Source organism: Peromyscus eremicus, chromosome 1, assembly GCF_949786415.1.
Source record: "Peromyscus eremicus chromosome 1, PerEre_H2_v1, whole genome shotgun sequence".
Classification (NCBI taxonomy): domain Eukaryota; kingdom Metazoa; phylum Chordata; class Mammalia; order Rodentia; family Cricetidae; genus Peromyscus; species Peromyscus eremicus.
In genome coordinates this window covers 161,371,061-161,508,883 of record NC_081416.1, presented here as the reverse complement: position 1 = coordinate 161,508,883, position 137,823 = coordinate 161,371,061, and the positions used below count along the sequence as shown (strand labels likewise).

General features: G+C 49.1%; 9 protein-coding genes and 2 pseudogenes across 17 annotated transcripts; 5 read left to right on the top strand and 6 right to left on the bottom strand.

Moving 5' to 3' along the window:
* Positions 1-4,510: 4,510 nt before the first annotated feature.
* On the bottom strand, positions 4,511-15,081 carry LOC131922559 (protein SAAL1-like). Of its 2 annotated transcripts, XR_009382311.1 has the most exons (6): positions 14,511-15,081; positions 12,792-12,905; positions 11,484-11,567; positions 8,263-8,369; positions 6,674-6,944; positions 4,511-5,215 (listed from the first exon to the last, which is right to left on the bottom strand). XR_009382311.1 is itself a non-coding variant. In XM_059277384.1 (4 exons), exons 1-4 carry the CDS (start codon positions 14,643-14,645, stop codon positions 8,289-8,291), a joined length of 414 nt encoding a protein of 137 aa, XP_059133367.1. In that variant the 5' UTR covers positions 14,646-15,081; the 3' UTR covers positions 7,236-8,288. The 2 variants fall into 2 exon arrangements, 1 of the variants encoding a protein (XP_059133367.1); XM_059277384.1 differs by lacking the exons at positions 4,511-5,215; positions 6,674-6,944 and having other exon boundaries at positions 7,236-8,369.
* A 3,630-nt stretch (positions 15,082-18,711) lies between these two features.
* On the top strand, positions 18,712-19,613 carry LOC131925648 (pyrroline-5-carboxylate reductase 1, mitochondrial-like; annotated as a pseudogene).
* A 953-nt stretch (positions 19,614-20,566) lies between these two features.
* Positions 20,567-23,371, bottom strand: LOC131922539 (serum amyloid A-3 protein-like). The gene is made up of 3 exons (XM_059277361.1): positions 23,179-23,371; positions 21,183-21,321; positions 20,567-20,829 (listed from the first exon to the last, which is right to left on the bottom strand). Exons 1-3 carry the CDS (start codon positions 23,354-23,356, stop codon positions 20,691-20,693), a joined length of 456 nt encoding a protein of 151 aa, XP_059133344.1. The 5' UTR covers positions 23,357-23,371; the 3' UTR covers positions 20,567-20,690.
* A 12,005-nt stretch (positions 23,372-35,376) lies between these two features.
* On the top strand, positions 35,377-37,779 carry LOC131922650 (serum amyloid A-5 protein-like). 2 transcript variants are annotated; one of them, XM_059277474.1, is made up of 4 exons: positions 35,377-35,467; positions 36,921-37,059; positions 37,131-37,198; positions 37,509-37,779. In XM_059277474.1, the coding sequence occupies exons 1-4, from the start codon at positions 35,377-35,379 to the stop codon at positions 37,604-37,606; spliced, it is 396 nt and encodes a 131-aa protein (XP_059133457.1). In that variant the 3' UTR covers positions 37,607-37,779. The 2 variants fall into 2 exon arrangements, with proteins under 2 accessions (XP_059133457.1, XP_059133468.1); XM_059277485.1 differs by lacking the exon at positions 37,131-37,198 and having other exon boundaries at positions 37,468-37,779.
* Positions 37,780-48,066: 10,287 nt separating this feature from the next.
* Positions 48,067-56,729, bottom strand: LOC131925557 (protein saal1-like). The gene is made up of 8 exons (XM_059280961.1): positions 56,691-56,729; positions 55,883-56,110; positions 54,652-54,765; positions 53,355-53,438; positions 52,262-52,269; positions 51,277-51,383; positions 49,702-49,972; positions 48,067-48,247 (listed from the first exon to the last, which is right to left on the bottom strand). The coding sequence occupies exons 1-8, from the start codon at positions 56,727-56,729 to the stop codon at positions 48,187-48,189; spliced, it is 912 nt and encodes a 303-aa protein (XP_059136944.1). The 3' UTR covers positions 48,067-48,186.
* A 3,459-nt stretch (positions 56,730-60,188) lies between these two features.
* LOC131925474 (pyrroline-5-carboxylate reductase 1, mitochondrial-like) lies at positions 60,189-61,089 on the top strand (annotated as a pseudogene).
* A 12,923-nt stretch (positions 61,090-74,012) lies between these two features.
* Positions 74,013-95,162, bottom strand: Odad1 (outer dynein arm docking complex subunit 1). Of its 4 annotated transcripts, none has more exons than XM_059277110.1 (16): positions 95,063-95,162; positions 94,031-94,179; positions 93,834-93,925; positions 92,656-92,755; positions 92,103-92,292; positions 86,185-86,307; positions 85,877-85,990; positions 82,896-82,963; positions 81,577-81,764; positions 81,224-81,358; positions 80,294-80,376; positions 80,024-80,192; positions 75,415-75,578; positions 75,239-75,336; positions 74,906-74,984; positions 74,013-74,834 (listed from the first exon to the last, which is right to left on the bottom strand). In XM_059277110.1, the coding sequence occupies exons 3-16, from the start codon at positions 93,898-93,900 to the stop codon at positions 74,337-74,339; spliced, it is 2,076 nt and encodes a 691-aa protein (XP_059133093.1). In that variant the 5' UTR covers positions 93,901-93,925; positions 94,031-94,179; positions 95,063-95,162; the 3' UTR covers positions 74,013-74,336. The 4 variants fall into 4 exon arrangements, with proteins under 4 accessions (XP_059133093.1, XP_059133101.1, XP_059133107.1 ...); XM_059277118.1 differs by lacking the exon at positions 95,063-95,162 and adding an exon at positions 94,998-95,060; XM_059277124.1 differs by lacking the exon at positions 94,031-94,179 and having other exon boundaries at positions 95,063-95,120.
* Positions 94,703-100,603, top strand: Emp3 (epithelial membrane protein 3). 3 transcript variants are annotated; one of them, XM_059277339.1, is made up of 5 exons: positions 94,703-95,398; positions 98,355-98,469; positions 98,684-98,786; positions 99,305-99,445; positions 100,389-100,603. In XM_059277339.1, the coding sequence occupies exons 2-5, from the start codon at positions 98,392-98,394 to the stop codon at positions 100,556-100,558; spliced, it is 492 nt and encodes a 163-aa protein (XP_059133322.1). In that variant the 5' UTR covers positions 94,703-95,398; positions 98,355-98,391; the 3' UTR covers positions 100,559-100,603. The 3 variants fall into 3 exon arrangements, with proteins under 3 accessions (XP_059133322.1, XP_059133315.1, XP_059133309.1); XM_059277332.1 differs by lacking the exon at positions 94,703-95,398 and adding an exon at positions 95,530-97,370; XM_059277326.1 differs by lacking the exon at positions 94,703-95,398 and adding an exon at positions 97,379-97,508.
* Positions 100,604-101,185: 582 nt separating this feature from the next.
* Tmem143 (transmembrane protein 143) lies at positions 101,186-121,274 on the bottom strand. Its single transcript, XM_059277154.1, has 8 exons — positions 120,961-121,274; positions 120,407-120,641; positions 118,938-119,042; positions 110,835-111,029; positions 109,672-109,802; positions 107,588-107,867; positions 103,863-104,052; positions 101,186-102,160 (listed from the first exon to the last, which is right to left on the bottom strand). The coding sequence occupies exons 1-8, from the start codon at positions 120,981-120,983 to the stop codon at positions 101,937-101,939; spliced, it is 1,383 nt and encodes a 460-aa protein (XP_059133137.1). The 5' UTR covers positions 120,984-121,274; the 3' UTR covers positions 101,186-101,936.
* Positions 121,238-131,828, top strand: Syngr4 (synaptogyrin 4). 2 transcript variants are annotated; one of them, XM_059277298.1, is made up of 5 exons: positions 121,238-121,575; positions 122,292-122,492; positions 129,978-130,215; positions 131,173-131,312; positions 131,539-131,828. In XM_059277298.1, the coding sequence occupies exons 2-5, from the start codon at positions 122,400-122,402 to the stop codon at positions 131,770-131,772; spliced, it is 705 nt and encodes a 234-aa protein (XP_059133281.1). In that variant the 5' UTR covers positions 121,238-121,575; positions 122,292-122,399; the 3' UTR covers positions 131,773-131,828. The 2 variants fall into 2 exon arrangements, with proteins under 2 accessions (XP_059133281.1, XP_059133287.1); XM_059277304.1 differs by having other exon boundaries at positions 121,305-121,413.
* Positions 131,829-134,933: 3,105 nt separating this feature from the next.
* On the bottom strand, positions 134,934-136,965 carry LOC131922764 (ER lumen protein-retaining receptor 1). The gene is made up of 2 exons (XM_059277616.1): positions 136,685-136,965; positions 134,934-135,694 (listed from the first exon to the last, which is right to left on the bottom strand). Exons 1-2 carry the CDS (start codon positions 136,878-136,880, stop codon positions 135,660-135,662), a joined length of 231 nt encoding a protein of 76 aa, XP_059133599.1. The 5' UTR covers positions 136,881-136,965; the 3' UTR covers positions 134,934-135,659.
* Positions 136,966-137,823: the final 858 nt, after the last annotated feature.

Below are 137,823 nucleotides of genomic sequence, written 5' to 3'. Positions count from 1 at the left end.
CTCCCCAATCTTATTTATTCTGCCCCCAATTCCTTTTGTCCTAACTCCGAGACAGAGCTTATCCCCTCTCCCTCTCCCTCACCTCTGTTTGAACCTCCTCACAGGAACTGGAGATGTTCTGTTGGGAACTACTCTGCTCTATGTTCACATTTCCTTTATTCTTTCAGTGTTTGGTTTTTCTCTAGACAGGGTCTCACTACATAGTCCTGGCTGTCCTGGAACTCACTATGTAAACCAGGCTGTCCTCAAATTTATGGAGATCTGCCGCTTCTGCCTCTCAAGTGCTGAGATTAAAGGCATTAGTAATAAGTTTCTCTGGTCCTGCCTGGCCCCGCAGTTGGGACAAATCTCTCCCACCCACATCCCTCAACTGCTTGGTCCCAAGTAAACACACAGATCTAGCTAAAGAGTTTTCTCTGCCAAGCCCCAGCAGTCTGACAGCCCACTTATAAAATACACACACAGATGCTTATATTATTTAAACTGTTTGGCCTAATGGCTCAGGCTTTTATCTATCTAGTTCTTACATCTTAAATTAATCCATTTCTATAAATCTGTACCTTGCCACGTGGCTCATGGCTCACCAGCATCTTCACATGCTGCTTTTCATGGCAGCGGCTGGCAGTGTCTCCCTCCGCCTTCCTGTTCTCTCAATTCTCCTGTTAGTCCCGACTATACTTCCTGCCTGGCTACTGGCCAATCAGTGTTTTATTTATTGACCAATCAAAGGAACACATTTGACATACAGACCATCCCACAGCACACAGAGGCTTATATTATTTACAAACCATATGGCCTATGGCTTCAGTTTATATTAACTAGGTCTTTCAACTTAATTCAACCCATTCCTATTAATCAATATGTTGCCAGGTGGCCGAGGTATTATTGGTCTGCTGGCATCTAGTGCTGTGGGATGGTCTTTCTGTGCGCTGTGAATATATCTGTTGCTATGATTGGTTAATAAAGAAGCTGCTCTGGCCTATGGTGAGTCAGGTTTTAGCCAGACAGGAAATCCAAGAGAGAGACAGGAAGAAGAGAGGCAGAGGTGGAGGAGATGCAGCCAGCCACCAAAGGAGCAACAGTGCCCAGCTCTTCTATTCTTTTCAGTTGTCTTTCCTCTGAAAATATAACTTCACCCATCTCCTCCCCTGAAGTACTCAATTCCACTTTGAGCCCCCGTGCCCTCCTGTGATTTGTCTTCTCTGCCAGAAGAGGGCGCTGCCAAGGCAAGCCCGAAATAAGACCCCTGCTTCTGTACACTTGGCTTCTTTCCAGCTGGTGTTTCTGGGACCCCCGGTACCCTCACCCCAGAGAGTTTTAGGACTAACAAAATCCAAGTCTGCTTCCCACAGGTTCAGTGGCAGCCCAGCTAGATTGCCAAGGGATTCAGAAGTATGTATCTTACCTTTCTTTCCATGGCTGGCTCTCCCTGCCCCTCCCTGGCAGTGCCCTGTTGGGGGCAAATTCCCAGGAAGGCTGCTAGAACCCCAGCTGCCTGTCACTAGGTTTAGCTGCATGCAGAGGCTGCTTTCTGACAAGCACTTGACTGACACCTCAGTGAGGGGTTTCCCGTTTGTTGCCTTTGTCTCATGACACCCCACAAGCTTTACCTTCCATCCAGTGGCCTACAGCCACATGCTTGCCAAGTCTCATCGTTCTGAGGGGCACTGTCCCAAATCCATGCCTGCTTCATTTGTCCTGCTGCTGCTGCTGATCTCCTGCTACTGACTCCTCCCTTTTTAAGTCCGCCTGTTTCCTACCTCCTGTCCCTTCACTGACAGAAGGGCTTTTCCCAGAGCTCTTCACTTTCCATCTCTGGCAACCCAATCCAACACCTCACAGGGCCCACCAGGCCACCTCCTGCCCTGTTGAACTGAGTGAGGTCTGTCCACCTATTTTGTTGCTGTTTCCAGACCGGTGTTCAGATCTCAAGTTGCCCACCCAATCAATCAGTCGTTGTGGCGGTTTGAAAAGGTATGGCCCCATAGACTCATGTGTCCCTACAGGGACCTGTACTATTAGGAGGAGTGAGTGGCTTTGTTGAAATGGATGTGACCTTGTCACAGGAAGTGAGTCACTGTGGGGGTGGGCTTTGAGGTCTCAGATGCTTTATTCAGGCTCAGTGGCTCACGGTGCTTTTCCTGCTACCTGCAGATCAAGATGTAGGACTCTCAGCTCCTTCTCCAGCACCATGTCTGCCTGTGCACTGCCATGCTCTCCACCATGACGATAATAAACTCAACCTCTGAAACTGTAAGTTAGCACCAATTAAATGTTTTCCTTTATAATAGTTGTCAAGTTGTTGGTGTCTGTTCACAGCAGTAGAAACTCTAATTAAGACAGTGCTGTCATCCCTCTTCTCGGCTCCCAGGCCTTATACCCTTTAGCTACCACCTCATTTTGTCTTTGGGAAGAGGAGCCCCTGGAGTCCTGGCAATGGATACACTGGTCTTTCCACCCCTTGTTCCTGACTCAAAGTACAACCCTTGCACTGTGAGGTCTAAGAGACCTTTTTCCTATGGTTCAAACTCAGTCTCTAAAACCATAGAACTGAAACACTATTCCATGAGTACCCTCTGGCCTTGCAGGAGAAGGGAGGCTGACTCTGCCTGGAGCTGTTTCCACTGCACATCTCACAGGCGGCTTCCTCTAGCCCACATCTTTCACTGAGGTAAGGCTAAATTGCTGTGACAACAATAACTCCAAATACTGAAGCTTATGGAACCTACAGACGCACCTCACACTTAGCAGTTTAGGGCCCATATCTCAGCTACCATGGGCTTCAGCTCTGCATTTCACATTCCTTCCAAGCTGTTTTACCACACTGCAGTCTTGCACCTCAAATTATGATCTGAAGGCCAGAAACATCAGTCGCCTTGAATCTTGTCAGAAGTACAAAACCTCAGGATCTGCACCAGATCTGTTGTGACATTAAGGATCACCTCATTTGTGAGTACCATGAAAACCAGAAATGCGGGTGCCCTACTACAGAAACCATTTAGAATTACAAGATTGAGGAAACAGAACACTAAGTTAAGAGCAGGAGCTCTCCCAAGCAGCAGATTCTGTTACTGTGAGTGCACACGGGGCTTCCTGGGGGCATAAAGGCTGATTGAGTCCCAAGGCATTCCCAAAGCATATCCACAAGGTCACACATACCCATGAAATAGGACAGTTTACTATGAAATGTTACTCAACGGGAGGGTTGAAAATACTATGACATAGCTGGGCGGTGGTAGTATATACCTTTAATCCCAGCACTTGGGAGGCAGAGGCAGGCAGATCTCAGTGACCCATTTACCTGTTCTACATGGAGTGTCAGTTCTTATTCCTGGGCAGGTGGCTCTACACTCAGTTCCTAGGTGCCAGATCCCATGGTAAAGCTCTCTATCGTTTAATCCACACAATCAAAACTTAAAAGAGACAAAGTACCTCACCAAGATCATTAGTGGGGAGATACACCCAGGCTGAGCGGCCACCCTCCCAGGACAAGCTCTTGTCTGCTCTGTCACTCTGTAGCGGTCAGTAGTCAGATCCAGACACAAAAATGAAAGCGAGACAACCACAAATCGAGTGTGTCCCGAACTTTTCAGCAAACGACAGATGTGAAAACACTGCCTCACGCTCAGACTGTTCTAATGTCAATGTTTGGCTGAAGAGGATTTTATTTTCTTTGTCTTGGAAAATAAATTCACGTGACGTGGGCCAGGAATACTTGTTGGGAAATAACGATTGTGGTAACTTGCCCTAGACAGGGAGACGAGGACATGATGGCAGCCATGCCAGTTCTTGGCATCTGCTTGCCTTGAGATATGCTCTGGGCTATATTTCAGCCACCATGTAGTGACGAAGGCAGAAAGTGAAGGGAGAGCTCTCTCCCATTACCTCAATGCAGTCTCACATTTAGCGTCAGCCAACACACCCCAAACCCAGGTGCTGCCTTGTTTCCCTGACAACCACTTCAGTCTACCAGGGCAGGTCATATCCACGTCATGGGTAGGTACGACAGAATGTGTGCTTCTCTGGCTTGGTGTAAATGGGGGGAAAGAAAGAGGTCACTTATTCAGTATGTCTAACACCATTCCACACTGGATTTACCCAAGATGTTCCTGCAAACTGCTCAGAAATCAATCTCATGTCCACGTTCTGCTCAAACAAATCCTTCATCATTTATTACCAATACAACATAAAGGCTCACAAATAACAATCTAGTAACATGGCTTAAATAACACCATCATTTGTTATAACTGACATTAGTGCTTGACTTTCTCTTACCATAGCTCTTTAAAAATAATTTTTAAAAGTGGGCGGACGGAAGGAGTGGCACACACACCTTTAATCCCAACACTTAGAAGGCAAAGAAAGGAAGGCAGATCTCTAAGGTCTTTGCCAGCCTGGTCGACCTGGTCTAGCATGTTCCAGGCTAGCTAGGGTTAAAAAGTAAGACCCTGTTTCCAAAAAAAGAAAGGAAAAGAAAAAAAGTGCATGACTCTTTTGGGTAATATTCTTTTAAAATTACAGATAATGTATTTCCAGTTATGAGTCAGTATATATAAGTTTAGAATAGAAAATATCAAATAAATACTGGAAAAATACTTTAAATTGAGCTCAACTCAGATATGGGCAATTTTATTTAAAACTCTAGTTTGAATTTTCAATGTTTATTACATATGTCAACAAAAACAATGTCATTGTTCTAAGTCTTAACTCGGTAATTTCTAGATGGCCTCAGACAAGTGTAAATAGTACTGAACTCCAGTTCACAATATTATCTGTCCTCATGGAGCAAAGCGTCTGCCCCCAAAAGATCTGCCACAGTAGAAAACGATTCCCTGATGCACTAACATCACAAACACCACTGTGTATGCACTGAACACCACATGGCAGTGAGCAGTCCCATGCTCGGGCCACGGAACCATGACCAACTTCTCCCAAGAGATGACTTTGGTTGACAAACTGAGGTCATAGAGCCACAAGAGCCAAGAGCCAAGTGCCAAGGTGGAGATGGTGGCAAGAGCAGCTGCAGCAGCATGGCAGGTTCTGTTCCTGGCATGGTTTGGGGTATCCCTTTTCCTTCTGTGGCAAAGTCCTATGAAGATTCCGGAGCAGGATTCCACTTGGTCAAAATGATACCATGTCCCGACAGATCTCCCACTAGGCCTGCTGTGACCAGAGGAACCGGTCACACTTCTCAAGCATGGCTTGTATCAGCGCTCTGAAATTCCACAGAAGGAACAAGCAAATTCAGTTGTCCTAGTTCATTCTTAATAGCAAAGCAAAAACTCTAAAGACTAAAGAGGACTCAACACACTGTGATAAAAGACACAGGCTGAAACCAGCAGAGTGGGCTGGGAACATCATCATTCGGGAACTGGAATGTTGCCAGGCATAGATGAGGTCTCAGGTTCAATGCCCAGTATTGGGAAAAAAGAAAGTGATCAACAAAATGAACAAGCAATCTGGAATGGGAGAAAGTACATACAAATCCTACCTGGTAAGAGGCATCTAGATATTTAGAATATGGTGGAATTCCACAGCTAAACTAGCAACCTGACTCTAAAATGGGCAATAGACTTAGCTATTTCTCCAAGGATGATTTCAAAGCTGGTAAGCACAAATATTCATTCAGCATCACTACCAGTTGAGAAGCTCTTCTCAAATCTAAAACCTCTGAAACCTGGAACACTTCCGTTCCCAGGTCTATTAGCTATGGGATACTCAACCTATATTGTTATCATTCTACTTTGATGAGGCATCAGGGATGTTCCAACTCCACAAAAAGTCGAATGATGGTTGTCAGGGGTTAGAGAATGAAGGCCTGTTTAATAGCTCTGGCCCATCAATTCAGAGGAAAATAGACTAGAAACTGGCTGCACAGCAACCTGCACACACTGAAACACTAAATGCTCTAGACAGCAAATTTCACATGGATTTGCTTTCTTTTTCTTTTCTTTTCCTTTTTTTAAGACAGGTAGTCAATGCTATACAGTCCAGGCTGGCCTTGAACTGCTGATCCTCCTGTCTCAGCCTCCCCAGAGCTGAGATTACAGGTGTGTGCCATCACACTTGCCTATGGTTTGTTGTTGTTGTTGTTTTGTTTTTTTTCTACAACATCTATTTTACCACAAATAGAAAAAGAAAAACTTGAGTAAAATAAGTGTGTGTGTGTGTGTGTGTGTGTGTGTGTGTGTGTGTGTGTGTGTGTAACATTTAAGTAAATAGTTTTGCTTTGTGTTTTAAACTGGATATTGAATTCAGGGCTTCATGCATGATAAATAAATGCTCTGCCATTGAGCCACATGCCCCGCCTCTTCTCACTTTTGAGATGGGATTTCACCAAATCCCCTGTGTCTTTGAACTCATGGTTCTCCTGCCCTGGCCTACTAGGCAGCAAGCTCACAGACCTGTATCAATACCATTCTTAGAGAACTGAGGATGCATGGTAGTGGGGCACTCACACTAAGCTGAAGAGTACCTTGATCATGCTGATGAGTAAAATTTTACTTTGGCCTCTTTATTTACACCATAATCAGCAAATGTGTATCAGTCTCCTTATGTGCTAGTGAGGGGTTGAGACTACATGATCTCTGCACTCCCATCTACCTACTGCTGAAAGTCTGTGCAAGCCTACATGTGCAGGCACCACAGACAGTGTACGGCAGGCTGGCATTACCTCTGTCTTCTCTCAGCGATCCTCAGGATGTCACAGGTTCTGGTAAACTTTGCCGACAACTCAAGGGCTAGACCACATTCCTGTAGCAGTGACCAAGCCCGATCTGGGCCCATGGCCTTAGCTAACAAGAGTGCCACATTCTCCACATTGATGGGGGCAGGCCCATCACTGAGGCTCCCATTCAGTGACTCCTGAGGAGTTGGCCTCATGCTCTTGTTCTGTAGTAGATGTAGGAGAAGCTTCCATTCTTCCAAGGTCTCAGGGATCCACCCTGCACGCAGAAACACAGCGCATACAGGCTCCATACATGAAACGTGAGAACTGTAAGAACACTAAAGACCAAACAAAGACATTCAAGAACAGAGTCTCTTCACCTCAGCATAAACCTTCTGAACACACAGAATTAAAATCATCCTCAAGCTTCCTGGATATGCAACAAGGAACAAAACAGAATCAACCTCCACACTCCTGCAGCAATCAGGTTATAAAGGCTTACATAGATGAACAAATCACTACTTATGAATCATGTTAGGTATATGAGAGCATGTGTGCAGGTGTCCACAGAAGCCAAAAAAGGGTGTTAAAGTCCATGGAACTAGGATTATAGGCAAGTATGATCCACCCAACATGGGGTGATGGGAACCACTCTGGCCTTCTGCAAGAACACCAAGTGCTCTTCCCTGCTCAGCCATCTTGCCAGCTCTCTGTAGCATGAATCTTAACAGTTCTTATTAATAAGATCAAACTCGAGGCCAGTTATGGGGTGAACACTGGAAGATCAGAGAGACAGAACAAGCCACAGCTACCTCACCTTGCCAACTTCTCGGCTGGTCTTGTTTCCTCAGACTGGAAGCCTCTGTGTCCTCATATCCGAATGGGTCTCAGCTAAACTGTGCTGCTCAAAACCTAAAAGCTTAACCAGCCAAATGCTTAACCAGCCAAATGCTTAACCAGCCAAATGCTTCTAGTTTCTGGTCTTCACGCCTTATATATCTTTCCTTTCTACCATCACTCCCTGGGATTAAAGGCTGCTTTCTGGGATTAAAGGCGTGTGTCACCATGCCTGGCCATTTTCAATGTGGCCTTGAACTCACAGAGATCCAGAGGGATTTCTACCTCTGGAGTGCTAGGATTAAAGGTGTGTGTGCCACCACTTTCTAGCCTTTGTATGTATTGGCTGTCTGTTCTCTGACCCCAGATAAATTTATTAGGGTACACAATATTTTGGGGAACACAATACCACCACAGCCCTCTTTTTCTTTTTTTTTTAAGACTCATTCTAGCTGCTGAACAGAAAGAGCTTTAAAGTGGGCAAGAATGAAAGGCAGATGTCCAGTTCTGAGACTACCTATCCCAAGTTATCTCACTGACAACAGCATGTGAAAACATGGAGTATAGTGCTTAAAACGGTAAGCAGTTGTTAAATAGAAACGAAGCCATAATATACCGAAGACTAGGCAAGGCCCCACAGTTTTAACAGTTATCTAAACTATGTAGACAACCTCTAAAATGTTCAAATTTGCTTACTGAAAAGTGAGGAGAGACTTCCAGAACACCACAATGAGGAGTTACATTTGGAATTTACATACCATTGTCCCCTTCCATCAGGCTTATGTCATTCAGATACATAATGTTGGTGAAGGCCTCCCTCCTCCTCTCCAGCTCCAGACAGAGTGTCAGATATCCAGGCCAGAAACTTAAAGGGAACAAAGTTGATAAAAGGAGTAAGTCTGAGACTCGGCTCTTTATCTATTACGTGTGTCTCAAAGGAGGAGTAAAGGCCAAGAGTAGAGCGTGCATGTTCACAAACTACAGTCACCTAACACACACTGACAATCACGCATCATGTACACAGCACACAGAGACAGACACGGCAGGAAAGCTCGGGGCACTGCACTGCTCACGGAGTGCACTGCACACAGAGACAGACAGGAAAGCTCGGGGCACTGCACTGCTCACGGAGTGCACTGCACACAGAGACAGACAAGAAAGCTCGGGACACTGCACTGCTCACAGAGTGTACTGTACACAGAGACAGACACGGTAGAAAAGCTTGGGGCACTGCACTGCTCACAGAGTGCACTGCACACAGAGACAGACACAGCAGTAAAGCTCAGGACACTGCACTGCTCACGGAGTGTACTGCACACAGAGACAGACAGGAAAGCTCGGGGCACTGCACTGCTCACAGAGTGTACTGCACACAGAGACAGACACAGCAGTAAAGCTTGGGGCACTGCACTGCTCATGGAGTGCACTGCACACAGAGACAGACAGGAAAGCTCAGGACACTGCACTGCTCACAGAGTGCACTGCACCCAGAGACAGACAGAAAAGCTCGGGACACTGCACTGCTCACAGAGTGCACTGCACACAGAGACAGACACGGCAGGAAAGCCCGGGACACTGCAATGCTCATGGAGTGCACTGCATATAGAGACAGACACGGCAGGAAAGCTTGGGACACTGCACTGCTCACGGAGTGCACTGCGCACAGAGACAGACAGGAAAGCTCGGGACACTGCACTGCTCACAGAGTGCACTGCACACAGAGACAAACAGGAAAGCTTGGGACACTGCACTGCTAACAGAGTGCACTGCACACAGAGACAGACACGGCAGGAAAGCCCGGGACACTGCACTGCTCACATAGTGCACTGCACACAGAGACAGACCGGCAGTAAAGCTTGGGACACTGCACTGCTCACAGAGTGCACTGCACACAGAGATAGACAAAGCAGGAAAGCTTGGGACACTGCACTGCTCACGGAGTGCACTGCACACAGAGACAGACAGTAAAGCTTGGGACACTGCACTGCTCACAGAGTGCACTGCACACAGAGACAGACAGGAAAGCTCGGGGCACTGCACTGCTTACAGAGTGCACTGCACACAGAGGCAGACAGGAAAACTTGGGGCACTGCACTGCTTACGGAGTGCACTGCACACAGAGACAGACAGGAAAGCTCGGGATACTGCAATGCTCACGGAGTGCACTGCACACAGAGACAGGCAGGAAAGCTTGGGACACTGCACTGCTCACGGAGATCACTGCACACAGAGACAGACAGGAAAATCTCGGGACACTGCACTGCTCACAGAGTGCACTGCACACAGAGACAAACAGGAAAGCTTGGGACACTGCACTGCTCACAGAGTGCACTGTACACAGAGACAGACACGGCAGGAAAGCCTGGGACACTGCACTGCTCACGGAGATCACTGCACACAGAGACAGACCGGCAGTAAAGCTTGGGACACTGCACTGCTCACAGAGTGCACTGCACACAGAGACAGACACAGCAGGAAAGCTTGGGACACTGCACTGCTCACGGAGTGTACTGCACACAAAGACAGACAGTAAAGCTTAGGACACTGCACTGCTCACAGAGTGCACTGCACACAGAGACAGACACAGCAGTAAAGCTCAGGACACTGCACTGCTCACGGAGTGCACTGCACACAGAGACAGACAGGAAAGCTCGGGACACTGCACTGCTCACAGAGTGCACTGCACCCAGAGACAGACACAGCAGTAAAGCTCGGGGCACTGCACTGCTCATGGAGTGCACTGCACACAGAGACAGACAGGAAAGCTCAGGACACTGCACTGCTCACAGAGTGCACTGCACCCAGAGACAGACAGAAAAGCTTGGGACACTGCACTGCTCACAGAGTGCACTGCACACAGAGACAGACACGGCAGGAAAGCCCGGGACACTGCAATGCTCATGGAGTGCACTGCATATAGAGACAGACACGGCAGGAAAGCTTGGGACACTGCACTGTTCACGGAGTGCACTGCACACAGAGACAGACACAGCAGGAAAGCTTGGGACACTGCACTGCTCACGGAGTGTACTGCACACAAAGACAGACAGTAAAGCTTGGGACACTGCACTGCTCACAGAGTGCACTGCACACAGAGACAGACAGGAAAGCTCGGGGCACTACACTGCTTACAGAGTGCACTGCACACAGAGGCAGACAGGAAAACTCGGGGCACTGCACTGCTTACGGAGTGCACTGCACACAGAGACAGACAGGAAAGCTCGGGATACTGCACTGATCACGGAGTGCACTGCACACAGAGACAGACAGGAAAGCTCGGGATACTGCACTGATCACGGAGTGCACTGCACACAGAGACAGGCAGGAAAGCTTGGGACACTGCACTGCTCACGGAGATCACTGCACACAGAGACAGACAGGAAAGCTCGGGACACTGCAATGCTCACAGAGTGCACTGCACACAGAGACAGGCAGGAAAGCTTGGGACACTGCACTGCTCACAGAGTTCCAGCTGTTGCTCTGGGGAGCTTGCCTCTCAGCAATGACCACAAGGCAGAAAAGTGCCACACTGAGTAACAGACTGAAAGGGAAGGGAAGGCCAGAAATGGTGGCATGCTGGTGAGCCGGGATGCAGACCACCCTCAACCAGGAAGAGCATGCAGGTAGATTGTACACCAGAGTTCTCACAATCAGACTGTGGGAGTCCTGACCAGCAACAACTTTAAGACGTTGTTAGGCAATGGAGGGCTTTGTGAATAAAAAGAACAATGAACTGAGAAATAAACAGCGGGTCTAGGCACTGTTTCTGGTTCTGTCACTTATTAGCAGCCTAGTATGGTTATGCCTATCTGGTTTCCACACAGCTGTTAAATTATTGCTCTCCCTAATCTAATCCAAATCTAAAATTCTACATATCTAGTCATTTCAAGGAGTATGTTACCTAAGAATGTCCAATAAGTATTTTTACATCCATTTATTTGCATAAGCAAAACTAGAGAGAAGAACTGTACACACTTACTCTTAATCGGGGGCACCTGGATTTGGCCAGCACTCCCATGAATATGTCAGGAGCCTTAAATTCTTGGAGAAATAAAGCCACATCCTACAAACAAAAATGATTAGCAATTTAGATGCTGCATACTGCTCAAGCTCCAGAGCTCAGACAACCCTAAAAGTTTAATTTCCTGCTTGCTTCCTTTCATTCACAGGGGAAAATCAAAGGTCAGGAACAGTGTCAAAAAGACACAGTAAGCCAGGAAGTGGTGGTGCCCACCTTTAATCCCATAAGCACATGGGAAGCAGAGACAGGTGATCTCTGTTAAGTCTGAGGCCTGCCTGGTCTACAGAGTGAGTTCCAGAACAGCCAGGGCTACACAGAGAAACCTTGTCTTGAAAAATACAAAACAAAAAACCCAACCAAATAAAAAGACAAACGTACCAGAAGAGCCTTCGTGGTACTCGGTCCCAAGACAGTAGAACAAACCCATAAACAAATCTAACCCTGACTGAGACACAACTGAGAATAGCCTTCCTTTTATTCTGCACCGAATACATCTTTTCTGTCCATCCAGAATTCTCATTAAGTTATCCAAACACATTTGCCGACTGCCAGATTTAAGTTACAAGCTGGGGGTGAGAAAGGGGAATGGGGAAGGAGTCAACTCCTAAATCCTACCCTGTAAGAACCTAAAACTGAGATAAGTGCTACTGAGTTACGTCCAATATCGGGACTTGGGTTTCCAAAATCCTTAAAAAAAAAAAAAAATTAAGTGCACGTGCGTGTGCGCGGGGGGGGGTGGGGGATGGTAATTAACAGAAAAAAAATTCTGTTCACAAAGTAACTACAGTAGCCTGGAACTTTCTCCCTGGAGATTTTGTTCCACCCATATCACCTAGAGGGGCATACCACACAGATGAACCTAGAGTGGACATGTGACCCCAAAGAGATGGCTCTCACCTAGGAATGTAAGGTACAAAAGCTAAATCTGTTAGCTGTGGGGTATGCCAACTATAAAACACACACTACATAATGAAGTTTTAGTCGATGATGACTACATATATATGTATGTCGGTGGCCCCATGAAATTATACTGCCTAGTGATGTCATAGCTATCTTAGTTCACATTTATGTTAAATACACTATGCTGTCCATAGGATGAAACTGCATATATGTTCAAGGCACAATTTTGACATTAATAGCTCCTGGGACTTCATACCCTGAACCACAAACTGGAATGACTATAGTCCCTTGAACAGTGAAGGAATGAATCTTTTTAAAACCTCTTCACTCTTGAGTCTTTTCAGAATTTCACTTCCATCCTCATACCTCATCCATGGACATATCCCCGACTCTGCAAATTTCATTCTCCATTTCTTCAGCAAGCTCCATCTGCTGCTCATCATCATCTGAGTCGGACTTGTCACTTTCAAGTGTGACAATCTTCAGAAACATAAACAAAAAAAAGATCAGTTAAAATACTCAGAGTTCTCCAAGTAATATTATCACTTAGAAGTCTCCAAGAGAGTATCCCTGAAGCATTTCCTCTGGCAAAATAGTTTCTAAAACCTAGAGCCTTGGATAGATCTACACGTTCTATATTCGTGGAGTAAACAGTGTCTGTAGGCAACAGAAAAACACAGGAATGAAATGTCAACGATAAACTTTCGCTTTCAAACAGTTTAGGATTAGTGTAGAAAAGACAAGGAAACTGAGTCACAATAGAGAAGGCGGACTTAGCTGAACTGGTGAAGAGCTATGGGAGGAAAAACGAAGGACCTGTTCCTGGGAGAAGAAAGACATTTCTCTTAAAAGAAGAAAGTGAACTCTCATGGAAGGGCAGGACTCTGTCCTGGAAATGAGATGAGCATTCAGAGGTGCATTCAAGAGTTCAGAAAGCACCGCACACGTCTGGAGATAGTCAACAGACTGCTGGTGACAGAACACAACGGTAAGTAAAAGGAGGCTGAAGGGGTGCGACCAGCCTTGGAGCCCCAGTTAAGAAACAGAAATATCTCTCTCTCTCTCTCTCTCTCTCTCTCTCTCTCTCTCTCTCTCTCTCTCTCTCTCTCATCTTTTTTTAATGTAAAGCTGTTCTGTCTGCATGTAGTCTCCATAGTCTGTCTGGTGATTGCAGAAGATGGAAGTGGGCGTGGGATCCCCTGGAACTGGAATTACAGATGGTTTTGAATCACCCTGTGGGTGCTGGGAACTGAACTCTGGTCTTTTGTAAGAGCAGCCAGTGTTCTTAAGTGCCGAACCACCCACCCCTCCAGAATTCTGTCTCCAGACCCTGAGAGAGAATGATTAGTCTATCGCCTCTCCAGGAATCAAGTTTTCTCTTATGAGCAACAAAAGTATCCTTTAAGGCTGGCAGTGGTGGCACAAGCCTTTGATCCCAGCACTGGGGAGGCAGAGGTAGAAGATCTCTGTGAGTTCGAGGCCAGCCTGGTCTACAGAGTGAGTTCCAGGAAAGGTGCAAAGCTGTTACACAGAGAAACCCTGTCTCGAAAAACATATATATATACATACACACATATATATATATACATATATATATCCCTTAAAAGTAATGACCATGAAAACTGTTTTGACCACTATGTAGAAAATGGCTCCAAAAAATAACAAAACCAAAAACAGGAGTTGGCGGTATGGAAGGCAGTATACAGAAAAATCTGACAGTTCCTGTAAACCAAACACATTTTAAGCACTCTACTGTCATGATAATCTCAGTCTACATAAAAACTTGTGTACGACAATACTGGTTATCCTATTTTATACAAAGTGTGAAAGAAACCGAGGCTCTGGGTTAACTAGCACGCTTCCAGCATGAGATGAGCTCGTGTCTCGGAGATCAGGGCTGTCTGACTCCAAACTATGCACTCCACTGTGACAAGAGCCGACGGAACAGGAATGGCAGGGTCTTGACTTCAGAAGTGACAATGGGGCTGGGAAGCAAAATCCCAGTGAAGTATGTGCGTGGCGGTGCTCTGGGAAGTTAGGAATTGGCACCGCGAACCCGGAGGGCGCCTGCGCGAGTCTCCCCACCTGGATGAGCCCGCTGAGGGCGCTGAAGAGCCAGAGCTTGCTGTAGACCGTGCTCCCAATGCAGTCTCCCCCGGCCGGGTCCTCCTGGTCCTCCTGATCGCAGCTAGGCGGCGGAGGCGACGGGTTACGGTCCATGCTGGCGTGCGGGAGCCACGCCAGAAGCCCAGAGGAGGCGAGAGGACGTGCCAGAGAGCCCGACGCACCCAGCGCGGCTCCGCACAGCGCCCCCTGCCGTCAGATTCCTGCAGAACGGGTGGGAATGTCCCCCAAAGTGTCCCCCCAGGACCAGGCACATCAGCATTACCTTTGTCTGGACCGAAGAGGGGAAGGGAAGAGGGAAAAAAAAAAAGAGGAGGAAGAGGAGGATGGAGATGCTTGGACGTGGGACTTCAATACAAGCTGAATCTGGATGAAGAACCGAATATATAAAACAAAACTTTTACGTCTAGAAGAAACTGTAAAGAACATTTAATGACCTCAGAGATAGGAAGCGTTTTCTTAAAATACACAGGAGCCTAATGTGAGAAACTGCCACATTTCTCAGACTGGGGAGATGGCTCAGCGGTTAAGAGCACTCACTGGTCTAACAGAGGATCCGGTTCCTGTTCCAGCCTCCACATGGCAGCTCACACACCTCTGTAGCTCCTGTTCCCCGGGGGATCCGATGCTGCCTTCGGGCCTCTGCTGGCACCAGACATGCACAGACACACATACAGGGGAAACACATAAAAAATTAATTGCTACATTTCTATCATTCTGCATAAGGCTCAGCTGGACATGGTAGCTCACACCTGTGACCTCAGCACCTGAGAGGCTGAGGAAGGGCGTTGTCACAAATTTAAGGCAGTCTGTGCTTCACAACGAGACGCTATCTAATGATGATATGTACCTCTTCAAATTGGGGAAAAACCAGTCTATAAATAACATAGGCTCAGGATCAAGAATTACAAAATCTTATAACTAATAACCCAGTAAGAAAGAGACAACTCATTAAGAAAACAGAACATAGAAATAGGCAATTCACAAAAGAGGAGACAAAACTGAAGGGACTGTTAAAAGGATCTCCAAGTCCAGTTTATGTAAAATGCATGAAGGTCGGGGACAGAGCTCAGTGGAAGAGCACACATGTGCCAACTATGCCCGAGGCCCTGGGTTCAGTCCCCATTCACAAAGATACGTACATTCCATGGAGATGTAAATTTAGATCAGTGTAAGTTACCACTTTGCATCTCCACAGCTGAAATCTGACCACTCCGAGTATAAACAGGATGGCGGAGAGGGGAGAATTTCACACACTGAAGAGAGACTTCACCTGAGCACAGATACTTTGCAGGGCAGTGTGATCAAAGCTACTTGATTTCAAGAATGGTGACCTATTTTTTAAGGCTTGAAATGTGTCCTACCTGCACATTTTTAAAGACACAGACAAGGCTAGGACAAAAGAAAAACTACCAGAGGCCATTATATAGACCAAATATTGGCATTGTTTCGTGAAACCTTTGTTTCTGTTGCACACAAAACGCCAAGTGTTTCACAGAGCTTCTGTCTTGTTACACACACACCACACATACACACCACACATCACATATATCACACACACATACATCAAACACACCACATATCACATATACACCACATACACACCAAATACACATGCATACACCACACACCACACACACACTCACCACATACACCACTCACACACATACATCACACACCACACACATACACTCACACACACTGTACAAATCTGTACACATACACACACACACTCACACACACTGGGCAAGGGGAGGAGTATATTTAACAACTGCCATGTTGAGGTACATCAGCCATCTTTATTACATCATCTTACATTTCAGCATCCACTTGTGGGGTTTTATTCTTTGTTTGACTCTTTGTTTGAACAGGGTCAAGCTACATAGCCCAGGCTAGCCTGCTACTCACCATCCTCAGGCCACCACCTCCAGCAGCTAGGATTGTAGGCACGTGCCATCATGCCCGGCAACTCCAGGTGAAGTTTTGTTTTGGGTTTTGTGGGTTTTGAATTCTTTTCTCTGTGGGTCACACTGCTACACTGATGTTTACATACATGCTTTGTGAATTTTCTTTTCTCTTAGAATCCTAGGGGCAGGAAATTGGATTAATTGTGGCTCTTGTTTATGGTATCTTCTGATTTGTCATTACCCAACCAAGCTTTCCTGGTCCTTCTCTCTCTCAGAATTACTTTCTATAACCAGAAAGTAGTTATTCTTTTCTCTCTTTTCTTTTTCCCAACACCCCTTTCTGTTGTCCTTGAATGAAAACACAGGTCAATTCATGCTTCTCTGGTTACTCACAGGAAATCAACAACCTTGCATGATTTTAAACCATGAGCTTGAAGACTTAGTTGAATTAACCATGAGGACTGCAGACCTTGGGGCCACATAACGGGATTGGGATTTCCCGCTCTCTTAGAGTGTGTTTTCTCTTCTTTCCTAATTCAGCTCATGCTGAATAGGCTCTGTAGGTTGGGGACGGTGACTTTGTTTTCTTGTCCGTGTTCTTCCGCACACAGATCACCAGCTGCTCTTTCTGACCCCTCCTGGAAGGAGAAGGGGCAGGCAGAAGTGAGAGGCAGGAAAGGAAGAAAAAGTTGTACCCATGACAATTTCATAAGATGGTTCTGTGTCCTCTGGGCCTAACAGGTATTTTTGTTGTTGTTGTTTTTTCAAGACAGGCTTTCTCTGTGTAGCTTTGGAGCCTGTCCTGGAACTCACTCTATAGACCAGGCTGGCCTCGAACTCAGAGATCCTCCTGCCTTTGCTTCCCAAGTGCTAGGATTAAAGGTGTGCACCACCACTGCACAGCCCCTAACAGGTATTTTAGCTGACACCATCCCCCATCTCGTGTGTGTGTGTGTGTGTGTGTGTGTGTGTGTGTTCTCTGTTGTTTTCTTTCCAAGCTGTTAGAGATTGAACCTAGGTAGGCGAGGACTCAACTGCTGAGATACACTGCCAGCCTATGAAAGTGGGTTACAAAACGCCAACTTCAATACAGTTGCTAGTTATAGCAAATCATTAAGAAGGTGGGGTCTAGCTTCAAACTAGCTGTGTGACTTGGATGTGTGATTTAAGCTGTCTGTGCCCCAAGTTGCCAGGGGGGTGGTAATTAAAGTTTAAGGATCCAGTGGGATAGGAAAATAAAGAATTGAGAACAGTGGTCACCTGGTGGCGCATGGCTGTCAATCAAGGCTTTCATCGATTACCTAGTGTCGGAGCAGGAGGTGAGATACACTCATTAAAACGCTGACATGGACAAACTGATTTTCAAGAAGGCCTGGACAGAGTGCTATGGGGACATAGGATTTAGGTTGTGGATCTGCTATGCTGCAGGTGAGATTCCCTCCTAATCTAGAGCAGGGAGTGAGGAAAGAGCCAGGAGAAACAGCTTTGAAATATTGTTTGGGCAGGGGAAGTTTTTTATCAGCTGAAAGGAAAGGACAAGCAACACCAGTGTTTGGTGAGTCAGTTCAGGACAAGCTGGAGTTTCACCAGCCACCTGAGATGTCCTTTCCCGCATGCCTAGTGGGATCACTGGTAGAGGATCAAGTGCCTGGAAGGAGGCACAGGATGTCTGGGACCAGCTGGTCCCCACAGAAAGGACAGACAACCACCTGTGAGTGGATCACAGGAAGGGGGCCATGGCTAAGCCAGCTGACCTTGGAACCAGGCAGAGTGAAGGTCCCACAGTTCTCAGTTCCAGAGAAAGCTGAGAGGTGGAGGTCTAGAATCCACCCTGTTTTGGGCTGGTACCTGAGGACAAATGGAGGTCCCCAGTTATAAGTGATGTTCCCTTCCTGGCTGAACCTTTAGGCTGGCCTTTCTGTGGGCAAGGGTCTGCTATTGGGATAGTCTGTGTGTTTTTGAGCTAGAAAGTCCCAGGGCAGAAACTTCAAGCAAGGAGAGAAGAAAGTGAAGAACTGAGTCAGCCAGGTGGTGTGCGTGTGAAGGGGTTGACGTGGGAACATGCCCTGAGTCTGGAAGTTAAAGTCTGCCTGGGCAACATATCAAGCTACTATCTTTAAAAAAAAAAAATGGAACTTGGAATGTTGACTCTCACGCATTATCCCAGCACTTGAGAAGCTCGAGTGGAAGATTAAGAGTTCAAGGCTAACCTGGACTACATACCCTGCTATAAGAAAAAGAGAAAAAAAGCAGAGGACTTCATAGCAGCAGGTGTTCTGGTTGCTCACAAGATAATGGCCAGCTCCCCGGCCATGGACCAAGCCACAGTCTCTGCCCTCTGGAGGATGGGGGTGAACCTGACACCCCACAACAAAGAGACAGTGTGCCACAGTGATGTGCTCTTCCTGGCTGTGAAGCACGTATCATCCATTCATCCTGATGAAGTTGGTGCTGACATTGAGGTCAGGCACATCATGGTGCTCTCTGTGGCAGATGCCATCATCAACTCCATTGAAAAGAAGCTGACAGCTTCCAAAGTCATCCACTGTGTGGCTGACACCCCAGTTGCTGTGCAGGAGGGGCTTACTGTGCATGCCACATGCACTCATGCTCAGGTGGAGGATGGCCAGCTCAGAGAGTGGCTTCTGGACAGAAGTGGAGGGAGAGTTGACCAATGCTGTCACAGGGCTCAGTTGTCACAGGGCTCAGTGGCAGTGGCCCTGCCTATGCTTTCAAGCCCTAGATGCTCTGGCTGATGATTGGTGTGAAAATGGGGCTTTCAAGGGGCCTGACAGTCTGCCTTGGGGCCCAGGCCCTCCTGGGGGCAGCCAAGATGCTACTAGACTCAGAACAGCATCCTTGGCAGCTCAAGGATGGTGTCTGCTCTCCTGGTGGGGCCACCATCCAGGCCTTGTGTGTGCTGCAAAGTGGAGGCTTTTTGCTCCCTGCTTATCAACGCTGTGGAGGCCTCCTGCATCTGCACACGGGAGCTGCAGACCATGGCTGGTCAGGAAACCCTCTCCTCTGCTGTCTTCCAAAAGACTTACTGGACAAGGTGAAACTGGACCCCTCTGCTGGGGCCTCTCTGTCTTCTTCCGCCTATGTTAAGGCCTACAGATTGGCCTCAACAGACAAGAATTTATATGTATATTATTAATACAAACTAGTTTACACCTCAGCAAAGGAGTGGATAAGAGATTCAAGAACTCCTGGGACTAGGCCACCGAAGCAAGGAAGGGACCAACAGGAGACCAGAATTGGAGGAGGCAGCTAATGACAGAGGACACAGCTGCCCAGACAGAAAGGGACTTCCTGAGCCAGCGTGACCCAGGGAAGGCTATGGTTGGGTAAAGGAACAACATGGAATATCTGAGCCCCAGTTTCCAAGATTGGAGAATCTTCAGGGATTGTGTAAAGGGAGCAGCCCCAGGCTATACCTGGAGCCTGGAGCTGGTCACTGCTGGAGTCAGTCCATCATAGGTCAGCATACTTTTGCTTTTTGATAATTTCTTACAGGTTGTAGGGAGGGAGGTGCCAAAGATTTCTATCCCAGAGACATATGGCAGAATATGTTGTCTTCTCACCAGAATTAATTTTACAAAATAGGAGTGACTTGCCTTTGCGGGGGGCTTAACATCATCTATAGAAACATCTAGATCTGAGGCTTTCTTTGTGAAGCATCAATCTCTTAAAACAATTACAGGATGGCTTTGATTTTATCTTCAGTCTTTGTAAGTTATATTTTGCTAAGCAAGAATTTATTGGTTTTTTTTTTTAAGGAAGGACATGGGGTTGGAAGGAAGGGCCTCATGCATGCTAGGCAATCACTCTGTTATTAGGCTATATCCTCAGCCCAGAATGTATTGGTTTTTATCTAGTTTTTAACTTCATAACCAAAACAGTACACAGCTCTTTCTTGCTATCTGCCTGTGTTTGAGGGGATACATAATACATGTTTTGGTCCATGTATGGACATATAGAGTTATACTCCAATTCCTATCTTTTCATATCTTCCTTTAAAAAACAAAAACAGTGGTGTTTCTTGGTCATTCCCATGGCCCACAATCCTCAATATGACTACCCTGTGTTCTTTCAAATGACAGTGACAAGTTACATTTCACAAGTATTTATTCAACATTTTGGGGTGCTTAGGGATCCAGAGTTTAGGAACTAATTCAAGTCAGTAATTGCCTCTTTGGGGTCTGCATGGCTGGGAACAACATGAAGAGAAAACTCAGTATTTACTAGGCAGGCCAGCAGGTCGGAAGTGGTTGGGGTCTCTACCACTCCGACCCCATTCATTGGCAAGCTGGTCAGCTCTTGAGTCCTCTGCTCCACGTCCTGTGAACCTCTGAATACCCTCTCTGGCATCACTGCAATCAAGACAGACAAGAAGAAGACCCATAACCAAGCTGATGGCAATGGCCCCACCCTCTGGACTCCCTTCTTCAAGAGATGGCTGTAAGAGGAGCCTAAGAACACCAGGGAAGGAGAGGATGGTACTGATCCCACCTAAGTAAACACCTGCTCAGCCCAGGAAGTCACCCTCATGCTGGATGAGCAGCACCAGGAGAGAGAGGGTGGGGTAGCATGCATCATTGCCAACCACTCCCAGTACTATGCACAGAAAAGAGGACGGTTAATGGGCAGTGTGCACAGGATGCAGAGGAGAGACCCTCCTGACTGTCCAGAGCAGTCAAGCTCTGCTCACCGAGACCTCTGTTACCTGATCACTTTAGCAGCCCAGGCTCCTCCTGGTCCCCTTTGGGCAGCATCATAGTTCCCTCTAGCATGGAAGTATTTGTCTGAGTTTTTCCAATTGGCCTCCTTCATGTCAGAGTAAGCCCGCCACATGTCTCTAGTCCCTGGAGAGTTAGGAGAATGAGGAGGAAGATTGCATTTAGGCAAAAGAGAGAGTTAAAACTTCCGTCCAACTCATCCCAATGACTTTGGCCTTTCACAAGCCACAGAAATGTTGCTGGCTTGAAAAGAATAGTTCTTACTTCCCCATGCCTTGCAAGGAGAAGTGCTTTTGGGACAAGTTTTATTCTGGGGGATTCCTGTCTTAACTCTGTTGCTGTTCGTCTTTGGCTGCTCCAAAAGCATATAGAGGAGAGATGCTCTCTAGGGGATGTTCATCATGTGATGATGAAGCTCTCTCTGAAATGGCCCAGGGAAACGTCTGTCTATGGTGTGAGACATGAGGCCTCTTCCCTTCCTCTGCTCCCCTCTCTTCTTCTTCCATTTCTTTCCTTTCTCTTATGTTCTCTTCCTTTAGAGACAGCATGCATCTCTATATAACCCTGGCCAGCCTGAAACTCACAATCCTTCTGCCTCAGCCTCCCAAGTGCTACAATCACCACTGCAGCCACAGATCTCTCCTAGCACAGGCCATGGGAGAAACTGCTCTCCGGGCAGAGTGAGTGCAGTTCTGCTCTGACTCCACGGAATGTCCAGGATCTATTGCAACTTGAGCTGTTCTTAGCTCTCCATCAGCGGAGACAACAGTGAGTTCTCTGATACAGGCAGAAACAAGCTGGATGATCAGAGACTGTAGGTGGCAAAGGGCACACTAGGTTTGAAAGATCTACATCCTCTCCAAGAACAGGGAAGAGTATTAGCCACCTTGGTGGTTATGTAGAAAACCTGAGAAAATGAACGTGGGATGTTCATGGAAGATGCTCAATTTATCATCTCATTTCTCTGCTTCTCAGGAAGGTACCACAAACAGCAAAAGGTGTAAACTAAGGGCAGCTGTGGTGAGCTGTGCACTGAAGGACAGATCCAGCTAACATTAAATGGGAAATATCTTCAAAAGTGACAAGTTAGGAGAAAAGGGAAAGCCCAATATCTAGGTTCATTTAATTTTTATTGTGCTGTGGCTGATGGGATGTATTTCCCTTGGTGACAGTTTCTTGTCCATGTCTCAGCCCCAGAAGACCTATATTCCAGGTAAGCAAGTCACTGTCTTCTGTGGGTGGCAGAGGATCTGGAGCGTCCTTCACAGGCAGCTGCCTTCCTCAACCCATGACCTGCTGCTTCTCAGGTCAACAGTGAGTGTGTGCTCATGAAGTCCTCTCTCTGTCTGGGGAGCTGTGTCGTGGATTATGAGGAGCGGGCCAACCTGGGCTAACCTCTGTTCTTCCAGAGGTTTTTGTTGTTGTTAGATAGCTTGTTATGCTTTTTGTGCCTCGGTTTCCTTAAAAGATAGATGTGGCACTACACCACAAGATTAATTTAAAAACTAATTCATTTCCACACATATTGAACAATGCCTTTTCATTATGTGAAAAGTTCAATTAGCCTTGGCTGCTGTCACTGTGGACTGGGGACTGCACTGGTTCTCCTGTGCCTGGCCTAGAACACTAACACTACCCTTGGGATGTACTTCAATTCACAGTCACCAGACATAGATGTGAACTGCCACAAGGGGGCAGCAGATCCCCTCTTCTGTTGGCGAATCTGCACCTTTCAAATACAGATTGTTCCTGCACTCCTGTGGGAAAGCTGCTGTACAAACATTACGTGATCTCAGGCTTGGGATCCTCACAGAAAAAGGTAAACACTGACCAGAAGAGTTCAGAACTACATGGGAAGAGCAACGCAGCTTGTCTACTCATGGAGACTTCACAAGCACGTTATCCCTTAACGTGGTGGTCCCTGCTCTGGTAAATACTTGGAACTCACAAATACAACCGCCTGTCCCCATCCTTTGCCCTTACCTTGACCAGCCTCTTTCATGAACTGGAACCATCTTTGGCTGTCAACTCCCAGCACCAAGAAGCAAAAAATGATGGCAATGGATGACTTCATCCTGCTGTAGGGCCGGGAAAACACAAGGATGAATATGCCATTTCTTGGGGCGGTAGATGCTTCTGTAATGTTGAGCTGTCCTTTCATGCCAGTAACCAATCCCTCTGGATTTTATACATAAACCCACACACGTGTAGAGGTGGATGATATAAGTGGATTCCAGGGAGCCATCTAGCTCCCCATTTCCACATGTTTCATTAGACTCCTACTGACTGAGAGTTTGCAAATGGACCATTAGCATAAAGCACATTGCATTCCAATCTTGCCAGCCAAAACCCAACTGTATAGGAAGTTTCCAGAGAGGCGTGTAGGGGCTTTATAGCCATCATAGACCTCTGCAGTCTATCTGTAGAGGGCTGACTCCACCCTCCCCTGAATTCACACAGAAGCATACAACAAATCTCCATGATAAAAATATCACCTCCAGTGAATTCTAATCCATCCGGTAGATTCAGGAGAGACAGAGCAGGAAAACACAACAAGTGAATGCTGGCGGGGAAAAGAATCTGCAAAGAGCAAATGTTGGAAAGTTCTGACAACTCACCCTGGGCTGTCAGTTCCTGCTGAGACCTCTGGTGAGTGGCTTGTGTCACTTGTTGAGGAGATGTGGCTGGGGTTATCTATATATACTGTCACTTGGCTAGTGGAGCAAAATCCCCTTTTTCATCTTGCATAATTCCACTTGGCCATCATTTATCTTTCAGAACATAAAGATTTCTCTTTACACAGGTCTGCTTTTCCCAGATTGCACAATTTGGCCATTTTCAGGAATGTGGCAAGTTAGGATTTTCAGAGTCTTCCCCGTCCTGACTGGGAATAATCACAATGAGTACTTTCCATCCAATCATGTAGTGCCAGTTTCTAAGGGAGGGATGTTAATATTGGAAAAAGAAATCTGAATATGTAATAAATCATGGAGGTGCCCAGCAACTCCAAAGGCTGAGCTAAAGTCTTTTCAAAGCATAGTTCAGAATTAGGCTGGGCCTAGGAAACAGGAGAAAGGAAGGCAGAAATTGACGTTTAGCATCCACATGGGTAAACTCAACACTGGAAAAGACTTCTCCTGACTCAAGTGTATTTACTCATGAGCAGTTGGTATGGTAGATAAGGGAACAGATTAAATTCAGATACTGTGATAAACCAGGAACACAAAAACGATAATACAGGATTTGCTTCAAAGTTGTGAAGAAATAACACACCATAAGCATGCATGAGGAAGGCCCACTGGCTGTGAAATTATGCTAACAGTGGGTTCAGGCAGAAAGTAGCAGAGCACAACAGAGGAATGCTGGGAGGTAGTACCAGGAAACAGCTTTTGGAGCTAGAAAAGCAACACTAGGTTTTGCTACATGCATTTGTCTTGTAAAGAAAATCCATTCAGGCAATCAGGGAACTACAATTCATTTTGTATCCCCACCCCTTTATTCAACAGAAAAAATTAAATACGCTGACTTCCCTAGAGAAGGAAGGGATATAGATAGCTACAAGATGGTGGATATCACATTTGTTCCTCTGTTCTAAGGGACCCAGGGCTGGAAGCCTGAGGACAGCAGTAAGGCCAAAAGACCCACCCAGAAAGAAATAGCTGGGTTTTTTGCCTGAAATTGTTTGTTACTAGAAGAGGAATGTTAATATTTCAGTGGAGAAACAAGTTGATGTAGACAAACCGTGTAAGCTGGAAGATGGTGACTAATAGCCAGGAAGAAGGAATAACAGCCGAAGAGAATGGAAGGGAAGAGCTTTTTGTTGGACTACAAACCAGGGGGCGGTATGGTGGTGGAGGATGTGGGTAAAAGTGGTGCAGGATGAAGCAGGTCAGGCCAGGGTGGGCACCATGTTTGAGAATCGTCCTAGATTAGAGCTGTTGGGAATGAAGCCTCTTTCTAGGTTTGTCCTTTGTTTTAGTTGTTTTGGGCACTATGACATGAGAGCTGTAATGGGAAAAGCTGTCAAATGATGTCTCTTGAGTCTCTTGGTCCTTAGCCAAGGCACTGCCAAGCCACATTTGGCTATTCCTTACACGACTTCCATCCCTTGGGAAAGGGATTCTTTAGTGCCTGGGGTCCGGCTGGCTTGGCTCACATTGTTCTAACAGTAGGCAGTGAGCAGCAGCTACAACCTCCCACACACCCTGGTTGTGGACCTGCTTGGGGAGGTGCTTCACAGAAGACTGCACATAAAAGTAGCCCGTCTTCTGTCCTGACTTCCTTGGGATAGACATTTGTTGCCAGTGATTATGTACTGACCTCCTCAGCCATTCTCCATTCAAAATTCACTTCCCACATGTCCACTCTTTCAATCCACCCTTCTCCTCCTCTTTTACTTTGGTTTTACTTTATGTGTATTTTGCCTGGATGTATGTGCATGCACCACATACATGCCTGGTGCCTGTGAAGGTCAGAAGAGCATGTCAGTTCCCCTGGAACTGGTGTTAGAGATGGTTGTGAGCCAATATGTGAGAGCTGGGAATGAACCCAGATTCAATTAACTGCTGAACCATCTCTCCAGTCCCTGCCCTCTTCTTTGATAGAAATATTAGAAAACAAGAGAATTCTTTCCTAGACATGAAGAAGAGCTTTTCATATGAACTTTTTCTTTATTAATAATAATTTAACTAATTCTTTAAGGATTTTATCCAATGTATTTTGATTGTATTCACTCCTGATCTCCAACTCCACTCTCACCTCCCTACCCACCCAACTTCAAGCTTTCTTCTTTTTTTCCCTTCATCAAGTCCAGTTTGTAGGAGCCAACTAGTCTTGGCGATGGGGTCTGCCCTAGAGGTTGGTCAACAAGGGTCATACCATTAAAGAAAGTTGACTCTTCCTCTCCTACCAGCTATCCAATGCCAATAACTTCTCAGCTAGGGGTAGGATTTTGTGTCCACATCACCCCCTCCAAGCTGAGATTTTGTCTGCTTTGAGCTTGCACAGGTCTTGTTCATGCTGTCACAATCCCTGTGAGTTCACCTGTGTCTGGAAAACACTCTGTCCTTAAAGTCATCCACCACCTCTACCTCTTACATTCTTTCTGCCCCTATTCCAAGAAGAGCCCTGAGCCTGGGGGATGGGGTGTGATAGGTGTGTCCAGGGATGTTTTTCTTTATTGTTCATTTTATTATCACACAAAGTTGCCCCTTGTTCATTCCTAATGTATCTCCATGGAATGGGATCTCGCGAGAAGACCACTGTCTGTTTTGTCTAAGCTATCATCCAGACATTTCTCTTGGTTCCTTAAGCAGGTGGTGAATAAATATAAAAATGCACTCATCTGTGCATTCTGCAAGCTTATTTACTTAAACTGGAAGAGGATTTTAGAGGACTCTAAATGTTTGAGAGAAGCATGCCAGTTTGGATGGTTCTGAGTCTAGCCCACATTGAATAAACACAGATTGATCCACAGTGCATTGCATCTCTCCAGCACATGCAGGAACAACCCACATCAGACCCAACACTAACTTACTGTAAATGGACCCAACCTGCATTTCCCATAGATTACTCCATAGCATTGGACTATTGCCTGCAAGTTTGCAAGGACTCCACCAACAAGGAACTTGGGTCTAAATACATGTTCTCAGAGTGTGAGCCTGGATTTTCTTTCCTGTAACCAGAAATTTCAAAATGTAAACCTGGAAAAATTGAGAATTGCACAATGCCTTCTTTGGCAGCTGAGTTTGAAATTTTGCTGATGAACCCCTTTCTCCTGTTGCCTGCACCTGAGAGGATGAAGAGGCTCTGATTGTTCCACACCCTGGAGAATTTGTGCAAGAAGCTGAGCCCGACCTCAGAGCCCCCAAAGTCTGGGAGGAGGCAGAGCGCAGGCTCTCAGTCCCAACCTCTCCTTCACCTCCCACTCCTGCTCTTGTGCATGTGGAGAGAACTCAGGGAGTGGACAGGACAGCTAACCCACACTGCTTGAGGGGGCCTTAGAGCTGACCTGCCATTAGAGTTGAACCGAGACTGCAGGGACTTTGCGTAGCCAACAGGACTAGAGTTGCTCTTCTGTGAGGAAAAAAAGTAGTTGCAGAGTTAGATCTCTTCATGTGGGTTCAGGTGCCCAGAAGAAAAGGACAAGCCTCCTGAGTCCTCAGCAGGTTTCATAGCAGGTGATACAGCCTGCCAGCTGACCCCACACCCTGCCTGGCAGATAGGAGTGTGGTGAGGGGGTCCTAGGGGAAACCCCTGAACACTCTGGTGCTTGCTCCTCAACTTGGTATTTTGGAAGGATGGAATAGCCCATATCATCAGAGTTTGAAGGGTACTGGCAGTGTGCCAGACAGATGTTCTATTCCTCTCTGCCACTTGGTCACTTGGGTTGGAAACTTTGGCTAGGTGAAGGTAGGCAAACCCTTCCTCAGGGAGCAGTGGGTGCAGCTGCTCCTCTTTCTGGTAATAACCTCCACTGCAGAGGGGGCTCATGAGGAGGTGAAATTCCTCTCAGGAGCAGCCATGCACACCATTTCTGCAGAGACCCCCAGGTCAACAGAGAATGTTAGCGTGATTAGGAGTACGTCAGTCTCTGCCAAGGCCCTGGTGATACTCCCTCCCTATAGCATTCCCATCCCCCAGTCCTGAGGCGGGGAGCCATGGTGGAAAGACACCTCCAAGTCACTTGCATGGGAGGACCCTCTGGTCCTCACTCCTCCAAGTGTCCCAACAGCCAACTAGCCTGTAATGTGGGAGGTCACATTAAAGCAGACCTGTCACTGCAGTTGAAACAGGACTGTAGGGACTTCCAATGGCCAACAGTGACCCAGTGCTAAGGACAGAGAGGAGAATTTTACCTTCACAGTCAAACCAGGGTTGGGAAAACAAAGGCACTTTGTGGTGAAGCCTCCTAAACCAGCACTCTAAACTGGCTGTGTTTAGGCAGCATGTGTCAGTTTTCCGACTATGTTCCTTTGCACTTGGGACATCTGTACCACATCCTCTTCCCCCAGGGCTCACAGACCACTGCAGAAGAGGAGAGAGAAGGACTGCAAGAGGCAGACATGACTACAGGGAAGTTGTTTTCCAGACACAGCCCATGCTCACACGTGTAGACTCATAGCACAGCAATCGTGACAGTGCACAGCATCTGCACAAGCTCAGGCCAGACCACATCCCAGCATGGAGAAGGGAGATGGGCACAAAGTCCCGGCCCTAGCCAAGGAACAATTGACAATTGATAGCTGCTGAGAGAGGGAGAGTGGGTTTTCTTTAAGGGTTCAGGCCTAGCAAGTTAGCCATGCTGTGGTGCAAGGCCACACATCCAAGGGTATATGAGCAGAAAAATTAGATTTGTAGATTAAAAAAATCTAAGAGAACACAAAGGTGGGTGGGTAGAGAAGGCAGGGTAGACCTGGGAGGAGTGGGGGAGAGAATTATCATGTCTTCTATTGCTGTAATAAACGCCGTGACTGGGGTGGCTGGAATGAAAATGGTCCCATAGGATCAAACATTGGAATGCTTGGTCCACAGTTGCTAGAACTGTTTGGGGAGTGTTAGGAGATGTGGCTTCGTTGAAAGAGGTGTGTCACTAGGATTGGGCTTTGAGATTTCAAAAGCACACACCTGCTGTGGATATCGATTTATATAAATAAAGCACTGATTGGCCAGTGACCAGGCAGGAAGTATAGGCGGGACAAGGAGAGAGGAGAATTGAGGAAGTAGGAAGGAAAGAGAGACCGGCTGGAGCCACGGCCAAGACAAGGAAGATGTAAAGTACCGGTAAGCCACGAGTCACGTGGCAAAATAAAGATTAATAGAAATGGGCTGAATATAAGAGTGAGAGCTAGACAATGATAGGCCTGAGCTAATGGCCAAGCAGTTTAAATAATGTAAGAGTCTGTGTGTTTATTTTATAAGTGGGCTCTGGGACTGGCGGGACTTGGCGGTGGGAGCTGGAGAAAAATTCTCCAGCTACACACACCCTACTCCCAGTGAGTGTTCTCTCTCTCTCTCTCTCTCTCTCTCTCTCTCTCTCTCTCTCTCTCTCTCTCAGCTTAGTTTGGAAGAAGGCCATGGGTCACAGCAATCCAGCTTCAGACAACAAAAACCTGGACATTGTCCCTTTGGTACCCTGCCATGCTTCTCGCTATGTGAAAGTCCTGTTACAAAACACCACAGGATCTGTCCAGGAGAGGCCATGACCCTGAGTTCCCATCATAGATCTTAAAATCCAGCACCTTGGGTTGGAAACAGCATGGTCTTGAGGGGAAGAGTCACCTTGGGTTCCAGGACCTAGAGTGACTTCAGCTATGTCCCATAGTGAAACTGGGAGACCCTCAAAGTCCTGGTGTAGAGGGGATAGTGTCTAAGAAAAAGTGTAGGATGGAGTGGCCCCAATGATGTTCAGTAGCATTTCTGCTGTTTTCACAGCCAAGAAAGTGTGCATCAAGGGGTCCATGCCTCTGTACTCCTGTGCCTTCTGAATTTGCACCAGTGGCGTGTTCACCTACATGCATGTACTGCTTAAAGACAGGGATGTGCTCTGAGAGACGTAGAATCGTAGTTACTCTTCTATTGCCAAGACAAAAATACCATAACTTAGAAACATACAAAAGAATGGTTTTGTATTTATGGTTTCAGAGGAATAAGAACCCATCATGGCGGGGAGACATGGCAGGAAGTGGCAGGAAGTTCAAAGGCAGGCAGGAAGCAGAGAGTAAACAGCAAATAAGATATAAAAACTCAAAACCCACCCCCAGTGACATACTTTCTATAGTAAGGGTCCAACTCTCAAAGGACCCACAAATGTCCCAACAGCTCTACCATCTTGGGAATAAGTGGTCAAATACCAGAGCTTATGGAAGACAAGCTCTTCAATATCACAATATGGCAGATGGCACCCAGATCATTGTGTGCATATGCACCTGCACACAGCTAGACAATACAGGCTAATTCACCCATGTTGTCTCCAAGTACGACAAAAAAAGAGTGAGTATCAAGTGCATGAGGCTGTTGCTGCACAACAGGGAAGACTCTTGTACACTAATGTGGTTAACCAAAGAAGTGCGTTGGAGTAAGTACAAACCAGGAATGGAGATATTCTTTACCACCATCAAAGCCTGTATAGAATTCTGTGTGCTGCAGTTTCATGTGAATGGCAGCACAGTAGTTTTCTATACAGCAGTGCCATCCACATGTGAGCAGTACCTTGGTATATGGCGATCCCAAGGCTATGGTGTCAGCAACAGGAGATCTTCTGCTCCATTATACTTTCATGGGTGTCAGTGACTAAGGTGTTGGGTTTTATCCCATGGCTGTTTAATCACAGGACAAGGATTCACTGGGTCTTTTATTTAACAGTCACTGAAGCAGATGTTGGACAGACAGTGGAGGCCAAGTCCAGCCTATGATTTCATGAATGTGAGACTTATAATGAGGGGATGGTGATGCTTGCTTAAGACAACTCTCCTAGGTATTTAATAACAAAATGGGTAATAAATAGAAAAATATATGGAGTGTATATATAAAAGTTCAGTTAAGGAACTATTAAAGCAGAGGATACATAAAGCCTAAGATTGCTATCTCCCATGAAGAAAAACCAAGAAATAAAATAATTCAGAGCAGGGGCTTAGCAGTCAAGTCCACTGTCCATTTCCTTCCCCCTTCTTGGCAGCAAACAGCCCATTACAGCCATGAGGGACAGAGGGAAGGGTGTCCCTCTTGAGCCTCTTCTCACAAGTCAGTCACACGTGTGCTGGTCTAAAGGACGTGGTGAAGGGAATAGACCCCTAGCTCTGTTGAGATGTGTCCCTTCCAAAGCTGGCACCCACAGTGAAGGGTAAATCCTTTTGACCTGGTGAGTGAGAAGTACCCAGGAGCATCAGAAGAAACCAGCAGGCCCTGTGTGTACAACTCTGCACGTCTCTCTTCTCCACAGTCTTCCTGCCTTCTGCGGCCTGCTGAGCTTTATGTGATGGAAAGAATCAGGGCAAAGGACACCACAGAGAGAGGGAAGATTCAGTCTTCACCCTACTGTCTGCAACAGTGACTGGAATCTGGAGTCTACCTGCAGTGTGGGCCAGCAGATAACTGCATCCTATACACAAATTGCTGGTGTTCTCCTCTGAGAACATTTGTGAAAGGGATAGTGTGTTACAGAGTGCTCAAACCAAATTGTTCCATGAAACCATAAAAATTGGTTCAAATAAAAACTCATTTCTAGACATAGTTTTTTTGGGTTCTTTCAAGACAGGGTTTCTCTGTATAGCCTTGGCTGTCCTGGAACTTGCACTGTAGAATACCACCAGTGCCAGGCTACCGATATAATTTATCAAATCATTTTTGAAGCTTTGTTAAAAGTCAAAGGATCAAGAATAACTCCATCCTATGCACCCAAACTAAACCTTCTGTACCTGGAGCCAGGCACCCACCTAGGCTGGAGAAATGGCTCAGCAGTTAAGAGCACTGGCTGCTGTTCCAGAGGATTTGGGTTCAGTTAGCAGCACTCAGATGGTGGGTCACAACCATCACTCCCTCCAGTTCCAGGGCATCTGACACCCTCTTTTGGCCCAGAAGCACTAGGCATTCGTGTGGCACACAGACATAGATGAATGAGGCAATTTTTTACTTTTGGAATTTATCATGCATAGTTGTTGTATCATTGGGAGAAGATGGAATTAGCCCTTCCCTCTCTGTGTTAAGGTGGATTGCACACAAAACATTCATCAGTGAGTTCATTGGTCAGTAATTAGGTAGTTACTATTTTAGTCATTTTATTTATTTATTTTTATTATTTTTTATTTATTTATTTTACATACCAACCACAGTTTCCCCTCCTTCCTCTCCTCCTGTTCAGAACCCCCAGCCTCCCATCTACCCCCCTACCCATCCACCCCACCTCTATCTCCATTCAGAAAGGGGCAGGCCTCCCTTGGGCATGAATAAACATGGCACTTCAAGTTGAGGAAGGACCGGGCTCCTCTCAAAGCATCAAGGCTGGATGAAGTAATCCCAGCATGGGGAACAGTTTCCCAAAAGCCAGCTAAGCACCAGGGACATGTCATGATCTCACTGCTAGGAGCCTCCTCACAAACAGACCAAGCTACACAACTGTCACACACATGCAGAGGACCTAGGTTGGTCCCATGCAGGCTCCCTAACTGTTGGTCCAGAGTCCATGAGCCCCCACAAGCTCTGGTCAGCTGTCTCTGTGGGTTCCCCCCTCATGACCTTAACCTCCCTGCCTCATACAATCCCTCCTCCCTTTCTTCAGCAGGATTCCAGGAGCTCAACCCAGTACTTGGCTGTGGATCTCTTCATCTGCTTCCATCAATTACTGGATAAAAGCTCTCTCATGACAATTAGGGTAGTTAGTCATTTTATTATATAAAAATCCTTGGTGGATTGTTGAATGTACTTTCAAGTGATTCTGATATTTGTAAAAATTGATTCTGATAATATTTGTAAAAATTTACTAGAGATTATATTTAAAGATTTGTTTTTATTATTTAATATGTACGTATGTATGTCTGTGTGAGTTTATGTACATCATACACATGCAGGAGCCTGCTGAGACAGGAGTGTTGATACCCTGAAACTGAGTTATGGGCAGTTGTGAGATGCCTAACGTGGATGCTGGGAACCAAACTCAGGTCCTCTGAAAGGGCAGCAAATGCCCTTAACTGTTGGGCCATCATTGCAGCCTGAGATTATTATTATTTTATCTTGTGAAAGAGTGAAAATGATTGGTATTCAAAAAGTTGCTATGGCTGATCATAAAACCATTTCTTCCCAACAATCACCAGGGATAATTTAAATCCAGACACTGAGGGTGGCCTGCTTTGTGTCGTGTGCTTATTTATTGGTCTCTGCAACGTAAACACCACGAGGCCGGACCTTTCGGTACAGGGACGGTGTTAGCCCAGTGTACCAGTTCTGCAAGTCCCACTAGGACAAACATGGTGATGAGTGGCTGCTGACCACCCTCCAGGTGGTGTGACAAACACCATATACATGCAGGGACAGTACAGACCCAACTTCTGCTGTCACTCTGAAGTTACAATGTGGGAGTCCTTGGAATCATTATGTAAACAAAACATCATCTGTCATAAGGCTACAGTTGGGTTTGACTTTTTGTTTTGTTACTACTTTCTGAATCTTTAACCTCAAACAAAGAAGGTAGACTGGTCAGATTCACAACTTGCTGGCCAGGCCACAGGGGCCGTAACTGACCTCTTTTATTCGCTAATGGCATGTGTGCACGTAAGACATCTGTAAAGTCAGGTAGAATCTTGATGCCCCTCTCTTCGCCTCCCACATGCTACGTACCCTGGGGAGTTTGAAAGTCTGTTTTTCATTCATACCAAGGAAGAAGAGCAGGATGACAGGAGAGTGAACATCAGAAAGAAGAGACTAAATGAGCTTGTCTGCTGGGATGAACCAAACCCAGCAAAAGGAGGAGGAACAAGAAACTAGTTTCAGGCAGAGAATCAGTCTGTCTCCTCCATCCATCTTCAGTTTGTAATGATGTCACCTTGTCTAGGCTGCCTGTGGTGTCCAGAACCCTCTCCCTAGAATACTTCTGCTTAAGAAGAGCAAGAGAGCTTATTTTCTGGATGGCAGCAAGCTGTGTTCCTACATGTACAGGCTGGTGTAATGCCAGCCCTCATCTCCTACCCCTGATGACCCTGAGATTTCCAACTCACACTGATGAGAGGGCTAAGAGGGATCCTCTGGGAAATACAGCCCTGAGAGCTGGGCTCATCTTTCTGTGCCTGACCTAGCTTTCCCTCACTCCACCACCACCACCTCTGCTGGCTGCTCTTCTCTGTGAGAAATGGTACTTCCTTCCTCCCTTCTATGGGTTTCTTAGTTCCTTACTCCCCAAAGCCTTAGCCCTGACCTTATGCTCCTTCCTAGGACTGAGTTAAGGAAGGAGTAGGGCCCCTCTAATACCTTGTCCCTGTGAGACAGTTTAGTTAATCTTTTTGTCACATCACAAAGAACGTAGAGATAGAGGTGCCTCCCTAAGAGCTGAGAGCGGAGTATGCTAGTGAAAATGCTACAGGTGCCTTGGAAACACACAATGTCTGGTGGGGCTGGCTGGTCAGTTTTGCAATTTTAGTTTAGACATGAAAAAGGGACTTATGGCCAGCTGGGCAGTGGTGGCACAGGCCTTTAATCCTAGCACTCGGAGGCTGAGGCAGGTGAATCTGTGAGTTCTAGGCCAGCTTGGTTTACAGAGTAAGTTCCAAGAGAGCCAAGGCTACACAGTGAACCCCTGTCTCAAAAACTAGAGAGGGGGAGAGAGAGACTGACTGACTGACTGACTGACTGACTGAAGGTAAAGTGTCAGTTCCAGGTTAAAAAAATAAGAACCAACCTGAGGCAATGCCTGGGAAAGCAAGTGTTGGCTACAGGAATTATTCTCCTATCCTTAGGAGCCCCCTGATCCTCTACTGAGATGGCCACTCCTTGACTCTCAGCATCCTCAGTTCTATCAGTATTAAAAAGTATGTACTCTGACCCAGAAGACTGAAAAGACAAAGGTGTATAGTGTGTTCACATTGCACAATTACAGGAAATGACCTGTGGATGGAGCAAGATTTCTGTTGCAGCCTTTTAGAAGAAATGACCTGCTGGGAGTTTCCCCAAGCACCATGCCAGTCTCTCTCTGCCCCTGACCCCAGCAGGGAGGCTCAGCATAAATACCAGCCTCCTCTCACTGACAGCCACAACCACCCATCTCTGCCCACCAGACATCAGGTGAGGGACAAACCTATGCACAGATACTTAGTGTGTGCTGTGTTTCAGCAAGTGTGCTTTCCTCTCAAGGGAATTCCTCACTTCCGTTCACCTGGTGTGGGATTTGTGCCGGCTGAGGGGGCACAAGGCTTCCTACTGAATCAGAGGCTCCTGGAGGGAGTGGTGATCTCTGCTCCTGCAGCTCCATCAGAACTGCCTGCTGCCTTCATAAACAGTTCAGCAGGCAGGTTGGGGTCAGAACTGAGACCTTGTGGCTCTGAGCGGGGTCCTGCTGTGAGGTCTCCAGGGGCCACTGCTAGGACACTACTGAACATCAGTAAGACAGAACAACCAGGGTGTCTGTGGATGAGACACCCAAGAGGGAGGCGCCAGACTGTGGGCATCTCCTTCAGCCTGTCCTTTCATTTCAGCAGGATGAAGCTTCTCACTGGACTCATTTTCTGCTCCTTGGTCCTGGGAGTCAGCAGTCAAAGCTGGGTTTCATTCCTTAGCGAGGCTTACCATGGTAGGGTTTGGGGGCTGAGAGGCACAGCCTCTAGGGGTCTCCTGAGTGTTGGGAGAATTCCTGCAGATTCCGGAGTGTTAGCACCTAGCTTTGATCTGCCTTTTGTGATTGCTAGCTCCTGTCTCTGGTACCCTCTGTTTGAAGTCTTATCTGAGAGTTTCCTAAGGGGTTTAAAGCCTATGCAAACTTGGTTTAGGACCCAAAACACTGTGGTATTCCTTTACTGAGAATTTGCCTTTGGCATTGTCCCGTTAGGGGGCTTAGATAAGAGGTTTTGGTAAATGGAATTGACTTACTAAGGTGTAAATTGTATAACAATAAAAGGACCCTTTGCTAAGCTACAGTGGTTCAGTCCAGAGAGATGAATCCACCTTGCAGTTGGAAAAGGCTAAGATTCATCTTTGAGGTGCCTCTGTGTCTTCATTCCATGGACCCTCATTAACACCACCTGTTATACAACACCTGAGCATTCAGAAGAGCTGGACTCACTGTCCTGCTTGTCAGGATGGACCAGGGACTCTGGCAAGACTTCCTGAAATGCACTGCCTACAGCAGGGGGCAGAGCAGAGATCACAACCTAGCTATGCTTGAGGACAATCCTGTCTGTCAGTCTGCCGGACACTTTCTACATTCATTTGTGACCAATATAAGGTACCAGTGGCATCACCTAGAGAGTTGTAACACCACCCAGGTCTGGACCAGTCATCCCCCTGCACCTAGAGACTCAAGATTGGCCTTGGGTGTGGCCTGGCGTGGTGACTCTCAGTGTCTCCTCAGAGGATCAGAACCTGCAGCCACAGCTGAGATCATTGCTTCAAAGCTCCCTCAAGACAGCACAGAACCTGTGCAGTCTAGTCCAAGGGCAGAGATGACAGTGTCACTGTGGTGCACATGCTCTCTGTCAGGACAGAAAGCTTAGGGATCAGAGTTGATGCTCCCTGTGTGCAGCCCCCCTCTGCCTTCTGTGTACTAAGTCACCTCAGGATGGGACTTCCTAGCTGAGGGTAGCTGCCTCCAGAAACACTGGCCCTTGCTTGGAGGTGGCGTGCTCACAGGGCATTTTCAATGGCTGTAGAGACACTAGGTTGCACTACTAAGGAAATGTGCTTTGAGGTCCAGTGGCAGAAGCTAACGACTCTGTAGCAAACACTTCCACGATACTGAAGCTGACACACTCTGCTATGTAATGACATTGTGCTGCCTCATTGGCTGCTTCCCACCCAGGTGAGGGGCAGCTCACAGCAGCACTGTGGAAGAAAGGTGAACACAGGGCAGCTGGGTCCCCTAATGGCCCTCCTGAGTTACTAAGAGAGGACAGTGAGGATTAGGAGATGATCTTCCACTCACGCTCTCAGCTTCTCTGACCACAGGCTCAAGCCATGAGTTCTTTTCATCCTCTCTAAGGCATGGGCAGAGCTTTAAGGTTCATGTTCCTGCTGTCTTTCCCATCTAGGGGCTGGGGATTTGTGGCGAGCCTACTCTGACATGAAGGAGGCCAACTGGAAAAACTCAGACAAATATTTCCATGCTAGAGGGAACTATGATGCAGCCCAAAGGGGTCCTGGAGGAGTCTGGGCTGCTGAAGTCATCAGGTAAACATAGATTGATTGGAAGACTGGACCTGGGTAGCAGGGCTTGACACTTCTGGGGGAAGTAGTAGAAGATTAGCTCTGGAGAGGGTCATGCTAATCTCAGATCCCTCCTACTCTTGCTTATCCAGGTACTGGCTCCATCTATGCCCAGTGTAGACCCTGGGTTTGGGCAGTCAGCACACAGCCATGTTATGTGAGCCTGCTCCCAAATGTAGACAGGGAATGACTCTCATCATCACCAGTGTTTCTGGTGTTCAACTAGTGTGGGGTGATCAGTCTGGGCTGACCTCCTGCCTGGCCCTTCCTGGGTTCCTCCTAAATCCATACCATGCAAAGGGGGAAAACTCAGACAGTGGACTGTGGCCATGCATCTTGGTGATGGATCTCTTCCATCTCTGCTTCTCCTAGTGATGCAAGAGAAGGCTTTCAGAGTTTCATAGGCCGTGGACACGAGGACTCTATGGCTGACCAGGAAGCAAACAGATGGGGCCGCAGTGGCAATGACCCCAATCACTACAGACCTAAAGGACTGCCTGACAAATACTGAGCATCCTCTTTATTGCCCCAGGAGGCTGTGATGTGGGCCCTGAGGACAGGGACTGGGGTTCTTCTTTCTCATGAACACTGGAGTTGCTTGGGAACACACAATAGTTATCTCACATGAATATGGACCAAAAGTTTCAAAACTGTGTTATTCTTGGAGTAGTAACTACTGCTTGAAAAGAGGGTAATAAACACTAACATGGAAGTGGAGCTGAGCCTGAGTATCTGTCATTGAAGGACATTTCTGGGTTCACACAGGGCAGACACCACTCTCACAGAATCTGGCATGATCCCTTCTCTGGGCTCCTGTGCTATGGGTATGTTGTTATTTGCAGGCCTTTCGATGTCCAGGCCCTTACTCCCTGTCAACCACGTCCAGTCACCTCTTCTCATACCACAGCCTTGTGCTCCCTGTCTCTGGGGACCAGGTGCACAACCATAGGAGGGCTTGCCCTGCAGCTATCACCTGATCTTGTTCACTCCTCAGCAGCACCGAGACAAATCCAGTATTGCACAACTTTTCCATCCTAAGAAATATTCCCAAGTAGTTTCCTCTCGTCTTAGGTCACTATTTCTGTGAGAAAATACTATGGCCAAAGCAACTTAGAGAAGGAACAGTTTGTTTGGCTTACACTTCCACATCACTGAAGCAAGTCAGAGCAGGAACTCAAACAGAGCCGGAACCTTGTGTCAGGAGCTGATGCAGAGGTCATGGAGAGGTGCTGCTTACTGGTTTGCACCTCATGGCTTGTTCAGCTGGCTTCCTCATAGAACTCAGGACCACCATCCCAGGGATGGCACCACCCACAATGGCTGGGCCCTCCATCATCAATCACTAAGAAAATGCCTACAGCCAGATCTTATAGACACATTTTTAATTGAGGCTCCCTCTTCTCCAATGACCCTCTTGTGTGACACAAAACCAGCCAGCACACCTCTGCTTGACTTACACTGAGTCCAGAGGAATATCACAGGGAAAACTGTCTCTGGGGATACAGACACAGCATCAACACCAAGATGCAGCCTGTTTGTGTGGCCTTTGACATCCCTGTTCTGGGGAAAAAAACCACTGTCCTTCTAAGCCTATTCTGGCTGTACAACCTACACACTCCTCAGGAGTCTGGGCACTTTCCTCCTTAGATAGGAATTCTGAATGCTTTTCTTGTATTGATCCTCTAAGAAATCGATGACCTGGCCTTTCCAAACTAGTGAACAAACTTCTCTGTCCACATGTTCTACTTGTCACATGCTAAGAAGTGGTGGTTGTTGAGACAGGGTCTCACACTGTTACTCAAGCTAGTCTTGAACACAAGAGATCCTCCTGCCTCAGGCTCCCAAGTTCTGGGATTACAAGCATGTGGCACCACACCAGACTGTTTAAAAATGTTTTATATGAGTATCGTGTGTGGGAGAGTACTGTGCTGGCTGGTTTGATGTCAATTTGACACAAGCTAGAGTTATCAGAGAGGAGGAAATCTCAATGGAGAAAATGTCTCCAAAAGATCCTGCTGGAGGCTGTGTAACTTGGTCTTCATGTGAAACTCCTAACAGTGAGAGCAGGGTCTGTCTCTGACTGTGTTGCCTGCTTTGGAATCCAGCCATAATAGAAGAGGAGGTGCCTAATCTCGCTGCAACTTGATATATCATGGCTTACTGATATCTAGGGATGCCTGCCTGTATCTGATGAGAAACAGTGGAGGAGTGGATGCGGGGGAGGGGGTGTAGGAACTGGGAAGAGGGGAGAGAGGGGAAACTTTGATTTGATTGTAAAAACAAATTTATATATACACAGACCAAAAGAACCCACACAAATTAAAAATATCTAGCTGTAGGGTATTTTCTTAATTAGTGGTTTATAGGAGAGGGTCCAGCCCATGCAGATGATGCCATCCATCAGCTGGTGGTGCTGGGTTCTATAAGGAAGCAGGCTGAGCAAGCCATGATGAGCAAGCCCGTAAGAAGCACCCCTCCATGGCCTCTGCATCATCTCCTGCATCCAGGTCCCCGTCTTGTTTGAGTTCCTGTCCTGACTTCCTTCAGTGATGGACTATGATTATAAGTGTAAGTCAAATAAACCCTTTCCTCCCCAACTTGCTTTTGGTCATGATGTTTCATCACAGTAATAGTGACCCTATGACATGTGTATGTTCATGCTTGCAAGTGTGTGGAGGTACAGAAGACTCTTGGTTGATGTTGGCTGTTGTCCTACTTTGTTTCTCTGTTGCTGTGATAAATACTTTAACCAGTTGTGGGGGAAGGGGTTTACCAGGCTTATAGGTTACAGTCTGTCACCAAAGGAAACTGAGGCGAGAACCTAGAGGCCGTCACTGAAACAGAGACCACAGTGGAGCACTATTTCCTGGCTCTAGTTTGTGTACCGTTGACAACAACTAACCAGCATGGGTATCTTCCTCGGTCGCTCGCACTTCTGTTTACTGAGGCAGTTCTCTCTGAAGGTGCAGCTTGCCTGCTCCTGCTGGCTCTCTGTCCTTGCTCCCTGGGCACTGGGGTTAGAGGCAGCTACCACACCTGCCTAGCTTTTATGTGGGCCCTGGGAATGCAAACTCTAGTCCTCATGCTTCTCAGACAAGTGCTACCCACTGAACCACCCTCTCCCGCACGGTGCAGACTTTAATGTCTCTCATATTTATAAAGCCTTGGAAGGCTTGCTTTATTCAGCCTCACAGCTCGTCCTTTCTCTGATCTTTTGTTCTCTTTTCTTGCATTTCATGGAAATCTAGAACCCGACTTGGGGCCTCACTCTGCTGTAGGAATCTGACCACAGACCAGCCCCCTCAGTACTACACTCTCCGGGAGTCAAGTCCATGGCCACACTACCCTCAAGGCCAGTGCATTGAGCATGGTCACAGAGCCACCCTGCCAACACTGTCTCCCCAATCTCATTTATTCTGCCCCCAACTCCTTTTGTCCTAACTCCAAGACAGAGCTTATCCCCTCTCCCTCTCTCTCACCTCTGTTTGAACCTCCTCACAGGAACTGGAGATGTTCTGCTGGGAACTACTCTGCTCTATGTCCACATTTCCTTTATTCTTTCAGTGTTTGGTTTTTCTCTAGACAGGGTCTCACTACGTAGTCCTGGCTGTCCTGGAACTCACTATGTAAACCAGGCTGTCCTCAAATTTACAGAGATCTGCCGCCTCTGCCTCTCAAGTGCTGAGATTAAAGGCATTAGTGATAAGTTTCTCTGGTCCTGCCTGGCCCCGCAGTTGGGACAAATCTCTCCCACCCACATCCTGCAACTGCTTGGTCCCAAGTAAAAACACAAATGTAGCTAAAGAGTTTTCTCTGCCAAGCCCCAGCAGTCCGACAGCCCACTTATAAAATAAACACACAGATGCTTATATTATTTAAACTGTTTGGCCTAATGGCTCAGGCTTCTATCTATCTAGTTCTTACATCTTAAATTAATCCATTTCTATAAATCTATACCTTGCCACGTGGCTCATGGCTCACCAGCATCTTCACATGCTGCTTGTCATGGCGGCAGCTGGCAGAGTCTCCCTCTGCCTTCCTGTTCTCTCAATTCTCCTCTCTGTTAGTCCCACCTATACTTCCTGCCTGGCTACTGGCCAATCAGTGTTTTATTTATTGACCAATCAAAGGAACACATTTGACATACAGACCATCCCACAGCACAGAGAGTCTTATATTATTTACAAACCATATGGCCTATGGCTTCAGTTTATATTAACTAGGTCTTTCAACTTAATTCAACCCATTCCTATTAATCAATATGTTGCCAGGTGGCCGAGTCATTACCGGTCTTCTGGCATTTAGTGCTGTGGGATGGTCTTTCTGTATGCTGTGAATATCTGTTTCTATGATTGGTTAATAAAGAAGCTGCTCTGCCAGCCTACAGAATGGGAAAAGATCTTCACCAATCCCACATCTGACAGAGGACTGATATCCAGAATATATAAGGAACTCAAGAAATTAGACATCAAAATGCCCAACAGTCCAATTAAGAAATGGGCTATAGAACTAAACAGAGAATTCTCAACAGAGGAAACTCAAATGGCTGAAAGACATTTAAGGAATTGCTCAACATCCCTAATCATCAGGGAAATGCAAATCAAAACAACTCTGAGATACCACCTTACGCCTGTCAGAATGGCTAAGATCAAAAACACTGAAGACACCTTATGCTGGAGAGGATGTGGAGCTAGGGGAACTCTCCTCCACTGCTGGTGGGAATGCAAGCTTGTACAACCACTTTGGAAATCAATATGGCGATTTCTTAGAAAATTGGGAATCCATCTCCCCCAAGATCCAGCTATACCACTCTTGGGCATATACCCAAGGAATGCTCAACCACACCACAAGAGCACTTGTACAGCTATGTTCATATCAGCGTTGTTTGTAATAGCCAGAACATGGAAACAACCTAGATGCCCTTCAACTGAAGAATGGATAAACAAAATGTGGTACATATACACAATGGAATACTACTCAGCAGAGAAAAACAATGACATCATGAGGTTTGCAGACAAATGGATGGATCTAGAAAAAATCATCCTGAGTGAGGTATCCCAGACTCAGAAAGACAAACATGGTATGTACTCACTCATAACAGGATACTAGATGTGGAACAAGGATGACTGGACTGCTACTCACATCACCAGGCAGGCTACCTGGAAAACAGGACCCCAAGAAAGACACAGGGATCGCCCAACGACAGAGAAATGGAATGAGAGCTACATGAACAGCCTGGACATGAGTGGGGGTAGTGAAGGGCGAGGGTCGAGGGAAAGAGAGCTTGGGTGAGTGGGAGATCCCAGCTGGATCAACAACAGAGAGGGAGAACAAGGAATAGGAGACCATGGTAAATGAAGAACACATGAGAATAGGAAGAAACAAAGTGCTAGAGAGGCCCACAGAAATCCACAAAGATACTCCCACAACAGACTGCTGGCAATGGTCGAGAGACAGTCCGAACTGACCTACTCTGGTGATGGGATGGCCAAACACCCTAATTGTCGTGCTAGAAACCTCATCCAACTACTGAGGGATCTGGATGCAGAGATCCATGACTAGGCCCCAGGTGGATCTCTGGGAGTCCAATTAGCGAGAATGAGGAGGGTTTATATGAGCGAGAATTGTTGAGACCAAGGTCGGATAAAGCACAGAGACAAATAGCCAAACAAACGGAAACACATGAAATATGAACCAATGGCTGAGGGGTCACCAACTGGATCAGGCCCTCTGAGTGGGTGAGACAGTTGATTGGCCTGATCTGTTTGGGAGGCATCCAGGCAGTGGGACCGGGTCCTGTGCTCATTGCATGAGTTGGCTGTTTGAAACCTGGGGCCTATGCAGGGTCCCTTGGCTCGGCATGGGAGGAGGGGACTGGACCTACCTGGACTGAGTCCACCAGGTTGATCTCAGTCTGTGGGGAAGGCTTTGCCCTGGAGGAGACTGGAATGGGGGGCGGGCTGGGGGGAAGGTGAGGGGGGCGGGAGGGGGGAGAACAAGGGAATCTGTGGCTGATATGTAGAACTGAATTGTATTGCAAAATAAAAATTAAAAAAAAAATTCTTAAAAAAAAAAAAAAAATTCTTAAAAAAAAAAAAGAAGCTGCTCTGGCCTATGGTGAGTCAGGTTTTAGCCAGACAGGAAATCCAAGAGAGAGACAGGAAGAAGAGAGGCAGAGGTGGAGGAGATGCAGCCAGCCACCCAAGGAGGAACAGTGCCCAGCTCTTTTATTCTTTTCAGTTGTCTTTCCTCCGTAAATATATCTTCACCAGTCTCCTACCCTGAAGAGTACTCAATTCCACTTTGAGCCCCCGTGCTCTCCTGTGATTTGTCTTCTCTGCCAGAAGAGGGCGCTGCCAAGGCAAGTCCGAAATAAGATCCCTGCTTCTGTACACTTGGCTTCTTTCCAGCTGGTGTTTCTGGGACCCCCGGTACCCTCACCCCAGAGAGTTTTAGGACTAACAAAATCCAAGTCTGCTTCCCACAGGTTCAGTGGCAGCCCAGCTAGATTGCCAAGGGATTCAGAAGTACGTATCTTACCTTTCTTTCCATAGCTGGCTCTCCCTGCCCCTCCCTGGCAGTGCCCTGTTGGGGGCAACTTCCCAGGAAGGCTGTTAGAACCCCAGCTGACTGCCTGGTCAGTGAGAAAAAAGCAGCTACTCTCCTGGATTCCTCCTTTCCAAATAAATCTCTTTCTCAAAATCTTCATTCACTGATGCACAGAAGAACCTTGCTGGGACTTCCCATAGTGGATTGAGCAAGGGGGATCTGAACAGATCTTTGCTGAGACGTCCCTCAGTGGACAGAGCAAGAGAGAGCTGAAAAGTAACACTTTTCTCCTGAGCCTGAGGGGATTGCTACATTTCTGCAATTTCTTAGGCCAGAGAAGCAGAGCTCTGCTGGGAAGCCCCCTTAAGTGGGTGCTGAGCAAAGCTCAGCTGTAGCAAGCAGCTCTCCAGGAGAGGAGCAGGATTGCTATATCCTGCGAGGAGACCATCCCCATCATACCAGGTACAGTCTGACTTTCCCGAACAGTCAGGATACCCTTCTCTCCTGAAGCAGTTCCAGGCCTGACTTTCCCAAGAAGTCAGAAAAACTTCCCTTCAGGGATGAACTGTGTCTTAGCAGTTCCAGCTGTCACAGCTGTGCTAAACAGGACACCTTCAGGGCAGAGCTGCTGTTCTGAGCAACTGGAGGTGTCTGGGATACCTCGCCCTCCAGGGCTGAACTGTCTCCTTGCAGTTCAGCCATCAGAGCTATCCTAAGCATCTCAAGGTGTTGCCTGACTCCCAGGTAGTCAGGACACCTTTCCCAGAGTTGCAAAACTCACGTTTTGGAGCCAAAATCCGGGACCAAACCCAGACTTGTTGCAACCAATTTACTTAATTGTTGGTGCTGAAACCCAGGACCAAACCCACAGAGCTGCAAACAATTTACTTACACACAGTGCTTTTCCTGCTACCTGCAGATCAAGATGCAGGACTCTCAGCTCCTTCTCCAGCACCATGTCTGCCTGTGCACTGCCATGCTCTCCACCATGACGATAATAAACTCAACCTCTGAAACTATAAGTTAGCCCTAATTAAATGTTTTCCTTTTTAATAGTTGTCAAGTTATTGGGGTCTGTTCACAGCAGTAGAAACTCTAATTAAGACAGTGCTGTCATCCCTCTTCTTGGCTCCCAGGCCTTATACCCTTTAGCTACCACCTCATTTTGTCTTTGGGAAGAGGAGCCCCTGGAGTCCTGGCAATGGATACACTGGGATCTCCACCCCTTGTTCCTGACTCAAAGTACAACCCTTGCACTGTGAGGTCTAAGAGACCTTTTTCCTATGGTTCAAACTCAGTCTCTAAAACCATAGAACTGAAACACTATTCCATGAGTACCCTCTGGCCTTGCAGGAGAAGGGAGGCTGACTCTGCCTGGAGCTGTTTCCACTGCACACCTCACAGGTGGCTTCCTCTAGCTCACATCTTTCACTGAGGTAAGGCTAAATTGCTGTGACAACAATAACTCCAAATACTGAAGCTTATGGAACCTACAGATGCACCTCACACTTAGCAGTTTAGGGCCCATATCTCAGCTACCATGGGCTTCAGCTCTGCATTTCACATTCCTTCCAAGCTGTTTTACCACACTGCAGTCTTGCACCTCAAATTATGATCTGAAGGCCAGAAACATCAGTCACCTTGAATCTTGTCAGAAGTACAAAACCTCAGGATCCCCACCAGTTCTGTTGTGACATTAAGGATCACCTCATTTGTGAGTACCATGAAAACCAGAAATGCGGGTGCCCTACCACAGAAACCATTTAGAATTACAAGATTGAGGAAACAGAGCACTAAGTCAAGAGCAGGAGCTCTCCCAAGCAGCAGATTCTGTTACTGTGAGTGCACATGGGGCTTCCTGGGGGCATAAAGGCCGATTGAGTCCCAAGGCATTCCCAAAGCATATCCACAAGGTCACACATACCCATGAAATAGGACAGTTTACTATGAAATGTTACTCAACGGGAGGGTTGAAAATACTATGACATAGCTGGGCAGTGGTGGCGCACACCTTTAATCCCAGCACACAGAAGGCAGAGGCAGGCAGATCTCAGTGAGTTCGAGGCCAGCCTGATCTACAGAGCGAGTTCCAGGATAGCCAGGGCTACACAGAGAAACCCTGTCTTGACAAACAAAAACAAAAACAATGCTGTATCTGAATCTAGAATGATACCAGGTGGGTGACAAGTGGGAGCAGGTTCAATTAGTCCCCAGAATACAGATTCTGGGTCAGGACAGCATCCCAGCTTCTGGGGTGACTGTGACTGTGATGTTCCCAGCACTGAGACTGAAGCTGCTTACCCTTTGAGGTGCTGAAGATTGTCTGGTGGCAGAAAGGATGCCTTCCAAAGGCCCTGGCCTGCCTCAATGGTCTAGGCAGGAAGTAATGGGGTTGTGAGTTAGTAGTAGGAGGGAAATGGGGAATGACTAATGGGAAAACACCACTGACGGACAATGAGAGGGTTTAAACTAAACTCATTAGAAGTGCGGCTAGGGAGGGGGAGGCAAGGATGGCAAGGTTACACACAACCAGTTTCACACATGCAGGAAATACTAACTTTAGTGTTATTTATTATTCTCTCTGTCTCTGGTTCCATGAATCCATTTTCTAGGAGCCTGCTTACTGCTAGGGGAGAAATGATATTCCACATCCTTCAACAGCAGCGAACATGACCCACTGACCTGGTCTACATGGAGTGTCAGTTCTTATTCCTGGGCAGGTGGCTCTACACTCAGTTCCTAGGTGCCAGATCCCATGGTAAAGCTCTCTATCGTTTAATCCACACAATCAAAACTTAAAAGAGACAAAGTACCTCACCAAGATCATTAGTGGGGAGATACACCCAGGCTGAGCGGCCACCCTCCCAGGACAAGCTCTTGTCTGCTCTGTCACTCTGTAGCGGTCAGTAGTCAGATCCAGACACAAAAATGAAAGCGAGACAACCACAAATCGAGTGTGTCCCGAACTTTTCAGCAAACGACAGATGTGAAAACACTGCCTCACGCTCAGACTGTTCTAATGTCAATGTTTGGCTGAAGAGGATTTTATTTTCTTTGCCTTGGAAAATAAATTCACGTGACGTGGGCCAGGAATACTTGTTGGGAAATAACGATTGTGGTAACTTGCCCTAGACAGGGAGACGAGGACATGATGGCAGCCATGCCAGTTCTTGGCATCTGCTTGCCTTGAGACATGCTCTGGGCTATATTTCAGCCACTGTGTAGTGACCAAGGCAGAAAGTGAAGGGAGAGCTCTCTCCCATTACCTCAATGCAGTCTCACATTTAGCGTCAGCCAACACACCCCAAACCCAGGTGCTGCCTTGTTTCCCTGACAACCACTTCAGTCTACCAGGGCAGATCATATCCACCTCATGGGTAGGTACGACAGAATGTGTGCTTCTCTGGCTTGGTGTAAATGGGGGGAAAGAAAGAGGTCACTTATTCAGTATGTCTAACACCATTCCACACTGGATTTACCCAAGATGTTCCTGCAAACTGCTCAGAAATCAATCTCATGTCCACGTTCTGCTCAAACAAAACCTTCATCATTTATTACCAATACCACATAAAGTAAAGGCTCACAAATGACAATCTAGTAACATGGCTTAAATAACACCATCATTTGTTATAACTGACATTAGTGCTTGACTTTCTCTTACCATAGCTCTTTAAAAATAATTTTTAAAAGTGGGCGGACAGGGGGAGTGGCACACACACCTTTAATCCCAACACATAGAAGGCAGAGAAAGGAAGGCAGATCTCTAAGGTCTTTGCCAGCCTGGTCGACCTGGTCTAGCATGTTCCAGGCTAACTAGAGTTAAAAAGTAAGACCCTGTTTCCAAAAAAAGAAAGGAAAAGAAAAAAAGTGCATGACTCTTTTGGGTAATATTCTTTTAAAATTACAGATAATATATTTCCAGTTATGAGTCAGTATATATAAGTTTAGAATAGAAAATATCAAATAAATACTGGAAAAATACTTTAAATTGAGCTCAACTCAAATATGGGCAATTTTATTTAAAACTCTAGTTTGAATTTTCAATGTTTATTACATATGTCAACAAAAACAATGTCATTGTTCTAAGTCTTAACTCGGTAATTTCTAGATGGCCTCAGACAAGTGTAAATAGTACTGAACTCCAGTTCACAATATTACCTGTCCTCATGGAGCAAAGCGTCTGCCCCCAAAAGATCTGCCACAGTAGAAAACGATTCCCTGATGCACTAACATCACAAACACCACTGTGTATGCACTGAACACCACATGGCAGTGAGCAGTCCCATGCTTGGGCCACGGAACCATGACCAACTTCTCCCAAGAGACGACTTTGGTTGACAAACTCTGAGGTCATAGAGCCACAAGAGCCAAGAGCCAAGTGCCAAGGTGGAGATGGTGGCAGAAGCAGCTGCAGCAGCATGGCAGGTTCTGTTCCTGGCATGGTTTGGGGTATCCCCTTTCCTTCTGTGGCAAAGTCCTCTGAAGGTTCCGGAGCAGGATTCCACTTGGTCAAAATGATACCATGTCCCGACAGATCTCCCACTAGGCCTGCTGTGACCAGAGGAACCGGTCACACTTCTCAAGCATGGCTTGTATCAGCGCTCTGAAATTCCACAGAAGGAACAAGCAAATTCAGGTGTCCTAGTTCATTCTTAATAGCAAAGCAAAAACTCTAAAGACTAAAGAGGACTCAAAACACTGTGATAAAAGACACAGGCTGAAACCAGCAGAGTGGGCTGGGAACATCATCATTCGGGACTGGAATGTTGCCAGGCATAGATGAGGTCTCGGGTTCAATGTCCAGTGTTGGGAAAAAAGAAAGTGATCAACAAAATGAACAAGCAATCTGGAATGGGAGAAAGTACATACAAATCCTACCTGGTAAGAGGCATCTAGATATTTAGAATATGGTGGAATTCCACAGTTAAACTAGCAACCTGACTCTAAAATGGGCAATAGACTTAGCTATTTCTCCAAGGATGATTTCAAAGCTGGTAAGCACAAATATTCATTCAGCATCACTACCAGTTGAGAAGCTCTTCTCAAATCTAAAACCTCGAAACCTGGAATACTTCCGTTCCCAGGTCTATTAGCTATGGGATACTCAACCTATATTGTTATCATTCTACTTTGATGAGGCATCAAGGATGCTCCAACTCCACAGAAAGTCGAATGATGCTTGTCAGGGGTATGGGAATGAAGGCCTGTTTAATAGCTCTGGCCCATCAATTCAGAGGAAAATATACTAGAAACTGGCTACACAGCAACCTGCACACACTGAATCACTAAATGCTCTAGACAGCAAATTTCACATGGATTTGCTTTCTTTTTCTTTTTCTTTTCTTTTCCTTTTTTTAAAGACAGGTAGTTAATGCTATACAGTCCAGGCTGGCCTTGAACTGCTGATCCTCCTGTCTCAGCCTCCCCAGAGCTGAGATTACAGGTGTGTGCCATCACACTTGCCTATGGTTTGTTGTTGCTGTTGTTTTGTTTTTTTTTCTACAACATCTATTTTAACACACATAGAAAAAGAAAAACTTGAGTAAAATAAGTGTGTGTGTGTGTGTGTGTGTGTGTGTGTGTGTGTGTAATATTTAAGTAAATAGTTTTGCTTTGTGTTTTAAACTGGATATTGAATTCAGGGCTTCATGCATGATAAATAAATGCTCTGCCATTGAGCCACATGCCCCGCCTCTTCTCACTTTTGAGATGGGATTTCACCAAATCCCCTGTGTCTTTGAACTCATGGTTCTCCTGCCCTGGCCTACTAGGCAGCAAGCTCACAGACCTGTATCAATACCATTTTTAGAGAACTGAGGATGCATGGTAGTGGGGCACTCACACTAAGCTGAAGAGTACCTTGATCATGCTGATGAGTAAAATTTTACTTTGGCCTCTTTATTTACACCATAATCAGCAAATGTGTATCAGTCTCCTTATGTGCTAGTGAGGGGTTGAGACTACATGATCTCTGCACTCCCATCTACCTACTGCTGAAAGTCTGTGCAAGCCTACATGTGCAGGCACCACAGACAGTGTACGGCAGGCTGGCATTACCTCTGTCTTCTCTCAGCGATCCTCAGGATGTCACAGGTTCTGGTAAACTTTGCCGACAACTCAAGGGCTAGACTACATTCCTGTAGCAGTGACCAAGCCCGATCAGGGCCCATGGCCTTAGCTAACAAGAGTGCCACATTCTCCACATTGATGGGGGCAGGCCCATCACTGAGGCTCCCATTCAGTGACTCCTGAGGAGTTGGCCTCGTGCTCTTGTTCTGTAGTAGATGTAGGAAAAGCTTCCATTCCTCCAAGGTCTCAGGGATCCACCCTGCACGCAGAAACACAGCGCATACAGGCTCCATACATGAAATGTGAGAACTGTAAGAACACTTAAGACCAAACAAAGACATTCAAGAACAGAGTCTCTTCACCTCAGCATAAACCTTCCGAACACACAGAATTAAAATCATCCTCAAGCTTCCTGGATATGCAACAAGGAACAAAACAGAAACAACCTCCACACTCCTGCAGCAATCAGGTTATAAAGGCTTACATAGATGAACAAATCACTACTTATGAATCATGTCAGGTATATGAGAGCATGTGTGCAGGTGTCCACAGAAGCCAGAAAAGGGTGTTAAAGTCCATGGAACTAGGATTATAGGCAAGTATGATCCACCCAACATGGGGTGATGGGAACCACTCTGGCCTTCTGCAAGAACACCAAGTGCTCTTCCCTGCTCAGCCATCTTGCCAGCCCTCTGTAGCATGAATCTTAACAGTTCTTATTAATAAGATCAAACTCGAGGCCAGTTATGGGGTGAACACTGGAAGATCAGAGAGACAGAACAAGCCACAGCTACCTCACCTTGCCAACTTCTCGGCTGGTCTTGTTTCCTCAGACTGGAAGCCTCTGTGTCCTCATATCCGAATGGCTCTCAGCTGAACTGTGCTGCTCAAAACCTAAAAGCTTAACCAGCCAAATGCTTAACCAGCCAAATGCTTCTAGTTTCTGGTCTTCACGCCTTATATATCTTTCCTTTCTACCATCACTCCCTGGGATTAAAGGCTGCTTTCTGGGATTAAAGGCGTGTGTCACCATGCCTGGCCATTTTCAATGTGGCCTTGAACTCACAGAGATCCAGAGGGATTTCTACCTCTGGAGTGCTAGGATTAAAGGTGTGTGTGCCACCATTTTCTAGCCTTTGTATCTATTGGCTGTCTGTTCTCTGACCCCAGATAAATTTATTAGGGTACACAATATTTTGGGGAACACAATACCACCACAGCCCTCTTTTTCTTTCTTTTTTTTAAGACTCATTCTAGCTGCTGAACAGAAAGAGCTTTAAAGTGGGCAAGAATGAAAGGCAGATGTCCAGTTCTGAGACTACCTATCCCAAGTTATCTCACTTACAACAGCATGTAAAAACATGGAGTATAGTGCTTAAAACGGTAAGCAGTTGTTAAATAGAAACGAAGCCATAATATACCGAAGACTAGGCAAGGCCCCACAGTTTTAACAGTTATCTAAACTATGTAGACAACCACTAAAATGTTCAAATTTGCTTACTGAAAAGTGAGGAGAGACTTCCAGAACACCACAATGAGGAGTTACATTTGGAATTTACATACCATTGTCCCCTTCCATCAGGCTTATGTCATTCAGATACATAATGTTGGTGAAGGCCTCCCTCCTCCTCTCCAGCTCCAGACGGAGTGTCAGATATCCAGGCCAGAAACTTAAAGGGAACAAAGTTGATAAAAGGAGTAAGTCTGAGACTCGGCTCTTTATCTATTACGTGTGTCTCAAAGGAGGAGTAAAGGCCAAGAGTAGAGCGTGCATGTTCACAAACTACAGTCACCTAACACACACTGACAATCACGCATCGTGTACACAGCACACAAAGACAGACACGGCAGGAAAGCTGGGGACACTGCACTGCTCACAGAGTGCACTGCACACAGAGACAGACAGGAAAGCTCGGGACACTGCAATGCTCACAGAGTGCACTGCACACAGAGACAGACAGGAAAGCTCGGGACACTGCACTGCTCACAGAGTGCACTGCACACAGAGACAAACAGGAAAGCTCGGGGCACTGCACTGCTCACGGAGTGCACTGCACACAGAGACAGACAGGAAAGCTCGGGACACTGCAATGCTCACAGAGTGCACTGCACACAGAGACAGACAGGAAAGCTCGGGACACTGCAATGCTCACAGAGTGCACTGCACACAGAGACAGACAGGAAAGCTTGGGACACTGCACTGCTCACGGAGTGCACTGCACACAGAGACAGGCAGGAAAGCTCGGGACACTGCAATGCTCACAGAGTGCACTGCACACAGAGACAGACAGGAAAGCTCGGGACACTGCACTGCTCACAGAGTGTACTGCACACAGAGACAGACACGGCAGGAAAGCTCGGGACACTGCACTGCTCACGGAGTGCACTGCACACAGAGACAGACAGGAAAGCTCGGGGCACTGCACTGCTCACGGAGTGCACTGCACACAGAGACAGACAGGAAATCTCGGGACACTGCACTGCTCACAGAGTGCACTGTACACAGAGACAGACACGGCAGGAAAGCTCAGGGCACTGCACTGCTTACAGAGTGCACTGCACACAGAGACAGACACAGCAGTAAAGCTCAGGACACTGCACTGCTCACATAGTGCACTGCACACAGAGACAGACACGGCAGGAAAGCCCGGGACACTGCAATGCTCATGGAGTGCACTGCATATAGAGACAGACATGGCAGGAAAGCTCGGGACACTGCAATGCTCACAGAGTGCACTGCACACAGAGAGACAGGAAAGCTCAGGACACTGCACTGCTCACAGAGTGCACTGCACACAGAGACAAACAGGAAAGCTTGGGACACTGCACTGCTCACAGAGTGCACTGCACACAGAGACAGACACAGCAGGAAAGCCCGGGACACTGCACTGCTCACGGAGATCACTGCACACAGAGACAGACATGGCAGTAAAGCTCAGGACACTGCACTGCTCACGAAGTGCACTGCACACAGAGACAGACAGGAAAGCTCGGGACACTGCACTGCTCACAGAGTGCACTGCACACAGAGACAGACACAGCAGGAAAGCTCGGGACACTGCACTGCTCACAGAATGCACTGCACACAGAGACAGGCAGGAAAGCTTGGGACACTGCACTGCTCACGGAGTTCCAGCTGTTGCTCTGGGGAGCTTGTCTCTCAGCAATGACCACAAGGCAGAAAAGTGCCACACTGAGTAACAGACTGAAAGGGAAGGGAAGGCCAGAAATGGCGGCATGCTGGTGAGCCGGGATGCAGACCACCCTCAACCAGGAAGAGCGTGCAGGTAGATTGTACACCAGAGTTCTCACAATCAGACTGTGGGAGTCCTGACCAGCAACAACTTTAAGACGTTGTTAGGCAATGGAGGGCTTTGTGAATAAAAAGAACAATGAACTGAGAAATAAACAGCGGGTCTAGGCACTGTTTCTGGTTCTGTCACTTATTAGCAGCCTAGTATGGTTATGCCTATCTGGTTTCCACGGCTGTTAAATTATTGCTCTCCCTAATCTAATCCAAATCTAAAATTCTACATATCTAGTCATTTCAAGGAGTATGTTACCTAAGAATGTCCAATAAGTATTTTTACACCGATTTATTTGCATAAGCAAAACTAGAGAGAAGAACTGTACACACTTACTCTTAATCGGGGGCACCTGGATTTGGCCAGCACTCCCATGAATATGTCTGGAGCCTTAAATTCTTGGAGAAATAAAGCCACATCCTACAAACAAAAATGATTAGCAATTTAGATGCTGCATACTGCTCAAGCTCCAGAGCTCAGACAACCCTAAAAGTTTAATTTCCTGCTTGCTTCCTTTCATTCACAAGGGGAAAATCAAAGGTCAGGAACAGTGTCAAAAAGACACAGTAAGCCAGGAAGTGGTGGTGCCCACCTTTAATCCCATAAGCACATGGGAAGCAGAGACAGGTGATCTCTGTTAAGTCTGAGGCCTGCCTGGTCTACAGAGTGAGTTCCAGAACAGCCAGGGCTACACAGAGAAACCTTGTCTTGAAAAATACAAAACAAAAAACCCAACCAAATAAAAAGACAAACGTACCAGAAGAGCCTTCGTGGTACTCGGTCCCAAGACAGTAGAACAAACCCATAAACAAATCTAACCCTGACTGAGACACAACTGAGAATAGCCTTCCTTTTATTCTGCACCGAATACATCTTTTCTGTCCATCCAGAATTCTCATTAAGTTATCCAAACACATTTGCCGACTGCCAGATTTAAGTTACAAGCTGGGGGTGAGAAAGGGGAATGGGGAAGGAGTCAACTCCTAAATCCTACCCTGTAAGAACCTAAAACTGAGATAAGTGCTACTGAGTTACGTCCAATATCGGGACTTGGGTTTCCAAAATCCTTAAAAAAAATAAAAATAAAAATAAAGGAGTGGTGATGGTAATTAACAGAAAAAAATTCTGTTCACAAAGTAACTATAGTAGCCTGGAACTTTCTCCCTGGAGATTTTGTTCCACCCACATCATCTAAAGATGAACCTAGAGTGACATGTGACCCCAAAGAGATGGCATTCACCGAGGAATATAAGGTGCAAAAGCTAAATCTGTTAGCTGTGGGGTATGCCAATTATAAACCATACACTACATAATAAAGTTTCAGTCGATGATGACTACATATAAATGTATGTATGTGTACATGTATATATGTATGTCAGTGGCCCCATGAAATTATACTGCCTAGTGATGTCATAGCTATCTTAGTTCACATTTATGTTAAATACACTATGCTGTCCATAGGACGAAACTGCATATATGTTCAAGGCACAATTTTGACATTAATACCTCCTGGGACTTCATACCCTGAACCACAAACTGGAATGACTATAGTCCCTTGAACAGTGAAGGAATGAATCTTTTTAAAACCTCTTCACTCTTGAGTCTTTTCAGAATTTCACTTCCATCCTCATACCTCATCCATGGACATATCCCCGACTCTGCAAATTTCATTCTCCATTTCTTCAGCAAGCTCCATCTGCTGCTCATCATCATCTGAGTCGGACTTGTCACTTTCAAGTGTGACAATCTTCAGAAACATAAACAAAAAAAAGATCAGTTAAAATACTCAGAGTTCTCCAAGTAATATTATCACTTAGAAGTCTCCAAGAGAGTATCCCTGAAGCATTTCCTCTGGCAAAATAGTTTCTAAAACCTAGAGCCTTGGATAGATCTACACGTTCTATATTCGTGGAGTAAACAGTGTCTGTAGGCAACAGAAAAACACAGGAATGAAATGTCAACGATAAACTTGTGCTTTCAAACAGTTTAGGATTAGTGTACAAAAGACATGGAAACTGAGTCACAATAGAGAAGGCGGACTTAGCTGGACTGGTGAAAAGAGCTATGGGAGGAAAAACGAAGGACCAATGACCTGTTCCTGGGAGAAGAAAGACATTTCTCTTAAAAGAAGTGAACTCTCATGGAAGGGCAGGACTCTGTCCTGGGAATGAGATGAGCATTCAGAGGTGCGTTCAAGAGTTCAGAAAGCACCGCACACGTCTGGAGATAGTCAACAGACTGCTGGTGATGGAACACAAAGTTAAGTAAAAGGAGGCTGAAGGGGTGCGACCAGCCTTGGAGCCCCAGTTAAGAAACAGAAAGTTTTCTCTTATGAGCAACAAAAACACCCTTTAAAAGTAATAAAAAAGGAAGGCTGCTTTGGCCACTATGTAGAAAACGGCTCCAAAAAATAACAAAACCAAAAACAGGAGTTGGCGGTATGGAAGGCAGTATACAGAAAAATCTGTCAGTTCCTGTAAACCAAACACATTTCAAGCACTCTACTGTCATTATAATCTCAGTCTACATAAAAACCTGTGTACGACAATACTGGTTATCCTATTTTATACAAAGTGTGAAAGAAACCGAGGCTCTGGGTTAACTAGCACGCTTCCAGCATGAGATGAGCTCGTGTCTCGGAGATCAGCGCTGTCTGACTCCAAACTATGCACTCCACTATGACAAGAGCCGACGAAACGGGAATGGCAGGGTCTCGACTTCAGAAGCGACAATGGGGCTGGGAAGCAAAATCCCAGTGAAGTATGTGCGTGGCGGTGCTCTGGGAAGTTAGGAATTGGCACCGCGAACCTCCAGCATCCCATCCACTCCCTTGGTTCCGAGGGCGCCTGCGCGAGTCTCCCCACCTGGATGAGCCCGCTGAGGACGCCGAAGAGCCAGTGCTTGCTGTAGACCGTGCTCCCAATGCAGTCTCCCCCGGCCAGGTCCTCCTCGTCCTCTTGATCGCAGCTAGGCGGCGGAGGCGACGGGTTAAGGTCCACGCTGGCACGCGGGAGCCACGCCGGAAGCCCGGAGGAGGCGAGAGGACGTGCCAGAGAGCCCGACGCACCCAGCGCGGCTCCGCACAGCGCCCCCTGCCGTCAGATTCCTGCAGAACGGGTGGGAATCTTCCCCCAAAGTGTCCACCCAGGACCAGGCGTGAGCATGGACGAATGCACACATCAGCATTACCTTTGTCTGGACCGAAGAGGGGAAGGGAAGAGGAAAAAAAAAAGAGGAGGAAGAGGAGGATGGAGATGCTTGGACGTGGGACTTCAATACAAGCTGATTCTGGATGAAGAACCGAATATATAAAACAAAACTTTTACGTCTAGAAGAAACTGTAAAGAACATTTAATGACCTCAGAGATAGGAAGGGTTTTCTTAAAATACACAGGAGCCTAATGTGAGAAACTGCCACATTTCTCAGACTGGGGAGATGGCTCAGCGGTTAAAAGCACTCACTGGTCTAACAGAGGATCCGGTTCCTGTTCCAGCATCCACATGGCAGCTCACACCCCTCTGTAGCTCCTGTTCCCCGGGGAACCGATGCTGCCTTCGGGCCTCTGCTGGCACCAGACATGCACAGACACACATACAGGCGAAACACATAAAAAAATTAATTGCTACATTTCTATCATTCTGCATAAGGCTCAGCTGGACATGGTAGCTCACACCTGTGACCTCAGCACCTGAGAGGCCGAGGAAGGGCATTGTCACAAATTTAAGGCAGTCTGTGCTTCACAACGAGACACTGTCTAATGATGATATGTACATCTTCAAATTGGGGAAAGATCAGTCTATAAATAACATAGGCTCAGGATCAAGAATTACAAAATCTTATAACTAATAAATCAGTAAGAAAGAGACAACTCATTAAGAAAACAGACAGAACATAGAAATAGACAATTCACAAAAGAGGAGACAAAACTGAAGGGACTGTTAAAAGGATCTCCAAGTCCAGTTTATGTAAAATGCATGAAGGTCGGGAACAGAGCTCAGTGGAAGAGCACACGTGTGCCAACTATGCCCGAGGCTCTGGGTTCAGTCCCCATTCACAAAGATACGTACATTCCATGGAGATGTAAATTTAGATCAGTGTAAGTTACCACTTTGCATCCCCACAGCTGAAATCTGACCACTCCGAGTATAAACAGGATGGCGGAGAGGGGAGACTTTCACACACTGAAGAGAGACTTCACCTGAGCACAGCTACTTTGCAGGGCAGTGTGATCAAAGCTACTTGATTTCAAGAATGGTGACCTATTTTTTAAGGCTTGAAATGTGTCCTACCTGCACATTTTTAAAGACACAGACAAGGCTAGGACAAAAGAAAAACTACCGGAGGCCATTATATAGACCAAATATTGACACTGTTTCGTGAAACCTTTGTTTCTGTTGCACACAAAATGCCAAGTGCTTCACAGAGCTTCTGTCTTGTTGCACACACGCACCACATACACACCACACATCACATACATCACACACACATACACCACACACACACATACATCACATATACACCACATACACACCAAATACACACGCATACACCACACACACACTCACCACATATACCACACACACACTCACCACATACACCATTCACACACATACATCACACACCACACACATACACTCACACACACTGTACAAATCTGTACACATACACACACACACTCACACACACTGGGCAAGGGGAGGAGTGTATTTAACAACTGCCATGTTGAGGTACATCAGCCATCTTTATTACATCATCTTACATTTCAGCATCCACTTGTGGGGTTTTATTCTTTGTTTGACTCTTTGTTTGAACAGGGTCAAGCTACATAGCCCAGGCTAGCCTGCTACTCACCATCCTCAGGCCACCACCTCCAGCAGCTAGGATTGTAGGCACGTGCCATCATGCCCGGCAACTCCAGGTGAAGTTTTGTTTTGGGTTTTGTGAGTTTTGAATTCTTTTATCTGTGAGTCACACTGCTACACTGATGTTTGCATACATGCTTTGTGAATTTTCTTTTCTCTTAGAATCCTAGGGGCAGGAAATTGGATTAATTGTGGCTCTTGTTTATGGTATCTTCTGATTTGTCATTACCCAACCAAGCTTTCCTGGTCCTTCTCTCTCAGAATTACTTTCTATAACCAGAAAGTAGTTATTCTTTTCTCTCTTTTCTTTTTCCCAACACCCCTTTCTGTTGTCCTTGAATGAAAACACAGGTCAATTCATGCTTCTCTGGTTACTCACAGGAAATCAACAACCTTGCATGATTTTAAACCATGAGCTTGAAGACTTAGTTGAATTAACCATGAGGACTACAGACCTTGGGGCCACATAACGGGATTGGGATTTCCCGCTCTCTTAGAATGCGTTTTCTCTCCTTTCCTAATTCAGCTCATGCTGAATAGGCTCTGTAGGTTGGGGACGGTGACTTTGTTTTCTTGTCAGTGTTCTTCCGCACACAGATCACCAGCTGCTCTTTCTGACCCCTCCTGGAAGGAGAAGGGGCAGGCAGAAGTGAGAGGCAGAAAAGGAAGAAAAAGTTGTACCCATGACAACTTCATAAGATGGTTCTGTGTCCTCTGGGCCTAACAGGTATTTTTGTTGTTGTTGTTTTTTCAAGACAGGCTTTCTCTGTGTAGCTTTGGAGCCTGTCCTGGAACTCACTCTATAGACCAGGCTGGCCTCAAACTCAGAGATCCTTCTGCCTTTGCTTCCCAAGTGCTGAGATTAAAGGTGTGCACCACCACCGCACAGCCCCTAACAGGTATTTTAGCTGACACCATCCCCCATCTCGTGTGTGTGTGTGTGTGTGTGTGTGTGTGTGTGTGTGTGTGTGTGTTCTCTGTTGTTTTCTTTCCAAGCTGTTAGAGATTGAACCTAGGTAGGCAAGGACTCAACTGCTGAGATACACTGCCAGCCTATGAAAGTGGTTTACAAAATGCCAACTTCAATACAATTGCTAGTTATAGCAAATCATTAAGAAGGTTGGGTCTAGCTTCAAACTAGCTGTGTGACTTGGATGTATGATTTAAGCTGTCTGTGCCCCCAAGTTGCCAGGGGGGTGGTAATTAAAGTTTAAGGATCCAGTGGGATAGGAAAATAAAGAATTGAGTACAGTGGTCACTTGGTGGCACATGGTCACCTCGACAAGAAGAGGAGCTGTCAATCAAGGCTTTCATCGATTACCTAGTGTCGGAGCAGGAGGTGAGATACACTCATTAAAACGCTGACGTGGACAGATTGATTTTCAAGAAGGCCTGGACACAGTGCTATGAGGACATAGGATTTAGGTTGTGGATCTGCTATGCTGCAGGTGAGATTCCCTCCTAATCTAGAGCAGGGAGTGAGGAAAGAGCAAGGAGAAACAGCTTTGAAATATTTTTTGGGCAGGGAAAATCTTTTTTTTTTTTTTTTTTTTATCAACTGAAAGGGAAGGACAAGCAGCGCCAGTGTTTGGTGAGTCAGTTCAGGGACAAGCTGGAGCTTCACCAGCCACCTGAGATGTCCTTTCCCGAATGCCTAGTGGGATCACTGGTAGAGGATCAAGTGCCTGGAAGGAGGCACAGGATGTCTGGGACCAGCTGGTCCCCACAGAAAGGACAGGCAACCACCTGTGAGTGGATCACAGGAAGGGGGCCATGGCTAAGCCAGCTGACCTTGGAACCAGACAGAGTGAAGGCCCCACAGTTCTCAGCTCCAGAGAAAGCTGAAGAGGTGGAGGTCTAGAATCCACCCTGTTTTGGGCTGGTGCCTGAGGACAAATGGAGGTCCCCAGTTATAAGTGATGTTCCTTCCTGGCTGATCCTTAGACTGGCCTTTCTGTGGGCAAGGGCCTGCTATTGGGATAGTCTGTGTGTTTTTGAGCTAGAAAGTCCCAGGGCAGAAACTTCAAGCAAGGAGAGAAGAAAGTGAAGAACTGAGTCAGCCAGGTGGTGTGCGTGTGAGGGGGTTGACATGGGAACATGCCCTGAGTCTAGAAGTTAAAGTCTGTCTGGGCAACATATCGAGATACTATCTTTAAAAAAAAAAAAATGGAACTTGGAATGTTGACTCTCACGCATTATCCCAGCACTTGAGAAGCTCGAGTGGAAGATTAAGAGTTCAAAGCTAACCTGGACTACATACCCTGCTATAAAAAAAGAAGAGAGAGAGAGAAAGAGAAAAAAGCAGAGAACTTCATAGCAGCCAGTGTCCTGGTTGCTCACAAGACAATGGCCAGCTCCCCGGCCGTGGACCAAGCCACAGTCTCTGCCCTTTGGAGGATGGGGGTGAACCTGACACCCCACAACAAAGAGACAGTGTGCCACAGTGATGTGCTCTTCCTGGCTGTGAAGCACATATCATCCATTCATCCTGATGAAGTTGGTGCTGACATTGAGGTCAGGCACATCATGGTGCTCTCTGTGGCAGATGCCATCATCAACTCCATTGAAAAGAAGCTGACAGCTTCCAGAGTCATCCACTGTGTGGCTGACACCCCAGTTGCTGTGCAGGAGGGGCTTACTGTGCATGCCACATGCACTCATGCTCAGGTGGAGGATGGCCAGCTCAGAGAGTGGCTTCTGGACAGAAGTGGAGGGAGAGTTGACCAATGCTGTCACAGGGCTCAGTTGTCACAGGGCTCAGTGGCAGTGGCCCTGCCTATGCTTTCAAGCCCTGCATGCTCTGGCTGATGGTGGTGTGAAAATGGAGTTGTCAAGGGGCCTGACAGTCTGCCTTGGGGCCCAGGCCCTCCTGGGGGCAGCCAAGATGCTACTAGACTCAGAACAGCATCCTTGGCAGCTCAAGGATGGTGTCTGCTCTCCTGGTGGGGCCACCATCCATGCCTTGAGTGTGCTGCAAAGTGGAGGCTTTTTGCTCCCTGCTTATCAACGCTGTGGAGGCCTCCTGCATCTGCACAAGGGAGCTGCAGACCATGGCTGGTCAGGAAACCCTCTCCTCTGCTGTCTTCCAAAAGACTTACTGGACAAGGTGAAACTGGACCCCTCTGCTGGGGCCTCTCTGTCTTCTTCCGCCTATGTTAAGGCCTGCAGCCTGGCCTCAACAGACAAGAATTTATATGTATATTATTAATACAAACTAGTTTACACCTCAGCAAAGGAGTGGATAAGAGATGCAAGAACTCCTGGGACTAGGCCACCGAAGCAAGGGAGGGACCAACAGGAGACCAGAATTGGAGGAGGCAGCTAATGACAGAGGACACAGCTGCCCAGACAGAAAAGGACTTCCTGAGCCAGCGTGACCCAGGGAAGGCTATGGTTGGGTAAAGAAACAACATGCAGGAACACAGCTGGAGTAATCACAGTGACTATATATCTGTGGCCTCCGACATTCATTGCTTGTGTTGGGAACAACGTCCTCGATCCTCACTACTTGGAAGTATACAATTAACTTTTTGTTTGTTTGTTTGTTTGTTTGTTTTTCGAGACAGGGTTTCTCTGTGTAGTTTTGGAACTTGTCCTGGATCTCGCTCTGTAGACCAGGCTGGCCTCGAACTCACAGAGATCCCTCCTGAGTGCTGGGATTAAAGGCGTTCGCCGCCGCCGCCGCCACCACCACCACCCAGCCTACAATTAAGTCTTGTCAATCACAACTCTCCTACTACGATACAGAGCACTAGAAGTCACCCCCGCTTCACATCGTGTCCTTGTACTTGTTAACCTTGCTGCCTCCATCTTCCTGTCCCCCACTTCCTCGTAGGCTCGGAAACTGCCACTCCACTCTGGACCTGTTAGCTTCCACATGTTTGTCTTTCACATTCATTCACCCGTGCTGCCCCAAACTATAGGCTGCTGGTAGAGGAGGCTGTATGTAGGTGGGTGTCGGCAGTTCATGGTTTGGGGTCTGGACTGAATAAAGAGAAAGAGAATGGTAGGTGAGGGTTTTTATAAGTGAGGTTGTTGGTAGGTGAGGTTATGAAGTAAAATAAAAAGGTAGAGAATAATAAAGGAAAATACCAACATTGACCTCTGGCCTCTCCATATCCATGCATAAACATACACATATCACACACACACATACACACACACACACACACACACACACACACACACACTCACACATACTCCACCCTGGTCCCTAAAGTACCATGTTCCTCTCCTTAGGCAAAATTAATTTAGTTCATCTCTAAAAGTCTCAGTCTTAACAATTACAAAGTTGAAGGCAGGTACTGGTAGCGCACGCCTTTAATCCCAGAACTCAAGGCAGAGGCAGGTGGATCTCTAAATTCAAGGCCAGTCTGCTCTACAGATCAAGTTCCAGGATGGCCTGGGCTACACAGAAGAAAAAAAACAAAAACAAAAACAAAAACGGGCAGTGGTGGCACACGCCTTTAATCCCAGCACTCGGGAGGCAGAGGCAGGCGGATCTCTCTGTGAGTTCGAGGCCAGGCTGGTCTACAAAGTGAGTTCCAGGAAAGGCTCCAAACGCTACACAGAGAAACCCTGTCTTGAAAAACAAAAAACAAAAAACAAAAAAAAAGAAGTGAAAAAAAAATTACAAAATTGTTCAAAAGTGCAAACTCTTCTGAGAATCAGGCAAGCTCTTAACTATAAGGCCCTGCAAAATAAAAATAAAAATAAATTGCATTCTTCCATGTAGCCAGCTTTCTTGGACGGCCAGGTCACAAGTCATGACACAGAGACTTAATACTAATTATGAATGATCAGCTTTGGCTTAGGCTTGTTTCCAGTTAGCTTTTTTTAAAAACTTACATTACCCATTTCTGTTAATCTACGTGCCTGAGGCTCGCTTACCTCATCTATGTACTGTCCATCCTGCTTTCCTGCGTCCTCCATGTCTGGCTGGCTGGCTCCTGGCTGGCTCCTGGCTGTTCTCTCTGCCCACCAGCCCCACCTATTCCTCCTCTGCCTAGCTATTGGCTGTTCAGCTTTTTGTTAGACCAGTCAGGTGCAGGCAAGGTGTAACAGTAACACATCTTTACATAGTTGAATAAATGCAACACAACTTACATAGTTGAACGATCATAGTGCAACACAAATAAATGCAACACATCTTTACATAGTTAAACAAATACTCTATTCCACACCTCGTTTATACAGTGCCACCAAAGCAAGACAGAAACCAAGCAGGGCAAAATCACACCCTGTAGCTCCTTGTCTGGCACTGGAAATGATGATGAAATCATCTGAGCATCACTGTGCCTGGGCAGTTCCACCCTTCTAGCTCTGTCACTAGCAGCACACACAGACTCTCTCTTGGGCCAGCTCCATCCCATGCCTACAGCTGCCCTCTTAAATGTCCACATTCTTGGCATCGTCCACATCCTGTGGTTTTCACTGCTGTATAGGCTTCACCGTCACAGCATTTGCTAGGGCGTCTCAGACCCTCCTTGCCGGGAATTTGACCCTGTATGTAACACAATGCCTGCCCTCGGTGGCTTTCTGGATCCTTGGTGCAAACCTGCAAGACCCTCTCACTTCTGCATCTTCCATGCCTGCACAACCAGTACCACACGGCAAACACTGCCCAAGTTCTGTAGACAGCTCAGGATGGAGTCTAGCCCCCCTTAAATCACAGTTGCCTCAGCCCCTGCATGCTGACTCTAGGGAAACACTTCCCTAGGCAGCCAGTTCTAACAGGGAATTAATTCCTTCAGGAACGTTCTCAGTTCAGACTCCTTCCAAACAATAAGAGGAAGAGAAGAACCAATATACATAGCTCATGTATGGAGCTTGGCTTCATCTGAGGAGAGGTTGGGTCCCGAGGATCCCTGAATTGAGCCTGTGATGAGCTCACATGTGATGGCAGAAGGCAGGGGAGGGACCTGGCTGGAGAAAGTAGGCCACTAGGAGCAAGACCTGGGCTTGGCTTGGCTCTAGCCTCCGCTGCTGGCTCTGCCTTCTCCTGCTCTGTCTGCCGTGATCGGCTGATCCTGTGGCACCCTGAGCCCCAGCAAGTGCGAACACCTGACGGACACACAGGATAACAGACGCTGAAAGGACCTGCCGCTAAAATACAGACGAACAATAAAATGCAGAGAGAACTTGGAAAGAGTAATGCCAAGTGTAGCTGTGTAGAGGAATTTCGGCAGGTGCTGAAGGCACCAGCAGCCACAGGGATGATGTCATCGTCAGGAGCCATCAGGAGGAGGCAAATGCACATGAATTCTGAAGGGTGAAGGCAGATCGGACACCGGCTGGAGTCAGGCCTCCACTTGGCCACCTCTCTGGGTGTTTTGCCTCTTGAGGCTCTCGGGATTTCATGATAAGACATGGAGACTCACCCTAAGCAATGATGAACCCCAGTGTCCATGGAAACTGAGGATGCACTCTGAAGCAGGAGTAATCATCTCAAAGGAGCCAGATTGCTCTACTGAAACGACATCTCCAGAACCCTTTGAAGAGCCAGTGCAGAGATAATGGTGTGGCGTAACCCCTGCTGTGCGGCCAGCTGCACATACCCCTGCTGTTCCGTTCTGCCAGCTGCACACACCCCTGCTGTGCGGCCAGCTGCACACACCCCTGCTGTGCGGCCAGCTGCACACACCCCTGCTGTGCGGCCAGCTGCACACACCCCTGCTGTGCGGCCAGCTGCACACATCCCTGCTGTGTGGCCAGCTGCACACATCCCTGCTGTTCTGCCAGCTGCACACACCCCTGCTGTTCTGTTCTGCCAGCTGCACACACCCCTGCTGTGTGGCCAGCTGCACACACCCCTGCTGTTCTGTTCTGCCAGCTGCACACACCCCTGCTGTGCGGCCAGCTGCACACACCCCTGCTGTTCTGTTCTGCCAGCTGCACACACCCCTGCTGTGCAGCCCCTGCTGTGCGGCCAGCTGCACACACCCCTGCTGTTCTGTTCTGCCAGCTGCACACACCCCTGCTGTTCTGCCAGCTGCACACACCCCTGCTGTTCTGCCAGCTGCACACACCCCTGCTGTTCTGCCAGCTGCACACACCCCTGCTGTGCAGCCTCCCCTCCCCCCCACAGCTTCCCTGTAAAGTCCCCGGAACACAGGTCTGTGCTCCCTGAACCCATTTATCTGCTCTTCCCAACATGATCACTGCGGTTAAAGCAGCTTCCACGCTCATCCCTTCTTACCCCGATCACGTCTATGTTTGGCATATCAGGATCAATGACAGAGCCTAGAACTGCAGCTCTATAAAGTCCAGGCTTTGCCTAAACTCTGGCAACAAGGTCTATACATTACTCAGAATAAAACTACAATTTTCCACCGGATGTTTATTTGAAGAGTGCATTTTGTGGTCTGGGTGGAGGGGTGGTAGGCTCCTGTGATCCCAACACTTGGGAAGCAGAGGCAGGAGAGGAAAAACCTTGGGATTACATAGCAAATCCCAGAACAGTCGAGAATGCATAGGAAAACCCTGTCTCTAAAAATTAACTTCATTTTGAGGTCTCTAGGGAAACCTATAAAATGTTTTTAAATTCTGAATAATTTTTAGGATATTCCCAATTTCTTCGATGTTGCTGTGAGATGAAGCAACTACATGCAGCTTGAGTGAAACCGCTTTCATCCTTCCCACTCCCGTGATCCAGGGGACCCTCAGCAAGTCCCAGCAGCCGCTCACTCCAGCTCCAGTGTCTTCTCTAGGTAACTTCTTGTCCCTTCTGTGTCTCCACAGCTGGCAGCTGCTTGGGCTATATGGAGTTTTCCCAAAAACTAATGTTGTCCTGTCTCTGGCTGGGAGGTGGTTGGTACAATCCCAATAATGTAATACTAATAATTATAAGGGGATGGCCAGGAGTGCATTCAGGAAGTCACTGTCTTAGTCTTATTTCCTGTTACTGTGATAGCATACCCTAACAAAAGAAACTTCAGAAAGAGTTTGCCTGGTTCACAGTTGTAGGTTATAATCCATCAGGGCAGCAGGTAAAGAATTGGTCATGTCACACCCACAATCAAGAGCCAAGAGTAGTGAATTAATGCATGTCCAAGTTCAGCTGACTTCCTTCACTCTTATACTGTCCTTGATCCCCTTCCTAGGAAATGGTGCCACCCCACAGTAAGCAGCTCTTCCCACTCATCAGGACAATCCCTTAAAGACATGCCCACAAAGCCACACCTCCTAATCCACATGAGCCTCTGGGGACCATTCTCATTCAAAACATCACACAAACCAAATGTCCATCAGTGAGTGAATAGAGAAACAAAATGTGGTATACCCGTAATGTGGGGTAGTATTCAGCACTGCCATGGGTGATGCTGATTGATCAGCATGTCATACTCTGTTTGTGTGGCAGACTAGAAAAATCCAAGGTATAAAAAGCAGACTTGTGGTTTCCCAGGGCTGAAGGGGGAAGAGATGGAGAGGATTCCTTCATGGGTCTAAGAGTCCCTTGAGGGGAACTTCCTGGAGCGAAATGGAACCAATGGCTGCGCTATCCTCCGCTGTGCTTAGTGTTGTTAGGTTGGACACTTTTTTCCTGAGATGACCTCCAACTCTCAATCTTCCTGCCTCAGTCTCCCAAGTGCTGGGCTGACAGAAGGGCACCAGAGGCTTCACTGCATGTCGTTTGTTTGTTTGTTTGTTTGTTTGTTTGTTTGTTTGTTTGAGACAGGGTTCCTCTGCTGTAGCCCTGGCTATCCTGGAACTCATTCTGTAGACCAGGTTGACCTCGAACTCACAGAGATCCTCCTGCCTCTGCCTCCTGAGTGCTGGGATTAAAGATCACCCAACTTCACAGCACATTTTTAAAGTCTTTCATGTATGCCTCATGTCACCTCAGTGAGACAGAATGCACAGTCCCGGGAAGGCTGAGTGTCTGTCTGTCCGCCGGCTACGCTCGTGTGGCTTCCATTGTCCTGTCCTGCCAGCTCTCCTCCCACCTGTCAGCATGAACTTAACATTGTCAGAACCATTTCTTAGGAACCTCTGTCCCTCGCTGGTGACCTATGGACAAATTTCCAATAGTCCCATCCCAACGTCATTCTTGGAGGCGTGGAGCTTGGCTGGATCTCTTCCTATCCAGTTCTGCATTGTCATCTCACTTTACTTGGAACAGAGTCAAACTTTTGATCCACTTTATTACAGATGAATGATTCAGTACAAAACCAAACATCCACTCCATAGGAACATTTCAAGGAAACACTGGAGGCGGTCTCTGAAGATCCCCACGCACCCCAATAGGGTACTAGAAACACATTCCCACAAACCTAGATAAAGTCACAGCTCCAGCTAGACTCTGTGGACATAAGAGACATCCCCAAATCCAGCTGGAAGCTCATGCCTTCACAAGAGGGTTCCACAAGAACACATGCCCCATCATGGAACTTCACTATTGTGAAATACCCTGCATCGAGCAACCATCAAAACACACCCACACCAATGAATACGCCTGTCTTCTGGCTGAAGTCTCTGCTGGGTCCACATGTGAGAACTCAGATGAAGCTGCGATATAGCCTACGGACTGGAAGGTAGGAGTTGAGGGTGGGTCTTCAGGAATGGGATCCATCTGGAAAAGCCTTCTGTGCTGACCAAGCTCCACTACCACCTAGGACTCACTTAGGGGAGCAACTCAGAGTTCAGACCCATGTACACACACTGTCTGCCTCCTGCGTGTGCCATCTCATGCTGTAGAAACACAGACTTGGAACAACACCAGCACAGAAACTTCTGCAATATGACAGCGAGCCAGTACCACAGTGAAGAGCCGCCAGGGTTACAAGTGTGGGGAGGCCTTTGTCTGCCGGTCTTTCCTCCCCAAGCATATGGAGATCACATGAGTGAGAAGATGATGCACACAGGCAGCAGTGTGCAAAAGCATCAGGAACACACTGCTCTTCAACCGGAAAGCACACCCTACAGGGCCAGCAGGGTGCGACAGTCTTCACAAGCCCTCAAAGCTCAACACCCACATCAGAACCCACGCACAAGAAAAGTCCCACCAACGTGACACCAAGGTCTCAGCACTTCGGTGCCACATGAAGACTCGCCAATCCAAGGGTTCCTGAAAATGGAAGATGGGTGTGAGAAGCCCCCCGCAACAGCCTCCAACTTCCAGACATGTGAGGAAGGACTGCAGGAAGGAAGCTCAGTAAGTTAGCATGTCTGGGGCACCAACCAGAACTCAGCATCTTATTGATCAGCAAAATCAAGCGTGGAACAGAAGCCTCAGAAAGGGGAGGTTTAAAGCCTTTCGTCTTCGTCATTCTGAGAAGACATCTGTCTTCATACTGAAGAGAAAGTTATGAATCTAAGCAACATGGAATGCCTCCATTGTACCAGACACCATGTAAGAGCCCACTGCAGACTCACTGTGGGACTAGGGCTTGTAGGAAAGATTTCGTTTTCAACATAGGATCTCCTACTTGCCCACGCTGACCCAGAACTCCTAGGCTCATGTGATGCTCCTGCCTTAGTCTCCCATGTTGTGAAACCACATCTACCACCATAGCAGGCAAAGGAGCATTGTAAACACAGATCCCTGAAGTTACATGTAAGCCACAACTGGAGAAAGACCATGACTCTTTTTTTTTTTTTTTTTTTTATAAAAAAGGCTTTGGGTCACTGTACACAATGAGTGCACAATGAACCTGAGACATTGTTAACATCGGCTGCAGCTATATCAATATTCACGATTTCTCCACTTTCTTCTCAACTTAAACGTTATGCAATGCACCCTTTCAACTACTCTGCTGCATGAATCTGCAATGCATATGGTGGCCTCCTTCCCAGGTGACACCTCCTTGCTCCAGATACAATTTTGTCAGTTCAGTGCAGAGGGCAGCTGAATGTCACTGTGATCAGAGCTCCTGTCTCTGCAGCTCTGACTAGGTACTTGGCCTGATTTGTTTTCTGGACTGATACGGCTGATCCTTCCTGTGGCACTGCAGTCGCCCCTTCGTCTCATTTATCTCCTACGGACTTATGCAGATGTCTCAGAACTGACCACCATCTTTAAACAAGTTTCCCAGTGTGTCTCCTAACAGTGGTGAGCAGAGCTTGTGAACCCAGCCAACCAGGAGCATGGAATTTGCAAGTCTCTGGGAACTGTCAGAAAGAGATAGCTGTCACTTCCTTCTCCTTCTGTCCTTGCTGTTCTCTGGGAATTAGAGGAAACACCCTTATTTGAGTAACATGGAGACTGGCAGAAAGATGGTATTGACATCTCCCTCAAAACCCAAACTTTTTGCTCCCTGAGTTTGATGGTTTGAATAAGAATGGTCCCCACAGGCACATATATTTGAATGCTTAGTCATCAAGGAGTGGCACTATTTGAGAAGGATTGGGAGGTGTGGCCTTGTTGGGGTAGTGTGTTATTGTGGGTGGGCTTTGAGGTTTCAAAAGCCCAAGCCAGGCCCAGTGTCACTCTTGTTTGGGCCCTCCCCCACGAACCCCCACCCTGGCCTTCAGACCAAGATGTAGAACTCTCAGCTCCTTCTCCAGCACCACGCCTGCCTGCCTGCCACCACGCTCCCCACTATGATGACAATGGACTCACCTCTGAAACTAAGCAAGCCCCAATTCAATGCTTTATTTCCTAAGAGTTACCCTGGTCATGGTGTCTCTTCACAGCAACAGAACAGTGACTATTGCTGTGGGCCGCAGGAATATGTCATAAGAACTCAGCTGGTTATGGCAAAGTCACTACCTGGAGGGATCAAGGAATTCCTTCAGAGGAAGTCAAATTCCAAGGAGCTTTTGGTGTTATTTGGTTTGTTATATGTCAGCTGTCTTCTGTTATGAAAATCATGTGTGCCTTCATAGTTTTCCCAATTGATTTTTCCCTAAGAACTGCTAACAGTGTGGACTGATCACTCTCTGGACATACACATTCCAGGTATTTGGAGAACAGCCTCAGGAAAGGCTTTCTCTGGAATCAGATAGCTCCCTTAGCCACTTTCAAGGACTAGCAGTAATAACAGTCTACATGAAAGTCTCCTGATTTAAGGTAAATTCCACAAGGAGACACCACCTAGGTCAGGTGGATGTTAAGTAATAGCTTTACACAATTTAGCTCGGACCCTCCTTTTCTTACAGCCTTACTAACTTTATAGACCTCTAACTCCTTACCTAACCACTTCTAGGAATATTTAGATAACCTTCTGTGCTGACAGCTATGCTCAGCCAGAACCCCAGTTCAAGCCTCCCTGTAATTATCACCATTGGCAGCATCCAGCCAGGTCCATCCCCAGATGGAGGAAAGTACCTTATCAAAGACACCTCTGTACTCTCTAAGAACAGACTTAAGCCTCCAGGTTACCTGTTTGAGAAGGCCTGGCAGATGTGCCAATTAAGCTTAACTTCCTCCTTTCCCAAACCTTACCTCTGGTTCCAGATCTCCCTTTAACTATCACCAGAGGCATCTAGCTGTACACAGGTTGCCTAGCAACCGAGCACACTTCCCCCTACCCTGCAGAAAAACGGCAGATAGCTTGGACAGATAGGAGCCACAGGAAAAAAGAAGGCAGTTTTATTTTCTCCCATTGACCTAGCAACTTATAGATTCTTAACATTTTCTACTAATCACGTTTAAGACTATAGTTGAGCACATAAGATCCCTCTTCCTAGATACCTGAATTTAGCCTTTAGTTAATTCATTTCCCCATTGGTCACTTCCCCTTGGGGTTGCAAATGATAACGGTTATTGCCCCTCTATGTGACTCTTATCACCCCTCCGTTTGACCCTGGAAGCCTGGCTTTGCACTGCCAAAGGATTACTGCTTGTAAGTGTATAGATACCAGGACTTCCAGGGCATGGGGGGACAGAGAAGAGAAAAGAGAATGGAAGAACTAGATGGGTAAGAACTTGAGAGGAACAAACTGAGATGGGGAAGAAGTAAATTGAAGGGCTAGAAGAGAGTACTAGAGGAACGAGATAGAAGATGAGGAAGAGCCAGATGGGGAAGAACAAGATGAGAGAGAAGATGATATGGGAAAGAACAAGATGGATGAGAACCTAAAAGGGGCAGAACTAAGATGAAGGAATTAAGATAGAACCTAGAGGGGACCGCAGACAAGTGTAGAGAGAAATCAGGCAAAAAAGGAGCTAGGCATGAGAGCAGAATATAAGCTGGTAACTGACACAGAATAATAAAGTATATGGACTAAGGAGTTTTGTGTACATAGATTCATTTCTTTTCATCAAAGATTATTATCAGCTGGTTGTAGATTCTTCCCGGACCCTGGGAGGGGACTATCGAGGGGCTGGACCCCCCTAGTCCCCGATAGACTATGACACTGAGCCTGTGGCTGCCACAGTTTGTATTTCTGCACTTGTTGTATAAGATAAACCCCTGCTTTATGTTTAGGGAAGTAAACATTTCTGTGAGCAGTAAATAAGCACATAAAGATAAACCTAGATGTGCTCAGGGCTTTTTATAATTGTTTCTTGTGTGTTCAAAACTGCTTTCTTCTGCATTGATGACTTCAGGTTCAGCACATGTGCAAACGGTCTCACACACACACACACACACACACACACACACACACACACACAAGTTTGGCTTTTCGCCTCTTAGTGACCAAGTTTATAGTAAAACAACTATACAAGTAGATTATCAAACATTTATTCTTAGCTTTCTATTGCTGTGGTAAAGGCCATAACCAAAAGCAACTTGGGAAGGAAAGGGTTTAATTGTCTTATAACACTTTGCTCACACTCCATCACTGAGAGAAGTCAGGGCAAGGCAGGAACCTCGAGGCAGGCAGGACCTGAAGCAAAAGCCGTGGACATGGAGAAGCGCACCTTACTGGCTTGTGCTCTCTGGCTTGCTCAGCCTGCTTTCTTATGCAAAGAAAGCAGGTGGCACCACCCACAGTGTGCTGAGCCCTCCACATCAGCCATTAATCAAGACTACAGGACAGTCTTGTAGAGGCATTTTCTCATCAAGACCCCTTCTTCCCAGAGATGTCTAGGTTTGTGTCTAGGTTTACAAAAACCAACCAGTACATTTACATTTTCTAATCATAATGTATCTGTAGACAATATTAGGAGCATATGGACTTGGATACTTCCTTTTGGTTTTGTTTTATTCTTATTCTATTGAAATATGGTTAAGAAATTAAAACTCGGGCTGGAGAGATGGCTCAGAGGTTAAGAGCATCGACTGCTCTTCCAAAGGTCCTGAGTTCAATTCCCAGCAACCACATAGTGGCTCACAACTCTGTAATGAGATCTGGCATCCTCTTCTGTATACATAATAAATAAATAAATAAATAAATAAATAAATAAATAAATAAATAAATAAATAAATAAATAGAAATATTTAAAAAATAAATTAAAACTCAAAACACCAGGGAAGATAGGTGTTTAATGAGGGGTGAACTCCACAGCCTGAGCCACCCAAGCACCTATGACACAACACCTACAACAATCATTATAAGAAGGAAATGTTTGCTTTAAATCCATGGTGTCAGCTCACAGACACCTGACACCATTGCCTTTGGGCTTATGAGGCAGAACACGGAGGGAGCCTGGATGGAACAAGGCAGCTCAGAGTCTAGAAAGCATAAAGAGGAGAAATGGCTGGACCCCCAATATCTCCTTCAAAGGCACAACCCCAAGTGATCTCACTTCCTTTCACCTAGCCACACCTATGTCTCAGCCTCTCCTAAGAAAGTCATAGGCTGATAAACAAACCTTCGACATACAGGCCTCTGAGACCCTCCAGATCCAAACTACTGCTGCAGAACAAAATCAGCAGTCCTGTAGCTCAGCTGGTAGGGTGCTTGCTTAGTGTGCATGAAGAGCAGGGTCAGATCCCCAGCACTGCATACACCAGACATGGTGGTGTCCATCTGTAACCCCAGCACTTGGGAGGTAGAAGCAAGACAATAACCATAACTTCAAAGTCAGTTTCTGCTACATGTTGAGTTCAAGGCCAACCTGAACCACATGAGATCCCAATATAAAATAAAATACAAAAAGTTCTTACAGTCTGGAGGCTTGAAAGTCCAAGATGCACATCTGACAAGGGCCTTCTTGCTGCCCCATGACCTCGCCTGGGTGAGGAGACATTTCCCAAAGATCCTAGGCAGCCCCCAGCTTCCGCCTCCCAGCACGCCCAACCACTCAGCACTCACCACAGCCTTGCCTCTCTTTACGAAGACTCCACACACCACCCACTGGGAATACTTTAGAAGAGTATCTGAACTGAAAATGTACAGACTTTTTCTCGTTTTACAAACAACAATGTAACAGCCATGTGCACAGCACTGACAGTGTGCTGGGTAATGTACTTAGTCACGGGCATCCATTCTGCATGCATACATCCATACAACCTGCATCCATCCATCCATCACCCACTTTCTGCGTTCTCCCCACTTCCGGCTCTGCTGAGATCTGCGTTAGTCAGGCCAGGCTGTGGCAGGTGCTTCCCACGAATCAAGGTGCTTTATTCTCACAATCTCCCTTGAAGTGCAGGCTGTTTTCACCCATTTGGAGGGAGGGATGCCTAGAGGGTAAATGATGAATTTCATCTAGATTTGGCTAGGTCAAAACTCAGCTCACTATGGCCCACTGTGGGGGACAGTCAGGGCTGTCTGTAAAGTCCCATGCACCATTCCCCATCCCCCAACCCCTGCCAAGGCCTGCTCTGCTGCAGATGTGCATGGCGAGACCACTGGGTCCATGTTAACCTCCAAGGGTTGACATCTGCTTTGCCATGCTTTCTTTCCCGGGACCAAAACTCCAGATTGAAATGTTCTGTCAGCCTGGGACAAGAGCAGGATGTGGAAGAGAGGTCTTAACTCACCCACAAAGAAGCAAGAATAGTGAGTGGAGCCAGAGCAACTCTGGCTACCTAAGAGCCGGATGCAGGGGATGTTGACTACTGCAGCTAACACAGCCTATCCGGACTGACACAGATTCCAGCAGAGCCAGAAACAGGGGAAAGGCAGAAGGTGGCTGGGTGGCTGGGTGGCTGGGTGGCTGGGTGGCTGGGTGGCTGGGTGGCTGGGTACAGCGACAGGTGGACACAGGCAGAGGCAGATCCAGGAACAGGCTCACAAACATTTTTCCCTGAGCTGGAAACAGATGAAGCCGAGTCTGAACACACCAGTAGGAACCAGTCTGGGGAAAAGGCTGGGCTCTGACCTTTATTTCCTATTGATACATTTCACCTAGTCAGTAGAGGGGAGTCCAGTTAGGAGACAGGGGCATCAGACGCAGGGAAGCTTGGGAAAGAGTTTAGGGGGGTAGAGGCGGGAAGCACGGAGGAAGGGGGGGACAACAGAGTCCAAGCCAAGACACAGGGCCTAACAGTGAGCGGGAGATGGGAAGAGATGGGGGGAACTCAAGAGGCCTGGGCGTAGAGGGATTGGAGAGTCTCTGGGGGAAAAGGAGGCAAAGATTGGAAGACCTGTCAAGAACTGAGGCAGGAAGGACCTGCAGCCCTAGTTGAAGCCCCTGGAGTCCTTGCTAGTAGAGGAGCTTGGCCTGGAGGCAGGGAGGGCGCTGGATGCCTGGCCGCTGCTGGAGCCTCTACTCAACTCCGATCCCATGCTTTGGCTCTGCATACCACCTCCTACGCTCTCGCGGCCTCGGCTGGTCTCCAGGTAGCCAGTGGACCCCAGGTAGCTGCTGGAGCTGCTGTGTCTGTAGCCCCCACGGCCCGATAGAGAACCCCGGCTAGACCCCAGTGCTCCACTGGCACTGGTAGAAGCCAAGGTCACAGGGCCTGCGGCCGAGCCAGAGTCGCCAAAGGTGACATGGCTTATGGAGCCGGTACCACGGCCTCTCGTCTTGTGACTCAGAATGGATTCAGGGACTGTGCTCGTCCTCCGGGGCATCCCCAGGGAGGGGCCTGACAGGGTCATCTGAGTATTGGAGAAAGTCAAGCTTGGGCTGCTGTCCAGCTTCCTTGGGGCCTCCTCCAGTTCCTGGAGCTCCACCTGGGGGTGGACAACGTTAGGGTTCCGACAGGTAGTACAAGTCCTTGTCCCAGCCCTGGTGCCCCACTCACCGATTTCACGACTTGACTCAGCAGCTCCTCCTTGCTCATAGGGTAGTCCTCTTTGACCACAAAACCTGGGGAGTCCTCCCTCGGTGGGAGAAAGGAAGAAAGTCCAATTCCATAGCTCTGCCTCACACACAGATCCCAGGTGTCCTGGGCCTGTCCCCTCCTTTTGGAGTCCCAGCACCCCATCTCCCCACTCTCCCACCTCCCTCCAAGCTCCCACTTCACCCCCCCTGTGCCCCAGAAGGCCAAACCCACAAGCCATACCCAAGCCCTCCGTCCCGCCCCCTTTTGTCTGCCCCGTGGAGTCAGCCTCTCCCTGCTCTGTCCAAGCCTCACAGGTTGTCAGGAGGCTGGATTGGGGTAGTCTTCTTTGGAGGGTCCTCTTGGTTCTGGCCCAGCGCCAGAAGAGCAGCATCAGTCAAAGGGATATGGTTCTGAGAGTGTGAGAGTCTGGAGTTAGTGCAGGCCCAGCCAGCTGGGCCACCCCCCTCCCCCCGAGTCCCTGCACCCACCTGGACCTCAAGGAAAGCTTGTACTACAAGAAGCTGCACCAGCCGCTTCTCGATGGTGCTCAGGAAGAGGCCCAGGTCCCTATCCCGAATGTAGGTCTTGACCCCAAGGAGATCCTTGATGACACTGCCGTCACACTGAGCCTTGTCGAAGAGAAGCTGGATGTCTGGGATCAGAGAGGAATGTGCAATCGGGCCCCTCAGGAACCACAGCCTTTCTGGAAAGGCAAGGCTCAAAGACTGATTGGGTCTGTGGCCCAGACAGTCAGGCAACCACGCCCACCTAGCCTCAGGGCTCAAGAGGGTGAAGGAGATCTGATGAGACGCTGCCTTGGTGGCACACGTGGGTGACACACGTGGGTGGCACACGTGGGTGGCACATGTTGGCTGGAAACAAACCTATTTTCTGCCAACCCAATAATGCCTGGGCTCAGATCCCACCTGCAACACATGCGTCCCAGAAGACACCTCACTCTGGGCCCTCACCCCAGGCCCTCTGGCTAACAGGCAGAAGCCCCACAGCTGAGTCCTGCTTCCCCACACAGGTGAGCCATGAGCCTGTCACTCCCACTGTTCTCCTTAGAAGCTTCATGCCACCTCTGGACATTCTTTAAACCTGTATCTTGATTTCTGTTTTGTGTTTAACTTCCTGCAGGGGTCTTGGCTACTCTGCTAATAATAGCAAACCACCAGAAATCACTTTACTGTCCCTTTGCAGAGAGGGTGACTCTGCAACAACCAGGTTACTACAGATGAACTGTGTCCCTCTAGATTCTCAGGTTGGGAGTCTAAACCTTCCCAGTGCCTCAGAAAGGGGTTTATTAGGAAGAGACAAGGCCACTTGGAGCACGATAGCTCCTAACACCAGAGGACAAGTGATGTTATAAAGCAGAGAGGGAAACACACACATATACACATACTGTAACACACACGCTTGTACCTGTGTACACACATGCAAACCCACACATAAAAATAAGTAAAATAACTGGATGTAGTGGTGCACGCCTTTAATCCCAGCACTCAGGAGGCAGAAACAGGCGGATCTCTGTGAGTTCAAGGCCAGCCTGGACTACAAAGCGAGTTCCAGGGCAGCCAGGGCTGTTACACAAAGAAACCTTGTCTTAAGCCCCCCTACCCCCCAAAAAAGTGAAACAGAGGGAAAGCATGGTGTAGACACACAGTTGGGTAAGTTGCAAGCCAGGGAAAGGAAGCTAGCCAGAGCCAAAGAGGTACACAGGAACAGACCCTTCCTCCTGGCCCTCACTCAGAAGAACCAGGAGGCCCCTCTGGCCTCCAGACTGGAAGATAAGAAATGCCTATGTTTGAAGCTCTGCAGTCCTTGGTTTTGATGGACAGCCCACAAGATAATGTTCATGCCAAGAAATGGAATATTCAGAAACCAAGACAAAGACATCACAAAACGTCCTACAATGCATTATACACTGCTGCATTTCGACATTGCTGACACACTCCAAGATCCTGACAAATGAGAAGTCAATAAAAATAGCACAGTCATTAGCGGGCTATCACCTCATTAACGTCAAAATGAAAAGCCAACAATACAATGTGGAAGCTTCTAGTGAGACTGTGTGTGGACTTAACAGTTATAGACATATGCTCTGCTATGAACCACAGCAGTCTCCTGCCACTCCATCTTTACCCTACGCCATCCCCCATCTGACTCTCAAGAGAAGCCTCCCGAGACTCGAGACTCGAGACAGACTCGGAAGGAGGAAGGTGCGGCCCTGGGTGTCGGGGAGTTCCTGCAGAGCTGCAGCTGGTTCAGTTTCAGGGGGTTAGCACCTGGCTTTGATCTGCCTTTTGTGATCACTACCTTTTGTTTTGTCCCGTACCTTCTGTTTGAAGTCTTTTTTGTTTCGTTTTGTTTTGTTTTCCACTTGTTTTGTTTTGTTTTCCAGACGGGGTTTCTCTGTGTAGCTCTGTCCTGGAACTCACTCTGTAGACCAAACTGACCTCAGACTCACAGAGATCCGCCTGCCTCTGCCTCCCCAGTGCTGGGGTTAAAGGCGAGCGCCACCACTGCCTGGCCTGTTTGAAGTCTTACTGAGCATTTCCTAGGGGTTCAAAGCCTATGCAAACTTTGGTTGGGGGACAACTCGGAAAACCATGGTATTTCTTAACTGAGAATTTGCATTTGGCACTGTTCCTTTGGAGACTTAGATAAGAGGTTTTGGTATATGGAAATTAACTTGCTAAAGGTGTGAATTAGAGAACAACAAAAAAGCCCTTTGCTAAGCTACAGTGAGTCAGTCCAGGAAAGGCTAATCCCCCTGCAGCTGGAAAGGCTAAAAATTTCATCCTTAGAGTGCCTCTGTACTTTCTTTCCACAGACCCATGTGAACTCACACCTGATATATAACAGCATGTGGCACTGGGACCCAAAGGCAATGTGGCTAGTCTCCTGAAAGCTTTCTCAGCTGCCCTGAAAACAAGAAAGGGGGCCAGGACCAGATAACGCACCAGTTCTCCATAGGGAGGAGTAAGGAGAAAACACGCTGGGCACCGCATGGCCCCACACATGTGACTTCCTCGGGGACAGACCAGGCTCTAATATGAAAGCCACACAAAGTTCTAGTAAAAAACAAGAGAATACCTTTGCAACCTCAAATAGGTAAAGACTTCTTATGCCACAAAGCCACTAATTACAAAGAGAGCTGAGTACATCTTATCAAGTGTAAGATAAATTTCACACAGGAAAGTGGGAGAGTGCCCAACCATATAAAAAAGTACTTCCAAAAGACTGGTGTCCAGAATCAGTAAACAATCCCCATACCTCAGAACAGGAAAAACCATCTAATTCAACACCATCCAATTCACGGCAGGGCTGGAGAGACGGCACAGCTGTTAAGAACACTTGTTGTTCTTGCAGAGGCCCCGGGTTCAGTTCCCAGCACTTACACGGTGGTTCACACCATCTGTAACTCCAGTTGCAGGAGATCCAATGCCCTCTTCTGATGTCTGTGACACCACACACGTGTGGTGTACATACATAATACATGTAGGCAAAACACTGTCACATAAAATATGTAAATCTAATTTTTCAAATGTTTAACTAAGTAAATAAATAAGATATGGGCTGCAAGGTGGGTCAGTGGGTGATGGCTCTGGCTGTCGAGCCTGGCAGCTTGAGTTCGATCCAAAGACCTATACGGTGGGAGGAGAGAACCGGCTGCTGCAAGTTGACCTCTGACCTCCACGTGTGTGCCATGGCACACTCATGTGCACTCATATACACACAAATTTTAACTTTAAAAATGCACAAAGCCGGGCTGGAGAGATGGCTCAGAGGTTAAGAGCACTGGCTGTTCTTCCAGAGGTCCTGAGTTCAATTCCCAGCACCCACATGGTGGCTCACAACCATCTGTAATGAGATCTGGTACCCTCTTCTGGTGTGCAGGCATACATGCAGACAGAACACTGTATACATAATAAATAAATAAATAAATAAATAAATAAATAAATAAATATTTTTTAAAATGCACAAAGCCGCCGGGCGGTGGTGGCGCACACCTTTAATCCCAGCACTCGGGAGGCAGAGGTAGGTGGCTCTCTGTGAGTTCGAGGCCAGCCAGGGCTACAGAGTGAGTTCCAGGAAAAGCGCAAAGCTACACAGGAAAACCTTGTCTCAAAAAAACAACAAAAACAAAAAAAACAAAACAAAACAAAAAAAGAACCCCAAAAACAACAACAACAAAATGCACAAAGCCAAACAGGAATTCACAGAGATAACCATAGGGTGACACTATTATAAACGCTGATAGCACAGGGGTCAATTGAGGAGTGCTAGACACAGTAGAATGTGGTGGTGAGACGCCGGGCAGGGCCATCTGTAACACACGTGCGCACAGGGAGGCACCAAAGGAGGGATTCTCATGGTGGCCCACAGCTTTTCTTCTTTCTTTTCTGGTTTTTCAAGACAGCGTTTCTCTGTGTAACAGCCCTGGCTGTCTTGGAACTCACTCTGTAGACCAGGCCGGCCTTGAACTCACAGAGATCCGCCTGCCTCTGCCTCCTGAGTGCTGGGATTACAGGCATGTGCCACCACCGTCGCCCTGCTGGCTGGTGGTCCATATCTTTAATCCCAGCACTTGGGAGGCAGAAGCAGGTGAACCTCTGAGTTTGAGGCCAGTGTGGTCTACATATTACAGCGACTTCCAGATCATTCAGAGCTACATAATAGAGAGACCGTACAAAAAAAAAAAAAAAAAAAACTAAAGAAGGAAGGAAGAAAGAAAGAAGGAAGGAAAGGAAGGAAGAAAGAAGGAAGGAAGGGAAGGAAGGAAGAAGGAAGAGAGAGAAGATGAGAAATTGCTCTGGAGAATTGTTTAGCATTCTCCAATAAATATAAAAATTCCCTGGCCTATTCCCCAACAATCACACACCTGGACATTCATGAACAGACAGGTGGATGAAAAAATGGATAGATAGACAGATGCACCCCAGATGGGCTGACAAAAGGTATGAGATGGACCAAGAAGCAAATGCAGAACGGGCCATGAAATGCCTCCTAGTGGCCTGCTCCCCCACAGGCTCACCGCATCCCTCCTAAGGAAGAGGCTGGGGCTGAGGGAGGGAAGCCTTGGGCACTTACCAGCCTTGAGCTTCTCCAGCTGAGCGCGGAGAGTCTGGAAGCGTGCCTCCAGCTCTTCGGACTCAGAGTGCACCTTGTCCACATCCTGCTGCAGCACTTTGCACTGCTGCTCTTGCTGCAGGCGCCGGGCATCCTGACTGGCATGCTCACTGACTAAGGCTTCCTGCATCTGCAGGGACAGGGGCAGCAGCTGGATCCACTCCAGGCCTGGGGACGGGGTATGGGAGTCTGAGAGGCAGGGAGGGTGTGAGGAGGACGGGCCTGGATCACCTCTTTAATCTCTTCCTGAAGGTGGTGTAGCTCGGAGTTCTGCTCATTGATGAAGTTAAACTCAGCAAAGTTGCGTTCCTCCACTGGGGGAGTGCAGGGGGTCCAGAGGGATGGAATTAGAAACAGAGCAATCGCTAAGGGCTAAAAGATGACAGAAACAAAGGCAGAACAGAGACAGATAAAACAGGAACAGGGCCGGGCGGTGGTGGCGCACGCCTTTAATCCCAGCACTCGGGAGGCAGAGCCAGGCGGATCTCTGTGAGTTCGAGGCCAGCCTGGGCTACCAAGTGAGTTCCAGGAAAGGCGCAAAGCTACACAGAGAAACCCTGTCTCGAAAAACCAAAAAAAAAAAAAAAAAAAAACAGGAACAGGTACAAACAGAGGGATGCAGAAACTATCAGTCATAGCAGAGACAGTGACAGCCACAGCCACGGAAGGGCACCAACAACGGAGAGAGACAGAGGTACAGTAAAAGGAGATTCGGGAAGGACCCCAGGAAACAATCCACAGCAGGGAGAGAGGAGAGGGAGAGGGAGAGAGAGAGAGAGACAGACAGACAGACAGACAGAGAGACAGACAGACAGACAGACAGAGACAGACAGACAGACAAAGAGACAGAGAGAGAGAGAGAGAGAGAGAGAGAGAGAAGAGACAAATGTGGAGAGAGGAAGCCCAAGAGAGACAGAAACATGTAGAAAGAAAGAAAGAAAGAAAGAAAGAAAGAAAGAAAGAAAGAAAGAAAGAAAGAAAGAGAGAGAGAGAGATGCAGACCCAAAGGAGGGACCCCTGAAGGAGAAAGATTAGGGAGGGACCCCACGCAGCAGAACGGAAACTGGCGACAGGGTGGAGTCCCCCGGGCAAGGCAAGGTGCACGGCGATGCAGGCAGTGCTGGGCAACCCCATCTCCTCGTCCACCCTGTGCCCACTCACGCTCCAGGTATTTCTCCACCAACAGGTCAGGGTCACTCTCGCCCATCAGCTGGGCCAATTTGCCCAGAGCGTCCTCATAACGCAGTACTAGCTTCTCTTGGGAGGTCTTTCGGAGTCCTTCGGCCACCTCCCAGGCTGTGGGTAACCGCGCTGTTGAGGATTCCAGGGTCCTGGACAACCCCGCCCTCCCCAACAGGCTCCGCCCACTCACCGGCTCCCCTGTCCTCTCCTTCCCACCAGGCTAGGTTCCTCTCTCCTTTGCCCCACCTTATCCCAAAGGGCTTCGCCCTCTCTGAGGGCCTGGGGGTTATGAGCTGCAGAGGCCCTGGGTTAGGCGCCAGCACTGGCCTCACCTCGCTGCTCTTGCTTCTGCACAACGTCAGGATCCGGCTGTCGGTCATGGTTCTTGAGCTTGAGGAATCGGTGCAGCTGCTCCAGATGTGATATCTGTCGCTGCAAGATCTGTGCCTCTGTCTCACTCTGAGCCAGCTCCTTCTCTGCACGCTCCCGCAGCATGCCCATCTTGGTCTTGGCCTCTTCCCTGGGGGAGGAGGGGCATGTCAGTAAAAACAGAAGCTGGGCAGGTGATTGAGCTGGGGTCAGCCTGGGGACCTGGGAGAGGATAGTGCCAGCTGGCTTCACAAGGATGCTCACAAAAGGCAGAGAATGTTCTAGGCTGGAAGGGCTGGGTCAGAATGGGACTAGATATGACAAGCGTGGTGGACACACAGAGGACACAGAAGCCAGGAATCATGTGACCAGTTACTCAGAAGGGCAAAGGATGTGATCAGGCCCTGCCAGCGATTATCCCCAGACTCAGAAAGGGCAGCCTGGGTATAACACCAGAGTCTGGATGCTCTGGAGCTAGAAAAGGGTGAGGCTGGGCAGTCAGGTCTTTTCCACACTCCAGCACACCCCATTAAGGCAGGAGGACTCTTGCTGATGGCCCTGCCCTGCTTGGCTGTGAATATGGGCCTAAAACTTGGATGTCATCAGTGGCAAAGGGTCTCTGCCCTGGGCCATTCCAGGTCTGATCTCATCTCTGCCAGCCTTGGGGGACTCCACCCAGAGCCACCCCTGAGGGCTAGTTTGATCCATTCTCCTACATACATAGCCTCCCCCGCAATAGCAAGCCCCAGCCTCGAGGACCCCTTGACTGGTCAAGCCACACCTCCCCAGAGCAGAAACCGGTCTGTCCCTATGCCCCACCTGACTGTCCGCTGCAGGTAGCTAAATGAACGGGCCACTAGGCCATCGGGCAGAGAACCACTTAGCCAATCAGATTCCCTCCCTCAGAGTTAGAACTGAGAGAGCAAAGTGAGATCAAGACCAAGGATAGGAGGACACCTAGACAGAAGAACAGAGGTCACAAGCCAGCCCAGGTGCAGAGGAGGCTGGCTGTCTGCTCCCATAGCCACCACTACTGAACAACTGAACTCTTCTCCATAGCCAGAGGCCTCCGGGGTTCCCAGCGCCTGGTAATCAGCCCTAAGTATGTCTTCAGGCCTGAAGGTGTCACAGATGGAATTCTCCATTTACACACACCCAAGGAACAGGGTCTGGCAGAAGAGCTGGGGATATCTTTTGGGTTCTGCCCATCTTTGTGAAACTCCAGCCTTCCTGTCCCCCCACCCCTACTGTTTCTGCTACCTAAGTGCCCCTAGGGGCTTACCTGGCGGTGTAAGCAAAAGTAGAGGAGATGCTGAGACCTTTGACCATCTCCCGGAGCATGTGGATCTCCTGCGGGGACACAAGGAGCTGACTTCCTCCAGCCTTCCCACCAAGAAGGCGCGGGCGGGCGGGCGGGTGGGCGGTCCTGGGCCTACCACCGCAGACCCACCTATGAGCAGCTGTCCAGGAAAGGGGTTTTTGTTTTTGTTTTTTGAGATAGGGTCTCACTGTGTATCTCTGGCTGTCCTGAACCTATATAGACCAGACTGACCTTGAATCAGAAGATGGGGAAAATCAGGAAGACAAATGGGACAGGTAACTGGAACTCTCTTGGGGACCACTCACCCAGAAAAACCAGCCCAACTTGCCCTCAGTTTGGAAGCCTGCTTGGATGTTATTACTATTCTGGGATTTGGTGTGATGTACTCACCAAGGGTCTTGGGACAGGAGCTTGGTCCCTCAGTGGCAAGACTGAGAAGTACTTGGACTTTTAAAAGGTAGGGCCTGCTTATAGCTTGCTAAAGGCCCTGACCTCAGAAGAGACTGGGGTTATTCCTTGACTTGACATCTCCCTCATGCCTGTGTCCCACCCGTGATACTATCTGCCATGAAGTGGTGGACCTAGGCAAATCAGTCTGTGCAGTTGGGATTCTTCTTCCCCAGTACTAAATGAATCTCTTTGCTCTCTAACGTTCCCAGCCGCAGAGATTTTGCTGTATTGACAGACTAACACACTCTGTGACCCTATGGTTCTGGCGCCACAGAAGTAGCTATGTGTCTTCAGTAAAAAGGAAGGAACAGCAGAGACATTACACATCCATCTACAGACACAGAGAAGCAAACACAGGCACATATGGGGACACACACACACACACACACACACACACACACACACCTCTTTTCGAAAAGAAACCAGGGCTGGATAACCAGAAACTGTGGAAATAGGCAATGCAGGGCCACCAGGCAGGAGGTAGAAGAGGAAGGAGCCGTGCTGATGTTTCCTGGGATGGTTTTGGGAGGTTTGGCTCGCTTTTATGGGGCTTGGGCACGAGCTACAGAGCCACATCTCAGTTCCTTTTATTCTGAGACAGGGCATAGATCTGTAGCCCAGGCTGGCCTGCAGTTGCCTTGCTGCCTCTGTTCTGGAGTGATTTGAAGACAGGTACATGAGGCTGTGCGAGCCCTTTTGGAGCTGGGGGGGTTTTGTTTGTTTGTTTGTTTGTTTGTTTTCGGCTTGTTAGTGTTTTACAGATTTATAGGATAAATGAAGTCGACAAAGACACGAGAGAACACTACAAGGGAACAAGGCAGGGCTGCACCCCAGTGGTAGAGTTCAACCACCAAAACCACAGCACAAAAAACTGATTACAAACGAAAGTAAATGAACCTAACTGTGCTTCAGATGAAAACAGAACCACGTAGAAGACTGAGAAACAAGAACTGGCCGGGTAGGTTTTAAACACGATCTTCTGAACAGATGGACACACCCAAGCTCTTCTAGGGGAGAGGGGAGACTGACAGCGGGGTGGACCACCCCACAGGGCGGGGCCTGCCTACAGGTGCTGACGTTCTGGTGTGTCCTGACAACAGGAGCTGTGCAGAGAAGGAGAGGAGGGTGCGGAGGAGAGGAGGGTGCGGAGAAGGAGAGGAGGGTGCGGAGAAGGAGAGGAGGGTGCGAGGAGAAAACCCGTGTCACGGTCACAGCGGGGCCACTCAGACCTAAACCCTGATTTTCCAATGCCCACTCACCGCTAGGAAAAAACAAACAAACAAACCAAACCAAACAGGACTTTAGAGAACCGGCTCAGGATTGAGAGTTCAATCCCCAGCACCCACACTGGGCAACCACCGGAGGACCTCCTGTACACATACACACATGCACATAGTTAAATATTAAAAAACAGAACTTTTTCAAGAGGAAGAAAACGGGAACTTGTTGGAGAAATAGCGAAGTGTGGGGCTAGGGCAGAGAAAGTAAAGACACGCTCACAAGAGGAACGGAAAGGAGAGGACAGGAGAGGGGCAGGAAGGGGCGGTGGCCATGCGCCCAGAGGACCAGGTGTCGTTGGGACTGTGAACATTCACCTTGCAGAGACGGTGCTGAACCTAGTGAGAACGTGACACTGGCCGGGCAGTGGAAACTATCGAGGCCAGGATGCTAACTGCCACTGAGACGTGCAGTGGGAGCTCCACAACACTTCTCATCGAAGGAGACTCCATTCTAGAGCATCTCTTTCTTGGCTGTGACACCTGAACAGCTTCTTCTTTAGGTGCTGTCCTCCAACAGAGTACTACGAAAAGCAGCTGGTCACCACAGGGACCTCTGCCAAACACAGCTGGCTCGGACACTTCCAAAATACCAAGGTCGTGGAGCAGTGGGGGGCGGGGGGGGGGGTAGAGACTGACCGAGGTAGAGGCAGAGACAGAGGCTAAAGGAGAGAAACAAGGGCCAATCTTAGCCAGGTATGATGGCTCACTTCTGCAGTCCCAGCACTAGGGAGGCTGAGGCAGAAGGATTGCCAGGAGTTCAAGTCTAGCTATAAAGTAAGACTCTCAAGGAACCTATACATATATCCTAGTGGATATGTACACATATAAACGCATACACACAACATACACATATCCTGGTGAAGGATATATAGGGGCTCTGTGTACAATTTTCACGGTTTTTTGTAAGTTTAAAACTGTTTTGATATAAACGTCTTATAAGGGGGGTGGAGGAGGGAAGGAAGGAAAGAAGGAAGAGGAGAGAGGGCAGGTTGGCTCTTCCAAGGGCTTGGAAGGTGCTCAGATCCTGAGGGACGTGAATGGCTTGGTTGTCCCAGATGGCAGAAGCGAGGCTGCTGTCGCTGCATGAGCGTGAGAGTGTGAGGTGTGCTCTCCCTTCTCTCCCCCTGCACTGAGCTGGACCTGGGCCCTAGGAGCTCTGCCTGTGGGCACAGAGCTGGAGAGGGTGACGGGCCAGGGCCCCCTTTGCCCCACCTTCTTCAGCTTGTGGTCCATGTTCAGGTATCGGCCCCTCTCGATGCGCAGCAAGTCCAGCTCCTCTCGCAGGGCCGCATTCTTCGCCAGCTGGATGTCAAAGTGACAGGTGACCTGGGGTGGGTGTTCGAGCACTTATGAGGTCCGGTACCTGTCGGAGGTGGGGACCACCCTGTTCCCTCCAGGGGGACCTGAAACCTACCCACCCTAGGGTCCTTTGTTCTTCTGATGGGCCCCCAGCCCACAGTGTCTGTCCCACCGACAGACAGCAAGCCTGAGGCTCATCCTGGCGAGCCCGAGGCACACACCCTGTCCAGCTGGTCTTCTAGGATCCTGATCCTTCTCTGTATCTTTGTCTTTTGAGCCGACAGGGCACTAGGAGCCGAGGCATCCTTACTCTGGGTGAGGATATGGTTCTCCCACTCCTGGATCTGGAGAGAAGCAGCACCTTGTCACATGCCTGGGTGAGAGGCATCAGTATCTGCCAACCCTGCAGCCACTGGACCCAAGTCTGGGCAACCATGAGGATTGTGTCCCAAGATGGGCCAGCTCTTACCCCTCCTGGTGGTGTTTTTATTTTTTGTTTAGTTCAATTCTAGTTTTTTGTTTGTTTGTTTTTCTGGTTTTTGTTTTTGTTTTTGCTTTTGTTTTGTTTTGAGACAGAGTCTCACTGTTATGTCCTTGGCTGGCCTGGAACTCACTATGAAGACCAACCAGGATAGCCTGGAACTCAGAGATTCACCTGTCTCTGCCTCTCCTGGTGTTTTTGAAGACAAGAGATGGAAGGGTTGCTTCGATGCTACCATGGTCCCCAGAAAGACAAGAATGCTGGCAGACTAAGGCAGCAGGAGCTGAGGTTACCCAGAGTCCACAGCGCCCCCAGCCAGATTCCCACATGACCTGTGTTTCTGCATGCATGTTATGTGTGGAGCTGCTCAGCAGAGTGTAGACTGAATGGGCCACTTAGCACTGTGCTTCCCAGTCACTGGTATAGGCTAGATAGTGTCCCCAGAAACTCCTATCAAACATCCTGACCCCCAGTACCTCAGAATGTGACCTAGAGACAAGTGACCAGCAGAGTGATACCAGGACAGCCAGAGCTACACAGTGAGACCCCGAGGAGGCAGGGGATCGGCTCCTGCTGAGCCCTGGGGGAAACACCCCAGCTGGTACCTTGATCTTGGACAATGCTCTCCAGAGCTAAGAATCAATTTCAAGGAACCACCCAGGAGGAGCCCTTGTTCCAGCAGCCTTGGCAAACACATATCTGCACCAGGATGCCAACTCCAGACTCTCCCATGGACATGTAACATGTGTGAGGGCACATGGGCATAGGTCATACCCACATGGCCTAAAACAGACACACCTAGTGGCTTGAGGATTTACCACAGGGTGGCAGTATTTGCCTTTCAGCAAGATGGCATTCTCCCAACCAGTTTTCAGTGGTTACTATGATAAAAATGAAATCAAATAAAAACCCAAAAATGTTACCATTGGGGAAAACTGAGCAAAATGTACAGGAGGAATCTCTTCACCGTTCTTAAAATGTCAAGTGAATCTATGACCATTCCAATTAAATTTTCAATCACCTCACTGGGCCTGTCGATACATGGCTTTAATTCCAGCACTGGGTAGGCAAAGGCACCTGGGTCTCTGTGAAGACAGCAAGGTCTACACAGTGAGACCAGGACAGCCAGAGCTGTGTAATGAGACCCTGTCTCAAACAAACAAACAAACAAACAAGCCAGGTAGTGGTGGCCTGAACCTTTAATCTCAGCACTCGGGGAGTTCCAGGCCAGCCTGGTCTACAGAGTGAGTTCCAGGACAGCCAGGGCTACACAGAGAAACCCTGTCTTGGAAAAAAACAAAAACAAAACAAGGAAATATTTTTTCAATAATACTTTGTTCATTTTCAATTCTGAGAGTTGAGTTCTATGCAATACAGAAGCAGATGCCCTGAGGGCCCTGGCTGTGGGTTGACCAGCAGGCCAACTCAGAACTGAAAGGAGCAGCAGAGCCAAATGCACACACCCAGATGGTGAGTTTCAAGAATCAAATATGTGGAGAACTGGCTTGGCAGTTAAGAGCACATGTTGTGATCAGTTCCAAGCACCCACTTGACATGATGCACAACTACCTATCACTCTAGCTCTAGGGGAATCTGGTGCCCCCTTCTGGACTCCACAGGTACCTCCATGTACATACACATGCATATACTTCACACAGACCCCAGCACTCGGGAGGCAGAGCCAGGCGGATCTCTGTGAGTTCGAGGCCAGCCTGGGCTACCGAGTGAGTCCCAGGAAAGGCACAAAGCTACACAGAGAAACCCTGTCTCAAAAAAAAAAAAAAAAAAAAAAAAACCAAAAAAAAAAAATAATAAAATAAAAAGAATTTTTTCTTTTCTTTCTTTTTTTTTTTTTTTTTTTTTTTTTTTTTTTTTTTTTTGGTTTTTCGAGACAGGGTTTCTCTGTGTAGCTTTGCACCTTTCCTGGGACTCACTCTGTAGTCCAGGCTGGCCTCGAACTCACAGAGATCCACCTGGCTCTGCCTCCCGAGTGCTGGGATTAAAGGCGTGCGCCACCACTGCCCGGCAAGAAAAATTTTTTTTTTTTTTCTAAACAGTGTTTCTCTGTGTAGCTTTGGAGTCTGTCCTGTAAACCAGGCTGGCCTTGAACTCACAGCAAGAGATCCACACCTGCCTCTGCCTCTGCCTCCTAAGTGCTGGGATTAAAGGCATGCATCACCACCACCCGGCTACAAGAAATTTTAAAAAGAATTAAATATGAACAGTTTTCAATATGCATATTATTTTTACAAATGGCTCCTGACTTCTTCTGACACAAAGAGTGGGCTGCTTGAACTGGGCTGGCTAAAGTATAACCATCAAACAGGCAGCACTGGGGTCTGCTGGGACAACTCAACCAGAGGTTTGCCACCAGGGCTCTAAGGCAGTGCTAAGCTGCTGCTGCTGCTGCTGCTGCTGCTGCTGCTGTGGCGACGGGCCACTCTTACAAGTTCTCCGTCTGCATGACTACCAGTCAGCTTCCATCACAACTAGTGTGTAGAAGCAGCTACGCTGGGAAGAGAGAAGGCTGGCGTGGCTCACAGACCTAGGAGTTCCAGCCCTAGATCAGTGTTCCCCTTGCTTTGGATGCCTGGAGAAGGCCCTGGATAGGGATGGTAGGGCGCCAGAATCAGAACAAACCCATCCAAAAGGAGCCAGGATGCAGAGTCAGAGACAGGGTCCCACCGCAACCTTCAAGGGCACCTCCCCAGTAACCTAAGGACCTCTCATGAAGCCTCAACCTTTTTTTTTTTTTTTTTTTTTCGGTTTTTTGAGACAAGGTTTCTCTGTGTAGCTTTGCGCCTTTCCTGGAACTCGCTCTGTAGTCCAGGCTAGCCTCGAACTCACAGAGATCCGCCTGGCTCTGCCTCCCGAGTGCTGGGATTAAAGGCGTGCGCCACTACTGCCCGGCTAACCTTTTTTTTTTTTTTTTTTTTTTTTTGAACTTTTTGATTCTTTGTGAATTTCATATCATGCACCCCAATCCCACTCATCTCCCCATCCCTCTGTATCTGCCCTTTACCCTTGAAACTTCCCCTGACAGAAAATAAAATTAAAAAAATGAAAATGCAAATTAAGGAAAAAATCTCACAGTGGAAGCTGCAGTGTGTCACGGTGCATCAACCAGTGTATGCTTTTGCCCGTTTATCTTTACTTGCAAGTGTTCACTGCAGTGAGTCATTGGTCTGGTTCGAGGCCTCTGGCTTCTGCTACACTATCAATACTGAAATCACTGGGACTCCTCTCAGACATCCTGTTGTTGCCCTGTGTCGTGGAGATTCTGCAGCTTTGGTTCTGCAGGGCCAGCACCTTCATGCACTTCAGCAGTTCTTAGATGGGTAGGTATGGGATGGGCCAACTCAAAGCCCTGGATCCGGGCCTGGGTGGTGGCTGAGTTTGTCAGCCCGCCCCACCTCCTATGCCTGTGCCAGCAGGGCCAGCTGTCTCCCTTTGCGGAGGTGAGGGACGGGGCCAGCTCATCTGCTCTCACTCCTCAGGGCCAGCTCATCTGTGCCCACACCGCCAGGGCCAGCTCTATTGTCCTGTCCGCATGAGGTGTGGGGCCTACTCTCCCGAGTGCTGGAGCTGGTGAGGGGCAGGGGAAGCCCCCTCTCTTAAGCATCTGGAAATTGTCCTTTGGGTATCTCCAAATTTAAACTGTATCAGTATCATATTGATATCATAGTTCTTGGGTCACCAGGCTTAGGATCTCCCAAAGCTTCGACCCAGGCATCGGCCCAGTGTGAGATCTCTTGCGCTTCTGGCAGATGTCTTAGTTTTCTATTACCGTAATAGAACACCATGAACAAGAAGCAACTTGGGAAGAAAAGGGTTTATTTTAGCTTACACATCCTGAACACAGTCCATCAGGGAAGGAAGTCAGGGAAGGAACCTGGCTTTCTCACGGCATCCTTAGCCTGATTTCTAACAGCACCCAGGAACACCTTACGGAGGCATTTTCTCAATTAAGATTCCCCCTTCCCAAATGTGTTTAGCTTGTGACAAGCTGACATAAAACTAGTCATGGGCACAGCACCTCAGCACTGGGAGAAAAGCCCCTCTGCCCCCCTGCCATATGGCTCTCCACGGCACGGCAGCTCTTTGGTGCTGGTGGGTAGCCTCCCTTCAGTTTGCAGTCTACTAAAACCGGGTCTTAGTGACGTGACCCAACCAAGGGAGTGACAGCATCACCCTGCCACTTTCTGGGAGCTAGCAGTCCACACTGGGCGTGACTCAGCTGGATCACCTTCACACCATTTACCAAGGCCAGGACAGGAATGTCAGCAGTATTGACAGTCAGCCAAGCTGCAAATCAAGGCTTTCAACTCTCAGAGCTATCTCTCACCATGACTCTGACTTCCTGAGGCTTATCTCAGAATTAAAAACAAACAAACCTTACTAAGGGGGCTGGAGAGACGGCTCAGAGGTTAAGAACTCTGGTAGCTCTTCCAGAGAACCGGTGTTCAATTCCCAGCACCCACATGGCAGCTCACAACTGTCTGTAACTCCTGTTCCAGGGCTTGACACCTCACACAGACATACATGCGGGTGGAAAAAAACAAAACAAAAAACCACCAGTGAGGACAGGCAGTGGTGGCACATGCCTTTAATCCTAGCACTCCGGAGGCAGAGCCAGGCAGATCTCTGTGAGTTCGAGGCCAGCCTGGTCTACAGAGCAACTCTGTAGTTCCAGGACAGGCACTAAAACTACACAGAGAAACCCTGCCTCAAAAAACAAAAACAAAACAAAACAAAAACAAACAACAAAAAAAAAAAAACCACCAGTGAACATACAACAAGAGTAAATTTAAAAACTTACTAAGAAATTAAGAGCTCCAAGACAAAGAAAAATTAGGGCCATTAGTTCAAAAAATGCTTCCCAGGGCCCAGAATGGTAGCCCACACCTTTAATCCCAACACTCAGAAGGCAGAGTCAGGCAGATCTCTATGAGTTCAAGATAACATAGTAAGACCTGTCTAAAAAAAAAAAAAAAAGCCAGGTGTAATGGCACATACCTTTAATTCCAGCACTCGGGAGGCAGAGGCAAGAACATCTCTGAGTTTAAGGCTAGCCTGGTCTACAGAGTGAGTTCCAGGACAGCCAGGGTTACACAATGAAACCCTGTCTTGAAAGAAAAACAAAACAAAACAAAACAAACAAACAAAACCTTCCCAAAGTTAGAAAGCAGTCTTTTCCAGTGGTTAAAATTATTCAAAGTTAACCCAGCAATGGTGGAACACACCTTTAATGCCAGCACTTGGGAGGTAGAGGCAGGCAGATCTCTATGAGTTCGAGGCCAGCCTGGTCTACAGAGTGAGTTCTAGGACAGGCACCAAAACTGTCTTGAAAAAAACAACAACAAAAAAAAGAGTATTCAAAGTCGCTTTTTCCAGCTAAAATTTAGAGTTTGGGAGATATTTTATTATGCTTTGCACATTGCAGGGTGTGGGGTTCTCCTGTAGCCCAGACTGGCCTCGAATTTACAGCAACTTTCCTGCCTCAGCTTCCTGAGTGCTGCTTTTACAGAAGTAAAAAAAACCATCCTTAGCTCGGGGTGGAAGGTTTTGGTGGCTCCATCTTTCAGGTAAGGTCGCTGCGGCTTAGAACCCTTACTACAGGGTCTGATGGGATGACAGCCGCCGACTAGGAGAACCCACCTGCTTGTCCAGTGCCCGGTTCTGCTCCTGCAGCGCCTCGGCTTCCACCTGCACCTGGGCCCTGCACTTGAGTAGCCGCTCCATGTCCTCCAAATGCTTGGTGTCTCTCGGTCGCTTGACTTGGCTCTGTGCCACGCTGATCTGCATCTGGAGCTTGGCTCGCAACGCCTCCAGCTGCCGAATCTCCTCGCTGTCCGGAGGAGCAGGGAGGAGGGTCCACACCAGCAAGGCAGCAACGCTCAAAACCCAGCTCCTGCTCGCTCCCGCTCACTGAGAGCCCCAACCCTCCTCCTGACCCCGTGCTTCTCCCAACCCCTTCCCTCCTCTCTTTCCTCCCCCTGCTCCTCCCCTACCTTTTCCCTTCTCCAGCACCTGACTCTCCGGAGATTCTGCAACTCTGGGACCCTGTACCTCCTCCTGTCCCTACCCTCTATCCTGTCTCTTTGACCACCACTCCGCTGCCCCCGCTCCTCCCCCGCCCCTGCGCTTCTCTCCGGGTCTTCCCTCCTCCTAGGGCGCAGAAGTCCTTTCTCCGTTCTTCTCCCCAGCTCACAGTTGCTTGCTGATGCGCTGATTAACCTCCTTTCTGTACACCCTCCGTTCTCTCTCCATCACTTTGCATTGCCTTTGCAGGCGGTTGAGCTCCCAATCCACTGTGGGTGAGACCGGGCAAAGGACTCAGAGGGCATCAGGACTGCCAGTCATCCCCAGAACCTAGGAATTCTGGTCCCTTCAGGGTCTCGCAAACTGCAACTGTACTGCAGTCCCAGCCCTAACATCCTTTGGGACTCCATCTCAGTCCCTGTGTCTCCCAGCAAAACTGACCTCCTAACCCATCCTGGCTTGAGGATGCTCCTGAGAGGCCTTCTGGTCTCTGGCACCTGGGACTAGAGAAAATGGCTTTCTCTTAGCCCTCAGTGGGTGGCATCTCTCCTTTGTGCCCCTCCCTCTCTCCAACTGTCCTCTGGGCTCACGCTTCATCTCATCCCATCCTGCAGAACCTTCATCCCATCTCCCGCTCACCTCCCTACAAAGTCCCCAAGGACTTCCTACGCCCAGAATGGACCCTTCCTTCTTCTTAGATACCTCAGCCTGGCATCCAAGCCCCAAGGAGCCTGCCCTACCCATCTCTTCAGTCTTTCCCACCAGCTTCCCACCTTTCCAGCCCCTCAATTGAGAACTGGCCCAAACCAGTGTACACAAGACTGAGAAACCCTCCGCTCCTACCCTAGCCATATACCTGCTTATACTGTTCTCCGGGTACTTTTTTTTTCCCCCAGACAGGGTTTTACTATGCAGCCAGCCCTGATTGACCTGAAACTCAAACTGCCTCCCCAGCTCTGGAATGAAAGGTGTGTGCCACCACGCTGGTGCTTTTTCCTTTTCTGATTTAAATTACATGTATGTGGTGAAAGTAGGGCCAGAGGGAGTCGAGGAACCCACCATGTGGATTCCTCAGGCTGTCGGGCTTGATGCCAAGAGCCTTTATTCGCTGAACCATCTCACTGGTCCTCCCCTGACTATGTCTGGATGTCCTGGGCCCCACTCAAACCTCTCCTGAAGTCTAAGGTCTTTCTGGCCACCCGACTGCCTGGCTTGTCCCCTCCACATGTCAGGAGTCCTCTTCCAGGAAAGGAAGCTCCTGAGAGGCCTCCCCAGCCCTGGCTCTGGAACTTGGAGAAGCTGAGAACAGAAAGGGAACTTCGGAGGAGAGGTGGAATCATGAATTACCCGGTCCCTCCAGGAAGACATCGCTTCCTTCTTCGGATATGCTCCTGGCCGACAAGCCCAAACGCATCCTGGCCACAGTGGCGGCGGCGTTCCTGCAGGGGACACCAGAGCATGCAAGTCAGAGCACAGGGCGATCAACGGCACTGCGGCCTCTCTGGACCTCGACTCTTCAGGGGCTACACCGGGACATCGCTCACGGCAAACACACACGGTTTGGGTCCCGGGGCGGCCTCTCCGCACCTCCGAGCCCCGGCCCGCTGGGGGCGGGGGCGACGTCTCGGCTCTACCACCTGCTTGAGTGCCTGACCTGTCCTAGCTGCTCCACCTCACTGTTGTGATCTGGTTACTGGGGAGACAAGGAGCCAATGAAGCCTGAGGATAGCGGCAGGGGAGGGCAGGACAGACTGATGGAAGTCGCAGTGGACTGAGGGGATGGCCGCTGAGCGGCGAGGCCAGAGGCACCCGCAGGGGCGGCGCTAAGACCCTAGAACAGCGGTTCTCAACACGTGGATCCAGACCCATGAGCTGACGACCCTTTCACAGGGTCGTCACAATAGCAGATCTTTACATTACGATTCATAATAGTAGTAAAATTACAGTTATGAAGTAGCAACGAAAATACATGGTTGGGGTCACCGCAACCTGAGGGACTGTATCACAGGGTCACAGCATTAGGAAGGTGGAGAATCTCTGCCCTAGGAGTCAGCTCCTAGGAGCTGAAGCTAGGAGAGAGGGGGGAGGAGGAGCCAGGGATAAAGGGCGGGGCTACGGGAAGGGGAGGAACTGCGTGCTGAGCAGAGGAACCGGAGGTCGTAAATGGCCAAGAGGAGGGGCTTGGATGCTGTAGGGGGCGGGACTTGGGGAGGGGTCTGGGTCCGGGGGAGAGCGGAACTATGGAGCAGGCGCTCTGGCCTCTAGGGGGCGGGGACTCTAGTGGGAAGGCGGGGCTTTAGGCTTTGGGGCGGGCCTTATTCTTTAAAGGGAGCGCAGTGAGGCGGTGGGGGTGACTTGGACGTCTTGGAGGGGCAGGCTCTGGGGAGGTCAAAATGGGATTCGTGGAGCTCGGACTCTGGGCAGCGTGTATCCGGGGAGCAGAAACTGAAGGCGCCTGGAGAGAAACATTTAGAAGACTAGACTTTGGGGCTAGGCAGGGTCCTTCAGTACCGGCCCAAGAAATGCGTGCCTTGGACTGGTCATTTGGGTAATTTATGGTTTGGAGGAACGCTCACCACTATCTCACTTCCTACACAGGCTCACTACGCATGCGCGACCAACGGTTTGTGGGCACGTAGGGCCGAGGCGGAAGTGAGAGTGGGCGGAGCCTCCGGCAGTCCTTTCCTCTAGCCAAGCGCTGCACCCCGTGTGGTTCTTCTGCGAGAGCGCTGGGGCCGCTGCCTGGAGGCTGGGTGTGGCTGACGCCTGCGGTTTCCTGTGGGAGGAAGTGGCTGCTATGCAGAGCTCCTCAGGGGCCTGGGCGGGGGAGATCCCGCCACCACCCTTGGTTTCCAGATACTTAAACTTCTCCGGGTCACTACTGCTGGGGATTCCCTAAACGCCTCCTCCAGGTACCCCAGTACCGCACTGTTCCAGCTCTTTGAAGGGGTGTTAAATCTGTTCCAGGCCTCTTCTGCCAGTTAGCATCTTCCTTGCTCCTGGCTCCAACACTCCTCGCAGTCCTGGGATGCAGCCTCAGAGGAGCGCAAGACTGCACCCCAGGCCCTCAGTTTTATCCTCAGTAACCCACTCTACTTCGTCCAGGCTCAGAGTTAGACTTCCCCAAGTCTGTGCTCTCCCCGTCACCACCACCACCCCACCCCCGCCACCCTCGTTTAGGATTCCAAACTTTAGCTTTGCGACTCAGTGGACCCAAGTATTTGCCTTTTCTCCAATTACTAGAGCCTCTGAACCAGAGTGCCCCGGACTCCACTAGGAGCCCCAATGCCTGCTGTAAGCTGCACAAAGCTGCCAAGCACTGCTCTAGACCTATGCTACCCACTGTTTGGGTGGAGCTCCACCTCAACCCCTGGCGCCCTGGCATCCCTATACCCAGAGTCTGAAATGTTCTGGTGGAAGATCCACCTCAAACTCTCCTCCCCCATCTCTTTCCCTAAACCCGCCTTTTCAAAACCCGCCAAACACAGCTCCTCCCCAAAAGAGGCTGAAGACCACTCCCACAGGGTACCTAAAGCTGCATCCCAGAAAACAGACACGTGGTTCTTCCGGTCTCGCATCCCTGTCTCCTCTCACCTGGGAACGCTTTTCCCATTAAACCAGGCTTTTCCTAATTTGGTCTAGTTTGGATTGCTGCGTTGGTGCACAAAAGACTTATCACCCACTACACTATCCCTCCTTTACAGATGAAGAAAAAACCATAGAGAGGTCATTAGTAACTTGCCCAGCATCACAGAGCCAGTGAGTGGCTCCAGAGTCTACTGTATGGTGTCCAGTTCCTGGTCTCTCAATCACCAGCCTAGCCAGCTCTCACCTCGAGGCTTATAGATCATCACACCCAGCTCTGGCCCCGTCAGATGTCCACACATCCATCATCCAGGTCCCCAGCCCTTACTTCATCAGAACCAGGACTTGGTCCCCTGCCGAGGAACGCAGATATACTCAGTCATCATCCACACCACCTAAGCCAGTGTCCTGAGAATAAATAATGGCAGTTCACATTACAGCCCAGGGGGCACAGTGCTGTGAGAATTCTAATGGCCTCCCATAACACTTACAGTAAAAGGTTCCTCCATGAATGTTCAAGGAAATCCTCTGATGTCCCTGCTCACCACACCCTGGGCTCCCTGGGCTCCAGCCACACTGGCCCTTCTGTCTGCTCCCCACACAACAGGAGCTTGTTCTCGGGGCCTGAACAATTTTATTTTCTCTCTAGTGTCCAAATGACTCCTTTCCTTTAATCTCAGAATCACATCTTCCAAGAGGCCTTCCAGGATTATCTTGTTTTACTAAGCCCCCACCCATCCACCCACCTAGTCATTATTTCCATCACTCTATTTTCTTTACTGACTGTATATTGTACCCACTATACAGATTTGCAAACTGAGGCCCAGAGAAGTGAAATAATCTACCCAAAGTCACACAACCAGAAAATGGTGGCACTAGAAAAAGGATACATCCTGCTCCTTTCCATAGATTCATAGTTTTTGTCCCAGCTCAGAGTCAGCCCAAAGTTTGATCTATGTCACAGGAGTCTGGCCTTCTGCAGACTCATGTGTCATCCACTCTGCCCCAAACTCCATCAAAGAGAGAAGGCATCTGGTCCAAGGAGGTAAGGTGCCCCACCCCAGGGCCCCAAAGACTTCTCATCTGAGCCCTAAAAGGAGGTCCCAGAACATGCCCACTGTATGACTGGGTGGGCAGAGAAATAAGGAACCAAGTTCTTGTGCCCTCCCCTGGCTGCGGAGCTCAGCTGGGCGAGGCCAAAGTGGATATAAAAGGGCTGGTATATATTGAGAGTTAAGAGAAGCAGAAACCACCAGAAGAGGGAGAGAAAGGAGAGAGGGGGGAAGGAGAGGGGGAAGGGTGAGTAGTAAGGGGTGGAGGGAGGCTGAGGGAGGCTGAGGGAGGCGGGGGCCTCAGAGTGGAAGGAGGGAGCAGAAGGGCGGGGCAAGAGGCCCAAACGAGGACAGACTCCAACTCTGACTTCTTCAGCGACTCTCGGTAAGTTTTCAATTCGTTATTCAGACAGGACCTGATTTACTAGGCAGCGTGGCACCATGGGAGGGGCACCCTCAGCAGGAAGAAACCCTCCACGCAGCGCAGCTCGGAGGACACTGGGAATTGAAGAAGTGATCTCTCAGCCTTTGTGGTGGGGATACAGGGAGGAGTAGGGCCATCTACAGTACTTGTGGTCCCAACAGAGCACCATGGGAAAAGTCCTGTAGCCTCTCCATGGGGTCTTTCCACTCTCTCCTGAGATTACGGGGTGCAGGAGGGCTCCCAGGGCTGAGTTCTCTGGACACTGAAGGGTGGCAGGAGGTGGTCTCGCCACTCAGACCCCCCCCCCCTCCTTCTAATTCTTTTCCCCAAGTGTCCGGAGCCTTAGGTCTGCAGTAGGGTGGGGTGAGGACCGGAGAGACCCAGCCAGGGCCTGGAGTCTCTCTGGTGCTGAAGGGAGGGGGATGAGTCACCCATGACTCACCCCATGAGGAGAGAGTGAGTGAGTCAAGGATGCCTGTCCTGGGGGCAGCTCCTGCTCCTCCTGATGGATTAGAAGGGGCATCAATGTAAACTGTCATAGGGTGACCCACATAGCCCAGGGACAAGGAAGGCACTGCAGATGTGCCAATATATTGTCAGTCCTGTTCATCTGTCTCCCAAAGTCCAGGTAGGACATTCTCTAGGCCGCTCAAGAGCACAGGAGCACAGGAGCTGGGCTCACTGGGCTCACCCTTCCACTCCCCAGGGAGGACTGCTCAGCCTACTCCCCTTCTCCCTCACACCCAGGGGCCTTCCCAAGCCCTCTGACTTGGAGCCAGACCCCGCCCTCTTGCCCGCCCTCTGCAGGTTTGTCCCCCTGCTCTGAGCCAGGCATCTGGCGGCCATGTCACTCCTCCTGTTAGTGGTCTCTGCCCTTCACATCCTCATTCTCATCCTGCTTTTTGTGGCCACTTTGGACAAGGTAAGCTTCCAGCTCACGGTGAACCCCGGCTCCAGCCCAGCTCTTAAGCCTGCGGCTCCCTGCCTGCGCCCCCTACTCCTACTTCTGGGCCAGTCCTTTCCCTAGCCCTGCCCACCCTTTTGGCCCATCGGTCCACACCTTCTAGGTGCCCCCATCCCCACTCTCCCTGACTCCGTCCTGCCCTCCTCACCCTCGCTGGTCTCTATCCTTCCAGTCCTGGTGGACTCTCCCAGAGAAGGGGTCCCTGAACCTGTGGTATGACTGCACTTGGAACACCACCACCCAAACATGGGCCTGCAGTAACGTCAGTGAGAATGGTAAGTGTCTCGCTGAGGGCACAGAAGGCCCCAAGTAGGCCAGGACCAGGGTTGGGAACCAAGCCTAGGCTGTGAACATCTGGGGCTGGCATAGGCAACCTGTCTAAATGGGAAGGCCCCTGCCTCTGTTCTGATGGATCCAGAAAGGGTGGTGGCCACATCTACAGGCTTAAGGAATGGGGAGAAAGCTCCCTAAATTCTGAGAGGATAAGGCTTTCCAAAGTTGTAAGGAAATGGAGCTAGTGTTGTAAATGTGGATGGGAGCCATTCATTGAAGCTGGACAGAGTAAGGAAGGGCCAGAGTTCTAAAGAGATGGAGTTGCCTCCTTCCAAAATTCTAAGTGACAGCAAGTGAGGGTGGGGATGGAACTCATCAGGAAGGTGTTTGCATGGTATGTGATCCTTGTAACACATACACCCATGAAGCTTGCCTGGCTGAACCTGGAGTGGGCAGAGATCAGCAAGGGCCCGGGGGTGGGGCGGGCAGGCTGTGACCTCCCCTGTGTCTCCCCCTACAGGCTGGCTGAAGGCAGTGCAGGTACTCATGGTGCTCTCTCTCATCCTCTGCTGCCTGTCCTTCATCCTCTTCATGTTCCAGCTCTACACCATGCGAAGAGGAGGGCTTTTCTACGCCACCGGCCTCTGCCAGCTTTGCACCAGTAAGCACTTCCCCAAGATCGGGGAACAGGAGTACACCACGCTAGGCCTTCCCCCAAGGACAGCCTCTGTGGACTTGGGAGTTCTCAGAGGTCCTGTGGTGGTCTTGGGACCTTACTGAGCAGTGCCTGAGAAGCAGGTTTTTGTAAATGATTTGGGTTCCAGGAATGGAGGCAGCTAAGAGATCCCACAAAAGGAATATTCTGAATCATATCAGCCAACTGCTGTTTCTTGTACACCTACCTGTTCAGGGAGTTTACTTTTTCTCTTCACTCGGTATTGGGGATATACACAGGCTATGCCATGCTAGACAGGCTATCTCTGAGGCATGATCCCAGCTCCACACTGGTGGATTCTAGGCATGTGCTTCCCCCACCCTCTTCTTATTTTTTTATTTGGAAAAAGGGTCTCACTAAATGGCCCTGGCTAGCCTTGAGCTATCTATTCTCTTGCCTCTACCTCCTGAGTCGCTGAGAGTGTAGGTGTGGGACATCAAGTCATGTTCCACTTTTTTTTAAGGTCAAATAATTTGAGGCTTAAAAGGTTTGGAGGACAAAGAGGTCGATGAGATGGGAACACACAGCTCTGGGTTTTTTGTTTTTTGTTTTTTGTTTTTTTGTTTTTTTGGCTCTAGGTGCAAAGGGCTGAGTTAATCATGGTGGTTTTGGAAACATCCTTCCTGGGTTCCCAGAGAAACATCCCCCTGCCATGTTACTTACTCATGTTTGCATATTTGGCTCATAAAAAAAACCTAAAAAATTCCATGGATGGATAGCTGCCATGGCCTATTTCACAGATGATCAGTTGGGGACCAGAAGTGAAACAAGGTGCCCAAAGCCACCCTGCAGCAGTTGGGTGTCTGTGGTGGCTGGGGTACTGCTGAGGACCCGGGGCAGTGCGGCCTCCTTGCACACCCAGCCTCACACTGCGGTTCCGGTTCCGCAGGTGCAGCCGTGTTCTCCGGGGCACTGATCTACGCTCTCCACGCTGAGGAGATCCTGAAGAAGCACCCACCTGGTGGTAGCTTCGGTTACTGCTTCGCCCTGGCCTGGGTGGCTTTCCCACTCGCCCTGGTCAGTGGCATCATCTACATCCACCTGCGGAAACGTGAATGAATGCTGTGTCCCCTAGAAAATAAATCCGTTTAACCACGAGCCTAACTTGGCTCCCTCCCTCCTTCCTTAACAACACCCGTCGCCTCCAGTCTCATCCAGAGCTCAACTCCCAGGCTCTCCGCCCTGGGACACTGGCTGGAGGAGCCAGCTGCCCGAGGGATTTTAGCTAAGTAAGATCAGGCTGCATCCCATTCCTCCCTGAAGACCTCATTAGAACTCAGTCTCCTCTCCCTGCTCTCAGGGACCCAAGCTGCCTTGCATGACCTCTTCCATACCTTCTCTCTGACTCAACCACTGAAAGCTGTCTCCTATTGCAAACTGTTCTCCCCTCCTTTCTAGAGGCTAACTCCTTCCCACACCAACAAAGGCCACCCCTCCAGCCAATATACGGTGTCCTCTACTCGGGCAGCGGGCACCAGCTGGATTTCCCAGGCAGCTACTACCAGCTGTGTGCCACCGTGTGCTGAACAATCTGCCTCCTGCCCGGTCTTCTTATCTGAGACCCAGACTCTTGCAATCAAAGCTTTCCGCAGGTATCAGTGCTTCTAAGATTCCCGTCTGGGACCCAGCCACACCCTCTTTCCAGGATTCTGACCAAACCCCTTCACCTGCAGCCACACGAACCAGGTTTATTAAACACTATTTATTCCTTTGGAAGAAGGTAAAGTGATAAATATTGCACAAGCCAAGGTGGTCTCTGCAGCAAGGCAGAGAGGCCTGGGAGCCTGCTGGGGCCTGAGCGGGAGTGATCTTGGGCTGGAATGCTGCAGGCTCACCGTCTTCTTCGGGGCAGGAAGTTCCCAGTGCCTTCAACCAGAGCAGATCAGCTGCAAAACAGATGGCTCCTCTCACATGGATTCACGGCAATTCCTCCAGGATTTCTGACTGGCTGCTGCCCCTGCTTGAAGTGCCCAGTTACCCTAAGTTTGGCCAACCAAACGGCTTGCAGGCTGCAGTGGGCCCCGCCCAGGTGCATGCGGCAGGCAGTTCCTGTGCAAGCTGAACAGATGATGAAGCGTGGCCTCCAGGCCCAGCTTTCACAGCCTGGCGGGTCTCCCGGCAGCTGTGTTAAACCTCCCCAAGCCCCGCCCCTCCACCGGCCATGGTGAGGTTCTTGTCAGGGGCAGGGCTGAGAAGTAAAATACAAGCTGAAAGAAACGGCTTCGATTGGCTGGCCTCAGGAGGCTGCTTAGCAACTGCCAGCGGCCCTGATTGGCTACTCTTAAGTCTATAGCATTGCCAAATTAATGGTCTAGCAGAAATAATAGCCTGTCAACAACCAAGAGTCCAGGTAGGAGATACAGGTGCCACGATTGACACCTTGCTGTGGAGGAGGCAGAGCTTGGCTCCCTGCCATGCTGGGCCTGGTCGTAAGTGGTCAGGGTGAGGGGTAGCTACCACCCGGTGCAGCAGCCTGCAGGGCTCCTGGAGTACCCAGGACCAGTGGGTCAAGTTCCGGCAGCTCAGGTGGTGGGAACAACCCGAAGCTGGGAGTCAGGGCTTGCAGGTGGGCCAGGGCCCGAGGTCCATTGAAGGCCACATCACAGCCAGACTGGGCTAGAAGCCAGCTCTCCACTTCAGACTGTAGCCACTTGGAGGTCTCTGTGGGGAGAGATTATGTTCAAGCTGAAGTTAGAGGAGACCTGGGCCTGAAGGACAACATGGAAGGCCCAGGAAAAGCAGGGTTGACATGGGGAACAAGCAGCAGGGTTGGCCTGGGGACAGCAGGGAGGATCTGGGAGACAGCAGGGAGGATCTGGGGGACAGCAGGGAGGATCTGGGGGACAGCAGGGAGGATCTGGGGGACAGCAGGGAGGATCTGGGGGACAGCAGGGAGGATCTGGGAGACAGCAGGGAGGATCTGGGGGACAACAGGGAGGATCTGGGAGACAGCAGGGAGGATCTGGGGGACAGCAGGGAGGATCTGGGGGACAGCAGGGAGGACCTGGGGGACAACAGGGAGGATCTGGGGACAGCAGGGAGGACCTGGGGGACAGCAGGGAGGACCTGGGGGACAGCAGGGAGGACCTGGGGGACAGCAGCTCTGACATGGGGACAGCAGCTCTGACATGGGGACAGCAGCATTGACATGGGGACAGCAGCACTGACATGGGGGGACAGCAGCACTGACATGGGGACAGCAGCATTGACATGGGGACAGCAGCACTGACATGGGGACAGCAGCATTGACATGGGGACAGCAGCACTGACATGGGGACAGCAGCACTGACATGGGGACAGCAGCATTGACATTGGGGGGACAGCAGCATTGACATGGGGACAGCAGCACTGACATGGGGACAGCAGCACTGACATGGGGACAGCAGCACTGACATGGGGACAGCAGCACTGACATGGGGACAGCAGCATTGACATGGGGACAGCAGCTCTGACATGGGGACAGCAGCATTGACATGGGGACAGCAGCATTGACATGGGGACAGCAGCACTGACATGGGGACAGCAGCACTGACATGGGGACAGCAGCATTGACATGGGGACAGCAGCATTGACATGGGGACAGCAGCTCTGACATGGGGACAGCAGCACTGACATGGGGACAGCAGCACTGACATGGGGACAGCAGCATTGACATGGGGACAGCAGCACTGACATGGGGGGACAGCAGCACTGACATGGGGACAGCAGCATTGACATGGGGACAGCAGCACTGACATGGGGACAGCAGCATTGACATGGGGACAGCAGCACTGACATGGGGACAGCAGCACTGACATGGGGACAGCAGCATTGACATTGGGGGGACAGCAGCATTGACATGGGGACAGCAGCACTGACATGGGGACAGCAGCACTGACATGGGGACAGCAGCACTGACATGGGGACAGCAGCACTGACATGGGGACAGCAGCATTGACATGGGGACAGCAGCTCTGACATGGGGACAGCAGCATTGACATGGGGACAGCAGCTCTGACATGGGGACAGCAGCACTGACATGGGGACAGCAGCTCTGACATGGGGACAGCAGCACTGACATGGGGACAGCAGCACTGACATGGGGACAGCAGCACTGACATGGGGACAGCAGCATTGACATGGGGACAGCAGCATTGACATGGGGACAGCAGCACTGACATGGGGACAGCAGCTCTGACATGGGGGGACAGCAGCACTGACATGGGGACAGCAGCATTGACATGGGGACAGCAGCATTGACATGGGGACAGCAGCACTGACATGGGGACAGCAGCTCTGACATGGGGGGACAGCAGCATTGACATGGGGACAGCAGCATTGACATGGGGACAGCAGGGAGGACCTAGAGACAGGGAAGGTTCACCTTCAGGCGGGCCTTGGGCGCCCCCTGGCCGGCGGCCTAGGAAGCTGTGAGCCAGTAGGGCCTCCTTGATGTGTTCCTCCTGTGCGCGGAGTGCCAGGGCACTGAGCAGTTCCGAGTTGTTGGATGTGCTGCGATAGTACAGCATGTGTGCCAGCTCCAGCGCCTGGGCACTTCTATGCTGCCCAAACACCTGTGGAAACGCAGGCTTAGATACGGAGGTGCAGGGCCACTCAAAACCAGAGTGCCCTGGCAGTCTGGGTTGGGGCTGAGGCCAAAGTGCACCCCCCTGCCAGTGGCCCACTGCTTTGTTATCTGGCAATATGTTAATGAGTTTGTGCCAAGGTTTTAAACATGAGTTTTAGCCTAGGAAATTCCAATCCCAGTACATCCTTGTCAAGTGTTCTACCATATTCCCAGTAACATGTCTAAGATTCGTTTTATGGTGGCCCAGGACAGAGAGCCTGGGGCGTTGTGATGCAATCAGAATACCAGGTGTTGGCGACGTAAGACTTCATCAGGCTACCTTACTTCTGCATCTATTTGAACCTTTCCAGAACTGAAAAGGAACAGTTTAAGCTACTACGCTATAAAGAAAACTTCAGCACTCAGGAGGCAGAGCCAGGGGGATCTCTGTGTGTTCGAGGCCAGTTTGGTCTACAGAGTGAGATCCAGGACAGGCACCAAAGCTACACAGAGAAACCCTGTCTCAAACCCCACACCCCCGAAAAGAAAAGAAACCCTCAGGTAAAGGGCACTGGGTGCAGCCTGACCCTCTCCCACACTGCAAATCCACTTTAGCCAGGATGGATGAGCTCAAGGCAGCTGTGCCTGTGTGTGGCCTCCGCCATCCCCTCCCAGCTTCCAGCCTGGACCGAGCGGCCTGCAGCAGCACCGTCTGCACTACAAGGCTGGTGCTGCAGGGCCCAGGAAGTCAGCACACTGACACCGTAAGGACTGAGCTGCCATGTCCACCTGGGCCAAGAAGTCAGCCTGAACTGACACAGCTGGGCACCTCCCAACATGGCTGTGTGGCTGGGCCTGCTGAAGAGCCCACACTATGAACTCTATCCCGGCCTTGGAGCCAGTTGCCATAGAGACAGGAGTCCTGTGCTAAGGACCATCATGCATGGAACAGCTGGGTCTCCTGTCTTCACCTGCCGAGACTGGAGTGCAGAGTCTCATGTCTAAAGGAGCACGCCACACTGGCATGCAAACACACTCCCAAACTGCCCGTTCCCCACTCTGGTAACCCTACCTTCTATGTGTCACCATCCTCATCCCTCCTAGCCAGCCTGTCTGTCCCTGACCCATCCTGCTCCCCTCCTCCTCCCTGGCTTCATGTCCCCATCCCCTGCTCATAGTTTCCCTGGCTCAGAATCGGAAGCTCCGAACCCAGTGCAGCCCACACAGTATATACTGCTGTGCCCACGTACCCGTGCCCCTCAGATCATGGGTCTTCAAATGAGCAATGCCCCCCAGTCTCAGAAAGCACTGCCCCATCCTCAAGGCTGTGCCACAGAGAGAGTGGATGCATCCCCAGGCTCCTACAACCATGCCACTCCACCTGTGTCCATAGGCCTTGAGCCCCTAGGAGGGGCCTACACATCTCCACAGCCTCCAGGTTGCTCCTGTCCTGCTCTGCACAGAGAAGGCAGACATATGGTAGAGTGCCAGAGACCCATCCCAGACTAAGTGATCCAGGAAGGCATCAGGGAGCTGATGGCTTCTGGGCAAGGGATAAGGAATGCATAGGGGTGGCCAGCCCAGTGAGAGAGAATACATTCAGTCAGAGGGGAATGTAAATGTCAATGTGGAGTTTGGGGAAGCAGGAGAGACTAGGCGTCACAAACACACCAAGAGCAGAAACTGTGGGTGGAGGTAGTATAATGGTGGTGAAGACTGTAACCAACCACAAGGTAAGCTGAACAGGAAAGCCACCAGATAGTGAGAAGGAGAGGACCTGCCCTGGGTGGAGTTGGGAATGGGCTGCAGGGGCCACCTGGAGGCTGGGAACAAGGCAGACATCACGGCCATGCCCCCACTAAGAGCAGATATGGGAGATGCTGGCTGTAGCAGCCAGTGAGAACCACTGCTTCAGGCCCAGCTGGCCAGAGACTCAAGATGGAGGAACTCCTCAGCAGGAAAAGGGTCTGCATCCTGCTCCAAGACAGGAGCTGAGAAGCCAGGCAGACAGCATCTGGTTCCACACAGGTCGAGATGGGAAAGGACCAGAAGAGGGGCCTGTGGGCTGGGCAGTGGTGGCGCACGCCTTTAATCCAGCACTGGGGAGGCAGAGGCAGGCGGATCTCTGTGAGTTTGAGGCCAGCCTGGTCTACAGAGCTAGTCCAGGACAGGCACCAAAACTACTGTCTCGAAACCCTGTCTTGAAAAAAAACGAAAAAAGAAAAAAATAAAAGAGGGGGGGGGCTGTGGTACCAGAGACCCAGGGACCCTGAAGCACAGGAGGGATATGGACGGCCGGGTGTTCGGGTGGGAGGCCAGGGCTGGGGCCCCAGCTGGAACAGGAATAAATGGGTAACCAGAGAACCCGAACTGGATAAACTGGGCCCTTCCACTCCCATGAGGCTCTGCAGCCCCGCAGGACCACTGAGGAGTGAGAGGAGGCTCACCGTGGCCAGTGTCCCTCCCCAGAACATGGCCTCCTTGCTTGCAGTCTCGTCCTCTCTGTGCTGTGGCCCAGCAGCTCCTCCCTGCTGTGGTTCCCTGCTACCCTGAGGGGAAAGCCCAGAACGATGTGTGGGCATGGACCACCCTGGCCACGCTGGGCCTTGTTTAAAACCCTGTGGCACTGCTCTCCTACCCCCAGTGCTGGCCCTGCCTATCCAGTGTCCCTGGTGGCCAGTGTGGATTTATCACAGGTCTCCCTGAGAGAGAGCCTGTCAAAACTTCTGGAAGCAGCTTGAGAACCAATGGGAGGGACACACAGCTCACGGCAAGCCGCACTCCTGAGGTGGTGCAACCCCAGAACTGAGAGAGGCCAACGCTGCCATCCATCTCGGCCAACAAGGAGAAGACAAGTCGGCTGTCAGTCCCACCTGCCCTCTTGACCCTGAATCCTAGCTGCTGAGCAACGCCTCCCTGAGGAGGCCCTGAACTCATGCTGCAGCTCAGAGAGGAAGCTTATTGAATATACAACTTCCCAGTCCAGGCCCTGAGTTTCCACACCTGTCTTTTAGGGCTGGAGCTGGCTCTCTTAGTGATCCCAGTAGCCCTCCAGGAAGGAAACTCAGAGAACAAGCAGTCACACTGCAAGCATGATCACCTCAACAGTGACCTCACATGGTACTTCCTGTACTGTGGCCAGGCTCACACGGACTCATTTAATCCCTGTCCACCCCTCTCCATCAGGTCCTGCCTGTCACCATTCTCTTTGCGGTATAGGAGCTGCGGCAGACAGAAGTCAAGCAACTACTTCGGACCACCCAGCTGCAGAACAGTACTCATATTCAGTCCAGTCAGTCAGGCTCCACAGTCCATAGCCTCTGTTACGTTCTTCAAATGCCTTTGCTCCACTAGGACTCCACTGTGCGGATGAAGAGAGAAACTGAGGCACAGAGAGAGAGAGCCCTGTCTGGGGTGAAGGGTGCTGATAAATGAAGTAAGGAAGACGTAATAGCATAATGTACCAGCAACAGTACGTGGGATGACGAAGTCCAGGGGGCCTGGCTGGGCAGTCGAAGCAGCAGGGACCCAAGGGTGCTTACCTTGGAGGCCTTGAGGCCCATGAAGACAGCAAAGAGCAGCAGCAGCAGGGAGGTGGCCATCTTGAGGTCAGACAGTATCACCATGCCCACATTGACGAAGAACACAACTCCCGAGACCACCAACATCAGGTTGATCAGGGCGCGCCGCATCATGGGCGTGCGCACCTTCAGCTCGGGCAGCAGCTGCTCTAAGCCCTCCAGCGGGGTATCCTTAAAGCTCTTCAGAACCAGGTGCCCCCGTTTTGTCCGGGCAGCCAACACCACGCGCTTGAAATACCTCCTGAGGGCCAGAAAGGAGGGTGTGAGTGCAGTGGGAGGAGTGGGAGGCCAGAGCCCTCCCCCTGTGTTGGCCGCTCTGGGTTGTCCCCTTGACCACGTCTGGAATCACTCCTGTGAGGGAGTGCTTGACTGGATTGCTGAGGTGAGCAGAGTCACCCTAAGACTTCTCAACCACCTTCTAGTGACAGCCCACACAAAAGGCCTGGGGCACACGCCATTGATCCCAGCACTCCGGAGGCAGAGGCAGGTGGATCTTAGAGTCTGAGGCCAGCCTGGGCTACAGAGGAAGTTCTAGGCCAGTCAAAGCAACATAAGGGAAGACCATGTCCCTAAATAAATAAGTAAATGGATAGGAAGAAGGAGGCTTTTGCTTTTTGCCTGCTTGCCCTCTCTCTCACAGGCAAATTTATCCTCCTGCTGAGGCATTCGTTCCAACCAGCATCTCTCCAGAAACCTCCAGGACTGAACAATTACTGCATTCTAATCCTTTCCATCATGAGGCAGCCATGATTGGACTACCCTGACCACAGCCTGAAAGCCAGTCTAATAAATCACACACACACACACACACACACACACACACACACACACACACACGTATGTGTGTATATATATATGTGTATATATGTGTATATATGTATATATACACACACACACACACACACACACACACACACACACACACATATGTATGTGTGTGTATATACACACACACACACACACACACACACACACACACACACGTATGTGTGTATATATATATGTGTATATATGTGTATATATGTATATATACACACACACACACACACGCACACACATATGTATGTGTGTGTATACACACACACACACACACACACACACACACACGTATATATACACACATAATCAACTCTGTTCCTTTATTTATTTTATTTTTTTACAGGAAGGTTTTTTTATTTTATTTTATTTTTTCTTAACATTTATTTTACAGTGTTCTGTCTGCATGTTTGCCTGTACGCCAGAAGAGGGCATCAGATGTCATTACAGATGGTTGTGAGCCACCACGTGGTTGCTGGGAATTGAACTCAGGACCTCTGGAAGAGCAGCCAGTGCTCTTAACCTCTGAGCCATCTCTCCAGCCCTCTGTTCCTTTAAAGAACTGGGGCATACACAACCTAAAACTCCATTATCTCCAGCTGCATGGTCTTTTAGATAGCTACTTAATAGCCAGGCATGGTGGTGCACGCCTTTAATCCCAGCACCAGCAGAGCCAAGCAGATCTCTGAGTTCAAGGCCACCCTGGTCTACAGAGTGAGATTGAGGACAGGGATCAAAGCTACACAGAAAAACCCTGTCTGAAAAAAAGAAGAAGAAGAGGAGGAAGAGGAGGAGGAGGGAAGAAAGAAAGAAAGAAAGAAAGAAAGAAAGAAAGAAAGAAAGAAAGAAAGAAAGAAAGAAAGCTACTTAATCACAAAGAATTGGAAGTAAGTCACATGTTCAACCATGGGGATTGGTTAATTATATATTCCTACACTGGACCTGTCAGCTGGCTGTGCCACTTCTTCAGGATGTGGCCTCCTCTCTGTAATTCTCAGTTTTCCTCATCTGGAAAATGGAGATGACTGACCCTCACCTTCTCTTCCTCTAGAAACAGTAGTTCTCACTTTCTCTTGGGGAGAAAAGGCTGCATTTTGACAATTTGTACCTCCTATTTCTGGACTTCTCCCTGGGGCCAAAGACACCAAAGCCAGATACTGACCTGTCAGTCCCTTCTCAGCTCAAACCTTGCTCCCCTTTACTGCAACTGGGGAACAGGGCCTCCTCACCTCTCCACAGGGGGCAACCTTCTGAAGAAGCCACGCTTGGAGCCCACACTGGACATGTGTGGCATCTGCCCCACTCTCTGGCCCAGGGCCCAGAACTGCATGTAGATATACTGATCCAAATTTATTGTCACCTGCCAAGGGGGAAAAGGAAGCAGAGGTAGCTGAGCATAAGCCAGGTGTTAAGGGTACCATGCCAGAACACCTCCTACCCAGGAATGGACCCTGCCTTGTGCGGCTGATCATGCAGTGTGCAGGGAGGGGAGTCAGGCATGGTTGTTCATGTTGTACATTGCATCGGGTTGGGCCTGCACACAGGAAACGTCTTAGAATCTAAGATAGTGCTGGATTTAAGAGTCTCCATTTATGAAGCAACCACAAAGACAAGACACTGTCACTTAACCATGTCTTACCACCACTGGTAGATCACACCCTAAAATATGACAGAATACGTCTAAAAAATTCATCTTAAAGTTCACTAAAACATGGACCTGGAAGATTTTAGTATTTCTTCAGTTTTGTTGACTTTATGGAAGGGAGAATAGAGAGGTCTTTTGGTTGTTATTTTTTGGCGGGTTTTTTTAGAGACAAAAAATTTGGGGGAGGATACTGAGACAGGGTCTAGCTATGTAGTCCTGACTGGCCTGGAATTCACTATATGTAGACCAGACTGGGCTCTAACACTCAGAGATCCACCTGCCTCTGCCTCTGCCTCTGCCTCCTGAGTCCTGGGATTAAAGGTGTACGCCACCACAGGCAGCCTTTGGATTTTTTTAGATTTACTTTTATTTTATATGTATAGGTGTTTAGTCTTTATGTATGTAAGTGCACTGCAGACATGCCTGGTGCCCACCTGTAAAAGCCAGAAAAGGGAACTGGATCTCCTGGCACTGGAGTCACAGACAGCTATAAGTGACCATGTGGGTGCTAGGAACAGACCCTGGGGCCTCTGCAAGAGCAACAAGTGTTCTCACCCATAAAGCCCCCTCTCCAGCCTGCGGAATGAGCTTCATATTGTTGCCCATAGAATCCTGCCGGGTAGCAGCACTGCATCTGGCCCTGACACCCTCATCTGACGACCCTTTCCTGACGGAGGGCACCCAAGTGGCTGGGGAAGGGGAGTGCTTCCTCTAGGTAAGCAAAATGACTCCTCTGGGGACAGGTACCTGGACCTCATCCTGAGGGTGATGGACAACAAGTGAGTAGGCCAGGGCATCTTCAGAGAGTGCAGAGAAGTTGGCCTGGGCCATCAGGGGCTTCAGAGCCTGGAGCACGTCCTTCTCGTTGGACAGACGCTGGAGGTCAGTAAGGGACGGCTGGTCCAGGGTCTCCCTGTCAGGGTTGATAGGGTCATACAAGGCCTGAGGAGAAACAATAGGAAAACCAGGGAGGTCACAACACAGGAATGGGGGCCCCTGGGGACTGGGGAAGTCCAGAGCTTGGTGTTCTATACTCTGCTCCAAGCCCCTGTGTTACTCTGCCACACACACCTTAAAACACTATGCAGCTGATGTGGTAGCACACATCTTTAATACCAGCACTTGGGAGGCAGAGTCCAGTGGATCTCTGTGAGTTAAAGCGCAGCCTGGTCTACATAAAGAGTTCCAGGTTAGTTAGCCAGGGCAACATAGTGAGACTCTGTTTCAAAATGAAAAACAACAAAACATTGTGCAGACAAGCTCAGCCACATCTCCAGCTCCCTTCTGAGGTCTGCCCTGGGTAGGTGGTCTCTCCTCCAAAGCAGCTGCAGGAGGCCAGACTGCCTGGTAGAGACTAACCTCCCACAGCCAAGGCCAGGCCACTAGGAGACAGGTCCATGTAGGGACTGATATGGGGGTGACAAGCACCCCTCTGAACTCCTACCCCTACTTGTGCAAGCCTCAAACCCTACCTGCTGAGTGCTTTAAAATCTGTAGACGGGGCGGTGGGCTAGAGAATCCTTGAAGAAGAGGGCTGGGAGACGTCACTGGACATGGTGGCATACACTGTTATTATCCTAGCTCTCAGGAGACTGAAACAGGAGTAAGCCTGGGCTATAGTAAGACCCTGTCAGAACAAAACCTTTCAGACTGTGGAAGACATGGTCCTCCCAGGAGCAGCAAAGGCACAGCCAGGAGTGTGTCTGAGCTGCACAGTGACCAGGCAAAAGCTGCCTACATGCCTCCAGCCCCTCCCCACAGGGACCAGACCATATCCAGCCCACAGCTCCAAGCCTGCAGGTCTCATCCTGTGCAGACCCAAGCTTCTGCTTCTTCCCTGCCTGTCTCAGGAACCCCAACAGAGCTCCCACCATCCTGGGCCTGCCTCGTGTGGTCCAGTACAATGTGGTATGACACCTGACACCAGGATAGTGAGAAAAGCAAATCTTTCCCCAGGTCTCCCCTGTATCCCCTCCCGAGGCTGTACCTGACTAACCTCCCTGTATAAGAGGACGTAAATATATATATATATATATATATATATATATATATATATATATATATATATAGTGCTCTGGACCTGGTGCCAAGGTCTGTCTTCCCATCTTCTAAAGAAACTGAAGCAAGCCGGGTGGTGGTGGTGGTGGTGGCGGCGGCGGCGGCGGCGGCGGCGGCGGCGGCGGCGGCGGCGCACGCCTTTAATCCCAGAACTCGGGAGGCAGAGCCAGGTGGATCTCTGTGAGTTTGAGGACAGCCTGGTCTACAGAGTGAGATCCAAGACAGGCACCAAAATTACACAGAGAAACCCTGTCTCAAAAAACCGAGAGAGAGAGAGAGGGAGAGAGAGAGAGAGAGAGAGAGAGAGAGAGAGAGAGAGAGACTGAAGCAAGAACAGTGAAAACTCCCAGCTTGGGCAACTTAGCAATGTCCTGTCTCAAAAATGAATGAACAAACAAATAAACGAAAGAATTAATGAATGGGGCTCCTGATGAAGTTCAGTAGTAGAGCACTTGCCTAGAATCCCCTGTTGAGAGTTTGAGGGTGTGGCTCAGCATCCTGGGTCCCAGGATGGCAAAAACATTAAAAGGAGAAAGTCGAACAGACAGACCCAGCAGATCGCAGGGGATGAAATGCTGCCATTTCATGGGCAGCCATTTCAAGGGGCAGGGGGACAGCAACATGGAAGGAACTCTTTGTCCCAGGACCCCACAGGACTCTGCCTCTAGACTGCTGTGTAGGATCTGTGTGTACATCAGAGTCTGTGCACTTGCTAGTACTAACACCCCATCAGAATCTCATCAGTGTGTCACGCCTGAGCTTCAAATCACTGCAGCCCCAACATTCCATCAAAATAGCCACTCTTCATTTCCTCTCCAAGACTACTCCCCAAGATGTCCCCTCTGGTTCTGCTGTCCTTCGGTCATACCAGCCTGTCACTCTCAGTCCCCTCCAGCCCTCCCCTCCCAGGATAATTCATCTGCAGGTTCCTATCATCACCCCCTATTCAACTCCTGATTTCACATGCTGAACCCCCATTTCTCCTGACCCCCTCCACTCCCACCTGAAGGGTCACCTTGGGGCTTCTGTTCACCTGTTAACTCTCCCCACTTAAAACTAACAGAGGCATACCCCACAGATTTCCAGTGAATTTGGAATGAAATGTGAATCTTTTTAGGGCCTTACGAGCCCCCTCAAATCTGCCCTGGCCCCCCACATGTCCTGTACTGACAACCCCCCCCCAATGCTCTTGGAGGTGGGGGAAGAACAGGGAAAATCCCAGCTGCCAGCCTATCTGGTCCCAGCGTGATGTGTAATTTGTCCCAGACAGTGGGACTGGCCTTGGAGGGAAATGGAACCCAGCCCACTACTGAGGGACACAAGGTCTCAGGGTATCAGAACAATCTCTGAGCAGGTACCCCAAGACAGTGGAAGGCGTTCCATATGGAGCAGCTTGAGCCAAGACTGACAGAGGAAGTATTTAGACTTCTAATGCCAGTGAGCAGGGAGATGCTGGGTGTGTCCATACCTCAGTTTTCACATCTGTAAGTAAGGATGACAGTGGTCCCATTTCACAGGCTGGAAATGTACCTCTAACTCGCTTCAAGCAGAACAGAGAAAGTGCAGGATTTTTGCTCACTCTTTCCGTCCTTCGTTGGGATTTCACAGCAGTGTGCAGAGAATGGGCTGGCTGCAGGGCCCATGGGACTTGAGGGTGTCAGTGAGGTCTTCAGCCCATCCAAATGGGGAGGCCTCGGGCAGGGCTCAAGCAAAGTTAGCTATGGAGCACATCCACAGATGCCCAGAATGACCTTGACAGACTGCGCAGCCGGGACTAAAGCTGCAGCCTTCGAGAAGGAGGAGGAGGAGGAGGAGGAGGAGGAGGAGGAGGAGGAGGAGGAGGAGGGCTGTGTCCTTCAGGCATCACCTCCAGCCAGGTTCTCCTCTGCAGGCCTCAGGCTAGAAACCTAGGCATGGCACATGACCTGCTGCCCTCCTCGCCATGCTCCTTTCTGCCCCCTCTCCCCACCTCCCTGCTCACTCCTCTCTGCTGCCCCTCCTCGTGTGTCGGCGGTCCCAGCACAGCTGTGCTTTTCCCAGCTCACTGCTCCCCACCACCATGCAGGCCCAACCACCACAAGCTGCGTTTTTGCGTGTTTGCTTTAATTTTTTAACATTGGTTTTATTTTATGTGGCTAAGTGTTTTGCCTACATGTATGGATATGTGCCATGGTGCCCACCGAAGTCAGAAAAAGACATCAGATACCCTAGAACCAGGGTTGTGGCCAGTCATGAACCACCATGTGGGTGCTGAGAACTGAACACAGGTCCTCTGTAAACACAACAAGCCCTCTTCACTGTTGTGGAATATTATTTTAACTAAGCAAAGATGTGTTACATTTGTTTTTTGCTGTGAAATATTACTTTAACTGTGTAAAGGTGTGTTACTTTTGTTTATGCTGCCTTTGTTAATAATGTAAAGATGTACTGCATTTGTTTCACCTTGCCTGCCTAAGGCCCTGATTGGTCTAATAAAAAGCTGAACAGCCAATGGCTAGACAGAGAAAGGCTAGGCAGGGACAGCAGGCAGAGAGAATAAACAGGAGGAGAAATCTAGGCTCAAAAATAAGAACGAAGAGAAAAAGGAGGAGGAGAGTGAGGGAGAGTTCCTGGGGCCAGAAGCCAGGCAGACACCAGCCAGCCAGACATAAAGACGGCAGGAAAGTAAGATATAAAGAAAGAAAAAAGGTAAAAAGCCCCGAGGCAAAATGCAGATGAAGAGAAACAGGTTAACTATAAGAGCTGGCAAGAAAAGAGCTGAGCTAAGGCCAAGCATTCAAAACTAATAAGTCTCTGTAACATGATTTGGGAGCTGGTTGATGGCCCAAAAGAAAAAGCCTGGTACACTTAACTGCTGAGCTATCTCTCCAATTCATGGCCTCCCCATTTGGATGGGCTGAAGACCTCACTGACACCCTCAAGTCCCATGGGCCCTGCAGCCAGCCCATTCTCTGCACACTGCTGTGAAATCCCAACGAAGGATGGAGTGAGCAAAAATCCTGCACTTTCTCTGTTCTGCTTGAAGCGAGTTAGAGGTACATTTCCAGCCTGTGAAATGGGACCACTGTCAACCTTACTTACAGATGTGAAAACTGAGGTATGGACACACCCAGATCTGCCAATTACTTACAAAAGCCCTTTAGTGCTTGGGAGGCTGAGGCAGGAGGGTTGTGCATTTGTGGATTTGAGGCCAGTCTGGGCTACCAATGAGACCACACCTCAATAAATAAATAAATAGAGCCCTGCCAAGGTTTCCATTGCCCTTGGGAAGCAGGATCACACACTTATAAGGCCCTATAAAGCTTTTATGTAATATTGGTGTGTTTGTATATCATGGAGGGATACATGACAAGATTGTGGAGTTGATTCTCTTTCTACCTTTACATGGGTCCTGGAGCTGGAACTGAGGTCATCAGGCTTGAACATTCACCTGCTGAATCATCTCACTACCTGCTATGGAGCTTTTGAGGAACAGGTTTCATTTTATTATAAGACTTTTTGAAGATTTATTTTATTTTTAATTATGCATGTGTATTTACTGTGAAGGCCAGAGGAAGGTATGGCTCCCAGGTGCTGTAGTTAAAGGTGGTTATGAGTCACCTGATGTGAGTGCTAGGAACCAAAAGGTCCTCTGGAAAAGCAGCACATGCTCTAGAGCACTGAGCCATCTCTCCAGCCCATATATATATACATAATATAGTATGTGAGTATGAGTGTGTGTGTGTGTATAGTTAAGTATGAGAGTAATATGAGTGCATGAGTGTGTGTGTGTGTGTGTGTGTGTGTATAGTTAAGTATGAGAGTAATATGAGTGCATGAGTGAGTGTGTGTGTGTGTGTGTGTGTGTGTGTGTGTGTGTGTATGTGTGTGTGCGCCATGACATGTGGGAAAGTCAGAGGCTAACTTGAAGGAGTTAGTTCACTTTTTCACCATGTGGGTTCCAGGAATCAAATTCAGGTTACCAGGCTCAGTGGCCAGCACCCTTATAAATGGGCCATTGGTCCTGCTTGGTTTTTTGAAACAGATTTATGTAGCCAAGCCTGACCTTGAACCCATGATCATCAACCTCCCAACACTGGGGTTATAGGAGTGCACTACCAGACTTGGTCCCTGCAAGTTTAAACTTAAAAACCCCATGAGGTCAGTTGCTGCAACAGTGGGTCTTGCCAAGCTGCAGGAGGCACCATTTCAGAATCTGCATACTCACCTCCGTGCAGTCACAGCCAGCTTCACAAGCTACACAGACCACAGTCGCTCTCCACCCACAGGTGGCTCTAACTCTTGCCTGTCCCCACCATTCACACTCAGCCCCTGAGGGCAGCTACAGGCCTGATGGGAAGGCTCAGTGAAGCCTCACATTGCTAGAGAATAAAGGGCAATGGCTGTCTGGTGGAACCACGTCCTGGGGCCTCCTACCTGAGTCCAAGGCTTGCGCAACCCAGAGCTGACGTCATGCAGTTTCAGGCTATCCCCAGCAGGGCCCAAATGCTGCCCATTCACCACCTTCCCTGCCACAGCCCCAGCATAAAGCAGTCCTGAACACACTATGTTCAGAGGAGACCCAGGATCTAACTACGTCTGAAGCTGATCTGGGCACACAGCTATGACACAGCTAGGAGAACCTGAGGCCAGCAGTATCTCCACCTGCAAGGTCCCCCTCACCACCTCCACTTCCCACATTCTGGAGACTGTCCAACAGGCTGGGGCACAGGACCAGTGACTGGGGCTGTGGTCACAGGACTTCAGTATGCCTTTACCCTCTGTTTACTAAGAGGCCACCAGAGGGAGCCTGCTCACACTGACCTGCGCAAATCCTCCTCTATTGCTTTTTGTTTCAGGAGGTGGGGGAGTGTGCACAGCACCAGCCTAAGTACCTCTGCCTCCTAGCCCCTGACCAGGAAATCTGCCCCATCAATAGGGGTATACTCATATTCCATTCTGCAGCTCAATTATTTCAAAATGTACATAGCAGGGCCAGGCACGGTGGTACATGCATTTAACGACAGCACTCAGGAGGCAGAGACAGAGGCAGGCAGGCAGGCAGGCAGGCAGAGCTCTGTGAGCTCAAGGCCAGCCAGGGCTACACACAGAGACCCCATATCAAAGGAAGGGAGAAAGGAGAGTAAACTTTACATAGCAAAAAATTTTGAACAAAAACCAAAAACTCTACCTTTAGAAGCCACATGTGTCCCAATGACAGAACACAGCGGCAGGTGAGGAGGCCTGGGACTGAGCCTGTACTTGTGACCCCTGTGACCTTGAACATTCCCAGGTCCTCCCTGAGCCTGGCTTTTTGTCTGCACAAGCGAGCGGGCTGCTGCAGGACGCAGTGCACCTGGGCTCTGAAGGGTTGATGATGTTGTTGTTCAAGGCAAGGAGGACAGCTGGAGTGTGGAGGCAACTCAGCAGTCTGTGGGGTCCCAACCTCGGACATCTCAAGGAAGTTCAACCCCTCACCAGCTGGTGGGGAGGAAGCCTAACCTAGGGATATCCTTCATGGTGAGCATCCCGTTGACCTGCAGCCTTAACTACTTCAAGTGACCTTGGCTGTCACGGTAACCTATGGCTGTGCCTAAACTATTCAGCTCTGTATCATCTACGAAAGAGCTAGAGGAAAAAGGTCGCCTCTAGGCCAAAACATGGCATTAACAGCTTAGACTGAGGTGGTGAGGATAGAGCCCTCATGGAGATCAAAATCCTCTGAGACCACAGAGCTCTTACTCAACCCTCCCACATGTGAGGACAAGGCTGAGAGCCTCAGGTGTGAATGAGGAAGCACCCCATTAGACCCTAGATCCCGGACACTTTGAGCTTTTTTTTTTTTTTTTTTTTTTTTTTTTGGTTTTTCGAGACAGGGTTTCTCTGTGTAGCTTTGCGCCTTTCCTAGGACTCACTTGGTAGACCAGGCTGGCCTCGAACTCACAGAGATCCGCCTGGCTCTGCCTCCCGAGTGCTGGGATCAAAGGCGTACGCCACCCCCGCCCGGCTGACTTTGAGCTTTTTTAGAGCCTGATGTCCCTGAGGATAAACACTAGTGTGTAAAACACCCAACCGACAGTATTTCTGCTACCATATCCTGGTCTGAAACACTACTTCTCTTAGTCTCAGAACCACATATCCCTCCAAAGCCTCCCCTTCACTACAGACCGAGTCTTCCAATCATTCTCCGCAGTCCAGCAAGCTGCTCAAATAGCTAACTTCCTCCAGGCACACTGGCACACACCTCTAATGCCAGCACAGAGGAGGCAGAAGCGGGTGGGTCTCCGTGAGTTCAAGGACAGCCTGGTCTACATAGATTCTGGCCAGCCAGGTCTATGTAGTAAGATGGTGTCTCATTTTGAGAGAGAGAGAGAGAGAGAGAGAGACAGACAGACAGAGACAGAGAGAGAGAGAGAGAGAGAGAGAGAGAGAGAGAGAGAGAGAGGGAGAGAGAGGGAGAGAGAGGGAAAGAGAGGGAGTGACAGAGAGAGAGAGAGAGAGGGGGGGGGAGCGACAGAGAAAAAGAGAGAGAGAGAGAGAGAAAGAGAGAGACACAGAGAGAGAGACAGAGAGAGAGAAAAGAAAGACAGACCTAAGTTCCTTCTCCCTGCAGAACCCACAACCAGACATCATATTTTACATTCATTTTACTTCCTGGCTCCCCATCTGAAATGCCAGCTCCATGAGGGTATGGCTACATCTGTCCTGGTCTGTCCTCAGAACTTAAAGGAGAGCCAGGCTCCAAGCATGTGTCAGTCACTATGTATAAACAAAGAGCAAACATGCATGACAAGACTGGACGGCCATCCTCACCTGCAGCCTGGCCAGGAGCCGATGGTAGTGAAACAGGGTACAGAAGTCCACGTGAGCTAAGAACGCCTCCAAAGCTGTTCTCTCTGCTGGGCTGGAGTGGAACTCCTGGCACCCAGAAAGAAAACCTAGTTAAGCCTCTTTCCTCTTCCTTCAGAGAAACCCTTTCATGGCAACCCACATACAGAACGGGAATTCTGGGCTTTTAAATTTTTTATTTAAAAACTGATTTGGGCAATTGTACAGATCTAGCATAGCACAGGGAAAAAGCAGAGGCTTCAAGAGCCAGAGGATGGGCACCTGCTGTGCCTCTGACTTCGCACACTCACAGTACGTGTGCCATGTGGCAGCTTCTCTTTCTCAGCAGAACATCATCCCCCAGAGAAAGGACAGCGTTGATGGAATTAGAACTCCAGTTTTTCAAAGGGGGAAACTGAGGCTCAGTGAAGCCATTGGCTGAGGGTCATGATAGGTCCATCTGGCTCCAGGGCACCATATGAAGATGTCCATTATCCAGACAAATGTCCAAACCTACCTGAGCTTCAGTTTTCTCATGAGCAGATGGCTATGGAGAATTTATTTATTGTGTATGTGTGTTTTGAAAAAAAAAATATATATATACCACGTGTGTGCCTACTGCCAGCTGTGGTCAGAAGAGGGCACTGGATCTATGGACAGTTGTAAACTACCACATGGGTGCTAGAAACAGAACTTAGGCCTTCTACAAGAGTAACAAATTCTCTTAACTGCTAAGCCATATTCCCAGCCCAAGTAGGGGAAATTTTAATGAGATCATATATGCACACGTGCATATAAAGTCTAGCACAGGACTTGGCATACACAGCAGGTGTTCAATAAATAACTGTTACATTAATGAATGATCATCTTCAACAATGGACGGTCTGACGGTGATGGTGGGCTGAGAGCTCAAACTCTGGAACAGATCAAGGATGAGGTAAAGCATTCACTCAGAGTCAAGCAAGCAGGAGTCACTACCTGTACCCTCGGATGGGTCACTCGCTTTTGCCTCACCTGTAAAATGGGATGGCGGTGGTCTCTTTCTTACTGGGTTGTTCTGATGGTTCTATACATTACAAACATGTAGCACAGTGCCGCAGGGTAAGAACTCAAAGTGTGATAATTATGATTACGGCTTTGTGGGTACAGTTTTATTACGTAGTAGAAAGTAATGGGGGTGATAGTTCTATCTATTTCAAGGGGGAAAACTCAGGTCCCAGAGTGCCTGTTCAAGGCCCCGGAAGAAGCTCGGGTCCGGAGTTCCTTAGGCATCTCATCTTGGAATGCTTGCCCCTGCGTTCCAACTCTTCTGGCAACCACTAGGAATGCTAAGGGACCAAGAACTACAACTCTCAGGAGGCGCCAGAGCAGTCCTCAATAGCAGGTATAGTGGTGCAGTCGCAAGGCCGGCTGGAAATTGTAGTCCCCAGGCTCTTAGACCTGGTGGGCAGTACCTGGATCAGGAGGCGGAGCAGCTGCTCCTTGGAGAAGGGAATGAAGCGCTCGCGGTACTGCTGGGCCCAGTCTCGGGGCTCCGTGGGGTTCCACATCTTTCGGTACACCCCCATCCTGTTCGCCAGGGACGACAGAGCCCGGGGAGTCCCGAGGACAGCAGGCACCAGGGACCATACTCGGACCTTGGACCCCCACCAGGTCACAGGCAGCATGGCCAGCCCCCTTTCCCAGAGCCTAAACATAAGCAAATGAGGGGTGTCAAAGGTCAGTTGGAGGTAGCACCTCCACACACCCCGCCCTTCAGGGCACAGTCCCTGGCTAATCTTTTTTGTCGGTGTCCTTCTACACTGCACATTTAGGTGGGTTCCAGGCTAGGGTCAGAGGTCGTAGTTTGGAGCGTTCTGCAGGCCCGGGGACCCTGTAGCGGTGCAGGTGGTCTCTGCGGAGCTTTGACAGCAAGGTGGATCTCAGGAGTGTTGAGAAACCAGGAAAAGTTAAGAGCGGGTGTGGGTCGTCCTCCCTGGGCCATGCAATTTCCCCACCCTCCCCTCACCTTAGCCGGCACGCGACTGTCATTGAGCCTTCTGCGCATGTGTAGGAAGAGGTTCTGGGCCCAGAGGATAGGCTTCAGCAAGCAATAAGACGCATGCGCAAAGCCTGGGTCTTGGAAAAAAAATTTTTAAAGCGCCTTTATCTCGACTGCGCATGCTTCGCCGCTCATCTTTGTTTAGGTGATGCGCACGCGCCCAAGAAGCTCGCCCGGTCCGCGACTTCAAAGGGCAAGTCCGGAGGCTGAGGCGGGGTCGCGCCCTCGAGCGCGCGCCGGGCCAACGGCGACCCGCCCAACGTCTGTCGAGGCCACGCCCATTCGCTCGTCAAGCTCGGATAGGTGGAAAAGAAAGGGGCGGGGCTTAGCGGCAGCCAATCGCCTGTAGAGAACGGAAAAGGCGGGAAAAAGAGGACCCAAAAGGAAGCTGGAGGTGGCGACCCGGAGCAGGAGAGCAGGGCAGGCCAACGGAAGAGTCCCCCTCCCAGAGGCGACCGCTGGCCCTGGCCCTCCTCAGGCAGCGTCCCCCCGGGGTCTCAGCACTTCCTCCCGGCGCCCCTGGAGGGGAGGCCCCTGTTGGGAGAAGGTCGCCGCGCCCAAGACTTCACAGACCAGACCTCAGTATGAGACAATGTGTCTTCCCGAGACAGCTAAAGCCTACGCCGGGCCCATGTTGTGGGAAGTGACCCAAGTCAGGGAACAACTCGGATAATCTGCCTGGACTCCCCGTGGCCTTCTGTGCCAAGGGAGCTACACTCCCTCGGGGACTCCTGTCAGCAGCCCTCCTCACTAGTGTCGCCCGTCCTGGGGTCCCTAACCCTCGGACTTCACCCTCATCCTGTATTCCCAATACCCAGGGCCCGCAGAACCCTCTGGCTCCTTATCAGCTCCTGAGGCCTTCAGTAGTCCTTCACGTTACACTTCCCACTTCCAGGACGTGAGGCAGCCTTTTAAGCTGTGTTACCATTCCCAGAACCTGCCCATACCCTATCATCCCTTATCCCCAGCACCCGGGACCTCCCAGCAGTTTCTCACCCCGTATTCCTGACTACCGAAAACTGAAGCAGCCCCTTCACCCTATTCCCCTCTGTCCCTAAGGCTCCAAACGTCCCTCGGTCCATCCATCCCCACCTTGGGAATCCTCAGTAGTACCCTTATCCTGTGCTCCAGTTCAGGGGACCTTCAGTCTCATACGGGCTCCCACCTCTGGACACCCAGCCCTCCCTTCACGCCAGAGGCTGACTCCTAAGAGCCCTGCCAGCCTCCACCCCACCTGGGCCAGTGTTCCCCGCTCCCAGCACCCCGACTCTGACATTCCCATTTGTGTTGTCTTGCAGCTGTTGAGCTCTGGGGTGGGCGTGAAGCACACAGGCAGTGGTGCCGCCGAGCAAGCACCCGACACCCGTGCCCCTACCTCCCAGGACACCCAAAGAAGAGCAGCCACCATGCATCTTCCCGAAAGCCTGCAGGACCTGGCGGACAGTGAGACAGTGCGCTTTCTGAGGAGACCAAAGAGCATCTCGAGGATCTGCGGAGGGGTGAGACCCTGGGGGTCAGGACACGGGAGAGATCAGTTCTCAGATCCGGGAACAAAGGGAGGAGTCGGATGGGGTCAGACGGGAACAAGCAAACGGGAGGCAAAGGCTGAAGCCACCCTTTACTGGGTATCTGGTCATGCCTTAGCCATGTTCAACACCAGTTAACTCATCACAAGAAAGAGCCCAACGGTTGGGGCATGATTTACAAGTCCCATGAGAGACTGTGGGAGGACTGTCATGAGTTTGAGGCCAGCTTTGGTTACAGTATAATAAAAAGAAAAAAGTGAAAAAGAACCCTTCAAAAGAGAAGAAAAGGCCGGGCGGTGGTGGCGCACGCCTTTAATCCCAGCACTCGGGAGGCAGAGCCAGGCGGATCTCTGTGAGTTCGAGGCCAGCCTGGACTACCAAGTGAGTTCCAGGAAAGGCGCAAAGCTACACAGAGAAACCCTGTCTCGAAAAACCAAAAAAAAAAAAAAAAGAAGAAAAATACCCCCCTCAAAAAAACCCCATAATTTTATGAATGGAATCAGTGAAGACTGCTTGTCCAGTGGGGTAGCCATAAGCCACATGAGCTACTCCAATTCCAAGTAATTAAATTCAGATGGGCATTCTACATTCAGTGTGGCCATATTTCAGGTGCTTAGCTGCCACATGTACCTTGTAGCTTTCCAATTGGACAGCATATATTCAGGACATTTTCATCATGCCAGAAAGTTCCACTAACCAGCATCCATTAAGGTTAACACAGAAATGGGCAGTACCACTGCATACTATGAGATGCCAGGACCCATTCATTTTCCATTTCTTTGGTGGGGATTAGATCTATTTAAAAAAGAAAAAGGTAGCCAGGCAGTGGTGGCACATGCCTTTAATCCCAGCACTTGGGAGGCAGAGCCAGGTGGATCTCTGTGAGTTCGAGGCCAGCCTGGGCTACAGAGTGAGATCCAGGAAAGGCGCAAAGCTACACAGAGAAACCCTGTCTCGAAAAAAAAAGAAAAAAGAAAAAGGTTGCCAGGCGGTGGTGGCACATGCCTTTAATCCTAGCACTCGGGAGGCAGAGGCAGACGGATCTCTGTGAATTTGAGGCCAGTCGGGGCTACAGAGTGAGTTCCAGGAAAGGCGTAAAGCTACACAGAGAAACCCAGTCTCAAAAAATAAAAACAAACAAAAAATCACTACTATATTCCCAAAGATTCTGGACACTGGGAGCAAAATCCTCATTCAGCCCAGTCATGCTGTGTATAACCTTGACATTGAACCAATCACTGCCTTTCTCTGAACATCAGTCCAAGAGTCATCTATCTATGCCTATGGGTTTAACCTGCACTTCTTCCTTCTCTCTCTCTCTCTTTTTTTCTTTCTTTTTTGGTTTTTCGAGACAGGGTTTCTCTGTATAGTTTTGGAGCCTCTCCTGGATCTCACTCTGTAGACCAGGCTGGCCTCAAACTCACAGAGATCCGCCTGGCTCTGCCTCCCGAGTAAATGCTGGGATTAAAGGTGTGCGCCATCACCGCCCGCTCCTTCTCTCTTTTTTCTTTTTTGTTTTCCCAGAGCTAAGGACCAAACCCGGGGCCTTGTGTTTGCTAGGCAAGCGCTCTACCTCTGAGCTAAATCCCCACCCCACCCCATCCCTGCTCCTTTTCTTTTTTCTTTTTTTAAAGATTTATTTATTTATGTATGCACTATTCTGTCTGCATGTATATCTGCAGGCCAGAAGAGGGCACCAGATCTCATTATAGATGGTTGTAAGCCACCATGTGGTTGCTGGGATTGAACTCAGGACCTCTGGAAGAGCAGCCAGTGTTCTTAACCGCTGAGCCATCTCTCCAGCCCCCGCTCCTTTTCTTTTTAAAAGATGTTTTAAATTATGTGAATGTATGTGCCTTCGTGAGTTTACGCGCACCTCATGCATGCAGGCGCTGGTGAGGCTAGAGGGTGTTAGATCATGTGGAAGTCAGTGAGAGCTGGTTGTGGGCCACCTGTTGTGGCTTCTAGAACTGGACCCTGGGATCCTCTGCAAGCATCTTAGTTACTGTTCCATTGCTGTGAAGAGACACCATAACCAAGGCAACTCATGAAAGAAAGCATTTAGCTGGGAGCTTGCTTGGCGTTTCGGAGGGTGAGTCCATGACCAGCATGGCAGGAGCATGGCAGCAAGCAGGCATGCAAGCATGGTGCTGGAGCAGTGCTGAGAGCTTACTTCTTATCTGCAAGGTAGAGGCAGAAAGGGAACAAACTGGAATGGCAAGGGCTTTTGAAACCTCGAAGTCCACCCCTAGTGACACACCTCCTCCAACAAGGTCACACCTCCTAATCGTTACCAACAGTTCCACCACCTGGGGACCAAGCATTCAAATATATGAGCCTGGCCAAGGCATGGTGGCACACATCACTAATCCCAGCACTCAGGAGGCAGAGGCAGGAGGAGCTCTGTTAGTTCAAAGCCAGCCTGGTTTACATAGCAAGCTCCAAGACAGCCAAAACTACATAGAGAGACCCTGTCTCAAAACAAAGCAAACAAAATCAAACATATCAGCCTGTGGGGCCATTCCCATTCAAATCATCACATGCAGTATGCTCTCTTAACCACTGACCCATCTCTCGAGTTTGTGCCCCCACACATTCTGTCCATCGTTTTATGTTTGGGGTGTCTTTTTGTTTGTTTTTGTTGTTTGAAACAGGGTCTTAATTCTGTATCCTAGCCCAGGCTGGCCTCCTGTTTCAGCCTCACTAAGTGCTGGATTATAGGTATAAGCCTATACTTTTGTTTTCCCTGGACAGAACTGGTAACTGAAGCCCAGTTCTGAGCTCTGATTAGGGTCATGGGAGCAGAAACCAACCCTCTGGCCTGGTTCCTCAGTAAGAGTCTCTGGGAAGCTGGCATTCTTGTCCTTCTCCATGGATTAAACTCCAAAGTCTCCCCCAGGTTCCCAATCCAGAGTACCTTCTCTCTGTCCTCTGGAACAGTCCAAAAAGGCCTGGCTTTGAGTCCTTCCTAACCTATGTGTCCATCAGAGGGACACACTACCCTGTTAGCTGGGCTGCCCCAGGCATAAGCAGCAGCAGCAGCAGCAGCAGCACCTTTCCTTCCCAGAAATGCCCCTTTGGCTCAGTAGTTTACATGGTCAGCCGATCTGTGGCCTAAAGCATCTTCTCTGACCCCTGTCCTCATCTGTAACTAAAGGGTCCTAACACTCTGCTCCTGGGCAGGATGCTGTGAAGATGAAACAAGGCGATGCATACATGCTGACTAGCGGGGGGCTGGCAAGTGCTGAGCTCTCCTTAAATAGCAAGCATTGTCACTGGAATAACTCTCAACTGTGAGGGAGGAGAGGGTTGGAGGAACCTGGGATGACAGGGGCTGGTGCACGCTGTCCTTCCTTGTGAGAAGAGAGGAATTATGACTGTCACACACTACTCCCTGGTGCCTTCTCTCCTCACCACAACCTATGACAAGGACCTACTAACATGTATAATCCAAGGGGAAACTGAGACTCCCAGACAGAGGTTGAGTGATTTGTCAAGGTCATTACCCATCAGATGAAGGAGTCAAACTCAGATCCACTCACTGTCTCCAATGCCTGGAAAGGGGAAGCAAGCATTGAGGGATCTGGGAGCCCAGCTGGTATGGCCAAGTGCAAGCAGGGGGAAAGCTGCCAGCCCTGCCAGACCTTGTGGTCAGGGACTTTGCCTGTGCTACCAATCCTCCCTCCCCTTCCTCTTCCTCCCCTGGTCTGGTTCCTCAGCGGGAGTCTCTGAGCATCTGGTATTCATGTCCTCCATGCTTCTTGCCAGCTGGTGTCTTAACTCATGAATCTTTGCTCCCTTCCTGGAGACAAGCCAGGGAGGGTGCAGAAAGAGGCTGGACATAGGCTTCAAGGAAATGGATCCCCAGCTAGTTGATGCCCCTCCCCATATTTCCAGCGCCCTAGGCTCCACCATGGACAAACAGCCTCCGGGGCCTGGAAGTCAGGGCTGGACTCAAACCCCACCCTAGAGCAGCTAACATTAAGGGTCTGCTTCCTCTCCCTAGGTGAGTTCTGAGGACCACCATTGTTCTGAGCACTTACTAGGCCTGAGCCCCACTCCCCTTCTCCATAGCATAAACACACTAGGAAACTGAGGTTTCAAGGTCTAAATAACTTGCTCAAATCCACACAGCTTTGCAGAGTCAGAAACATGTGGCTCCTACTGTGTTGTAATGTGGTAGATTTATCACCTTGGAAAACAGAAGTGAATGAATAATGTGGTACACAGTTCCAGGGAGGTGGCTGTTCTTTCCCTGCCTCATCCTGCCGTGAGCAGTGTAAGGTACTTCCTCAAGACTAAATCCTTAGCTCCCAGACTAGTGGTTCTCAACCTTCTTAGTGCTGTGACCCTTTAATATAGTTCCTCATGTTGCAATGACCCCAACCATGAAATTATTTCATTGCTACTTCATAACTGTAATTTTGCTACTGTTATGACTCTTGTAATGTAAATATCTGATATGTAGGAAATGTTGAGAACCACTGTCCCAGACCATCTTACAGCCTTCCTTCAAGAACTTGACTATCAAGTGCTTGGCAAGAAGAGAAACTTGTTATTTTGGTTATAAAACAATAGCCAAAAGAGAGAGAAGGGAAGACAGGACAAAGGCAGGTAATTTAGGGTTGGCCTTTTACCTCATACCCCCACACCAAAGGACATAAGAAGAGTTACTCTCACACACATTATGGAGGCCCCACCTGCACTGGTGCAGACATACACATACCCCTGCAGAGCCTGTCCCTGGGCGTTCAGATCTTATCAAAGTTTTCATGTTTCCCTCTGCACAGTTCCCCATTGCTTACAGTTATCCCATCAATCACAGATCCAGTTTCCGTTCCTCAGAGCTGTGTTCTTCCTACCAACCTGCTCTGTGAACTTCTCTCTCACCCCTACCCTTTATCTAGATCATTGGCCCCATGACCAGAGAACTTCTCCAGTCCCTGAATCTGGTCCTGGCTATCTTAGAACCCTTCCATGCTCAAAGAAATTCTAATGAGGGGCTAGAGAGATGGCTCTTGTTCTTCCAGAGGACCCAAGTTCAACTCCGAGCACCCAAATCCAAAAACCATCCTTAACTTCGGTTCCAGGGGATCTAATGCCCCCTTCTGACCCGAATGCACCAGAGAGACCCCAGCGGTGTACATGCATACATGCAGGCAAAGCACTCACATACATAAAATAAATCTCTTAGAATTGAAAAAGAAGTTCAAATGAGAATTTTATCTTTCACACCTCCTCAGGTCTGATGTTGAGGTCTTTGAGGTCTTTGCCTACATAGATATCCTACATATCAGATACTTACATTACAATTGATAACAGTAGCAAAATTACAGTTATAAAATAGCAACAAAAATAATTTTATGGTTTGGGGTCACCACAACATGAGGAGTTTGAATCAAAGGGTCACAGCATTACGAAGCCTGAGAAGCACCGGATTATAGGCATGCACTACCATGCCCTGCAAAACTCCTTTAAGGTCCAGATCTCAAATTATTACTTCCTAATTCAGCCCCAGAACTTTGGTTTCCACCCAAACTTCAGCTCTTGTCCACTCTGCTCTGCCTTGACTCCCCAGCATGCAGACTTACCCCTCCAGCCCACTCTACATCACCCAAAGGCTTTTTCCACGCTGAGAGCTGATCCTACCCTGCTCTGCTCTGCCCTGCCCTGCTCACAGCCCTCCAAGCAATGGTCCCAGTACTCATTGCTTCTCATCCTTTAACATTCATGAAGAAAGGCCCCTGAACCAACTTCACTTTCTACTCAGTAGACACACATGGGCTCCTTCTAGGCCTAACACAGACAGGGCTTGCCACACTACAGTGTGACAGGGCTTCAGTCTTTCACACATTTGCACTAGTAGGAACCTCTGCTCTCAAGGCTGGATCCAGCATGAGGCAGACTAGGAAAGGTGAAGAGCTCCACGGCTGGGGTCCACGTCCAGGCTCTGCTGCTCACTAGCTGAAAAAAATCCATCCGCTTCCTTGTCCTCTGTGCCTCAGATCTTTTTATCAGAAAAGTGCCTCTGTCATGGTGTGGTTACAGCATAACATCACAGAAGGCAGGTGCACAGCTGTGGGGCAGCTACCGAGGCAGTGCTGGGTTGCTTTCTTAAGAATTCTAAAGCAAAAACTAAATGTAGCGTCCCATGCCTATAATCCCAGAACTTGGGAGGCTGAGGCAGGAAGATGGCTATGAGCTCAAGGCCAGCCAGGGCTGCTTGTGAAATCCTGTCTCAAAGAAAAAAGTCCTGAAGTAAAAAGGTTGACATTTTAATTCTGTAATCAGTACTGATGTTTGTTATGCCTTTGCACATTTTGATTATTTCACAAGTTTATTTCAACAAATGAATTGGGGAGGAGGGAGCTGGAAGATGGCTTGGCAGCTAAGAGTGCTTGCTGCTTGTGCAGAGAACCTGAGTTTGGGTCCCAGCACTTAGCTCACAACCACCTATAACTCCAGCTCCAGGCGATCCAATAACTTCTTCTCGCTTCCACAGGCAAGCAGGCACACACACAGCATACACATGGGCAAACATGCATAATTTAACATCTTTTAAAAATGAATTGGGCTGAAAAAAATGGCTCATCTGTTATGAGTACTCAGCTGCTCTTCCAGAAGTCCCAGGTTCAATTCTCAACACACACAGGGTGACTTACAAACTATCTGTAACTCCAGTTCCCCCATGGGCACTGCATGCATGTAGTTCACAGACATACAGACAGACAAAATACCCATACACGTTAAATGAATAAATTTAAAAAGTGAAAAATGAGCTGGTGAGTTTTTGCACATGTCTTTAATCCCAGCACTCGGGAGTCAGAGGCAGGCCTATCTCTTGAGTTCGAGGCCAGCGAGCTCTAGGACAGCCAGGGCTACACAGAGAAACCCTGTCTCAAAACACCAAATAATAATAATGATTATAATGATAATGATAATAATAATAATAAATTAATTGGGGCTGAACACAGAGCTCAGTGGTAGAATGCTGGACTAGCATGACAAGGCCCTGGTGTCAGCCCTCAGCACTGGGTGGAAGGGAGAGGAGGGAGACACAGAAAAGCTAGGAGAGGAGGACACTTCTTATTAGGTCTTGTGCCCTGAACAAGGGTGGTGTCAGCAGAGGATGGACAGACAAGGATGGGTGACGGAGATGACATTAGCTAAGACAAGAGTGTGTCGGAGGAGGCCAAGGTGGTGCGCTAGGACTGCCGGGGCACTGGGGAGCCTTGAGGGCCTGTGGGCGGGCGGGAGAGCAGAGGGAGACTGCTGGCACGAGGAGGGAAAGGCGAGGCCAGAGCCTGGATGGAGGGAAGAAGATGAAGGGCAGAGACAGGGCTCCGAGGCTGTATCGGGAATGGCAGTCGCAGAATGCCCAGTACCCAGGGTGTCCACCCAAGGGGAAGGCCTCTTGGAGGAAGCACTGGGTTCCACCCTGTCCTTTGTGGTTCACAGGTCTTTTCCCTGGTCATCTTTTCCTCCCTACTAACTGATGGTTACCAGAACAGGACAGAGAATCCTCAGCTCCGCTGCGTCCTCAACAGCAGTCCCGTGGCTTGCAGCTTCGCAGTAGAAGCTGGCTTCCTGTCCTTCCTCAGCTGCTTGGTCTTCCTTGCCTTAGACGCCCGTGAGAGCCGCATCACAGGCAGCCGCTTTAAGACAGCCTTCCAGCTCTTGGACTTCATCCTGGCTGGTGAGTCCCACGCGACCATGCAGAGCTAGCCCTCCCAGGCTCCCTAGTGCCTACGGTCACAGCCCTGGGCCCACCCCACCAAACCTGTGCCTGCTGGTCCTTCCACTGGGAGAGTCTGACTCCATGGTTCCCCCAGAAGCGTGTCCTAGTCCATCTTCCTCCCTGTCCTCTCACTGCCTCCAGCCCAACCTGCTTTTCCCTCACATTCCACTCCCTGGCCCACTAAACACAGCCTGAAGAGCCCACCTCGTGGCAGGAATTTGATTCAGAGCACTGAGCCACATGGACCCTCAGTGAAAGCTAGGATGAAGATTCTGCCTTGCAGGGGTTTCTGGGTGTGGAATGAATTAAGGGGTGCCTACAGTCATGTGGACACCTGCTGAGCACTTTCCAGTGTTAGGCACACCATCAAGGGATGAGCCTGTCTCCTCCAGTTCTAAGAGCAACCCTGGGGGTGAGTCCTGCTCATCTTCTCATTTTCCAAGAGAAACCAAGGCTGAGGTAGTCATGTGACTGACCCACGGCTGCCCAGTGAAGGCAAGCCCTATGCTTCAAAGCACAGCACAGCCTCCGTAATCATACCACAGTATCTGTAGGGCTCGGCACACAGAAAGCACTCAGCCCATGCTTTCTTTATACCCAGGCCCTCAGACTCTCCTCACACTACCTCTCTTCCCCTCCTCAGGAGCCAATCCCAGCACCTCAGGGCCAGAGACTGCTCCTGTCAGAGAACCTCTGCAGTGAGAAGGTGCTGTCCTCTAGGAAGGACCCCTTCACTCATAGCCCCTGCGCACATGAGATGTGGCTGGCCAAGGGAACTGATGAAGTTGAAGGAACCACATGTAGCTCCGGCTCTGTGTTAGAAGCTGACTTTGGGGGACACTTGAGGGACTTGGATGAGCACCCCTTGCCTGTGCCCCAGCATGTTTCCCCTCTCTTCTTCCCTTGCCCCTCCAGTCCTCTGGGCAGGTGTCTGGTTTGTGGCCTTCTGCTTCCTGGCCAGCCAGTGGCAGCACTCGAAGTCCAAGCATTTCCTCTTGGGGAACAGCAGCGCCAAGGCGGCCATTGCCTTTGCTTTCTTCTCCATCCCTGTCTGGGTGAGGACAAGCCCTGGCACCCTCTGGGGTGGGGTGGGAGGACTGTACATTTGGTGACCAGGACCAGGACTCTACCTGGGTCTCTGCTGTCATCCTCCAAGTCTACCTTCCTCTGGCATCCCCAGTCACTGGGCACTGTTGGGCAATGAGCAGATGCCCCAGGCCAGTCCCTGGGTTTCCCTGTTCCATCCCAGCTGACTTAAATCCTGCCCTTTCCTGCCCACAGATATTCCAGGCCTACCTGGCCTTCCAAGACCTCCGAGATGAGGCTCCAGTCCCCTACAAGCGCTCCCTGGATGAGGGTGGTGTGGTGCTGAACACCCTCTCCCCATCATCCACCATTAGCCCTGTCAACCCTCCCACCACAGGCCCCAACAGTGTGAGTTACACCAGCTCAGCCCTGTCCCCCTACCTGACTACCCCAAAGGGCCCTCGCCTGGCTATGATGCCAGACAGCTGAACAGCCTTACCCACATCAGTAAAGAGCTCTTCTCCCTCTGAGGGGTTTCTGAATAACCCTGTCCTCTGTCTGTTCCTCTCATCCCTTGAATGGCAGGGGGTGGAGGGAGACCCCCTGAAAAAGGCTACATTTCTGTGCTACCCCCAAGTGCCAATCACCTTGCTGACAGCAGGTTGGAAGTGTTGACAGGCAGGAAGCCCTGCCATGTCACTTGTACCCTAAGCCCACACTAGCCTTGAAGAGGAGGCACAAGGGCCTCGTACTACAGCTAAGGCTGAGGCTGAGAGAGAAAAGACCTTCCCTTCAGAGCGCCAGTGAGAAACAGTGCAGCGTTGATCCAGCAGCCCAGGCTCTTTAACCCACAGTGATAAGGTACTCAAACAGAGCGATGTGTGCATGGAGTCAGTCAGGGCACTGAGTCCATGATGAGGCTTAGATCTGTGTCTTCAAATGCATCAAGTCTAGCTTGGGAAAGAGGCAAGTGTCTCTGCTCTACACCTGTCAGGAGGGATCAGGCAGGTGGCACCTTGTGCCAGAGTGACAACTTTTACCCAGCCATGGGGCTGAGGGTGTAGAGACTTGCTCAAGGCTATATTGAGAAAAGAAAAAAAGTCAATTTTAATATATTTCATTTAACTTAATATATCCAATGTGTTGCTGTTTCAACGTATAGTCGATGTGAAAATTCAGCTTTTTTTAAATTTTTCTTTGTACAAATAGTTTCACTGTGAGGCTCAGGCTGGCCTGGAACTTACTATTCCCCAGCCTCGATACTGGGATTATAGGCAGGTGCCACCATTCCCAGCACTGAAAGTCACCATTGCCCATTTTACATTCATTCTTACTGTGCACCTTTCCTCACAACACGGCTCCCTCTGGGTCTGCCATGGCGTGTGCTGGGTAGACAAGTGTCACTGACAGGCAGCCCACTGGCAGTGCCACTCTTGACCCTTGGGGTAGTTTCTCTAGAACAACTAAACATCTTTTCTGTTGTTATTTTGACTTTTGTTTTGTTTTTGTATGTGAAATTAGTGGATAACAGACTTTTTTTTTTAAGTAAGGAGCTAGAGCTGGTAGAGTACTTGCTCAGTAAGTACAAATCCCTGGTTTGTTTAATCTCTAGCATCGCATAAACCAGATATGATGGTGCATATCTACAATCCCATCTCTCAGGACGGGGAGGCAGGAGGATCAGAAGTTCAAGGTCAACCTCAATACTTAGGGATTTAAAGCCAGCCTAGGATACATCTCTCTCTCTCTCTCTCTCTCTCTCTCTCTCTCTCTCTCTCTCTCTCTCTCTCTCTCTCTCTCTCTCTCTCACACACACACACACACACACACACACACACACACACATACACACACACACAAATCTATACAAGGGCTGCCATGACCTACAGAGCATTCATTTACAAACTGAACCAAGATACAAATTACGAGGTCAAATTTAGACTCCAGTATGTCCTTTGGGGGACGTCCTGTGTGTCAGGCACAGAAACCACACAGCCCGGTTCCTATGGAGAGGCAGAAAGCAGCAGTGACGGGAAGCACTCTGGCCTGGAAACAGCCCTTAGCCTTCTTTGCTGCCATGAGCTGGAAGGTCTTCCATGTGTCATGTAACTTATCTGTTGGATGGATTGGTTCTCAACCCATGTACAACGAGCCATCTCAGGAAGAAGCAGTGAGACCTGCCCACACCCTGCACTTGTATTCTGTCGGGCTTCTGGGCCAGACTCTTCTAAACAGAGGCCCACTAAAACACCACACAGAACATGAGGGCTATGCAGCTGGAGTGAGGGACAAGCCAGACTTTGTCACTCATCCTCCTAGGCCTCCGTTTTCTCAGTTATGAAGTGTTTCTTCCTTAGGGGGATGAGGGCCAAGTGAGAGCATCCATGTGATATCAGGACGTAGCAAGTCCTCTGGAAAATTTAGCCCAGTCCCCGAAGCTCGTCCAAAGACTGGAATTGGACACAACTGAGAACTGGGAAGTTCTCAAAGGACAAATAGGAAGTTTGACTGAACCAAGGATCAAAATCCAGATGCTGGCTGAGGGCAGAGCCCAGTGAAGGACCACTTGCCTGGGATGCACACAAGGCCCTAATTTGAGCCCCAGCACTGCAACGGACAAACAGGAAATGATCCTGCCACTGACAAGAGCCAGGCAAAACATGGAAGTCGGAAATGGCCAGGTGTGGAGCCCATCTCAAAAGAGGCCAGAAAGTATTTGCTTTTTTTTTTTTTTGAGACAGGATTTCTCTGTGTAACAGCCTTGACTTTTCTGGAACTCACTTTGTGGACCAGGCTGGCCTTGAACTCTCAGAGATCCATCTGTGTACTGGATTAAAGGCATGCACCATCACACCCTGCTTTCATTTGCCTTTTAACTCTATAAACAAACACATATACAATATTAGCCCAATAATAAATGTTAACAGCCCATAGCCAAATCCTAGCTAAGTGGAAAAATGTAGGCATCCCATCTTTTCAGCATCAGGCATCGGCTGCCATCTAGAATGAGGATCACCACTGTTGAATTGACCGACTTCTTTTAAAGAGGCCAGAAATTCAGACTGTAATATAAAGATCTGGTTTTTAAAAGCTGGCAACCTTTTTTTTCTTTCTTTCGTTTTTATAAAACAGTATCAAAATGCCAGAGCTGGGGGATGGCTGGAAAGGGGGCCTAGCAGTTAAGAGCACTGGCTGCTCTTACAGAGGACCTGATTTCAATTTCTAGCACCCACATGGCAGCTCACAACTGTTTTAACTTCAGTTCCAGGGGATCTGATGCCCTTTTCTGGCCTCTTTGGATACCAGGCACACACACAAATAGTACATGCAGGCAACACTCACACACTTAAAATAAAAAAAAAATTTTAATGCCAATGGAGGGAAGGATGAGGGCCGTCCCATCATCAATGGTGCAAGCCATGCATGCTTTTCAAGGTCTGGAGAGTCATCAGGCAGTTTCTATATCAAATGAAGAATCAGATTCTTCCAACCTCTTCCCTGTAGAACCTCAAGGCATCATGGTGCACTGGAAGAGTCCTGGGGTACCCATTTCTCATCTTCCTACTCCTTCAAGATATCTGACCATCCCTAGAAGGTCTTATGCAAAAGCAGAACAAGCCAGGGCCCAGCACAAACCAAAGAGGGCAGGGGACAGTTTTCCTTGGTTTATTTCAAGAGAACAAAGAATCAGCCATCAAATTCTGTACAAAAACATGGTGTTAGAGTGTGGTGACCCCCAGGCCAGCTAGCCCCCTTCCCTCGAATAAGCCCAAAGCATCCCCTAATTTGACAAAAACAGGACAACCCCCCTACTACCCCCCACAGAAAAAGCTAACAAATTCTGGGGAAAAAATATGAAAAATTAGGAAGACCCTCCTTAACTTTCTTCCTTCTTACCACCAGTCCAGGAACTTGTGGGGAGGATCGTGGCCACAGCCAAGGTAGGCAGGCAGGCATTGGCAGACGTAGTGTTTGGCAACCATGGGGCTGGGGTGGGATCTTGGAGGGAGACAAGTGGCTTAGACAAGGGAGTAGACCTCGGCTGGCCCTGGTCCAGAGAACACTCAAAACACAGTTTATAAAAAATCAGGGCCAGGGTAGAAGAGAAAAAAGTCATCAGAATCAAAAACTAAATAGTGGAAAGATTTGTTTTTTTGTTTTTCTTCTCTAAAAGGCAAAAGGCTACAAACAGCTCTCAGGTCCTGAGCTCCCCAGGATAGGGGTCTTCCACTGACCCCCAAAACCCAGCTGGAGGGGTGGGGAGCCGGGAGAGGTGAGCTCTTTAAAAAGTCAACTCTGGATAGGAAGGCTCTTGGTCTTCAGCGGCCTTCCTCTGCTGCCTCCTGCCCTGCCTCGGAAGGCTGGTGAGGCCAGGGCTATGCCGGTAAGCTCAGCTTCTTCCCCTTTAGGACTGTGGAGAAAGAGACAAGGTGGGCCTTACCTTCTACCCCACAGAGGGGCAACCTCCCACCCTGAGCAAGGTCTGCTAGTGAGTTGTGCAAGGAGAGGGAACCCCCAGGACTGCATCCTGAACCACTAGGTTGCATCTAGATCAACCAGGGGGTAGAACCAGAATTATGACCTTGTCACAAGGGCTGAGCAGAGGGGCCACAAGCAGGGTTTGTTTTCAGTGGTGCTGACGATAACACATGATCACTACAGGAAGGGTCAGATGGCCTAGCAGGGCTGACCAGGCATGACTACCCCTCCAACCTTCCAAGCCTTAATTCTAGGGCCTGGAACAACCTGACCTCTTGGCTCTTGTCTTGACTGCCCAGACTCTGTGCTTTTGTGATGCCTAGGCTAGCCACAAACTGGACACCATCCTGCCTTAGCCTCCACAGTGCCAGGATTACAGGCCTGGTCTTACTTACTGCCTCTTTCCTTCACATACTGATTTCTGGTCTTCAGGTTTCTGCTTAAACATCACCTCAAGATGCCTATGGGCCCTGGGACAAGGCAGGTTCCACCCTTCTAACTTATCACCCAAGAACACACCTGCCTTCATCCACTGAGTGTTCCTGTCATCACTCTATTCTTGCTTATGTGCCGTCTTCCTCAGTGGGATCTAAGGGAGCAGAGGGCCTCGGCCACCTTTTCTGCTATGGCTGAGCCCTGGACACAGCCGGTGCTCAGTAAGTTTGTACAGGGAGAATGAATTCCACCGTCAAGAGCCCCTGCTTTGCCTGATCTGCACTTGTAGAAATAGAGCCTGAGGGTCAAAAGCCGAGCCCTGGGGATGTAGGATCGGGATCTAAATAGGGGATGGTAGGCCTGGAACCCCAGAAGCCAGGAAACGAGCCCCATCCCTCAAGTGATATTTGGCTAAAGATAGACCCTGGGCCCAGGGAATACAGGATAGAGAGAGCAGCCCTTTCAGCCAGCCCTGCATCCTGGTTACCTTTGGTGATATAGAGGTAGAAGAAATCGCAGTAGAGGACTGTCTGGACCAGGCCAGCAACGATGGCAATGAGGTCAAAGAAGCCCTCGAAGTGGTAGCGCCAGATCCAGTTGAAGAGATAGAGTGTACGGTAGACACCCAGTGCAAACAGGTAGTGGCTGGTGATGGTCTCTGCCTCACCCGTCTTGCTCACCATGAACAACTGTGGCAAGATGGCCACTGACTCCAGGTAGATGGAGAAAGTCCAGAGGATCTGCAGAGGACAGGGGTAAGGGACAGGATGAGGCAGCGGGGTCAGCAGTATCACAGAATGAGTACTATAAACTATCCCTAGCACTCAAGATGTAGCCCACACTGTTGAGCCACATCACCAGCCCATCCATCACTCTACTCTCATCACAGCCCCTAACATCCCTTACACAGAGAGGAAACTAAAGCCTGGAGATAAGATCCCTGCCCATGACCACAGAGCTCCTGAGCAGCAGAGCTGGGGACTGGACTAGAGCTCAAGCTCATGAGCGCTTTTCATCCCGAGAGCAAAAGGCATCGACTCCAAACCCACCCCTGACCCCCATCTCTACAGTGGAGACCCATCCTGCTCTCATAAGGATACCATTAAATATGGGACCTTCAAAGACCTAAGTCTACATTACTCTCTGGCTCAAAATCCTTCAGTAGCGTGTTACTGCTCAGAATAAAATCTAGACTCCCGACCTTGGCCCTCAAGGTCCTCCCTCTGGGCAGCCCAGACTGTTTCCTCCTGCCTCAGGGCCTTTGTACTTGCTGCCCCCCCCCCCAACCTCAGCAGCTAGTCACTTCCTGAAAAAGGTCTACCTTGGCCACTCTTCCTCCAAGACTCATAGTATTTGCCTTTTGGGATTTTTTTTTTTATTTGTTTTACTTAAAATTTAAAAAAAATTATGGCAGGCGGTGGTGGCACACACCTTTATTCCCAGCACTCGAAGGCAGAACAAGGCGGATCTCTGTTGAGTTCAAGGCCAACCTGGTCTACAGAGTGAGATCCAGGACAAGCACCAAAACTACACAGAGAAACCCTGTCTCAAAAAACAAAACAACAACAACAACAACAAAAAAAAAGATTATGGGGCTGGAACAATGGCTCAGCAGTAAGAGTACTG

What these genes read in the sequence shown, in the direction of transcription:
- Syngr4 (XM_059277298.1), top strand. Translation starts at nt 122,400, where the DNA reads ATGCATCTTCCCGAAAGCCTGCAGGACCTGGCGGACAGTGAGACAGTG. An exon ending in TCTCGAGGATCTGCGGAGGG is followed by an intron (nt 122,493 to 129,977) that starts GTGAGACCCTGG and finishes TGTGGTTCACAG; the next exon opens with GTCTTTTCCCTGGTCATCTT. An exon ending in CTTGGACTTCATCCTGGCTG is followed by an intron (nt 130,216 to 131,172) that starts GTGAGTCCCACG and finishes TTGCCCCTCCAG; the next exon opens with TCCTCTGGGCAGGTGTCTGG.
- LOC131922559 (XM_059277384.1), bottom strand. Translation starts at nt 14,645, where the DNA reads ATGGACCGTAACCCGTCGCCTCCGCCGCCTAGCTGCGATCAGGAGGAC. An exon ending in CCCTCAGCGGGCTCATCCAG is followed by an intron (nt 12,906 to 14,510) that starts GTGGGGAGACTC and finishes ATGTTTCTGAAG; the next exon opens with ATTGTCACACTTGAAAGTGA. An exon ending in CCAGGTGCCCCCGATTAAGA is followed by an intron (nt 8,370 to 11,483) that starts GTAAGTGTGTAC and finishes GTTCCCTTTAAG; the next exon opens with TTTCTGGCCTGGATATCTGA.
- LOC131922650 (XM_059277474.1), top strand. Translation starts at nt 35,377, where the DNA reads ATGAAGCTTCTCACTGGACTCATTTTCTGCTCCTTGGTCCTGGGAGTC. An exon ending in TGGGCTGCTGAAGTCATCAG is followed by an intron (nt 37,060 to 37,130) that starts GTAAACATAGAT and finishes AAGTAGTAGAAG; the next exon opens with ATTAGCTCTGGAGAGGGTCA. An exon ending in CTTATCCAGGTACTGGCTCC is followed by an intron (nt 37,199 to 37,508) that starts ATCTATGCCCAG and finishes TAGGCCGTGGAC; the next exon opens with ACGAGGACTCTATGGCTGAC.
- Emp3 (XM_059277339.1), top strand. Translation starts at nt 98,392, where the DNA reads ATGTCACTCCTCCTGTTAGTGGTCTCTGCCCTTCACATCCTCATTCTC. An exon ending in TTGTGGCCACTTTGGACAAG is followed by an intron (nt 98,470 to 98,683) that starts GTAAGCTTCCAG and finishes CTATCCTTCCAG; the next exon opens with TCCTGGTGGACTCTCCCAGA. An exon ending in CAGTAACGTCAGTGAGAATG is followed by an intron (nt 98,787 to 99,304) that starts GTAAGTGTCTCG and finishes CTCCCCCTACAG; the next exon opens with GCTGGCTGAAGGCAGTGCAG.
- LOC131925557 (XM_059280961.1), bottom strand. Translation starts at nt 56,729, where the DNA reads ATGCCCTTCCTCGGCCTCTCAGGTGCTGAGGTCACAGGT. An exon ending in CAGGTGCTGAGGTCACAGGT is followed by an intron (nt 56,111 to 56,690) that starts GTGAGCTACCAT and finishes ATCTGACGGCAG; the next exon opens with GGGGCGCTGTGCGGAGCCGC. An exon ending in TCCTCAGCGGGCTCATCCAG is followed by an intron (nt 54,766 to 55,882) that starts GTGGGGAGACTC and finishes ATGTTTCTGAAG; the next exon opens with ATTGTCACACTTGAAAGTGA.
- Odad1 (XM_059277110.1), bottom strand. Translation starts at nt 93,900, where the DNA reads ATGCGTTTGGGCTTGTCGGCCAGGAGCATATCCGAAGAAGGAAGCGAT. An exon ending in TGTCTTCCTGGAGGGACCGG is followed by an intron (nt 92,756 to 93,833) that starts GTAATTCATGAT and finishes TCTCACCCACAG; the next exon opens with TGGATTGGGAGCTCAACCGC. An exon ending in CAGCGCATCAGCAAGCAACT is followed by an intron (nt 92,293 to 92,655) that starts GTGAGCTGGGGA and finishes TCCTCCGGACAG; the next exon opens with CGAGGAGATTCGGCAGCTGG.
- LOC131922764 (XM_059277616.1), bottom strand. Translation starts at nt 136,880, where the DNA reads ATGGTGAGCAAGACGGGTGAGGCAGAGACCATCACCAGCCACTACCTG. An exon ending in CTACCTCTATATCACCAAAG is followed by an intron (nt 135,695 to 136,684) that starts GTAACCAGGATG and finishes CTTTCTCCACAG; the next exon opens with TCCTAAAGGGGAAGAAGCTG.
- Tmem143 (XM_059277154.1), bottom strand. Translation starts at nt 120,983, where the DNA reads ATGACAGTCGCGTGCCGGCTAAG. An exon ending in GGCTCCTGGCCAGGCTGCAG is followed by an intron (nt 111,030 to 118,937) that starts GTGAGGATGGCC and finishes GTTTCTCCTCAG; the next exon opens with GCCTTGTATGACCCTATCAA. An exon ending in AGGTTGCCCCCTGTGGAGAG is followed by an intron (nt 107,868 to 109,671) that starts GTGAGGAGGCCC and finishes TCTGGCCCTCAG; the next exon opens with GAGGTATTTCAAGCGCGTGG.
- LOC131922539 (XM_059277361.1), bottom strand. Translation starts at nt 23,356, where the DNA reads ATGAAAGGACAGCTCAACATTACAGAAGCATCTACCGCCCCAAGAAAT. An exon ending in CATGAAAGAGGCTGGTCAAG is followed by an intron (nt 21,322 to 23,178) that starts GTAAGGGCAAAG and finishes CTAACTCTCCAG; the next exon opens with GGACTAGAGACATGTGGCGG. An exon ending in TGGGCTGCTAAAGTGATCAG is followed by an intron (nt 20,830 to 21,182) that starts GTAACAGAGGTC and finishes TCTTGATTGCAG; the next exon opens with TGATGCCAGAGAGGGTATTC.